Below are 129755 nucleotides of genomic sequence, written 5' to 3'. Positions count from 1 at the left end.
CCGCTTGTTACCAAATACTGGCAGGCTCCGCAGCAACGTGCCGTTATGCCATGGCCTGTCACCATATGCCGTTTATTTCACAACTTAAAACATTGCACAGATGGACATGCATCAGCTTAAAAAAAAAAAAAAAGGCATTCAAAAGTTAGGAAACACCCTATATAAGATTGCACAACCCATATTAATTCAGATTACAGTGCATATAAAGTAAGAGAATTGTAAACACAGTCTTTGCTTATGTAACTGGATGTTGATTTTTCAGAATGGCTTCTGCCTGATCCAGACCGTGAGAATGGGAGCTGTGCTCACATCATCCACAGCAATTCAATAATGTTATAATAATATTTATAGATGTGTACTCTCATGATTTATTTACTCCATACTAGTTAAACCTAGTACCTAAGTACTTCTTGACAGAGAACTTAGAAGCACATACTCTAAACTCTTTATCATAACAGTTAGTGGACAACTTTTCAAAGACACTATTCCTCAGAAAATACCTGCTCATTGAAGCTGAACCGTTACCCGCTCATCTGCTATATAGGAAAACCAACTCAGGCAGTGCAAAGATCTGAGTCCAAATCTCCCACATTCCTGCTGAAAGGTTGTACTACTTTGTTGTACACTATTACTGCACCAATGCTTCCTTTTTCATTGTAGTGAAATCGTGACATATGGAGGGCAGCCTTACTGACTATAGGGATGAAGCTTTTTCGTTTCAGATTCCATAGTATGGAAGAGTCCATTGCCGCAGAGGGATGCAGATGCAGAGTTGCAGTCAGTGCACATGAACTCTTCAGAAAATTTATTTTTAAAAAACCTCTATTCAGTATATACAAATTAAAGTTTCTCAAATTATTACAGAAGTTAAATTTGGGTGCATTTTTCAGAAGTCGCTTTGTAAAATGTGTCTGTGACACCAAATGGAAGTAATGGGGAAGAAACTAGTAATATTTCAATGTGGGCACAGCAGTGTATTCTGCCCAGTCTCTTTTTTGAAAACAGCTAAAAAATGGTGGGGCTTTAAACCTTGTCTATAATAAATACCATATCATCTGATGATGGTCATAGCTCATTAATGATAATTTATGATACAATGACAGTGCATTAACTGATGCATTCAATATAAATTGTTGTTGATAATAATAATTAAGCTTTGGTATCAGAATTTTAAACCCACTTTCTTGGCAGAATAGGGAAAAGACAGAAAAATACATGTAAAAGTTGTCAAGCATGTATTCTGTAGGGTGAAAATACCTAATCAATGCGGTCTCTAACTGAGTGGCAAAGTACAGCATGAAAGTAACACATTTTCTTCATTTTTGAGGGTTCTATGACCTCCATACCTCTGGTGAAAAGATCACTGTGCCATCATCATACATCACATATGTGCATCACCACAGGCTGACTTAATGGCAACACAGCAGAGCACAGTATAACAAAATTATTTCAGATGCCATCAGAACATAAAATAATATAGATTATTCAGAGTACGCTGTTGTCGGTTTGTGTTGATTGTTGGTGCAGTATACAGATCTGTTCAGTGGACTCAAAATGCCAACATGTTGTACTCTAATCTGTCTGAATCAGTCTTACAACTGCATTAGGGCAAAATGTCTTGATAAAGCGGAGTATCACAATGAAGACCCTCAGAAATCTGGGGATACTGTGAGACATAATGATCTGATTTTTCTCCAGATTACTCTTTCAAAGACACAATTAATTTATCCCTCCTAGATTATTTATCAGCAGGAAAACTTCATAGTGGCATAGTATCACGATGAATTTACATTTTAATGTAGTGACATAGGGTTGCTTCTCAAAGAACCTACCAAACTGGTTATTCAAGGTATCATTGTGAATTTTTCCTCATAGGAAAAACTGAGAAGATATCAACACAAACATGCTCTAGTCTGAGAATGCTGAATAAATTATAAAATAAACCACCATAGACTTGCATTAGCTAATATTAAAAAGAAGTATTTGAAACCCTATTACCTAACACAAAGGTAGTGGACATAAGGTTATAGAAATTGATAGGTAAATAACTACAAGTGCCTGCAGGGCCAAATCTTGATCTGTGAGAGTACAAAACAAACGCCCACATACTCACAATCAGAAAAAAAAAAAAAAACAAACAAAGAAAAAAGATTCAGTTCATATCTTAAATTGGTCCATGTTTCTAAGCAATACTAGCAAGTTATTTCATTCACAGGTATCTGCCAGAGATTACTTCATTGCGTCTCTCCAATTTTAAGCAAGGCCAACAGTTCTAAGAAGTTTGTGCCTTTTATTAACCAACTCATAGAAATCTTTAATTTTGCATCCACTGCCTGGACTAGGTTCCCCAGTCTCCCTGCTTTGGAAACTGAAAAAGGGGTCATGGGCAGAAGTGAGAGAGGACAAGTGCCAGACCAAAAACATGAAGTATCCCTAGAAAAGACAGCCATGTTACAGGAACACAGTGTTCATATAGAAACCTAGTTTCTCCGTGCGTAACTTCATCACTATATACCTCAGAAACAGAACTGGTTTTATGCAAACAATAGTCTTGTATCTTTATTTCAGTCAGCTGCGAACATATTATAAGGGTTTTTTTGCATAAACTAAAGCATGTATTTACTACAAGCTAGCTACTTGTGAGGGCTGTATGGATGCTCACTTCTATTTCTTGCTAAATGCAATCCATTTAATGAAAAGATTAGTCAACAAAAGTTTTACTTTCTGTCCTGCCAGAAGTGTGTGCACAGGCAGTTTCTGTTCAGCAAACTTACACTCTCGTAATATTTCATTTGTGCTTGTGCTGATAGGAGTTAACAGCTACACCTAAAGAAGGTGTTTATAGAGGGAGTATTTATGATGTTACAAGCATTAACAGCTCTTACCCTCGAGCTACAGTGCATTCCAGCCACAGTAATATAGGCTGGAATTTGCAAACTTACTTCTGTACGTGACATGGTACGAAAGATGCCATTCTACAGAAGCTCAAAACCGGGGATTTGTATGACCAGTAACTAATACAGTTAAAACTATGTGTTTTCTAGTTTGAGGTACTATGGTTGAAAGATAAGGGTCTGATCAAAACTAGATAAACCAGTTTAGGAAAAGTCCGGAAACTTATTTTCAGCTGTGTATTCAAACTAGTTAGAATATTTGAAGATATCTTTGGATTCAAAACCTGCAAACACCCCATGAAAGGAAACTTACCAATTTTACTTTCCAAAGAACTAATACAGTTTTTGGTCAAGTGCTGCTTTTGTCTTTTACTAATAAATTAACTGATATAGCATACTTATTCAGTGTTCTGAGTGGTTTTAAAATTTAATCCTGATTAATGCATATTAGGTCTTGGTGTACAAACTGCATGGGTAACAAATATATTGTTTGCAATTGAATGCATTCTGCTGCCTTCTCTACTATGCTAATTCTTTGGTTTTTGGTAGCAACTGTTAGGATTACAATGTATATTCAGTAAAGATTACTGAATCACTAAATCATAGAATGGAAGAGACCTCTGGAGATTGTCTAGTCCACCCCCCTGCTCAAAGCAAAGCCACACAGAGCAGGTTCATCAGGGCTGTGTCCAGTTGGGTTTTGAGTATCCAAGGACAGAGACTCTACACCCTCTCTGGGCAATGTGCCACTGTTTGACCACCTTCACAATAAAAAAAAGCTTTTTTTTTTCTTTTGTTTAAATGGAATTTCCTGTATTTCTGTTTGTGGCCTCTTGTCTTATCACTGGACACCACTGAGAAGAGTCTGGCTCCACCTTCTTCACGCCCCTGACCAGATACTTACACACACTGGTAAGATCCCCCTGAGCCTTCTGTCCTCCGGGCTGAACAGTCCCAGCTCTCCCAGCCTGTCCTTGCACCACAGATGCTCCAGTCACTTGATCACCTTCGTGGCCCTTTGCTGGACTCACTCCAGTATGTCCAGTCTCTCTTGTACTGGGACCCCAGAAATGTCTCACCATTGTTGAGTAGAGGGGAAGGATCAACTCCCCCGACCTGCTGGCAACATTCTTCCTGATGCAGTCCGGGAGGCTGTTGGCCACCTTTGCCATGGGGGCACATTGCTGGTTCATGGTCAATGTGCTGTCCACCTGGATCTTCAGGGCCTTTCCTACAAAACTGTTTTCCACCTGGTTGGTCCCCAGTCTGTACTGGTGCATTGGATTATTCCTCCCCAGTGCAAGGCTTTGCATTTCCCTTTGTTGAACTTTATAAGGTTCCTGTCGGCTGATTCTTATCTTTTGCTGCATGACTACACACAAACATTTCTCCTTTTGCGTTCTTGCTGCGTCACTTAAAAGCAGCAGAAATACCCATTGTGAGATCAAAACTTAATTTCATAGTCCTTATTTTGAAAAAACTGCTTAAAATGCCTCTTAACTGTACTGGCTACCATGCTGAGTCCTGTTAGCTCGGTAATAGTGATATTTGTATTTGGTATCTTCTCTCTTCTTTGTTATTGAAATTTTCTAACATAATTGCATTTTGGCATATCAATGCATTTAACTGCGTTTTAGTACATTGAGTATACTGATAGACCTGTGGGTGATAGTTGCTAGAAATGGCTGGTATCTGTGAGGAGTGCCGAGGGGGAACCGATCCTTTAGGAGGAAGGACAGAGGCTTAGTTACAATTTGATCATGTGAGGCTTAGGTCATCACACCATTTAGGAAATGTGGCTGTCTGGATCATATGACTAAAATAAAACAGCTCAGTTAAGAACAAATTTTATACTGAAAAGACTTGTTGAAAGGAACTAGATATTAAAGATGTGAAAGTTGTTGCTCAATTAGGAACAGCAGACTGGCTGAAAAAGTTCTAGAACAGGTAGCCCTGTTATGAACATAGGATTAAAGGGAGCCTAATGGGCTTGTGACTCTGGTGCCCAGCTGTCACAGGCACTGTGTCACAGAAGTCCCTTTGTAAAATGATTGTTTTACATTTTTAACACAGTTGAACTTCGCTGCTTCTAACCTTCTTTTAATTGTCCCTTAATTTGCACTCTAAATGCATTTACCAATATACACCTTTGTTTCTCTGCCTGCATTTGCCTTTTTATCCAATAATCCATTCTCACAGTGATTCTCGCATCTCTATTGTTTCTGTAAATGCTTATGCATGATAAAGGAGCTGTAGCTGTTTGGGAATTAACCTAGACATACTATGAGCATAGTGCTTGTGTGTTTCATGTTGTTCTTCGCCATAGTGTGTAGATGGTGAGTTCTGCCATGCATCCTTGAACAAAGGATCATGTATAACCACACCACTATAGGGCTCTATAATTTCCAAACCCTAAATTACAATGCAGTTAAGTACACATAGCAGTAATTTAGGACAAAATACCCTACAGAGATCTTGAAATTAGTACTTGATCCAAGTATTAGAAAACAAGAAAATTCAGAATGAAGGTTACCTTGAAAAGAAAATCAAACTATGTCAGGATAGAGCAACACAGCTCCGGCACTCAGTGGTGATACCAGGCAGAAATTATGGGAGTGGCAGGTAAAGACATTTTAGGGTTTGTGATCTCCAGTTAAATTTCATGTAGTAGCATGAAATGCCTCTGCTTGTCTGTTACATCACTGATGGGGGGAAGGCAAGGATACAGACAGTTCTCAAAGCATAGCAACAGCACTGACCCAGTGGCTTTTTTACCAGGATCAGATGCTTGTCAGTGAATTAGGAGACTAGTAGCCAGCTATGCTGAGAGCTACAGACAGATCAATATCTACTTCTTCACCTTAGAAATGTCATTACATGGAGCTATGCCTCCAGTTGAAGGTGAAGGCAACCTTGTGCTCTTCTTGCACTCCCTCTTATAGGGCTTTTTCCATTCCAAGGCCCTACGCAATCATCTCGGGTTGTCTACTCAGGGCCTGACTGCACCCCGCTGCATGTGAAGACCTCTAAGCAAACTCTCAGCAGGCTAACAGAGACACATGTCCCAGAGCAAGCAGAGTGGAGACATTTAGCTTAAGCTATAGTACATTATAAGCCACATGGCAAGATGAAAAAGCCCTATCTCTCATCACCCAGCTAATTAGTTTGAGTGCAGTGCCATGAGGATGCAGTGATACTGATTCCAGTTCTGGGTTAGCACAGCCAGCTGGGCTATCTGATATCTCAGTAGTCTGGAATAGACACACATATAGTTACCTTATAAGGGACGCTGACCTAATTATCTCTCTTCACAATTTTTTATTCATCAAAGTAGTACCTTTTATCTGAAAGTCTGAAAAAAGCCACTTTGGGCCATCTTTTAATTGTAAATGATGCAGCAGAAATAATCGAGTTATACTCCCAAAAGCCTATGCTCTGGACGAAGTCACATATTTTCTTCAATATGACAGAATCTAGAAAAAATTACGTGACAGCTGTTTAGTCATACTGGAACTCAGAAACAGGGCTAGGCTTTCACCACCCATCAAACTTGCTGCCATCTGGACATACAGGACGTTTGGCTGATTCTCAGTCTTTCTATCCATGATGGTGTGGGAATGCCGTTGGGCTCACAAATACAGATGTGAGCTCTAGCTCTGTTTTGATTCCACATCAGGGTGTGACTTGACTATACATCATCACTTCTGTCCTTTTCTCTCATGTCTTCATTTACATGGGAATAAAACCAGGGGCTGTGCATTAGAAAGAGTCTGCAGCACTTGTTAACTTCTCTGTCTATGTGGTCAGGGGACAGGGACTCTGAGGTCCACCACAGTTCTCATCTTCAAAATGGACTTCTGAAACAGTCTCTGTGGCTTTTCCCTCACATTTCTTTTAAAATTTTTCTTCTTACAGAGAAGCTCCTTTCTAGAATTTTTTACTGTTTTCCAGAATAGTTATGAAAGCCTATTTCCAGTCTTCATGCACCCAAAAGTTGTCCGAAGATGTAAATGGAAAATCTGCTTTTATGGACCATCTCTTCAATATGAAAGAACTTATTTTTAGCCCTACTCTAATGCAAAAGGCTTTGAGTTTCTGTTACAAGCCTTGAGCTTTTCCAGGCTGAGAAACAGTTGGACTTCCATTTGTTTTTCATTTTGGCTTTCACATATCATATGCAACATATGGTTTTCACCCATCTTCTTTTTGATCTACCTCTTTAATTTTCTTTTGGGGCAGCTCACAGTTACTCTTTGTCCCAGCCATCACAGTATTTCTTCATGAGTATTCTCTGTTTCCCTGAGTCAAAGGTGTTACTGCTTGTTGGTTTTGTGTTACTTTTTGGCAGGTTAATCTTGCTTATAATTTATGTCCGGGGCCATATCCTAATTCTTCACCAAATGCATATGGTTTTGGGGTTCTGCAAGGATTTATCCTATAGCAGGGCATTCATTTTACAAGGACTGCTTTGCTTGTCCTAGCTGCAATAACCCTTTTTGTTAGTCGCTGGTACATTAGTGGCTAGCTTTTTATACTGCAGTGGTCAAGGCTACCATATTTGATTTGTTCAACCTTATCCTTTAGCAGAGGGTCAGCCTCACTTCGCAAAATTTACCAGATTACCCAAATTACCATCCCTTACACCTTAATTTACTCCAGTTTCTGGCGGAATCTTGCCAAATACATGAGCATTGTCCTTTCCTAAGCTATCTTCAGTTTTGTCAGGATGTTATATTATTTAGGAGTTGTGTCTTTCTGTCTGAATTTCATAGTTTCTTACATACTTTATTTTAGTAAGTGCTGCAGGCTAATTATTCCAGACACACTCCTCACATTTACCATACCGTTGAGTTTTCTCCAGAATACTTTATTGTTTGTAAAGCCACTTCATTTGCAGCTTCTGAACCCTTTCTGATTGGGGTTTCCTTGTGACAGGCAATACGACGCTTCTGGAATTCAGGGTCTTGTCATTTTTATTCCCAAATTCGGCTATTTCTACTGCCTAGACAGTGGTGGAAGACTTGTGCTCAGATACAGTTTAAAGTTATATAATCCCAGCTGAATGCTGAAGAGTTCATCTTTCAAGTAATAAAATATTCATTTGCTCCCACTGACATTTAAAAACACATTAAAGAAGCATTTATACTGATTTTCCCATTTGTTAAAGCTTGTGTTTAGAAAACTCACATCTGGATCATACTTAATCTGATGGCTTCTTTTAATATTTTCACAGTGATGGCTCACCTGTGTGAGATGAACAGGACAACAGAAAATGCTGTGTTCTGAAAATGATGATTTGATTTGAAAATATATGACTATTGTTGAAATACTTCAGATGGTTGTTCATGTTAAATAAAGCACTCCTCCCTTGAAACAGAGGATATTGTTCTTTGAGTGTGATAGATCTCTCAGATTGCTGTTACTTGCCACACTTTTGATAAATATTAAAGACATAATCTTGGGTGAAACCAGTAATTGTTTATAGAAATATTCATAAAACAGAAAAAGATTGGAGTTGTCTAGAAGGAAAACATTTTTCTAAAAAAAATGGCTCAATAAAACATTTGATCTAATCTTCTTGTAAAATCCATGGATCTTTTTGTTAAGGAAAGTTAGAAAAATGTCATAGATCAGTACATATTTTCTTGCTCATGGATGTGTGATGGAATTGGCATAATCCACACTGAAGGAAGTATAAAGAAGTTAAGGCTGATTCTACATGAAAGGAAGAAAACTTCCCCCTCACAGAGACATTCTCAGTGTTGCCGGGTACAAAGGGAAGGTATACACATGTAACTTTGGCACAGAGTACCCTGGGGAGGACAATTGATACAGGAAGCTCTAAACAATAGAAGAGCCTAGAAAATTTCTCGAACTTGTTATTTTGTTAGATATTTAAGTTATTGCATGAGGATAAGGAGGTTTTTGGTTCACAGAATATTTCCTCTTTAGCTAAAGTTGTTTAAATCCTTCTGTGATGGAAGAAGTGACAAAGTTAGGGAGGACTCAGATTCTTGTTTTTCCTGGCAGGCTTAAAATGTAAGAAAATAAGAGTAAGCTGACTACTTCTGCCAGGAGGAAAAAAAATTAAATAGAAAAACTGATTCAGAAAGGATCCTATATGCCACATCCAAAGCCATGTTCAGAGTCCAAACTGAAGATAACAGAGAAAGCCAACTGAATATTTGGCACTCCACTGAGTAAGATTTGTTTATTGCATGCTAGAACTGAGCACTTACCCTTCTGGTATCTGGGAACATATTTTCTTATGAAGAGCTGAGGGCGTAATTTCATAACTTGAAGGATGATGGCATATGACATTTAGGTTTCCTCTGGAGAGTATAGATCAAAACAAACCTTGTTCAGCTCAGCCTTCAGATGTTCATTTAGAAGCAGTAAGAGTTGTGATGATTTAGGGTGCATCTACATTAGCATTTTACTTCAGATGAGGCTTGTACTTCCGAAGTAAATCTCCTGATCCTCTCCAGTTATCATGCTTTGGTTAATACAGTGGAGTAACCTGAAACTAGAAATTTACCCTGGGAGTCCTCCTAATGTGCCCCAACGACAAATTCTGTTGACAGCACTAGAGTTAGTCTGGAGTAACCCCCTCCCAAGACACATACAGAGTGAAATCAGGCCCACAGAATCAACTGCTTTAATTTAGACATCCATTCCTTCTGTGCCATGGCACTTGCTAATACAAACAAGGCCACAGTCACAGATACATATGTGTGTTTGTGTCTATGTATAATCACACTTGCCATCTCTACTCATTAAATAGTACCTATGAGAAAAAGCATGAGATTCATTTTTAGAGTGTGTTGGTTTGCAACATTGCAAACTTCGGTTTCATTGTGGATCTCTAAACCAATTTCATTGTGGATGTTTATACAAGGATGAAATATTTCCTCTAGCCATTAAGAAAAAAAAGTACTTGGGGAAATTGGTGTTACATAAAGAATGACACATAAACGGGGCTATAGCTTCTATTCTATTAACTCATCCATTCTGCATGAAGGTAAATGGCATGCAGTGACTGTAGTTTCAGTGACTGTAGTGACTGTAGATATGTGATAATTATTTGGGCTTGTAAAAGCACAGGCTCCTGTAGTGTTTTTATGGTTCTCTCTCCAATGCCTGCATCACAGGCAGGAAAGCAGAGCTGATCCAGTTGCTGTGCAAATGGGGTGCACTCTACAAGCCTGAGACAAGATCACATGTTGAGGAGAGTGCACTTCATTCCAATGGCCAGGACATATCTACTCATGAATCCTTGCTATAGTATATTTCATTCCTTGGACTCAACAACATTTATAAAGAAATTAGGTTACTACTTCAGTTTTACTGATGGTGAAACTGAGGCACAGAAAGGTTAACTGACTTGCTAAAGGCTAAACAGCCAGCCAAGGTTAAGAATAAGATTCAGCCTCCTAAATCCAGAGTTGCTGCTCTTCTTTCTAAGCCAAACTGCATGCAACTCTTCCCTACATACATATAAAAATATTATAGCATTAGGTTTATCTAATGGCTTCAGTAAGCATAGCCATGACTACTGAAAAGCTGAGTACATGGAAAGGCTGCTGCTGCAAGTTCTACAGCCTTGAAGATGCATGTAGGAAAAAGAAGTATGTATTGCATACTTATGAATCGTCCCAGATAGAGCGACTCTGGGTCTTGTGCATTCTGTTGTGCCCTGCAGATGTTAGAGTGCACCTGCTGTTGAAATATTGGTCTACATTTCAGTTATATTTCTTCTGATGCACAACTGGGATTGTGAGGACGTAGTTTGCTGTACACTTATCTTAGTTCTCCCATATTTAGGGTTAGCACATGGCCCAGCAGTAGACCTAATTACATTAGAGGAGCTCTGCAAGCAAAATGGATGCATCTACAGTGATAGCTTTAAATGTTAATTTTGTTGATCAAACCTGCCCCTAAAATTATACAAGATTAAGATTAATATGAAGCATAGTAACTTAATTGAATATCTTTGTCACACTGAACTTATTGTGTGCTGAGTGCACATTCAAGCATTTTAACAGTATGACTTTAAAGGACTCTTCCATAGGGATGGTGCAGCATCTGAGTTGGTTCTGCTCTCTATGTTGAAAACTGACCCTGCATGTCCTCTCACACAAGACAGGTATTCTTTTGTTTACCTCAGTCTGAAAGGTGATTCTTTTTGAAAACATTTGCTTTCTCCCAGCAAACAGAGAGCGTGCTGGGCAGGTTTTGTCCAGAGAGCAGAAAAGTAGCTGGAATGGCAGTTTTCATTAATTCATTTTGCTGTGTCCAATTTATTGATAAGAAGTTGTATACCTGCTAGAGCCATCCACATAAAGGAATACTGGAAATCATATTAATGAATGGGCCAGTCACACGTAGAGCAAAGTTTATGTTGTGAATTGTTACTGATGACAAAATTCAATACTAATGACAGTAAATGATGCTCTGTACTATGTACAGATGATAGGAAAAGAATCCAATGAAATGGCTACCTCAGTAGCTGTATCAGTCATGCTAAATGCTGAGTACTAATGTTATCTTTCTCGAGGAAATTATGAACCTTATTCTTAGAAGTGCAAAAAGAAACATCTTTCTATTCACAATGATAACTCAGAAAATGGCTGTGCAGATCATAAAGCACATTCATACAATTCTTGACATGGTTTATAGGCCTCAGCTCCTTCATTCCCAATAACTTTAAATTAACTTGTTAGTCTAACAGTAGTTAACTGCAAGAAACTGCCTCTGACAATGCAAACCACACTGCCTTTACCTAGATAAGTTTATATATTTTGCACAATGTGATACCTTAAGGCAAGAAGCTACAGGAGCAACTCTAGCGTGAAGTTCATGCATTAATGCGTTATGTCCGTATGTGGGCAGAGAGACACAAGGAGTCTGTGTTTACAGTAATTTAAACCTTGAAGTCATTAATTTGCTTCCATCCATCTGGCTTCTATGTATGAGCTTTATACTTGCTTCAATGCTGTGCTCTCTTTCCCAGCTAGGGAAATGGCTTACAGCTGCTGTATGATGGGCTCTGACCTACCAGTTTTGAGTGCACGTGCAGCTCTGCAGTCAGTCTTCTAGTGTCATTTCACTTCTCACCTCTACTCCCTTTCTTCCTACTTGCTCCCTCTGCACACAGTCTACTTGCTAGATTAGAAATATGTGACTGACATTTAACCCTTTCACCCCATGATGTCTGTGTGGTTGTCTGCTGCAACTAGGAGGACAGAGGACACGAGGACAGAGAAAACAGTGGGGTTAATAAAACAGAAGCCACCATCAGAGAAGCCATAATGCTGGACAAACTCCAACCTGGTACACAAGAACAGCTATGCCAATGGGTACCCTGGGATAATATTCTGAGGAGAAGTTTGGAGGCAAAACTGGGAAGCAGCATGGTGAGAAAGTGGCATCAGCATTTCAGTCATCTACGTGGTATCTGCCATCTTAGTTTTTCATGTAGAGAAAACTATGGAAGTCTTTCTGAAAGATGATTAATAAAATTACTCTTATGGAGGATACTGCAATATATTGATGTCATGCTAAAGATACTACTGTTTGTTAAAAATAATCTAATCTGTACCCCTCACACTTCATAAAGTTTTCTAAAAAGTACTCCTTGGTTATTTAAATCTGTAGTTCTACATATAAAACTATGAGAGGTGGAAATAATTCAAAAGATTTGTGCCTTCTGTTTGATTTTTCTTTTCAAACAGAGAATTCAGGGTAATAGCTCCTCTGACATCAAAGTCACTACTGGAGGAAATATTAATATTGGAGCATGGACTTTCACAATTCTATGTGCCCTGATTTCCTGATGTGTTCAAATCCTGAACAATGAAACAATTTGTGTATGTTGGGTTAAAGAGATGTCTATCATGCTCGTAAGAATCATAGAATTTTTAATGCACCAGTAACTTTGTCTGGGACTTTGCTGGGAATGGTTTTACAATTTTACTATGTTTAAATGATTTAGTATTTCAAATTATTGCAGGCAGAAAAACTTAGAGCAAAAGTGGTCTGTTTTAAAAATGGTTAATGGAGCAGATCCTAGAGAACAGAAGCTAAGCTACTCCTAATATCAGGTATTACAGGGAAAAAATCCAATACTAGAACCTCACTGAACAAATATTCTTGGGTGTTCTCTCTGTATAGCTTTATTCACTAACAGTGTCACATTAAGGATATAAAAGCAGCTGTTGAGTCATTCCTGCCATGAAACAGTGCTTCATACAGTATTTTCTAGAATCTCTCATGTTGCAATATCCAAGTTTCAGCTTTCTTTTCTTTGCTAACTGGGGTTAGCACAAACTAGAGTCTCAGTTGCTCTTGTTCAATGCATTTGGAAGTTAAAGGTAAAGGGCACACTAAATGCCAGCTTCAGATAATTTACAGCTTTGATCTTGTGTTATCTGAAAACAAATAGACTCTTTACATGTGGGAACACTGACTCTGTCAAAAAAGAATTTGACATGATGATCTTCATCATGAACAATTGGGTGTTCCACTTATCTAGAACTAGAACAGCTGGTATGAACAGAGACTTAACCTCAGGAGAAGGAAGAGAAAGGCTAAAGAATGGTATGTCACAACAGGGCTTACTCTAATGTGAGCCTAGAATGAAAGGAACAAGATACACCCTGCGTAGTTGTCACTACAGGGGAGAGAGGATAGAAAAAGAGTTTAGGATGCATATTAAGTTGCTACAAAAAGTAGGCAAAGCTACTTATTTCCTAAAAGTAAACCTAAATTTTAGAGTTATCAGCAAGACAGTTTGTTTCATTTTAAACCAGAATGTTCCTGTGTGCAGCTATGTGTGGCAGAAGAAACAGGAAGCAAATGGTAGGACCATGAGAGCCTCTTACTGATGAATGCCACCTCAGTTAGAGCTCTCCCTGGGAAGGAACATGCAAGAGTTGCTTGTTGAAAATAAAAACGAACCCCAAAAGAATGCACAGCATTTATAAGTGATGTAAAAGCTTGCCTTCTGCTCAAAGACAATGGACATTGTCAGGAATCTCTGAGACACATGAATCGCCTCTACCTTGTGCCGTGATATTTGCACCAATGTGAAGGAGAATGCTGAGTAGAAATATCCAAGTATAGAACCACAGAAACCACACAGCCAGCAGTGGAATTTGTTTTTAGAAGAAAGTATTGAGCTTCATTGCTAAAATGCCAAAGTTATGACCCGAGTCCTGTACTAGTTTGAGACATTCAAAGATTGCACTTGGGCAGCCAGCAGTGGTGGTAGTTGTGAGGGAGCAATTCCAGCGCCAGAGCAGTTGTAGACACAAAGAGACTGAAACTGGACATGTTGCACAGCTGTACAAGTTGGCATTACTGTGACAATATGTAGCTCTCCTGCTTCACCAGAAAGAATTCGGCTTCTCAACTGGAAGGCTTGCTGTGCTTATTTTTATGACGCTTATTCTCTGCTACAAAGCACAGCCTAGTCATACTGCCTCCATAGAAAGACCTCAAGGAAGGACACTTTAGCAAAGCGGAAATCAATAGCTGTGGTCTCTATTTAAAAGAGCAAGTGTTAAATCATCTACACACACTCTTTTCAAGACTTTGAGCAAAACAAGTAATCCCTTTGACTTTGCTTTCCAGTTTGTAATGCTGGACTATTACCTGTTTGAAACTGATATTATTTAACCGTGAAGGTATTTAACCAGTGTTCATTACATGGTTTAAAGTTTTATAGAATTTGCACCTTTATATTAGAGTATTACATGGTTTCAGTGCTGATTTTCCTAGAATTAAAATCACTTCCTTATACAATCTGGGGGATATCAGTTATCTGAAACTAACATACGGTACACTCGTATGCATTTTAGCAAGTTTTTTTCCTTGCTCTTTTGAGAGGATTTATGTTGATTTTGAGAGAATTATGAAAGTTGTAATGAAAAGCTGATGGAACTCTCTAATCTCAACGTGAGAGCACCATCTAGAGGCAAATAACATGCCCTGTACAAGGCTAAGTGCGCCCAGGATCATAATAAACTGACAAACTGCTTTTGAATTTAATTTGAGAATGCTTTGAGAAAATAATCTCAAACTTCTGCGTATTAAGGGATAGTTTTTTTCCTACTCTGTTTATTATTCTGAAATGGTATAAACTGGTGTGAAATCTCCAGTGACTTTTGCAGACAGGATGTGAGAAATCAACAGTCAAAAAAGTATAATCATTTCATAACACTCATGGTTGAAGAATGATGCAGCCTTTCCTCCTGTTCTCTGGCAGCATCATTACATGTTGCTTTACATGCTGAAACATATGATATTTGTGTGCCCCAGGCTGAGACAGGTGTTAATACAAGGATTTCTTCAAGCAACAGTCCATATCAGAGTACTCTACCACAAGCATCCACCTGAGTAGATTTAGACATCTTTTCACATGCAGTAAAAAACATTTGTTTCCATTTTGATCATTTGTGAGGTTGTGTTTTATATAGTTAATATCTGATAGAGGATTGTTGGAGTTGCTGGGTATTACATGGCTTGACAGCTTTTTTGCATAGGCAAACCACTTGTAATCCCACTGAAATTTTTTTTTCAGGTGAAAGAGTTCCTTCCTCCTCACACTTTCTCCCCTTCCCCTCACTTAATTTTATCAACCTTGTCAGGTCTTGCTCAGTCTCTTCCTGGAGGCAGGTGTGTCCCCTTTTCTTGATCATGCACTGTACACATGGGCAGTGAGATGACAAATCTCAAACAACTGTCTCCTCATCCAGTTGATTCACTGGTTGCAGTGGTTAAACAGGAACTAAAAGAAATTTACGAACTTTTAGTGAAAAAATTTCTTCAATTATTCAGTCTCTTACTTTTTCTGGGATGTCACTATCTCCTTTACTTCATCATGAAGTTTCCTAGGGTAGATAAGGTCTTAATTTTATTATTAAAATACTTTTTACACTTTGTACTTTTAGTGCTTCCTTAGTGTTTGCTAAGGAGAATAAAATGTAAGAGGTCAGGGATTACTTTTTCTTTTAGGTTTATGTCTGGAAATCATGTGGCGCTGCACACAGCACCTGCCAAGGGTTGAATATGTATCCTATGTTCTCTGCAGCTTGACTGGATTTAGCTTCCTGTGCTAGGAACAAATGTCACTTGACAAAATGTCACAAAATGCAATTGTGTCCACTCCTTGTAATTCTAGCATATGTGAATCTCCCCAGAGAAATCAGCATAAAAGATATACAAGTAAAATTTTATTTTCATTGGAAAATAAGAAACTGTAGGGGTGTTTGGTTTCTTTGTGTTTTGTTTTTTGGGGTATTTCTTTTTGTACTGGAGGAACTAAGTAGAAAGTGGGAAAATTAACATAGATCAATGGTACTCAATTCTTATATGTTGGATCACATGATATAGTCCAAGCCCTAAAAAAGTGAAAGATAAACGTTTTCAAAAGCTTCTTAATTACATGTTTTTAAAGTATTTAATGTTCTATTTCCATTAAAACCATGTGACTTATGAATAATGAGCAGTTTAACACAGTCTGTTCTCGTAATGAACAGATCTTTGGAGATACATGATTTTGGACGTTAAGATTGTATTATTGCATCAGAATACTGATGCAAGTGCTATTGTGTGAATAAGATATTGTGTGAATCACTATTACTACATCTACTTGTTATTTATACCTGATTTATCTCAAATATCTACAAATTTTGTTCATATAGGCCTAGTTTCTGTTTTATTCTGGCTAGAAATCTGACAGTCTTTGCTCTGCAGCTGATTAGAAATGCTCATATGCCTAATTCATGCATCTCAATATTTGTGGTAGTGACATCTAGCTGGGAGGAGGAGTCAACAGATAAGGTGGTAACATCCTAAAGCATTCTCTGTAAATCTGTAAGAGTTCATCTGTCAACACTTAAACTGAACACAGAAATTAGCTACATCACAGTCCAAATTCAACCTTTGTGCAACCACAGGTCATTGTCTTCATCAGAATTCCTGCAGGGTTAACTTGGCCCAGTTTCTCCTTGTTTCTCCGTGTTAACCGTGGAAGGTTTTCTGTTTTATTTGCATAGCAAATTGTTCGGATATTTTTTCTTTGGATCTGTTTTCACAGGCGTGAGAAATTTCTTTCTCACTAATATGAATAAGGTATTCTATATTTTTGGTTTCAATAGCAAAAACAAACCCATTGGCTATGTTCTTGCTGATAACTGGATGGCCCCACGCTGCAGTTAAAGAAACCCTTTCCCCTCTCCCCACGGGAGGGCAGCCTTGCTAATGGCACACGCACACGCACCACCTGCGCTCCGATGCTTTTTTAGCTGTCGGTCAGTAGGTTACTATTTGTTCTGCAACTTATGTGTCTGTAGTAGAGAAACGTCTTTAAAGTAAAATACAGAGGAAAATGTTTTCTCTTTATAGGTATTTTACAACCTATCATGTCCCCTCTAGCACTAAAGTCTGGAAAAAACATGTGTGCTAGCATACTAATTAGGCCCTGATATACAAAGTGACCTTGCTCAGCTTTCTAATACATACAAGAGCGGAAGAATAAGCAATTTTCACCCAAGCTTCTTACCATTTTTTCTCATTTCCCCAGCAAGTAAACACCTATCCTTGCTGGTGGTACACGGGACACTTGAATCTTTTATTGTGTATGTCGACACAGGAAACAGCCATAGAAAAGAAGGTCCCCAGGTCAAACATCAGTTAAACCCTAAATTCCAAAACTTATCCCTATGCTAGAAGTTGGAGGAAGTCTCTTAGAAACCCATGGCCTCCCTAAAATTTCACCAGCTCTGCAGGGGCACAATTTACAGGCCTTTTTTAAATTTAAACTTACATGTTTTTGAATAATATGTAAGTCCATTGATGATGTCAATAAACTGACATCATATCAGAATTTAATACAAAATTGACTTCACTGAAACTAGGGTTCCTGCTGTGCATCCCTACCTTTACCATGGTAAAAGGACTGTCTTTGTTACTGAATGCCCAGTTGCCTCTCAGAATGGAAAGCTGGAAGCTAGGGCATTTGATCTGTGGGCCAAATTCTCCTTTTAGGATCACTGGCACAAGTGAAGGGAGTTTCCCCAGCGAGAACATTAGACTTGTAAGAGCAGTGGTCTCTGAGGAAACTTCCATGAGGTTCTATGCTTGTGAAACTGTACCAATGAAAATAAAAGAAACATCCTGGCAGTCTGGTTTCAAGGGCCACTTAAGAAAATTTGGTCCATCTAATTTACACTGAAGGAGGCCACTGCCACTGAACTCTTGAAAGTTCTTGAGAGTTCTTTTTGGTCAGGAAACAAAAGTATTGAATATATTATACTCTGTGTGCATACACTGAGTGAACAGAAAAGCATTATAAAGCGCAGCGTCTCCTTGTTGCATGTATGATTTAGATAGTATAAGTTCAAATGACACCTCCTCCCACATAATTTGTACCTTTGATTTGTTTTTCTGGTTCTAAGAAAGATATCTGAAGAAATCAGTTTGTTGTACAGATGTAATGATAACATGAGCCAAGGAAAAAGCATGCTAAGCAAAGAATGACCTTTGTGATCCATCTCAGCAGATCCACCCCTGATTACAATTATTCATGACTAATGGTATAGTTTTAATTATAATGGAACACTTATTGTTAAGATGCTGCAAATGAATTGGATTTGCAAAAGCTTTTGTATTTGAATGATTTGCCAGTGCTTCCTGAAACCCTGTGAGAGGCAATAATTTTCTAAGAAACTTGCCAAAGCTAACTTGTAGTCCAACACATTGATTTTAAAAAATTTTAAATGCGTGAGTATTCTTTCCTTTCACATAAGTACTTTTTTGGTAACTGGATTCTTTTTCTGATGAAAACAGAAAGTGAGGGGACAAAATCTTTGTGGGAAATTCATGCTCCAGTGGATGATATCTCTTGACTTGTGATATTCTTAGGAATACAGAAATTAGGTCATACTCAAGGTCCGTTTTGTCTTCTTTATCTATTACTTTATCAGCATATTCAAAGAATTGAGACATATGTGAGGAGGGATCTTCTTTGTTATTTTGGTTAATCCTGCAATTTTTTTTGTTATTCCATTTTAATTATTAAGGCAACCAATGCACCTAAATAAAGCTTACTGTTGTATAATACACCAGATCACCCCAAGAGCCTTTGTCAAAGACTGATACAACTGGTTCAGTGTTCTCCGGAACAGAGGCTCTATCTATTGAATGTTTTGCTTAGTGTAAACAAAACTAAATACTGAAGAACCTTTAATTACTTTACATAGCTTGTTTCTTTCTCTAGTTACTGTATCACTTCCATTGTAAATGAATGACATTTGAAATGCCTAGTTCAGCTTCCTTTGTACAGTTAAAACTTTATTATTTTCAATCAACCTCTCTTTATATATCTTTAAATATAATATATTGCTTTTTATTTTGCTTATGAAACTTGTATGTAACTACCTCAGCCTAGAATTCTTTTTTTAAAAAAAATTTTCTGCAGAGACATGGTGGAAACTGTGATCTCACTTGTCTGCTTGTCTTGCGTATTTTTTCTCAGATCCTGGTGACTACAGGTCAGTCAGCCTCACTTTTGTTCCTGTACAATCATCGCATGAGTCTTGGAAGCCATTTCTGGGCACATAAGGAGAAAAGTGACAGGGAATACCCATCATATCATTGAACAACCTGATTGCCTTCTATAATGGGCATGTGGAGATGGGATGGGATGGGCTGAGAACAGTGGATGTTGCCTACTTTGACTTTAGCAAAGATTTTCACACAAGCTTCCACAGTATTCTTGTATCAAGATGGGACTCAGTCTAGACAGATGGACTACTAGATGGATGAAAAACTGTCTGGATGATCAAGCTCAAGTAACAGTGGTTAATGGTTTGTACTTCACCTGGGGGCCAAGTACAAGTGGAGTTCCTCAGGGGTCTACTCTGGGACATACCTTTTATCATGACGTTATCAATGACCCAGAGGATTAGACACTGCTGAAAGGGACCTCAGGGTCCTGGTGGACAGTAAGCTAAGCACGATTCAGCAGTATACTCTGGCAGCAATGAAGGCTAACAGCACACTGGGCTCTATCAGCCCAGTGGCTCTGCAGCACAGCCAGCAGACAGAGAGTGTGATCATCTTCTGTTACTCAGCACACACTAGACTGCACCTGGAATACTGTGTCCAGTTTTGGGGCCACCAGTATGGAAAAGATGATCCAGCAGAGGACCACCACGATGGTCAGAGGCTTGAAGCAGTTGCCCTATGAAGACAAGTTGAGAAAAGCTTATTCAGCCTGGAAAAGGTTTAGGAGGGCCTAATAACAGCCTTTCTGTACCAAAGAGGAGATTACCAAGAATCTGCACCTTTTTACCAAAGTGCATTGTGAGAGAATGCAAAACAATAGCCACAAATTGAAATGTGTCAGATTCTGACTAAGGAAAAAAGTTTCCCCTTAAAGGTAATTAAACATTGAAACAGGTTGCCCAGAGAGCTTCTGGGATCTTTGTCCTTGCAGATTTTCAAGACGCAACTGGATAAAGCCTTGAGCAACCTGGTCTGAATTCATTGTTGACCCTACTTTGAGCAGGCAGTTGGACTACAGGACCTCTGAGAATCTAAATGATTCTGTGAAACAGGAGATAGTGGAAAGTCTCTTCTTTTAAAAACATGGACAGTAATGTCTTCTGAACATTGAGAGATCTGAAAAGCTCTTTGAGATCTGAAAAGCTCTTTGTATTGTTTCATGGTCTGTACTCAAAAAATAAAAATGCAAGCTATTTTTTTGGAAATGCAGAATATTGATGTGATATCATCACCTGGTTAGTCCAATGCTATTTAATGCAGCCACAGAAGCTGAGTGACTTGTTAACACCTGTGTTCCACCATCACAGAAGGCCTAGGACGTAAGCAAATGCCTGTGACAAAGTATTTATCATACTTGTGCAGTGAGATAATACAGAGAAGTGTTTTATTACATGGAGGTGGGATTGGCACCAGCAATAACAGCTGTCGGTGTGAGGCTCCCCAGAAATCCAAAAAATGACAATCATTCCATTCAGTGTTCATATTTTTGCAAAGAGCTTTTACTTCATGCTTCAAAAGAACGGAGCAGAAAATTAAGCAGAACAATACATATTCATATTTCTTCAGAAATACGGTAGGTAGCATGCTATATGACTGATTATAAATTAGGAATAAAAACCCAGGAGAGAACCACAACAGAGATGGATAAAACAGTGAAGGTGGAGGGAAAGAAAATAAGTGTGTCTGGAGAGTCCAAAACATGACACACACATAGAGTGAAAATCTAGTAACACCCAAGAAGCTTTTTTTGCAGATTTTATATAATTCCTCTGTGCAGATCAATACAGGGAAGAAAAAATGAGATTGCAACCCCAGTGGAGTGGGAAGTATGTGCCTCTTGCAGGTGTTAGATCACTTGTGGCAAAGAGCTTGTAAACATTACATAATAGAGCAGTAATAGACTGGCAGTCCTGCGGTCTGCACTGCTGCCTGGAATGCAGGACTTCACATACCAAACAAAGTTCAGCTTTCGGTCTCTGCAACCACCTTACAGTGTCCACCACATTTTTGGGAACGTATCTCCACTTACACGCAGTGATGCAGGGGGCTTCTGGTGATATTTCCTATCATTCTAGGTAGATTTCAGCTCAGAGATTTGCGGATATAGTTTTTCCTATTTCTGTTTGTTCATCTGTAAAACGCGTGAAGTAACTCTTCCCTCAAAGGTGCTATGAGAATTACCATAAGCAAGAGACCTGCTCAGGCATTACTGATAACACAGCTGTAGAGCACTCTTTCATGGGAGGATACTATTCCTCTAAGTATATCCTTAATGTGATGAGGTCATATTTAAGTGTGTGTGTCTTCAGATGTGCTCATTCCAATGCAATGTCCTCTCTTTACATTATTAGGCTGGTAGGCCACTGTAGCAGTGACATATGTGATTGCTCAGCTTGAGAAGGCAGTAACTGGACATAAAATTGCATGCATTAAGGATTCCTGTGGTATTATGTTTGCAGATATTTCCAATACACAGTTTCGCTGTAGAAGGCCCTTAGAGTTTTGGAGAGTTAGCATTTGATCCAAGGATGCCACTTCCACTTATAATACACTGGGTCCGGATTTGTGTACAGTTGCTCCTTTAAGGACGGATTTCAGAGCTCCAGAATGACATCTTTCCTTTAGTATACCGTGCTTCTTAAATGCTGTTGTTTTCCAGAGGAAGAAACACTTCTCCAGCTTCTGTTGTAACCTGAAGTTCAAGGACAGTCTTGCAAATGTGCATGATTCCGTTTGAGTATTTGCTTCCCCTCATATAACTCAACCATGGGCATCCAGCCTGGTGTGTCAAAATCAGTCTTTTTGACCCTACCTAACTTAACGTTAGAATCAGTGTTATAGTCTGATATTTCAGATACCTCTTCTTTTTAAATGCACTTTAACAAATATCTGCAGCCAAAGTCCAAATCCTCAGATGCTGAAAATTAGCATCATCCTCAACAACTGCTCCAGTGAGTACTGAATGTAAGCTAGAGGGATGCACTAATATTACAGTGGTGTGCAAAGAACCCAATCTGCAGAGTGAACGAGTATGTTTAGAGAACAGAGTTATGTAATTCATCTATTTTCGGGATTAGCCATCCCTGAAGTTCTGAAAAAGGTAACTGGGTTGGGCTATTTATAGAGTCTGTTCCTATAGTTACAGCACAGATGCTAGCATGGAACAAAAATGGCTAGCTCAAGCCATCTCCTCTGTGCACCTTGGTAAATTTATAGTCTCACAAATGTTTATAGATCTCTCAGATACAAAGAGATTTGGGGGTCTAGGATGCTACTATTGCCTCAGCATCTGTTTGCACGTTAGTATGCCCTGTTTCCTGTTAACTTCTGACCATGCCTGTGTTTTTCAGGTCATTTGTATTACAGAGATATGCAGAGACTCCTTTTAAAGGAGTTTCCCAGTGTATGAGAGAGGAAAAGGGGCATCAATCTTGAGAAAACTAATGCAGTAATTGCCTAAATTATTCTGTTCTTTAATTTCACAAGGCTGCTAGGGATGATGGCTCAGAATCCTGCTTTTACATGATTCTCTCTTTTCTAAGATGCATTTGTAGGATCACTGTAAAATTGTGAAGCCCATTGTTACTGCTGCAGGATGATAACTGTGCATAATAATTAATGAAAAAATACAGTCCATACTCAAAGAGTTCACAATCTTGAGGTCATGCAGAACTGTACAACTTACAGGAAGGGCAGGAACAGTTTGTAGGAGGATAGTGTAGGTTTGGGCTGCTTCTTATAGATTCTGCTTTTTTATATATAAATATTTGTCTTTATATAGTCATTGTTCTTTTTTCTTAAATATTGAAAAATAGCCAATTGTTTTGGTAGCGGGCAGTAAGAAAAGGGCAAAGGAGACAAGAGGAGGAAAGTTATCTGGCTAATGGAGAAAAAGCCTGTTCCTAACATAGGTGTTACCACAGAAAAAAGTCGAGTTGGGGACAGGATTCTATAGGGATGACCATTTTAATAAGGACTATGAAGCATGGAAAATGAAGTGACTTGCTTAGGCAGAATTGGTTAATTCTTACCTTCACTAGTCTATTGTATCAGATAGGGAGATCACAATGTAAAACAAAGGGTAGCAGAAAATGAGGGCAGAAATATAGGGTTAGGTCCTTCACTACTCAACATTCTGTATTGCTATTCATGCACAGTGCAAGCTAAGTAAATTTTGATTTGTTCACATCCTAGCCCAAACTGCATAGATTAAAATGAGAATGTGCAGTGGACAAAAGTGGGGATCTAGGACTTTTACAAAAAGCCTAGAAAATTAAGATGAAAAATCTGGATTTCATATGGAAAAAGAGACACAGCCTAGGAATAGATTTTCAGCAGAGGCTAAGCAGAGAAGTAAACAGTTTAACAAGAATAATTTTAAATTGAGATAGTCTGTATAGCTTTGTGAGAGAGGAGAAATACGCATGTCAGCAAGGAAGATCTAAAAGAGACATACTGACTAGTATATTTTAGTTCACTGAAGCTACCACTACAGTTAATAATAATGCTCTTCTCTACTGAAGATCATAGTAGAAAAGGGTGATGATCTGCAGAGCCAATTTTTTCTTCTTTTGAATCTCAGTGACTCAACATAGGGACTGAAACATAGAGAAACAAAGAAACAAAAACAAATAACTGTTAAGCACTGATACCCATACATCTTACCATAAAGTGTATTTTCTTGTAGACTACATTCTCAAATCCAACCAGAGAAAAGAATGAAGTAAAAAGCAGAACAGGAAGTGACTGATGCTCAAAATGCATATAAGGTGCTAGACTTCTTGATGAACTACATTATGAGAATTACTATAAGAATTTCATGTTAGTGCTGATATGTCAGGATGGTCTAAGAAGAAAAATGAGTTTTGAGAAAATTACTGGTCAGCATAGAAGGATTTAAAATAAACATGCAAATAAAATGCATGTATTTAAAATGTCATTTGAGTTCTGTAAAAGAAAATTACTAATTCAAGAATTTGATTTTGACAACTATTAATAGTATGTCATAATTTAGTGAAAAGGATGGATCAAATAAAGTACGGAAAAAGTATTATCCCTTTAGGAAATAGTATAAATATATGTACAAATATATTAAGAGAATATATTGAGGAAACTTCAGGTCAAAATATTTAACTACTGAGTTAATCTTCACTAAGTCTTGTACCTAAAAGTTTTAATTTAAAGACCTTTACTTCTGGGACAAGGTCTTTAATATATAACTTAAAACATTGTATTTGCTGTAATTAATATCTCAAATAATGTAAAGCTTCATATAAAATACAACACATTTTTTGTCCTTAGTAACACCATTATTAAAGGGTCTGCATCTTCTTGCATGTTTGCATAGAATCTAGCACAATATTTTCTTTCAAAACCCAAGTAAAACAATGATTTTTGCTAGTTCTCTCTTTTCAAGTGTTTCAGCTGACTATGGACTAAGATTTTTTCAGGACATTCACTAGATTGAAAGAAAGGTCTGAAATGTCATCATTCATTTGTAAATTGTACTTGTCATTCCCATGAGATTTCATCAAGCTCCAGATTGCTTACTCGGATGCTATCTGCTCATCTGCAGAAAAAAATATGGGAATATGAACTTGAAATGTCTTTTCAGTAGAAAGGATAGAAAAATATGTGGCTACCTGCATAAAACATGCAGACCTTCATTGTTCCATCCTGTATCATCCTGAGTCTTCATGGTCATTTTATGCAGAGCTAGCACATTCATTCCTATGACAGTTTTGTTAGGTCAAACCTGATACTTGTAGATATCTGCTGTTCCCTACCTCCCACTTTCAGGATCAAGTGGACACTGATATTTAATTACTCAAACCTTTTTTAGTAGATGTCTTAATTGCTTTTAAAATGATGGTTTTATAGAATGTGCACGTATGTGCCTCTGTGTGCAGATGTATGCTGAAAAGAGGGTTCCTGAATCCTGAAGTCTTGAGTGAGGTGCTTCAGACTGGAAAGAGGGGGGAGGTGGATTTTAGACTCACCCCTGTTTCAGTGTTAGATGAATTTCCCACTGGGATTACTTGCGCTCCCAAAACTGGTCTCCTTGTGTGGCTTGTCAGGGATGCCACATCGGTTTCAAGGATGACAAAAAAGAACATAAGCCCTCATTAGAGCTCCAACCACATTGCATGTCATTAAAAGGGAACTCAACCCTGCGCAAGGTATTTAGAGCCAGTAACAGGCCAATAAACCCTCTGGCCTCTATATCTCTGTGCATATGCATATGCATAATTGAATACGGTATTGATCCCAAAAATCCAATGATCCAACAGCAGTTTTGAGTACTGTACCAAGTTTTTACCTACTGAAAAAGGTCACAAAGTATTGTATTGTTCCTTATAGCAATGAGTTCAGCAAAGCATTGACAGCATGGCATTTCAGTGTCATGAGGGCTAATATCCTAAGTAATTTTTTACTAAAATAATTTACCAGAACTTTTAAATCCAAAGTAAAACCTATACTTTCACACACTAGTCTATAAATACGTACATATTTAGTTTACAATTCACTAACAATACTTTAAAAATGTGCCAATATGTATGTGTTGAAACTAACCATGGCTTTTCTCATTGTTCATGATGCAGAATAGCATCTTTGTTACTGATGGCTGAAATATGTCTCTCTAGAGACTAAGAGGTACCTCATCTTCATGACTTTCCTTAACAGCCATTTTAGCATTCCTCCAGGCTGCTCTGGGCTGTTTCATCAAGCTTCAGATTCTTCTCATGAGAGAGAGATGAGGTAAGCAGGGGTCTCCATTTAGGCTTCAAAACAGCCATGTAATGCTATGTGAAATTCTATGCAGCCATGGTATAGGGTGGCATGCAGAGAGCAAACACTCATACATTCATGATCATATCATCAAAGCCTGGTGTGTCCATGATAGGTCAATAGAGAAATTCCATGATAAACTGGATAGCTCTGTTAGATAACATGGCTAAATTACATTGAGAGCAAAAGGGGTTGTCCATTCAGACATTGTATATGTTTCACTGAATCAGTGAAAACTCTAGAAATAATCTGGATCACAATTATCATTACAGAGTCCACTTTATCTCCCTAGGTAAGCAAGTGTACTTAAAGTCAGGTGACTGGGACTAGACTCTACCAGCTTCTGTTTTCTCTCTGATCTTTTACTCAGTGATGTTTGCATTTAATCTGTCTTTGCCTAGATATGCATAACCTAGAAACAAACCTCATCAGTATATACTTTCCTCAGAAAGAAATCAGGGAGGTTCAGGACCATTGCGAGCCATTATTTCCAAATTTACATTTGCCAGTAGCTGCTAAAAACACATTGTATAAAACAGATTGGACAAAACTAAAACTGTGATAGGCCACCTTTTGATTTTCACAGAAGTCTCTGCTCTTTTTTATCTAATTGGAAACTGGCATGTGGTCGAAGCTTCATCTAGCTGCAAGAACCCAAAAAACACCTGAAGATACCCAACATTGCTTACATAAATTAGCAAACATGCTGCTGTGGTATTTGAAAAGCCACAAATCTTGTCAATCAAATGAACTCCTAAAGAGTTTACTGACTGTCACTTTGGCTTTTCATTGTGTCAAGGCAGAAACATTCCTTGGACACATTTAGAAAGGTTGCCTCACCAATCATCCAGTGTGTCACAAATTACTTTGTTCCCTTGCTCAATGATCTACTAATATTCTCTCAGCCATTGTTGCAGTTATAAAGCATTTTATCTGGAACTACCCACTGGAACAAGCAAAGTGGAAAAAGTTTGCTTTTGTGAATAGCACAGAAATAATCTGACTGCAGTATTTAAGCCTTAAATTTAGAGGATGAAGAATTCTGTAGGAGTTTAATACACCAGATTACAATAATTGATTTGTGAAAATATGCTTTAGTTGCTTAAGAGTATAATTCTAGAAAGCTTTCTGTCCTCTAACCATATTCCAGTAATGTACCTCAGGATGTGTTTAATTTCAAGATGCAGTATAATATTTTCCCTGACAAAATGAATAGATTATATGAAGTAGAATACAAAGAATTCAGAATTTTTAGAATATGGCCATTGTTCACTTACCTGGCTGTAAAATCTGCCTAATTGCTTTCTGCTTGTTCTCAACCCTGGAGTCTGATTACATTCAGTGGCACAAATTCAACGTAAGTGGCATGCCACCTGCAAACAAAGCAACACAGAGATTTTTTCATGCACAGTTGATTCAAGTATCTGTACAATCTATACGGGAAGGTCAGGGAATGTCAGGTCTCATCTTCAAAGGTGCCATGCCCTTGTTTGACATCTATAATGCCTCATGGCATCGAGAAGCCATTACTGTCATAAACTCTGGAGTATATTGCTATATTGTCTCATTTCCAGTATAACATTCTATGGTTTTAGATGATGAAAAAAGAGAACACTCAGTTCAAGCTTAGATCTAGCCTGAGACAATTCACTGGCCTACATGGAGAAATAATCACACATTTGAACTACAATCTTCTAAGCATTATTGTGTTTCAGCCTAAGTCTCATAAAAAGTTACCTGCTCTCACTTCTTCCTCTTCCAAAGGAAAAGAAATTCCAGTACTGATAATGCAAAATATACACCAATAGTTTGCAAGCAATTTTTGAATTGGTTGCCCTTGTCTGGTAGATACCTGAAACATTTAATGGTTTATAGTTTCTTGACTGCTCTATTTAGTTGTACCTGCTGCATTGGCTCATTCATAGCCTGCTCTTTTCAGAATATGGAAACTCAGAATCCACTGTGTTTTCCCTCCTCTTATTCCAAGAGAGGCAAAAATTGTATCCTGTAGGTCAGTCCTCATTTGTAGGCACTAGAAATGTACCCTCACTAGTAGAAGTTTCCTAAGAAACTTGGGGTTTTTTTCACCCATATTTTGCCATTGTATTTGTATACACAGTCTTATACCTACAAAGGGTCATGAAATGCCTTTTCATTGAGGAAATAATATTTTATTTTTCTTTCTGTCATGAGAGGTCATATACCTCTTTTTCACTGTAGTGTCTATAAATTTGGGTAGTCTTATGCTTCCTACTGAACAGCATTTCAGCAGGTGTTAGTTAGTCCTGGTTTTCTGGTTTCTACTCTTCCATTAAGTAGTGCTCAAAAGAGATCTGAATTTTTTAAAGGGATACTTAAGAAAGAGAAAAATTTGAATCTAAACATGAATCTTCATCTTTATGAAACATTAAAAGACCTCAATACTATTTTCAGCTCATTGTTACACAGTAGATATGCTGTGTCCAAACAAAAATGTACACAATTACAGTATTTTGTAAAAGAACTACATTCATTTGGTCCATTATCTGTCATTCCCACATTTGATATGCCAAGTTTAGCAAACACAGATGACATGGGATAAATTATTAGCAGCTGTATTTTCAAATAACATAATTTGTGGATATTAGGGATAATAATCCAAATCTACTAAATTATTTTTTCTGCATATACAGATAAATCTATGACAATTTTAAGCTGTAATTTAAAGTTTCTTTAATTACCATCACAGGCTCTATTGGTTTACAAATGGTGGAGTGTATATCTCATATTTTTATTATTTTTGTATCTTCACTCATCTGAGGAAAACTGCAATTACTAATTTGTGTATTTTTTCACATATGAATATTTTTAAAGTATCAAGTTTCACCATATTTGTTTGAGATTTTAAGTACAACTTATTTAGTACCTTTGAATAAAAATTAAAATGATTAAGAAATCCAATTTCAGAGTTGTTTTAAAGACTAGGCATGCAGCAAATAAGTCAGCTAAAATTACATCTTGTTTAAGGACATCTGCACTAACATACTATAAGTTGTCTGAAGTGAATTAAGTATTTTCAATTACAACATCATACTCTGGTGTTTTCTCTGTCTCAGTTTTATTCAGATCTCCAGCCTGGGGTCTCTTCCAGATTTTCATGTGTGTTGTAAGGGGTGCAGCTGCAACTAGAAGAATAATGTTGGCCATTCAAGTCTGCTTACACTCATTTTGCAATTGTTACTAATGGCTTATTGCCAATTTTTGCTATCAATTGTTGCCGGTTTATATGAAAGCATGATTTTTTTGTATACAGACACTAGATTTTCTAATGCTCATCCTTCAGTTAAGGCTTTGCTGTCGTGCCAGAGGTTCCATATGTATGCCAGGCCTCCATAAAAATACTGCCTGAGGCTTTATGTTAAAGGTTTTGCATGTGTTTGTTATGGTAAAATCTAAAAAATGGAGCCTTTCTTTATCAACTGTGCAGACATTTTTCAAATCGCTTCCTGGCATGTCATGACCATCATACATTTTTAGCCACTAAAGCCTTCAGGTTAGCATCCCTGGTGGCCACATCAGATACAAATCTCCTAACAAAACCTATCATCCCCATAAACCTCTGCGTGCTTTCTTTTTGCGTACGTGGAAGGATATCGACAACTGACAGTATCATGTTGGAAGCCATCTCCACCCTGTTTTCTTGAACTTGTTTAAGTGGATTATTTCTTTACTTCTCAGTTTACTATTTACTGAGGGAACCATGAGATCTCTTTAGAGCTTTTTAGAGTTTCTGGTTCTTCCCTTCCTTTCCCCATCAGAATACCATCTATGTAAATCAGTATTATAAAATATCTTTTTTACCTCTTTGTGAAATACAACAGGTATATAGAGTAACTGAAAAAGCACTCATGTTAAAAGCAATATTATCTTCTAAATGGTGTGTTAAAATGTGCAGCTTTTTTTTTTTTTTTTTCCTGGAGAAATATGCTGGAATTTAGAAGCATCTAATGTAGGAAAAATATCTTGCAGCCAAAAATAATCTTTCTTCATACATATGGGAAAGTATTGATGATTTACACTTTTCACTTCTTAGAATGTAGGCGAAGAGTTCTATATTTCTTTTCCAAAATTTATAAAGTCCTAATTTATATCGCAGCCTCTTCAAAAACTTCTTATTTTATCTAGTGCATTTGAGAGATTCAAGGATATTCATAGGTATAGCTAGATAGCTAGATAGGTATAGCTAGAACAGTGAGGGTCTAACACTGTATTTTAGCAACTTCTGAGTACCACCAGCTTCTCATTAAAAACAAGATCCTCTATTATCTTGTGGCTTCTCCTTTCCAGCATATTCTTTCTCAAAGAAACCTAGTATCTGACCTGAAGTGACTATTCTTATTTCCCATAAGTATTTTAGATGTCAGCTTTACAATATTTCTTTTAATCTTGCATTTGTAGATCACTAACCTCACTGCCTAATTTGTTTTACCTGCCTGCATTTAACAACACAAAGTTTTCTTTGCAAATTCATCCAACAGTTCCAGAGATCATGTTATCTTGGGCACAAATCTATGAATATTAGGGAATCTGAATTTAAAAGTCAAACTTCTTTACAGCTACCCAGGATACTTTTTGCTGAAACCTTTCTTTTCCTTGTAAATGCCAAATTAACAAAAGCATCTGAGGGTGGGTACATGAGGGTCAGGAGGGTGTGTGTTGAGAGTGACATCAACTGAGACAATAAAAGGGCTTCTAAGTTACTTAGAAGCTCTATTTTAAAGTTACATTTAAGGGGTCCACTAAACCAATTCAGTGGTCTTTAAATATACTTGACATCAAGAGACAGTCATCTGCCGACATACCCAAACCAGAAATCTGTTTAAGATACTATCTGGTAAGTATACTCTATTTTATTTCCAAGCTCTCTGGAAGACTTATTTAGAAAATTTTATCATTGATTCTTTATTCATTTCTAAATTAGCTTCTTTTCAGACTACCCTAAAAATAAAGTGAATATTAGTAAGATCAAACTGTTTTGTTATCCAAACCAGATTTGTGAAATGAAAAAATCCGAGACGGTGAGTTAGAAATATCTTGAAGTGAATCCAACTCCTGAATTCAAAATATTGGGTTAGATGGACTGCTTGGGCCACATTCATGCTATCATGTAAGATACCATGTAATAAATGCTCTGCTGACCTAGAGTAAAGCTGCAGAAATCATTGCAAAAATGGCATTGTGGAGTTTTATATTTCTTAAATTCTCTGTATCACATTTCTTAAGCTTTAACAAAAAGATGCCTTTTCTGGCTGCCAATACTGAAAATCCAAACTGGAAACTGATATTTGGACTGTGTCATTTCTGCCTGTTGTAGCATCATCAGTAACAAATATTTTTCAAATATATCCCAAGTGGCAGTTTTGCTGATGATGTACAAAGCAGAGTGGAATTCAAACTGGCAATGCAGGATTATCACTGAAAAAAATGAAGGGCTCAATTCTGATTTCTGTTATATATTGAATGGGGAATGACATAACTCAGTAGTTATGCCTCTATGCAAAATTGTCAAGAAAAGTATCAGCCTCTTCATTTTAAAGAATATGTAAAAGACATTGATAGAAGAACAAAACTTTTCACTTGCATAGCTATATACGAGTATTTCAACATACTTGGAACATATAAAGTATAAACTATTTTTAATAATAGCAATGTTATTATCAATAACAACAACAACAATAATGATAATAATAATAATAATAATGATAATAGTATAGCAAGAACATGGTGGTTTTCATTCAATTATCCAAGAGATGGGTACCTAGATGATAATGATGATGCAGGGCAACTAAGGCTGACCAAAGTTCTTAGACTTGCCTACAAAGTAACAGTAAGCAGTTCACAAAATTAGTATTAGAACTAAATTCTTCATTTGCATTCCTTGCTCTAATCCATTTCACAAAAAAATATTTTTCAAGATCACTTCTCTGATGTCTTTCTTCAACTTTTTTTCTTCAGAATTAACAGAAAATACTTGAAATACAGTTTTATACATATATTCATTTCTATCTTTGTAGACAAAATGACTTCTATAAAAAATCTGGCCTGGACTGCAATCATTTTATATGCCATATGCTTTTTTACAAACTCTGATGGAAGACCAATGATGTAAGTACATTATTATACTCTTCCAAAGTTTGGAGGATGACTTTAGCTGTTCTTGAGAACATGGTTGGTTTGTCTGTATGTAAGTTTATGTGTATGTGAGTCTTTCTGTCCCTGCTTTTGAACACTGGCCAAATTCTGTCCACTAGATACAGCTGTAGAGATCTCAGATACTCTGAGTTCTTACACATTTTTGAAAATAGGCAGCTGCGTAGAGGGAGAAAAACCATGGAAGTGTTCTCTTAGGAATATCATTTGGTAAGCTGCATCTCTTATTAGACTTTGGGAGGGGTGGTCTACAAAGGAGAGCATATTTTTTATTGTGTGAGAATCTAGCTGGAATTCGCACTTAGGTACTAACATCAACCATCATTGAGATACAAATCCACAAGAAATCATGCTTCCTTAGCTCTAGTGTTCACTGAAAACTACCACTGAATAAACTCCGTAATTTTATTAATTGGTTACCTATTATGGTATAAGCCCTAAGCTCATCTACAACAGCTAAAATAAATGATAAATGCATAGTCAAACAGTATTGTCACAGAACTGGCCTACTTCCCATTTTTGACACCTTCTCGCTAATATATCCATTACCAACAACAAATCACCATCCACCCTCCTTCTCTTCTCCAGATGTCATTCTATCCCTTACAAATTAGAAAGGTAGGTTCTATGGCTCTGTATTGTGATACCTCACAAAAGTTCCCAAACCTGGGTTTTTGAGTGATGATCTAGAATTAAAGAAGGGCCACAATGAATCTCTTCCTCTGTTTTGCTTTCATGCAGGAAAAGATCGGTGAGTGAGATGCAATTAATGCATAACCTTGGAGAGCATCGACACACCATGGAGAGACAGGACTGGCTTCAGATGAAGCTGCAGGATGTGCACACTGCTCTCGAGGATGCTAGGACCCAGAGGCCTCGAAACAAGGATGATATTGTCCTGGGTGAGATAAGAAGTCAGAGGCTGCTCCCTGAGCATTTGCGGGCAGCAATGCAAAAGAAATCCATCGACCTGGACAAGGCTTACATGGATGTACTCTTTAAAACAAAGCCATAATGAAAAAAGCCAGAGCCTTATGTCTGTCCAAGTAAGCATATGTCTGTACATCAAGTAGGGCATTTTATTATTATTTATTCAAACTGCAATAAGGATTAAAAGTTCATTCAAGATTGTAGCCCCATTCAGTTAGACATTTCACAACCAAATAATAAAATATATTTACAGTCCATGCATGACCATTGCTGCTAATTTCTGGGTATCTTCTAAATACATCTTATAAATTATATATATATATTAATATATTAATTATATCTTATAAATTTCCAGCATAAAAAGAAACCCAAAACAGTAAGAAAGTTGAAAAATCATTTAAGACCAGTTCTACTACTCTTACATGGACAGCATTTGTATGTAATCACTAGGCCTACTTGTACTGTTAACTAGCAATGAACAAATGCAGTATAACCTGTCTCCAGAATAGGGCACCATTTTGCCTAGGGTTAAATTTTGTACTAATTAACTTTGTACTAACTACTTAACTTTGTACTAATGAAAATATGTAAATTTAAATCCACATTTATTTTCAGAGGAAGGCCTAAAATCAGATGAACATTAATTACATAGCAAAAGCTGCATAATAATAATTTAGGATTAAAGAGTCCAAACATAAAATTTAAAGTGGGAAGGCAAAGATTAAGATTAAAGTACAATGAGATGAAATTAAAACAAATTCTGTATGAAATAGAAGAATGAAATTTTGCAAAATACTGAAATGAAGGGAAGGTTTGATTACCTTCCCTTCCTCCAAAAGATGATAACCTGTAATTAACTGCAGAAAGAGTGGGAGCAGAGATGGTAGCATGTATCTAAGCATGGCCCTAACTAGAGGACTGGGAAATTATTCTATACCAGACAATTGCAACTGAAACAAAAATCTTGCAATATATATTTTTTGTCTCTCATTTTCTCTGAGAACTATCTCTGAATTTCTGCATGTTGTGTTAGGCCTCATATGTAAGTATTTTTTGTTTGTGAGACCAGTGGCTCTCATAAATAAAATTACTTATTTTCATATGTGATTTTTTTGTAGAATTGGGATCTCAGTTTGACAGTCCCCAAAATGAGAACCATTAACATGCAGAAATAACCTGGGAGAGGAACCATTAGCTGTAGTACATTCAAACTCTTAGCAGGACTCAGAAAGAACCAGACATAAATATGGATGGAAAAAAATAAATTATGATAATGATAATTTAAAAAAGCAGCAAATACAAAATTATTTTGAATGGTATATGCACACACGTGTTTAGGACCGTCAATCATTTCTGACTAATAATAACATTTTCTCAGTAGGAATAATGGTGGTTGCCTCCAAATTTGCCATTGACAGAGCTCAAACCTAGAAGAGTTGCTGCTCTAAGCCAAAGTGTTTGTATGTATGTTCCCATATTGCTCCTTATTTGTTTGTTTGATGTCTAGCATGCCTTGGGGAACCTAGTAAAAAACTCATAAATCATTACAAATATAAATACAATCTGCTGGCAGCTAGAAAGGTACTTGTAACTAGTCAACTGTAGTTCATAATCCTGGCTATACTTTTAGTAATGTAAAGGCCCCGATGCTGCAAGCAGATGGTCTGCCTGTGCAATTTGGTGCACCCCACACACAGGCAAGGGTTCCATACCACTTGTCTATTTGTAGAATCGAGGCCTTAAAGTGCACTTTCTATTTATTCTTTTATCAGACATCTGTGCTAACTTAAAGAAATAAAGTTGCATTTTTGTACCTATGTCTCACTTATGTATTACAAATAAAGTGGACCAAAAGCTCTTGGACATTATTTTAAAGCATAATAACTGACTGACCTGTAACTCTTCTGATCTAATCTAGCATTTGGGGCAAGATTATTAAGCCATTTTATTTTATTACAGCAATGTAAATACAAAAATAATGATGATAGCAATTTTTATTTTTCCTTTTGTCTTTATGCACACAAAATTGCATTGATGGTTAAACAAAAGGTGTTTACCTAGCACAAACCTATTTATGTCCCCTTACAATACTGACACACATGCAGAAACTATATAATCTTCAACTGCCAAATTCATAAACTGTTTCCTTTACATGTAAACAAAGAATTCTGTTATCTAAACAACTTGTTCTTCCTAATCTTCAGCTATTCAGTAGATGAAAGATTCTTACACAAATATTTAAACTTTCTATACACTTCAAAAAATACTTGTTGCTTACAAAGGAGTTCAGGGTCAGAGACAGACAATGCACCACTGAACACTGTTTGGCTAGAAATATGAGCACAGAGAAACTACACTCAGCACTCTCATTTATGGCTAAAATTTGCTTTGCCCACACACAGTATGAGTCTTCAGAAGGACTAAGGACAACACAGTGGCACATGAATTAGTGCTAAGGTAATGCCCATTAGAAAAAAAATGCAATTTGAATGAAATTACTTACTGATGGTAATTATCTAGAAAACAGATTTGTTATAGCTTTTCAGCTTAAACCTCTGATCGGTGTAGCAGCAGTCAAAACAGCAAAATGTTCAGAGTGAGGCAGAGGATGTTATCAATATATTTTAATACCATGATACATTGCAAAGATTCATCTTCACCTGGACTAACACATGCAATTTTAGTCATCTCTCTTTCACAGATTAAGGGGCCTAGAAATAGAATGGTAAGAAACAGTAGGGCCACTGGAACACTTATTTAGGATAATAAATACTAACAATAGCAGGCAGAAAATAAATAAATAAAAAGAGGTATGAGAAAAATATGACAAGTTAACAGTATGGAGAGATAAATGGTATTGCCTACCTGTCTTTCTAAGAGAACTAGGAAAGAGAGGTGAAGAATTGAGCTTGCACATGGCTGAATATGGAGCTTTTAGCTAGTGTGAGCCAAAATCTCATCTCCAGCCAACATCACTGGAGGAGACAGTGGCATGACTCTTAGGTACGCTTGAGTTCTTTTCCCACACAGGCACTGGAACATGCATTAAGTCTATGCCAGGTTGTGTACTTGCACGTATACTATGCAAATAATGAGTGAGCCTGCACTTCACAACAGACTCAGCCATGCATGTGACTGCCAGCGGAGCCTTCCTATGTCCCCTGTTATAATGAAATAAAGTTAGAAAAATATGAGGTACATGTGCCTTCGCATCCACAGGATCAGACTTCCAAAGATGGGCTGTCTCTAGAAGGCCTCTTTCCTCCCTGAAGAAAGTAGTTTCTATGTACATACTTTCTTTTAAGGCAGAAAACCTTGCTTTATGATCTGACAAGGGCATTTTGCTAAGACCTCTGTCCTCAAAGATCTATCCCGTGCAGATGGATATCTATTGTACACACATATTTTTTAGAAAATTCTCAGAGAAAAGAAATATAACCATGTCTCTCACTCGTAACTCTTTGAAACAAGAAGCACTAATATCAATATCCATTCTCGGCAGAAGTAAAACAGTACCATGTGAAAAAAAACCAAACCCATGAAAACCCATGAAAAAGTGACAAAGCCAAAATCACAAGAACTCTAATAAACACTAGACAAATTGTAAGATCTGAAAGTAAAACCTACTGCTGGTGATTTAACTGCTAGTGATTTGGCTTTCTTAGCTGCTTCTGACCTTGGCTGCTGTAAATACTGCAGTTTAATATTGCTCAGCTCACTGTTGAACAGCACATAACATCTGACTCCTCGCCTAGTTAGCGCATTCTAACAGCTTTTGTGCGGGCTGCTTGGCCATCATTGTTCTGCTGGTGGATTTCTAGAACTGTGTGGTTTATCTCTGTGGTTATTGTTAAAGGATGAAGAAGAGAATTCGTTTAACAGATTCATGTTTTGCTGTATATTGTAGCAAAGTTTCTGTCTTTTATTTCACTATAGCAAAGACACAGATCCTTGCTGCCTTGCCTCCTTTCCCTCTTCTCCCCAGTGAGCATAAGGTGTACAGCTTGACTGTCAAATAATCCCTACCTGAAGCAGTCAGAGCAGCTAATGCATCAGGCAAGTCCGGAGGTGTACACTCACTGAATCTTTAGATTAGTTCGGAGTCCCTGTAAGATGTGTAAGAAGCACACGAGAAGCATTGGCTGTAGAGTTCCAGTCTCTGGAATCTGGTAGCAAATTTGTCAACTTCCTCCACCAGAGATTAAATCAGAACCCCTGCTCAAGGTGAATATACTCATCAATAGGATATAGATTCATGTTCCCTCCTACCTGCATGTTTTCCCTGGGAGGTTTGGTCCAACAGTGGCTTAGAATAGCATTTTATGAGACTCTGCAAGTCACAGAATCACAGAATGGTTTGGGTTGGAAGGGACCTTAAAGATCATCTAGTTCCAACCCCCCTGCCATGGGCAGGGACACCTCCCACTAGCCCAGGTTGCCCAAAGCCCCGTTCAACCTGGCCTTGAACACTGACAGGGAGGGGGCAGCCACAGCATCTCTGGGCAACCTGGGCCAGTGTCTCACCACCCTCACAGGGAAGAATTTCTTCCTTGTATCTAATCTGAATCTACCTTCTGTCAGTTTAAAACCATTACCCCTCGTCCTATCCCTACACTCCCTGATAGAGTCCCTCCCAGCTTTCCTGTAGCCCCCTTAAGTAGTGGAAGGCTGCTGTAAGGTCTCCCCAGAGCCTTCTCTTCTCCAGCTGAACACCCCCAACTCTCTCAGCCTGTCCTCACAGAGAAAGTGCTCCAGCCCCCTGATCATCTTTGTGGCCTTCTCTGGACCTGCTCAAGGAGGTCCATGTCCTTCTGATGTTGGGGGCCCCCAAGCTGGACACAGCACTGCAGGGGGGGTCTCACAAGAGCGGAGTAGAAGGGGAGAATCACCTCCCTTCTCTTCCTCAAGAAAACCCCATATATGGTGATTGATCTTCACAGTGGGACTGCTCCAGAATATCTACTGTGTCACCAAACTGGCATCCCACTATGCACAAAAAAGAACAAATAAACATTCAAAAGTTTGGGCAGAGACCTGGTCCTTCTCTTTTTCCTCCCAAATTCTCCACTAATTCCAATTTGCTTCGATAAACTTATTGCCTAGAGTTCTACAGTCCTTTCAGCTGATATGGAAGTCAAGCTCTGTCTGTATTTAATAATGATGCTCTAGAGAGTATCTTAGAAAAGAGACAAATGTTGTCTTTAGATCTGAATGCAGTCAGAGCTTGGTATCATTTTATTCTCCCCACATGAGGAGCGTAAAGGCCTTAAGTGTCATCTTAACAACTGTGACACTTCAGTACACTGAAGTTGCCAACAATGTGGAACATGGTAGTTCTGCTGGAGTGTTATGGAATGAAAGCCATATCCACTAATTATATCCCTAAATAGACTGCAGATTACAGACTCTATATAACCTACAGGGCTGTATGACCCTAAAAATTACGGTTGAAATTTAAATCAGGAATCAGTTTTAGGATGAACGTTGATAGCAGACAGGTCAGCTTGTCTAGCTGAACTGTCTTATAGCCTTCTTTGGTTTTGATTCTGTGCCGGGCGGGGACAGACAGATGATGGTGCCAGAGCACCATGGGACTGGACTAGTCATCTGGGTGCTGGGTACGTGCTGCCATGTAAACCCGGTAACAGTTGTACCTCAGAACACCTGTGTGTGAACACTGACAGAGCTCCAGAGGAAAGGCAGCTGCCCAGTTATCGTCCCCTCAGTGCAGCTCTGTGGGGGAAAGTAACAAGATCACAATAGTTACATCATCCCCTGAAGCACCTTACTGCTCCCCATATGGTGATATGGAGATAGGTAGGTCGGCCTAGGGGAGGGACCCAAGGAAAGTGTGTATAAATTGGGGGGGGGGGGGGGGGGGGGAGTGAAAGAAAAGAAGTGAAGCGAAGGAGATGGATGGATCCTTGAACCCCTGTTGGCGGGACCGACGCAGGAACCCAGACTGGTGATCTCTCTACTCTTTTCTTATTCCCCTTTTCCTTATTATCATCAGGAAATGCAAGGCATACTATATCGCTTACCACAACTCGTTATATACTTAACTAATTATCGTGCATCTAATTCGTACATTGTGGGAAGTTAATAAATGTCTGGACTTTGAGACTTGTCTCACCGTTGTCCACTCCGTTGGGGATTTACGAATCTAGGTCAGCTGTCTCCCTCGTCTGAGCGGGACGGGACGCTCACCCGCCTCCTCTTCCCCTATCACCTCAGGGCTGCGGCAGGCGGGCGGCGCGTTCCCGCCCTTCCCGCCGGCGGGCGGCGCTCGCGCCCCAGCGCCGCCTCTCAGCCCTTCAGCCCGGCCACCTCCACCCTCGGCTCCGCCCGTTCGGCCGCACACGCTGCAGCGGCGCCCGGCGGGTCGTGACCTGGTCCCCGGTCCCCTGTCCCCCCGCCCGCTGCCCCCGGGGCTGTCCCCGGCGCTGCCCCCGGCGCGGCAGCGGCCCTCCGGCAGCCCCGGGCTGGGCCCGCCGCCGCCCGGCCACACCCCTAGCAACGGCGGGCACGGCGCCGGCCCGCCCCTAGCAGCGGCGTCGCCCCACGTCCCGCCCCCTCCTCCGCGAGTCTCGCGAGATCTGGGCGCCACCGCCTCCTCCTGCCCTGCGCGCGGAGCGGCTCTCGCGAGAGTGGCGGCGGCGGTTGCCGGGCCTGGGTGCAGCGGCCGGTGGCGGCGACAGGCGGTGGTAGGCGGCGGCTGGGCCGTGGCGCCGTGCGGGTGAGTGGCGGGTGGAGGCGGCGCGGCGGGGCGACTGAGGGCATGGCCCCGCGGAAGGCTGCTCCGCGGAGGCTGCGTGCCGGGGCTGCCGGGCCGCTCCCCCGCGGCCAGGGCCGTTGCCGCCGCGGCCGAGCCGGCGGAGGGTGCGGGCGGCGACGTGCCCCTCCGGCCCGGTTCTCGGGCTGTCCCGTCCCCCCTCAGGGGCTGCGGGAGGCCGGCCCGGCCTTGGCTCTGCCGTGCTGCCGGCCAGGGCGAGCGGCGGCGGCCGCTGCCCCTGTGAGGGACTGGAGCGGGGCTGTAGTCGCCCGCCGGCGGTTCGGAGTGCTTCAGCCGGCCTCCTGAGGCGGGACAGCTCTCCGCGGGCCTGGCCCTGGCTGGCCCTACCGCCTCAGACGGGTCGTGTGCTGAAGCTTTTACACTTTAAAAGCCTCGTAGAAAGACTGCCTTCGCCTGGTTGCTGTGCCTGGATAGCTCTGTTACGTGTGGTGTCATGAGTAGGCTGAACACTACTTAAATTGCTAGTTTTAATCGTATAATGTTTACTGGTAAAGCCTGCAATTGCTGTGAGGGCTGTACAGAAACAGTATTATTGCTTGGGACTGCCTGACAGCGATCATACAATTCCTAAGCATACTTATTTTGCATAATCCCTGAGCATTGTTTTACCTACTCCAATGTTTTCATAATGCGTTCAATATCTTTTTAAAACGTTTTTCCACATAACCATATTTTAGTTGCGGAAAATATCGATTGCTTGTATGATAAATCTGTCATAGTCCAATTGTGTGTTGGGAGTTGCCTATCGCTGCTTTTTTCTTTAAATTCACTTTTGTCTAGCTATTGTTTCTGCTTTTTTTTCTCTTTTATCTCTAATCCCATCAAATGTATCACTTTAGAACTCTTTTCTTTCAGAATTTGGATCCAGCTCCATCATAGGCCTTTTCCAGGTTTGTTTCTGTCACTTGTTTGCCTTCTTTGTCCAAAGTAGTGGTTAAGCATTGTATCTTTTTGTTCTTTACTGTTGGCTGCCTCTTACAAATTCAAGTACGTGCTTAAAACCTGGCTTCTCAGTAGCCTTTTGACTGTCATCTCTGTTCTTACTTTTATTTGCCTTTTTTCTTCATGAATCATCTTCAGTGATTCATTTAAAGAGTACTTATATCTGTTGTTACTTCAGCTTTGGTGATCCTTTCTCTGCAAGACCTTTTCTTTCTCTCTTCAATTTGCTATTGAATTACATGATCCAGAAATACAATTCAAATTATCAACTTCAGCTATTGACAGTTCATAGGCTGATAGTTCACACTTGTTTTCTTTGAACTGAAAATCTGTCTCTGCATCATCTTGTATAGGTTACTTCGAATTCCTATAGCTGGAACACCAGTACAGTCAAAAGGAACTGGCTGATTTTTTTTTTAACCATTTGTGTACAGTTAAGGAAAACTGTTGCATTGTATTTGTTTTGCAGGTCTGTCAGTGTGGATTTGTCTTTGACTAAGTCTCCTTCTTGCAAAACATCACAGAATTTTTTTTTTTATTAAGACACACAGATCTCCTGCCAAAAGCCTTTGCATATTATCTCTCGATTTGTACCATTTCTGTTCCAAAGACTCATAGTCTCTTACATCCCACCTGTGGTTATCATAGCCGTCTACTGATGATGCCATTTGAGACTGTGTTTTTTTCAGGAGGTGTTTGTGCTTTTGACCTGTGTGTTAAAGCCAGGGAAACTGGGGGTTTAGAAAGACAGCAAGTTAAAGCAGTTCTTGTATTGCACATTAAATTTGTTCTTGAAGGCCAGTTTTCCTTTTAGTTGTCATTGCGACTGGAAATGCTGAACTGCTGATGTGTGGATGACCCTGCTTATTAAATTAATCACAACTGTTATCGCAGTTGTTTTTTCTGTCACTTTGTTATCAACTGTATGCTTTCTGTAGACTGTATGCTGGAGGCTGGGGCTCTTCTCATGTGCTAAGTTCTTTCAACACAGCTTTCCTTTAGCAGTGTTGCTTAAATCTTGGCCCAGTGCTGTTGCTTATCAATAAAAGTATGCATCTCTTTAAAATATGTATAAAATCAAAAGCTAATTTAGAATTCATTTAAAATGTGAAAAATTATTTGGGATTTTCTTGCTTGCTGCCGGGTACAACCATGGCTATAGACCTCGCTTGTTTCTTCAAGAAATCTACCTGATACTCTGTTTCGTGCTACTTGTCACTGATTGCTGAGTGTTATGAAGCCCTGTGTCTGTCTGCTTTCTGTTTTGTGTTGGTGGGCCACAGCGGATGGGGCTAGTAGTACTGGCAAGAAGTTAGGTTCTGCTCCTTTCTCCTGCAGTGATAACCATGATTCTGCTTTTTGTGTGGGAGAAGTTGCTCGATCCACTGAGCTTTTTACGGGTAGATTTAGGCTGATTTTATGCAATGCATGCTAATACAGAGGGGGAGTTTTACCATCATATTCCTTTTAGGAATATCATCAGCTTCCTGTGACTGCTTGCTTTTTTAAAATTTTTTTTTTTTACTTATTAAGAGATGCTTCAATTCTGACCTACTGTGTTAATGTTGAGACTGTATTGCAAAGGATACTTCTTAGCTCTGCTTTAAGTAGCATCAGTTTGATAACATTTCAATGATGATAATTTTTAAAGTGACTTCATGTGGCTGAATTGTGGCTGATGTCTGCACTAGTTTGCAAGAAACTCCCTTGGCAGATATGGATTTCCATCTTTGCATTATGAACTGTATTTCCTAATTAAGATGTAATGTCACTATGCTTGTGTTCCCAGTAAATCTTACTTGTAAGTTAGTTTTTGTGGTTGATGCGTTTGTGCTTTGATGACTAGAAGCATCAAACAGCAGACTGGCACCTCTTACAGAACGTCTAAATAATCTGAATCTTGGAGTTTCTCTGTCACAGCAAATGCCGGGTTTTGTCTTGGCTGGTTACTTGTCTGTTGGATCTTTCTGATTATCCTGGTTCACCTTTACAGTGTATTTCACTGATGGAGCAGGTTAGAGCAGATGAGCTTCTGAAACCTGTCCTACTTTAGGAAATGCTTCTGACCAAGGCTTAAAGCTGAGTAGCTTCCTGAAGTATTACGTGTTAGTTACCTGAAGGTTGTCTTCTGTACTGACAGCTGGAGCAATCAGTTCTTCGTTCCACCTGATGAGCTGGTGTCCAGAAGATGACATCTGGCCCTCTGCCTCAAAACTTCAGGCTACTTTAAGTAAGACTTCAGAGCTTTGCAGCCTTACAAATATGCTCCATAGATACAGTGTGGCTGGCTGGCTTCAAACATATTGATATTGGTTGAGATTAGCTTTACTTCTTTCCTGAAAGATTTTCAAAGAACGCTTTTTCCCCCACCCACAGTACCTTGAAGAGTGCAAGTCCTGCATCTCACAAAAGTGTATGTCCACTTCTATCCAGCATCTGATGTTGTCTAAATCTTGCTTCATTTGCTGTGCATCTCTTGTGCGTTGTATTTTGTCATGGCGCAGAACTGAATATGCTTTAAATATTATTTAACGTAATCTGTTCTACAGCTATCACAAGTTAGCATGTGATACATCCTTTCATGAGCTCTTCAAGTAGTGGTGTAAACACATTAATTACTGTATTTTGCAATGCCTGGGGTGGCTCTACTACACCAACTATTAGCTTCCCAAACCCACTGGGTGTCTGTCATCTGTCTTCACAAATTCCTTTGTATTTCAGTAGTGTTCAACTTTCATAAATTAGTGATGATTCTGGCTTCAAGTTGATGTTAGCAAATATGAAGTGTTCTGGCTGTCTGTCTTGAAAGCTTAAAGTCTGCTTCCTGATTACCTATTTTACACAATTACTCCCTGTGATAATTCTCTGGAGTATTAGCTTTCTGCAGAGGACTAAGAAATCATTCCTTAGACCCAGAGAATTGCTTATTAGCTAATTAGAATGGCAATCAGTTTGGCCAGTATGACAGTGCTTTGTGGTCTACAAAGGATACTTGAATTTGACTTTTTTTTTCTTTATTTCATGTGCTCCCAGTGCCTTTTCGCCTTTACCAACATTTCAGATGCAGTTCCTTGATTTCATGGGCGGCATTGAATGGTATTTGAGGCCATGTACTCTTGCAGTTTTTTTGTTTTATACGCAAGGCCAGAATGTTCCACAAAAAATGCTTCTTTATTGCCCACAGTAAGGAATCATTTGAACCACAGTTGAAACATATTATTTTCTATTGCAGAAAAAAAGTGGATTTGCAGAAGTGTTTAAAAATTAATCCGGAGGACTAGTTAGTTACTTTACAGAATTTATACAGCATTTCTATTTTCAGTAGAGAAGATCATCAAAACTATTCCTTATTTATAGTCTTACAGGTTTGTTAAAACCTGAAATAAAATTAAGACATTTGTTTATAATCTGCACAAAAGCACTATAACAGTGGTCAAGAAGAAAAAAAAATTGGCTGTGTTAGAGCAAATTGTTTCTTAGAGAAGTGATATTTGTTAAGATCCTGCTGAGTGGAGGATGAAGAGAAGGCTGTTCCTTGTTCACAAGTTCATAGTGTGACGTGCTTGGAACTGTATTAGAAGTTTCACAAGATGTGGCTTTGGACACTTCCAGACTATCTTCTTTTTATAACTGCTCTAATCCTGAGCTGTGTGCAGTCTGGTACTTCATCAGTGACACTGCTGGGATTCCTCATGTGCCTTAAGCTGAGAAAAGAGAATACGGTTGTTCAGGAGGAGCAGTCCCATTTGTGTGTTTCTGTCCTTCTGTGTCATCTATTGTTGTAATGGCTTAAGCAGGTAGTTGCATAGCAAAGCAGATTGAGGAACTGATCCTACTTAAACCAGTCCTTTTCTTTGAAGTGTATGTGAACCTATACTCTCCTGTTGAATCTGTGACTTTCAGTAAATGAAAGATAGGGAGAAGGCAGAAAATGTGAGACAATTTAAGAAAGGGACTTTGGATTGTCCTTTCAGCTGCAGTTCTCATATGAGCAGCTGCTTTTCCACTTCTTTTCAGCGTGAAAGTTAAATTCAAATACTGATGTCTTGCTTCAGTGAAATGAATAAAAACTAGTTGCTGGATGACAACCTGTTTCTGATAAGTTACCTGCTTTGGTCCATACCTGAGAGGATGAGGTGCTTATAAGTAGTTCAGATGGTTTTAAAGGGAAGAGAGAATTTGTGGAAACAAACAAAAGCTTGAAAAGAAATGTGTGGTGCTAAGTGAGCCTGTGACCCTGGTGCTTCAGCAAATACAGAGTCCAAGCAGGACCTTGTGGTAGTCAGTAGCTGGGAGTGATTGCAGAATGGGAGCTGTGGTGTTCTGCTGGGAGATTCCTGGTCTTTGCTTTTTGTTCTAAACCGCGTTGCTGCCACAAGTAGTAAGACTCACTGTGTATCTTGCTCGAGTGACTCAATGTAATGAACACAATTTGTTTCAATTCAGGATAAAAGGTTTCTTTATTTTTGTATTGCTTGTGTATATACGTAAATGGTATGTCCTATTTCACCTAAGTTCTGAATGACTGCGGCTGAAGTAACTTGTGACCGGATTTATAAACCAGCTTTCCTTTGCCTTGTCTTAATAATACTTTTTCTGTTCTGAAATAGGTTGTAGGTTTCTCCTTGTTAAGCATCTAAACACACCTGATAAATGTGTGTAAATCCTATAACCTTCTACATTTGTGTAGTATTGTGGCACATTGACCATGCTTTGATAACCTGAATTTCCAGGTAATACACAACTAAATGCTTATTGGGGATTTTTGCCTTTTTTTTTTTTTTTTTTTTTTTTTGCATGAGAAAGTTGAGTATTTCCTGTAATTTTAAATAAAATTATTTTTTCTTTCCTGACTCTATACGAACACTTGACCATATGAGTCTTCCAATCAAAGTGTGTTTAATTATAGAAACTGTAACAGGAAAAAAAAACCCCTAACCCTGTGGTGGAGATTGTATACTTGGTATAAAATCTGTTTTCTCTGTTAGAACTGAACATGAAGGAAAAACTCATATGCAACTAAAATTTTTGAGAAGCTTGTTCTCTACCATTCCCCTGTGATAAAAATTTTTGGGTCTAAATTTAGTTAAGAGAATCTAAATTTGTCAGAAGAGCTTTTCTATTTTCCATGACTAGAGGGATGTTTTATATGAGAAGCTATCTTGTATTAAAGAAGTTTCAGTTCCTTTGGGACTCTCTTCCAAAGGGATAAGTTTCATTGAATGTAACAAATATAATAAAGGGGGGTGGGGTGGAGATATGATGCTTCTAAAATATTTAGCTCAAAATTTTACTAGGCTTATCTTTTCATTACTTAGTAGGCTTATCTATCTGTAATTCGATTTTTTTTTTTCCAGATGCTGTGCTGTTCACTTGTGGCTTCTTTTTCATTTTTATAACCAGGTTATTCTGAACTATACAACTCTCTTGACACGTGTCACTTATAGGTATGACTTGAACACTGGTCATTTAAAATTGGCAATTTTTATTGTCACAAGGTCATTTTATCTATGAGTGAGTTTTAGTGAGAGTTGAACATAATATTGGATCCCAGTCAAGGAAGGGTAGGTTTATAATGTCTATTTTTCTATTAAATTTTTGTGACTTTTCTGTGAAAGTCAGTGAAACTGGACTACGTCAAGTGTTTCTAAGGATTGCTATTGATTCCATTTTGAAGTAAGGACTCAGATATAACTGTTTGTTTATCTTAATTCTGTTTTCTTCTTGGGCAGCTATTCAGATTGTAAAACTGTTGGTCTCTCTTCTACAGTTGGGATCTTTCTTTGAATTAACTTTATACATTTGAAAGAAAATTGTGATATGTTTGCCTTGTGTTTTATAACCAGTGACTTTTCTGTTTGGACACGATGAAATTAATTGTGGCAAAATTGAAGTCTGCCAATGCTTACAGAACTGTATTTCTTATAACAAAATAATCTTTTTAGTGCAGGTATCAGCAAAATGTATAGAATATTATTGTCATGCAATGTAGAAGTTGTGCTTCAGTATATCCTTTTTCTGTAATCTTTATTTAAAAAAACATAACCTAACAACACTAAATTCTGCATGTCTTTTTTTTTTTGTGTGGCATTATTTAAAGGTAAACACTGCTCTCTTAATGTAGGTTGTGAGTGCTGCATGTGTGCTTTTCAGAGCAGTAGTGTGAGGAAGCTGGCAGTGGAATGGCAGGACGGCCTCATCCTTATGACAGTAACTCCAGTGATCCAGAGAATTGGGATCGGAAATTGCATAATAGACCTCGTAAACTTTGTAAACATTCAAGGTAGGTGCTATGTACCATCTATTGTGTCAAAAACTACAAAAAAAACTCCATTCTAAAGGCTACTGTATCTGGTTGTGGCAAGTCCTGTCATAAATTTTGTAGTTCTTCCTCAAAGGAATGCTTCTCAATTCTTTTAAAAGATATTTTCTAACTGATTTGTCAGCTTCCCTAATCTGTGCTTAGATTTGTTTTGCTGTGGGTGGGATTTTAGTCTTTTTTTAAAAACTAAATCCCTTGTGTGCATATCAGAACACCAGTTGTATGACTAAATATATGAATTTTTTGGGGGTGCTTACTAGGAGTTACATTCTGTTCATCACTTTTTAGTTGATATTCTCTGTTAGTAGCATGCTTAAAATATGTGCAGCTTGTTCATGGTGATAACTAATAGTTGCTTGCATGCAAGTATCGCGCTCTACAGCACTTACTTTGTAAAGCTGTGTCAGATCTTGCTTTCACCTGCATCCCTCACTGTAAGAATGTTTTTTTTTTAAAGCTTCTTCATTTGAAGATGACATGAAATAGTGTTTTTCCAGCGTATAGTGTTCAAAAATGAACTAAGCAAAGCAATTAGTCATCTAGCAAGTATATGTGAAGAAGCATGTTGCTGGAAGTATATATAAGCATCCAAATAAGTGTGTATCTTCCAAGTACTTTGCCCTTTTAGAAGTGCTAAATATAACTAAAACATTTCTGTTAGCTCGCTAAAATTGTTAGCGATTTAAGCTTTCCCACTTGCAAGATGATAGGAAAAGAGCTAAGGAGCACATTCAATAACAGCAACTTAATTCACATTTTTATTGCATAGATCCAGATAAACTGGACTCAAGTGTTGCCCAAAGTAGTCTGTGGGCAATTAATATTGTGGGTTATTTTCCTGTCGTTAAATCTTAGTTAATTGTGAGGCATCCAAGAGAGCAGGAAAAAAAATGCACCAATAATTAAAAGGCTCACAGGGAGACCCACGTAATTATAGGCCTGTCAGTGATGTGAATAATGGAACGGTTAACACAGAACCAAGAGGGTGGCCGGTGCTACTGGTTGGTGTAGGCTTATGGAATATAGCTTTGTACAGCTGATGTTTTTATTAAGATGATGGTGTCTGGTAAAGGGTTGATCTGTGCTGCTTATTTAGGATCAAAATGTGGCACAATATCAGCAAAAGAACAATATAGATATCACAGAGAGTTGTATAGAGTTGAGGACTGTTCACTGTCAGGCCTCGGAGTGTGACTGTAAATGGGTGATTCATTGCTCAGTCCAGTTGATGTAGTTCATCTCTGATCCTGTGCTACCTCCCATGACTGGTGATCTGGAATAAAACCTAAAACTGATACTGATGCAGATGACCCGTGATGGGGACTGTTAAATAATGAAAAGGACTTGTTAATAGCAGGTGATCTGAGTGGTTTGATAAAGTGGGTGCAAATGACCATGCGTTCTTCATATGACTGAATACAAAGTTAGACATTCAGGAACAAAGCATGTAGGCCATTTTTGTAGACTACATCAACTCATGACCATTGGTAGCATTGGCACTGTAAAGAACAGTGTCTCAGTGGGTGCGCAATTGAACATAAGTCTCCAATAACATTATATGGTCAAAAGGGCTAATGCAGCTGTTAAATGTATAGTGGAGTTACTGGAAGTCAGCAGTTCAGGGACTGTTTTGATTAGAGGGGATTCTGAAGACATAGAAGTTATTAAATATCTTCTGAGACAGGGAAAACTCACAAGTTAAATTGACATCTTGATCAATCTCTAAAGATCCTTGCAGAAACACAGCATTATGATGATGAGCTTTAGTCACTAGGCAAATTTGTAGTAAAGTGTAGTAGCTGGAAGCTAAAGCTAGGTAAATCCAGTCCAGAGAAACAGTGCACGTGTCTTACCATGTGTGGTCTGTTGTGGATTATCTGTTTTGGGGAAATGTTTAAATAAAAAGCTGTGCAGCTTTCTGGAAAGATTTTTTTTTTTATGCAGATAGGAGTTAAGGAACTCTATGGCCTATGCTTTTCAGAAAGGCTGCTGTTGATCTGAATTCAAGGTTCACACATCAGAAGGTATGAAATGTATGCCTCTAAAATAATGGCAGCTATGTTGGACATATTTCTGGCAAAACACTATTTGTGTTTCCAACAAAATGCCGAACAGCCAGTGTTTTATGGACGTTTGTAATGTGTATGGTAGGGATATAGTATTCAAGCTAAGATCTGATTCCCCTCCCCCCAATAATATAGACACATTTTGGAAGTCTTTGAAAATGAGAATCCAACTAATGGCTTGAGGTTGTAATAGAATAAGGAATAAATTCAGGAGAAATACTTTGTTACCTTGTTCCTTTGAGATACTTGATTACTTCAGCGAATCTAATTATTGGAAAATAGAGTACTTCATTTTGTTTAGGCTTTTGAATAACTGAGTTTTGGGTGGCTGAATATAGACATATTACTGTTATTTGTGACTTAATTGACACTTTCTCCAGACAAGTGAAAGTCTATATGAAAAATACAGTGTGAGGGGAAAAATGCTGTTGGAGACCTGTTTTAGTGATATATGACTTGAACAGAACTGCTTTTTTAAAAGGTTTGAGTACCGCAGTCTTATTTGTCTTGCACTTATGCCTTGTTATCATAAGGAAAAAAAATACTTCAGGTTTGAAAAGTGTAATGGTGAAATAAGAACTTGATAATAAATCTCAGCAACGGAGTAATATTTCAGGTAGATGCTTAGCTTGTCACTTCTTGATGCTTTGGAGTGTTTAATCCTGCAGTCTTAACATTCTTAAAATAGCTTAGATAATTTTCTAGACTCATAGAAAACGTAATCTAGGACTGTGAGCTGTCCTTCTGTGTGTAAGGCTTATGTGGCAACAAGGATAGCAATGGGATTCAGCTCCCTTCGCTGTGCCACCTGTTTGAGGCAAAGGATGTGTGGCAAAAATATCTAAGGGGGTGTATGTATTAAACACACAGGTTAGCATAAGAACCTTTTCTCTCTAGTTTGACGGGTGTCCAGTTTGTGAAACCTCTGGCAAGTTGTACCATTGTTTTCTCTCCTCCTTTTTCTTACTCCTTCTGAGATGGGGAATGTAACGGAAAACTCAGAAGGGAGAGATTGAGAAAACAAGGACCAAAAATATAATGCAAATGGACGTTGGTATAAATTTAAAGAGCCTGACAGGATGAAATTACATGTTGTTAAAGCTGACTGTAACTAAATGATACTAACAGTCTTGTTTGTTCAAGCTATTACAAAAATCTTTGAGATGCTTTTTATTTAAGTACCCATATAAGATGGAAGAAAACTTTCAGGAACCATATCTTGACTAAACGGTGGCTAAGGTTCAAGTAAATGGTCTCTGAATTGTATTTTCATTATTAGGTATTGCTGTTCTTTATTTTCTATTTAATTTTTCATTGATTATTAGCTTCCTGCATGTAATTTCTCTATAGAGTTATAGTTTTTGTTGTTGTTGGAAGACTTTAATTCTAATTCTGTTGTACCAAATGCTTTCTCTGGAGTTGTGGTGAAAAATCCATGGCTTAAATTTGCTTCTTCCTTAAGATTTTTCTTGGATTTAATTTTCTAAATCTGCTTCGGTTCTAGTCCCATTTGATAGTTCCTTGTTTGTTCATTCTATTTAGATAGCATTAGATTCAGAGTCCTGCCTGCCCTACTGCATTAATGAACAAAATGGGGCTGTGCTGTGGTTCTGTTGTCATGACTCCTGAACCTCTTGAATCTTTGAGCAATCTTCAACTTCTTTGAAAAATTTTCCATAGATGACAAGTTATTGTGCAGATGCTGAAGGCGGAGAGTTTTTTTTTCTCTAATATTATTTTTTGCATGCTGGGAGGGTGCATTCATGGGTTGTGAATGGAAATGCCACTTGCCTCAGTGTTTTGTAAGCATCCCCCAGAAGTGTCCTTTTCTCATCTCTGGAATGATATCAGAATGTATAATCTGTTTTGCACTGCAGGATGGGTTTTATTTCTTTTCGTGTAAATTGGATTTCTGTGGTTGAACACTCTATAGCATGGGGCAGGCCTCTGCGATGTATAATGTGAAAATAATTAGGCCTACTTTTGTCATGGGCTCAGGTCATAGTCTATGAATTACTGTGCGTCACCTGCTTTAAGGTAACTGCTAACATGCCTGCTCTTAATTGCAACCTGTTATTGGCAGATCAGGATCTCTTCATCTAGATTTTGTTGGCACTAGAATGTAAAGCCATCAGAAGAAACTAAGATGGGCTGGGAAGAGGTGTTCTTGGAATCTAGGTAAATGGGCTGCACTCAGTGATGGCTTTTAAAAGCATCAATCTACCAATTTTTTATAAGGTATCTAAAGTATAGTGAGTGATCTTAAACAGTTCTTTGGTGTTTTTTTTCCTCTTGATTTTTGACATCCTTCATTTCTGAAATGGCAGTTTGTGAACACCGTTGAGAAGGAAAACTTAGTGACTTTCTCTGCAAAAGCAAACGCTAAATCCTCTTGAACTTCTTCAGCGCACAAATGACCTTTTCCAGATATCATTAGTTATTATTTTTGGTATACTTTGGCATCATGCAAAACTCAATCAGACCCTGGCTTTTAATTAAGACACAAAGTACTTTAGAGGTGAAGTGATTATGCTCAGAACTATTATGCCTTTGAATTTTTATGGACGACTCTTTTCTGCATTGCTGTCTGCTCTGTTCTGCTCTGAGAGAAGAAACTATAATGGCTAGATACAGGTTTGGTAACTGTTTGGACCCAGTTCTTTTGAACTCTGAAGCCAGTTTTTAATACGTGGAGGTACTTTCCAGTTCCAAGGAGAATGTGCTTCTGAGTTTCTTAAACTTTGATTTTTACCTAACATCCTGTTTTAAAAATGGTATAGGAATTGCTATACAAATAAAAGGCAACCAGTGTTCTTTTATGTAGGTCGTGTATTTGGGGAGCTTGGCAGAAGTGATAAGGTGTGAACGTGTACCTATCTAAAGGTTAATTTTTCACTGCTTGAAAAATCCCTTTGGCAGCTAAACACTCATGAGATTTTTTGTTGTTTCCATCCTGAAATGGAACTGAATTACTAAGAAATATATTACTCATCGTGGAGAGAGCTCACTGAAGACCAAAATTACGTGATTATTTAAGAATTTTGGAGCAGGAAAGTGTTCACAGAGTTGCTGTGTTGAGCTGAGGGAAGATCATGTAACACCCCCCAAATTAAGCAGAGAGAATTCTTTCCGAGGGCTTTCTGACTGGTGGTGGAGCCCCAAGTTAAGTTCGACTGATGCATTGTGCTTCTACAAGATTTTGATGGGTGCATGTCCTGGCCTGAGGGGTAGTTTTGTGGAAATCAGGAGCTAATCTGTCCATGGCATGTTCTTTCTACCTGAAATAGGAGTAAAGGAGAACAAAAAGTGCTAATTATGCTGTGGAGAAAAGACCCCATATAGGTAGCCAGTGCTGAAAGAACCTGGGTGTGCTTGTACTTTTTTTGCTGCTGTGGGACTGTTCTATTGGAGGCAAAAAAGTGCCTAAGGTTTTCCCAGCATGTTTTCTGTATATCTTATTATAGCCATGTCTTCCATGGCTTATTTTGAAGGAAAGAAAAGTCTTAGAAGACTGTGATGGTTATTCTACCCTTTGGGCATGGGGAAGGTGGTTGAGTGAACCCTCACAAGACCCTAAAACTAGGAGAAACTTCACTGGCTTGGGTAATTGTAGTTGTGTGAGCAGAAATTTTCCTTCCATGTCTGAAGTGCTGACTCTTCAGTCTAGAATGGCAGTGCTCTCCTGCCTTTCTAATTGCAAGTCTCTTGTTTTTCTTACTGACTTCCTCTTTATAGCTGCAGTCTTTTGCTGAACAATCTCCCTTATTCCTTCAGCTTTCATCATATTTTAACTTCCACTCTACTGCTTATGACATCTTGATTTTTATTTATTATAAGTCTTGCTTTTAAACTATTCCTCCAGTGTATTGTGGCTCCTTAAACCAGCCTACAGACATTCTAAAAAGAATGATTTAGAAAAAACTGTAGCATAACGCTTACTTATCCTCCCCCAAAGAAAAAACCTTCAGAAAATGTTATCCTGACATGTGTCTTAATTGGCTTTGTTGCTTTTTGTCCTCAGTGGGCTTGACTTGTTGTCAAGCATTTGATGACCTATTGATGTGAAGGTGCACTACCTCAGGACTTGGCGAAATGATTTCTGATCAGTAAACATACTGATGAGTGTAATTATATACTAGTGTTTAGATTGTCACAAAGCATAGTACATTTTTCATGGCATAGACTTGCTGGAAAAGGGATGTTTGTAGTTAAAAAATGGAGGCTGTGCTGCCTTGTTCTCAAAAGGCTATTGCTGTACCTGCTTATGAACTCGGTCGAAGGTGAATTCATTTTAGGTATTAATCCAGGCAGACTTTACAGGAACAAATTAACTGTTCCCTGAAACTTGCATGGATTTGTCTATCTTGAATGATCACGAACACAAATGAGAGATGTGACAAGAGAAAGTTAGCAATACCCTTTTCAGATGTGGTGTTTGTGTGTTGAAACCTGACAAGCTGGCAGGACTAGAATAGCTTCGCAGATGGTACTTGGCAGGGTACCGAGCAGCTCTCCTCTCGCACGCTCCCCACCCTGCCTGTCAGTCGCGGTACCCAATGGCTGCTTAGAGATGGGGAAACGGCAAGTATGAATTCAGCTCACAGGAGGCTGCGAGGTCAGACGTCAGTATTGCACTACGCATGGCTGAGTCAGTGACTGTGAGAAATTGAATTGAATTAATATCTAGAGGGGTTTGCGTCTTTGAACACTTAATGGACTGTATAGCCACAATCTCTTATCCTTGAGGGGAAGATGATGGAGGAAAAAGTAAGGCTCGCTGATGGTGCAGTGAACTACTGAAGAAATGATGGAAATATCAAATATGCTGAACTTAACAAGTAATGCCAAAGGATGCTGATCTGGCTTTCAAAGCTGCTTTCTTGGAAGGAACAGAATTCCTTTGTGCTCTGATTTCAAAATTATTTCCATGCTTTTGTGTTTCCTCCGTGATAGATACAAGAGGAAGGTGCGTATCTGTTAACAGGAATAATCTGTGGGCATTATTAAGGAGAAGAATGAGGAAAAGTACTGTCCTTTGTGTGCACTGGTCAATTGAAATGTCTGCTGACAAAGAACAGACTTCAGGGGGAGGAAGAGGGGCATAAGCATTGTCATTGTGTAAGTCCTAGCAATGGGAGCAGAATAGATTTGATTTCTTCTAAAGCCTTATAGCATTGTATCTGTAACTTAGTGTATAGATAAAGCTCTATATCTCTATTCTACAAGTGTTGATTATGTGACTTATCCTAGGAAAGGATTGGATCTAAGTTTGTATTTTGAGTTAGTTAATATAAGTTTTAGAAGATAAAGGGGGAGAAAAAGGGTAAAAGTCTTGGTTAATATTCCACTGCGGCATCCTTAACATTTAGATAAGGTTTGGGGGGTAATAAGTATATTAGTTTAGCACCATAATTCTGTGTAGACAAGAGCCAGTTTTATAAAACAAATATGTTTGTTGGCAGTATTCAGTAGGATGCACATGAAGTTTTTGTATTGGAATACATGCTAATTGTTTTGGCAGTATAATTAATTCAGTTTAATGACTTCAATTAATTCAGTTTAATGACTTCTTTTAATCATTAGTAATATATTCAGAGCAATATGTTGTTATGTATAAAGACAAACTGAAGCTCTCCTTCCACAGATGACTGCAAAGCATCGTTAAATTGAAGAGCATTTATATTTTTTAAAAACAGCTCTTCCCTTACTGCAAAAATGGGAAGCATACCAGTATGACAAGTGTGCCATTTTGATGGTACTCTCTTTCCTCCTTTACATTATATTAAATAGGTTTGCTTAAGTACAGCCTTGAGCTTATTTGGTTTCCTTTGTGAGGCAACTGCTTTTAAAGAAAATGCCTCTTCCCTTTACAAAGGCAGACCTTCCTTGATCCCTGACTGAGGGGAAAAAAAAATCTATCACTGACTTAAAGTTCTTGAATGGGTGCAGTGCTAGTGTCCCAATGTTCCTTTGGAGCCAGGAAAACCTGTATGTTGAATTTATGAAGATTGTCTAAATATACCAATATTTATAGGGTTGTTGGTTTGGTGTCATGTCCCCCCCTCACCCGGGACTGAGGCTGTGTGTTTAAAATGTTGGGGTACTTTTTCTCTTTTACAGTTTTAAATTAAATGCTCTATGTTATTAAGCACACAGGAGGAAATTTTGCTTATGGGCTGGTGTTGTGCCTCAGTCATTGCCCATGGCTTCTACAGTACGGTGTGCAGCTGGTGGTCCTTGACTGGGAAATTAATTGAAAGTTGACATTGCAAATAGGTCTCTTCAGAGTGAGATAGAAATCTGAAACTGTAATGACTTTCTTGGAGGACTGAAGTCATGCACTGTGCAGAGCACCACTGACTGTTGTAGGCTGAAATTACAGATTAATCTAGTACGGCAGCCAGGTGCCGCATGAGACCAGCGGCTTCCTGGCACTTTTAATTATCAGCAGTTTTCTGCTGTTTGGGAAGTACTGGTGTTTTATCTGGTCTGCAGAATGCTTCTGTGAACCACAATACTGCCTAACAGTTTGCCTGTTCTTGCAAATGGGGCAGCTTTGCTTTTGTCAGTCAGTGACAAAAAAGCTGCTTTTTTCCATAGGTGTGGGTAGGTAGCTGCATCGACACAACTCAGGAACTCCCTAGTGAATGCCAGTTTGGCTTGCCTGTGTCGCTGGGGACAGATGTGTAATTAAAGTTCTGCACACTGCTGGTATGGAGTGAAGAGTTTTTGCATTTCCCTGTGGAAGCAACCTCCTGTCCCCAATGGCTTTGTTAGCAGGGAAAAAATGGTATTATTAAGTCCTTCTATCAAAAAAATCAAAATCATTCGGTAGTTCTGATGTCTTCATTTTTTTGAACACTTGCAACTTCTTCTAAAGCCTCTTTACAGGAAAATAGAAGCCACAGGTGGTCTTTCATATGTACTGTCCACAGATGTAGCTCTTTATCCAGACTAACTGATAGAGTAGCTCCGTGACACAGTTTTTCCTAGCCAAATGTTGCAGGGTAAAGCCAGTGACTGTCTCTTCCCATGTGCTAGATTCCACCTCTTTATTTTCTCTTTGTTCAGATTGGAACTCAATTTTGTTGTCTTGTTTATTGTAGAGCAAAGTTGTATATCAGTGGGTATTTATCTGAGTACACATGCTGTCAGATGGAACTCCAGATTTTGTCAGGTATACATGCAACGGATCAAAGAAATACATTTATTTTTTTTGTGTATTGTGACTCAACAGTGATGAGATTTAAGATTGACATTTTAGATGACTGTTACTAAGATGAGTGAAGATTCATGATTCAGATGGTGCTGCCTCAAGCCAAACTGCTTGAATTCTCAGAAATCTTACGATTCTGGCTTGCATCTTCTGGCTAATGGGTAACATGCCAGTCTCACAGTTAGCATTCATCTGTATGTTACAGGGAGAAAAGTACAACATGGAAGCAAGCAAATGAATGGTGTGGCCAGCTGCACTTTGAACAGCTCTTTGAGATTATTTACTAATCTATCTGTTTCAGAAACAATTGTTTTAATATTTAAGTATCCTGTCCTTCTCCAGCTGGCGACCTCTTCCTCTTTCATAGTGTGCCATGCTGAATTGATGGCTCGTGTGCCTGTGCTCCGAAGGGACGGATGTGGCTGGCAGCAGGAGGCACGTAAATCCGTGCACGCTGCCCCCTCCTCCTGGTCTTGCTGGCTGTGTGAACCAAGGCAGAAGTAGCCCCAGTTCCCATATGGGGAAGGTATAGCTGAAACAGTCGTGCCCAGCGTGTTTAGTCCTTTATTCAGACGTGACTAAGGAGGAAGTATGATGCCAGCTGAGTCAGTGTTACTTCCTGTAGCACCTGTTTTTTCTCAACTCCTGTAAAGAGATTATTAACTAGGGTTTGCCCTACTTCAGTGTGAACTCTGAATCACTGCTTAGAGGGTAATGTGGCTCTAGATGGTTTTCTGGATTAAGAATCGCATTTTAATTGCCTTCTCTGTTAAAGGGTAATTCATGTCTGCTCTGCCAAAATGCGTGATAAGCCTGCATATCCTTACAGTGGTTCAGTTTCATTTTCTACTGTGTTACCCTTATTTAAAGCAACTAAAGTACTTTAGCTATTGAGAAACAGTGAGTCATACATTTCAATACTATAAAATGTGGCACCTGCAAAACTCTGGTTTCTCACAGCATGGTTAGAAATATTATCTGGGCTAGGATCAAGGCACTGTTTTAACAAAGGCCTGATCACATGGGGCTTTATTAGGATTTGCTGAGATATTTTGTCACAGGACTGCTATGTACGTGTTTGAGTACTCCGCACACACACGCACATACACACCCACACCCACCCCCCCTTTGTGGGATGGTTGGTTATACCGTGATGCACAAATGTAAACACACAGGTGAGATAGAGGTGGGGGTTTTTTAAAAGTTTGACCATTTCTTGGGAAGTTTAGCTGTAGTAGTAATGAATATCATATATAAACAGGGGTCAGACTTTGGTTTCAGGTTAGATTTTAATTATAGGCTGTAATCCACATTTCTGATAATTTGTGGGCATATTTTGTACCTAATAAAGTAATTGTGTTTTGTATGTGCATATATATATATATATATGGAAGAAAAGATGCAAAGGTTTTCCTAAATTGTTGATGTTCTTGAAAGGGAGCTTTGCAGATCTCACTCTTGCAAACTTTTGCACACTTCACTTTCATAATACAAAATTTATCTTTCTCTAATAGAGGAGTAAAACAATAAAGAGACACGTTAGCCATGCTGAAATGCTATATATCTTAATATGTTCAGATTGCAGTGGAAGGCCTGAAGAAAATTCTATTTCCTTTTAATGAAAATGGTTGGATCATCTTTATTCTTGGACTATAAATCTGAACATTTCCAGCTGTAAGCAAGGCTTGCAGTTCTTTCACCTTATTCAATAGACCTTTGGCTGACTTCACATCCTAAAGATGCATGTCTTATTGCAGCATATTTTAAGCTTGGCAGGAAACAGTATTGCAGTAGATTCTCTCTGCACCAAACTTCTGCTTTATGAGATACAAGATCCTTCCCTCATTTAAATGGGGTGGGGAGAAGCTTGTGTTCCTTAGCTGAGAGATATATTTCTTATTCTTTGCATTGTGCTAATACTCATTTTGTGCCAATGTAAACTGCATAAGATCTATCATAGTCTTTTTGTCCTGATTGAAGCTCTTCTTACCAGTCACTGAAACCTGAAGCTGAAACATGTCATGCTAGATGTTTACTTTTTTGAATAGTCTTTAATTTTTTTTTCCCTTGTTACTTCTAAGAAAGAGAACATTCTGCTCAATTTACTTGTACAGTTCATGCTTTTAAAATTTGTTGTGCTTTTCTTAGCTAGGCTGTTATTCTTACCTCTTTGTGTTACTGAATCCTATGGCATTCCTAGCAGTCATATTTAAGGTCTCTTGGTAAAAGCTGTGGGATTTGCAGGCTGCGAGCAAGTGGGGCACTGAGGCTCCTGTGGGAAATTATGACCCTTCTTTGTCTGTCAGACCTTGTAGCTGTGGAGATGTCTGTCTCAGTTATCCAGTACCTGAGGCTTTTGGAAAGTTCTTCAGTTAAACCCATAAATAAGGAGTGTTGTCATGCCCACACTTGAAAGGCAAATAGCAAAGGAATAGATTTAGGAATACCAGTGGGGTGCAAGGACACAGATTTGTCTGTGCTGTCCTGATGTAAAAAATTCTGTTTTAAAGAGTACAAATAAAAAGCATAAGTATTTTTAGTAAAATTCAACAGTAGCTGTTGCAATTTGATATTTAATTTTTAGATAGTTTCTGGGAGTACTGGATCTTGAAACTGACTGGTTTTGTTGCTAGGTTTAATAATTTCAAAATGTAATCAGTAACTTAATTTAAGGAATGTAACATAATTTAATCTAAAAAAAAAATCTTAAATTGTTACATTAAGATTTGCTAGTTTAGAACAAATATCCTACTTGTTACTGACAGTGTTGTAGGTCTTGGCTTTAATAATACAGTTCATATGTTTGCTGTCTGGGTTGTGGTGGCTTACTATTGTTCCTTCTAAGAGTAACTGAAAATTTTAAAAAGAATGCCCAGAAATAAACCCTTGGCTGGTGTGTCTTGATGTATCCACTAGTGTAAGGCTGACCACCTTTGTAAAGGACAAGTTGCTGAAAAGAGTGCAGTCGGTACTAAAAGCCTGTGCTCTGAGAAGGGTTTTCCAAAACAGGTTTCACTGGAAAAATGACCCCTAACTTTTAATTTTGTGGTTTGATTAGAACGTTTAATTTAACAGTAAGCATCAAAATTAGATGCTCGGTTCTATTTGACTTACCTGTTCTGGAAGGGATTTCTGTGAATACAGGTTCATGGGCAGGCTCAACTGATCAGGCTGTATGGAAAAGACTAATCTTCAGAATGTGTGTGTGGAGTGTGAGTGCCTTTAAAATTCAAATGTATAACGTTTCTGAAATTTTGAAATGCTAAATGTTTCTCTTATTTGTGTTTTCAGCACCTCATCTCGTATTGCTAAAGGAATAGACTACACAAAAATGAGCCTCCATGGTGCAAGTGGTGGACATGAGAGATCAAGGGACAGACGCAGATCGAGTGACAGATCTCGTGACTCATCCCATGAAAGAGCAGAATCTCAGCTCACTCCATGCATCAGGAATGTTACTTCACCAACAAGACAGTATCATTCTGGTGTGTTCAGATCTATAGCATTTCAGGATTAAAATTCTTAAATTTAATTACCATTTTGTTAAAAGAGTACAATAAAAAACATTATTTGTTGATGTCACAACATGCAGATTTTTTGCATGTGTCCTGGGCTGGGACTACCCTTTCGTGATAGGTCGTAACTTTTTCTTCAGTCTGCAGTGTGTATTCCTACATGATGTTCTTATTTAGTGTAAATCACAAGAGCAATCTAATTTTTCTAATAACATAATTGACTAAACACTTCCCCTTTACTTGGTAGGGTTTAGGTATTTAGAAATATAGGAAACACTTCTCTTTTGGTGACAAAACTTTGTTTGTTTGAAATACAGCAATAAACACCAACTGTGATGCATAGCTTCTACATTATATTGAGTTGCTTTTTCAGTACTAGAATGCTAAATTTTTGTTGTAAAGGCTTTGGGGAGGTGAGATGGCTTTGCCGAAGTGGTAGAAACTTCAGAATCTCATGTATGGACAGTTATTTTTTGAAGGTTTCTTTAACTAGAATAGATTTAATTGAAAGAGTTCATACTTAATGTATCAAGTTGCCAGGTTTTGTGCCTGGAAAGGCATAAAGTGCATAGAGCTCATGTAAATCTATAATTCCTTTCCTGTTTTTTTTTCTCCTTCCATCTTGTCCCCACATAAGATCGAGAAAAAGATCACAGTTCATCTCGACCAAGCAGCCCTCGTCCTCAGAAGACTTCCCCTAACGGTTCTGTTGTTAGCATGGGGAACAGCAGCAGAAACAGTAGCCAGTCAAGTTCAGATGGGAGCTGCAAGGCTGGTGGGGAAATGGTATTTGTATATGAAAATGGAAAAGAGGGAGCTCGAAATTTAAGAACTTCTGAACGAGTAACACTCATAGTGGATAACACCAGATTTGTTGTAGATCCTTCTATCTTTACTGCACAACCTAATACAATGTTGGGCAGGTTTGTATCTTGTTTTTTGTTTTAATCTCTAACTGTAGAAGAGAGCCATAATTGCTTTGTAGATATTAAAACTGTTTAAATAGTTATTGAACTTATATTGCTACAGCTGATCTGCTAACATTTAATATTACCAGTTTGCAAAGGTAAAAGTCAGATGTAAGTTCTCCTCTGTATTTGGCAGAGCTGCCGATAGATGTCTATTACCTAGAGACAAGAGAGTTCATAAGTAAATTAACATTTCATGATGTGCTCATTTCCTTCCATCTTGCTGGGCCTTGCTTCTGTATTCAATCTGCCTCATTCTATCTCTTGTTGTTTTTTTTTTTAAAGCTAGCTGCTTCATAAAACAAAGTAGTGAGTATAGATAGTCTCTTTGAAAATAGCAAGGAGGAAAACCTTGAAGGAATTTATTTTGCTTAATGGGCCTACCCTGCCAACACTCAAGCTCAGAACATTTATCTTCTGAAATGCTTTTTGGACAGGGCAATGTCAAATAGATTATCAGTATAACAGATCAGAGCCTCTCAGCAAAGAGACTGAACGTTCAAAATGGTCAATCGTTAAACGAAAGTCCACAATATGTGTGTAGTATTTTCTATAGAAACTATAGTGAGCAACATATTTAACATGTTGACTTGGTGGGAAGAGAGTGTATACTTGCTCAAATGCTGGCAGGTTTTACATTGTCCAAATGTAGAGAGCACCACTTACGAACTTGTGGCAAGAAAGAAATGTGCCACTTGGGATTCAGCTTTTTCATTAAAATACTTAAAATACATATCTATATAAAGCTATTTGCCAAGGTACAGGTAATAAATATGATTAAACAATTTCTGCTTTGTTTAGATCACCGCTGTGAGGGATAAATAGTACCTTGGGTTCCCTATTTTGTGAAAAGTCAGGGAAGAGTTCCAGAGAAAGCAAAAAATGCTTCTCTGTGTAAACTGTAAAGGGGAATAAATAGAAGTAATAATAGAATTAAATCATTGATGTAAGGCATTTGTACAATACATGCATACGTGTATACGTGTCAATATCCAGACTAACAAACAGGGAGTGTACCAGTGTGAAGTTATGTGGTGAAATAGTTTCCTTTTCCATGCCCAGCCTCAGAGTAAGTGATGCTGGCCAATGCACTACATTTTTTTTGTGTGTATGTGCTGAGTTATTCTCCCTTTGGGATTGGTTCAAGGAACAAGCTTATTATATCTTAGGCTAATTCAAAAGTAGGCTAATAAAGATACGGAAATACTGCTCTAAAACACAAGTTATTTATAAACCTACTTTCCCCCAATGTCATTTCACAGGACACTGAACAGGAACAGCTTAGCTAATATGTTCTGGGAGGTAAAAGTAGCCATAATAAGGCTGTATTATTTGCCTTAAGCCTATATCCTGTTAGAGTGACTTTTTCCTAAATATTTCTTGTCTTGAAGAGTGGTCAGGAAACACATGTCCAGTCATTAAGTGGAAGAAGTTACTTTGTTCTCCATTATAAATGCACACAGTACACCCATGCTGTTTCTTTGGGTTGTGTGTATGAGAGCAAATCTTTGCCATCAGAGTATATTTGCAAATAAAGAGTAGATGGCAATACTTTTTGTAAGCATAGGGTGTAACTCATACATTCTTAGAATGGTTTGGGTTGGAAGGCACCTTAAAGGTCCTCTAGTTCCAACCCCCCTGCCATGGGCAGGGACACCTCCCACTAGCCCAGGTTGCCCAAAGCCCCGTCCAACCTGGCCTTGAACCCTTCCAGGGAGGGGGCAGCCACAGCGTCTCTGGGCAACCTGTGCCAGGGCCTCAACACCCTCACAGGGGAGAATTTCTGCCTTGTATCTAATCTAAATCTACCCTCTTTCAGTTTAAAGCCATTGCCCCTCATTCTATCCCTACACTCCCTGATACAGAGTCCCCCCCCATCTTTCCTGTAGCCTCTTTAAGTACTGGAAGGCCACTGTAAGGTCTCCCCAGAGCCTTCTCTTCTCCAGCTGAACACCCCCAACTCTCTCAGCCTGTCCTCACAGAGAAAGTGCTCCAGCCCCCTGATCATCTTTGTGGCCTTCTCTGGACCTGCCTGAGCAGATTTATACCCTTCTTGTATTGGGGGCCCCCAATAATTGTGTATCAGTGGTGTATTTTAAAAAGTCAAATACTGTTTGGGACTTGTAGTTTTCTCCTTAGTCTAACTTTCCTTGCATCCTGTTGGGGGGAGAAATATGCTGTACATGCTACCCCTAAATGCAGGTATCTTCTATCAGAATGTTATTTTAACTTTTGAATTAACTAAGTCTTTTAAATGAAACTGAGGTGAGTTGCATGTACTTGAACACTAAATTCTGTTTCTTAAACTCAAATGTCATTAGATAATGTGAATTCCACAAGAAAACCTGTTCTTCTGCTATTTTACCCCACAGATGCCAAAGGCGACTAATTTCGGGTTCCCCCCCACACCTTTGGCAATGGCAGGAAATGGCCTGGTCTAACTTTTGTTTTGATCAAAAGATACTGTCAAGTTAAGATTGAAGAGTAAAACTAGACTTTGCTGAGTTACTGCTTCCTATTTTCTAGTAGTCTTACTAAACATAAACCCAACTGAACAGTGTACATACATACAAGGTAGAATAGACTCTTTTTTCACTGCCATTTCAGTACAATTTTTGACATTTTACTTTTCAGATTTACCAAAAAAAAATGGTAAGGAATTCTAACCAGGTTACTTTTATTCTTGAGCAGGATGTTTGGATCAGGCCGAGAACATAACTTTACACGTCCTAATGAAAAAGGAGAGTATGAAGTTGCTGAAGGGATTGGTTCCACTGTGTTTCGTGCTATTCTGGTGAGTTTTCAAGGGCAAGTACTATTAGGACAAGCACTATGAGTATTAAGAGGCATAACTTCTTGATTTAGCGGTACTTGCGTATCTGGACTTTGTGGATGGAATAAATGTTGTTTTTCTATATTGTTCTCTAAAGGGGAAAAGCACTTGATATGAAAACACCCCTAGGTTTTGTAGATGTGTGTGTGACAATCAGGGAGGGAGAAAACACACATGAAATGAACCAAAAAAATACTGCCTGGGAGAAATTTGTTCATCTTCTATGAATCTAGTTCACCTAGTTCAGATATATTCAGCCTTTCTTGTGCTGAAATTAAATGAAACAGACTACTGGAAGTTAACTTACCGCAGGTAAGGGGAGCAAAGCAAACTCCAGTCTGAGGAAAATGACCCCTTACGTATTTCCTATCTACACAGGCAAGCAGAGCTGCCATACACCTTTGTCAGCAGAATCAGAATAGCAAAAGCTGAGTGAAGTATAGATAAAAGACAGTATACATGCACCAAAATGATCAGTATTAATAGTTGTCACTTAAATAACAATTTTAACCAGAGCTCACTGCTCTGAAAGCAGCTCAGAAAACTGATAAATTTGAGGACAATCAAATTCACAAAGCTTAACCTATGTTGCTCTCTTACATTTTAGGGAGCTTGCTTGTGGAGAAAGCATCATAAATGAAATGATGAAATGTTTCTGTCAGTGAATATTGAAGTGCATTGTCTTTTTTGTTTGCTGCATTACTGTAGGATTACTACAAGACTGGAGTGATACGCTGTCCTGATGGGATATCCATTCCTGAATTGAGAGAAGCATGTGACTATCTCTGTATCTCTTTTGAGTATAGTACTATTAAATGCAGAGATCTCAGTAAGTACAGAATTTATTAAAATAGTTTGAATTATACAGACTACCTTAAGCAAATATATGGGGGGGCAATTCTAAATTGTATCCTTTATTGAGGTAAGGAATGTGTCTGACACTACGTGAGCAAAATCCATCCTTTTTTATCTCTTATGTAATAAAGCCCCAAAGACAATGGATGTACACCTTCTGAAACATAATGTTTCTGATATTTCAATATCTGATATTACATATTTTGCTGCTGTGGTCAGCTCTGTGGAATACTTAAACTCTGATGCATTTTCAGTACAGATACAGTAACATTAAGTGGTATCTTTTTTGCAGAGGACAGGGAGGGTCATTTATTCAACTCCTTGCTTAAGAGAATTAAGCTGTGCTGCTAGCAAAAGTAGCACAGCTTTGGTGGTGTAGGGTGCATCATGGTCATCTCCCACACCAGTGTGTAGTGTCTCTTCAGCTTGTTCCTTCCAGTCAAAGTTTTAGCCAAAGTTTAAATGAGCTGGCCTGTGCCTTTGGTTCCTGTGATCTCCTGGTGCAGGGCCAAGCGGTGGCATTCCAGCTGTGAGACCTGTGTGGGGCACCTGTGCCTTCACCAGCAGTGCCACCACCTCACGGTCTGTCACCTGCTGAGTCACGCTCCTGGTGCACTTTGTCCGTAGCAGAAGGATTTAGCAGCTCATGCTGTGAGGGTTTTGAGAGGCTTTGTTATTAAGCTCCTGCTTATGGAAAGTGGGTTGCATGCTCTACTCTTCCAGCAACTGGCTTAAACAGTGTTTCTTGTAGGAAGCCCGAGGGGAGTCTTACACATAATAACCAAATGTTTAGCAGTGGTAAAACGTGAAGGAGGACTCCTCAAAGTCACTCCTCTGTCTGCCCAACATTATGTTAATATCTGCAGGACAGTCCTAGTAGTTTGAACTTCTGGTGTGGCTTCTGGTAAACATTTGAAAAAGTTCTAATCTTATACAAACTAATAGACTAAGTGTCTTCAAAGCTTTCTGCAGTAAATACTACAAAATAACTGCTGCTGTTTCTTATTCCTGCCTTCATTTTTTTACTAAGCTTTCAAATATGCCTATGCCTAAACTTTTGTTCCAGGTGCTCTCATGCATGAATTGTCAAATGATGGTGCTCGCAAACAATTTGAGTTTTATCTAGAAGAAATGATTCTCCCATTGATGGTTGCCAGTGCCCAGAGTGGTGAGAGGGAGTGCCACATTGTTGTGCTGACAGACGATGATGTTGTTGACTGGGATGAAGAGTATCCTCCACAAATGGGAGAGGAGTATTCACAAAGTAAGTTTATTTTGTTTCCACCAAGCCATGCTTTGGTAGAGGTAGCAGTAAATGTGCCGATTTAACCATTTTGTACATAAGTGCTGTTAGCAAAGTCTTTACAACATCCCTAATGCCTCACCAAAAAAGCCCTTAGTTTTGGTAGTTCTGCTTATATGCTTCTGTGAAGCAAAATACTGTTGCATTTTATGTTCAAATCTAACCTAAAAAGAAGCAATTTTTTGTAGTAAGGTATTGTCAGTCAATGAGGCAGAAGGAAATACTTTTTCAGCAAGAGCTTGATGAGAAAAATGGGTAGGAGTCACGTTTACTGTGGGAGAACAACTAGAGGGTTTTTTTTCGGGGAGGGGGGGGAAGTGTCTTAGTATTTTGGAAGTGTAACAGTTTGGTGAGCAGAGTGCCCTCTGCAAGGACAGCATCAGTGCTGTCCTTGTAGCTGAAAACATTCCTTCAGTGTGTGAACTTGAAATTCAGGGTTTTGTGGGGGCATGTAGGAGCTTGAGATATTCTTTGTACTCCAGTAGTATAAAATCTTAGAAGTCTCTTCAAGGTATTACAGTTTTGGTTGGGGTTTTTTTAATTAAAAAAAACAAAATGCCAAAAAAAAACCCCTTACATTTTTGGAGGATGCAAACCTGCAGCTCTTCCTAAAGAAGGGAGGCTCGATGTGAGTATAGACCAAATGTGGCTGTTGTAATGTAGTAACACAATTGGCTCAGGTCTCTAGGACCTTTATGTCTCAAAGATGTCAATTAAAAATACTCCCTACCCTAAGTAATTAGTTAGGCACACACCTGCCTTTTACATTTATACTTTTCATGAACAGTAGATTTGGATCTCTGCAGCTGTATGGGATTGGAACCCAGTCCCTTCTTTTAAGGTGCTACAATCTAAATTTCAAAGGCATCCCTCTTGTTCTGCTTCAGAAGTCTGGGTTTTCTTGAAACTGATTTGCAGATCTCTCTTATATAATGGCAAGCAGAATGGAAAGATTTTCTAATGTCTGCAGGAATTCCATCAAACAGGAAAAAAAATGAGATGTCTTTTTTGTGGAGGTGGCATTGGGAGTATATAATGTGGTTTGCTCTGTGAATTGTCCTATTGCATTCCTAAATCTACCAAAAAAACTCGTGTGTAAAACAGACTAAATTGATAGGGAAACAGATGTGTACAACCAACCCATTTCGCAGTGCCTTTAGCCATTTTTCTCAGGAGCTCGAGTCTTTCACCATATTCTGAAATAGAAATACAAAAGTAAAGCAAAACAGTGAAAAAAATAAATCTTTGTGTGTTAAGACTAGAAGTTTAATCTTTTAATATAGTGTTTCCTCATTAAAATCTATTTTTAGTTATTTACAGCACAAAGTTGTATAGATTCTTCAAATACATTGAAAATCGAGATGTGGCCAAATCCGTTCTGAAGGAAAGAGGGCTCAAGAAGATCCGACTGGGCATTGAAGGTAAGAGAAGCATTGCTTGCACACTGACTCTTTGGGGAAAAAACTCTCCTTTTATGATCGTCTCTGCAGTTGAAAAAGTCAGGGTTGGCATTGTCTTTCATACGATGGCCAGAGGGGGAGTGGTACCCAGTAAACAACTGGTCCAGGTAGAAAACCCCATTATAGGCTCAGGACTGGTCTACGAGATGTATCTAGGCACTAGACTGTTTGCAGAGTAACTTAGGTGGCTTTTACTGAGTTACGACTGCATCTCATTTCATTTGCCCTTTAGTTTTTACATAAAATGTTCTCTGTACTTTATTTGAAGTAATGATGCATTTTTACAGCTTTGTGTATTCTGTTCTTGGTCTGGTGTCATTTTCAGGGCTTGAAATGAAAAATTCTGTGTGAAGTGGCAGGTAGATATTTTCTTTCAGGAAATACAAAACTATCAAATGGATCATTGAAGTGCAAAGAAATATTAATCTGAACTAAACATCTTGTAAATTAGGAGGTGGATCTATAAAATCTCAGCTCTGGCTTTGCAAGAGACAACTACATTAAGTAGTCTTTGATTTTTAGTGTGAATGTAACAACTGGGTTTCTTTGCATTTCATTTTCCTTCTGATTGTTGACCCAAATATTCAAAAGTCCAGCCTTTATAATTTGCAGGATTTCTGTCGTTCACTCACAAGTTATTATAGTTATGCTTGTAATTTGCCAACCAAAAGCAAATGCTTCTAACTGCTTGTGATTTCTAAAATAAGTGAATAAATTCAGCTGAACAAGGTGTGAGCCTTCAGACTGGCATGCCATTCAGCTGAACAAGAACTGGGTTTGTGTGTAATGCTGGCTAATACCAGATTATTTCTGCTGGCACTTCTTATTTTAGACAAAGAACATCTGTTTGACTAAACTTCAATCCTAGTGCCCCGTAATACCATGTAACTTTCTAGTAATGAAAATTATTGCTTAGGCAGGGGGGAGAGGTGACTTGTATGCAGCAGAACCAGAATTGCTAATTGGTCTAAAAGGATGTATCTTCATCATTTGGGGGAGCTGGGAGGAATGCGCTAGGCTTCTGCTTGGGAACTTAAACACAGATCAGAGGGACACTGTGCTCTGCTTCTGAGACCTCCTGTCCTGGTCATAGTGCTTTAGAAACAGCCGGCTGCTTTCGGCTCGAGAAAGGAGCCGCTAGCTTTGCCTGTGAAGTTTGGAAGAGTTACCTGGAGACAATATATTCATTATTGATAGCACTGTAGCCTCTTTGCTTACGATTTGGTTGGTAGTTGAACTGCTGACTGTGTTCTCTGTGCACAGAGATGATGAAGAACAACACGATGGCATCTGTTTCCATTCAGGATGTTGATGGTGACAACTGCTGCTCTTCACTACGCTGCCTTTTTGTAAAAGAAAACCCTCAACTAAACAGTACAGGAAACGTTAACTTCTGCTGTACTCTGTTTCTTAGGTTACCCTACATACAAAGAGAAAGTGAAAAAGCGACCGGGTGGAAGGCCGGAGGTGATTTACAACTACGTCCAAAGACCGTTTATTCGGATGTCATGGGAGAAGGAGGAAGGAAAGAGTCGGCATGTTGACTTTCAGTGTGTGAAAAGCAAATCTATTACCAATTTAGCAGCAGCAGCAGCAGATATACCCCAGGACCAGCTTGTGGTAATGCATCCTACCCCCCAAGTAGACGAGCTGGATATTCTGCCTATTCACCCTCCACCTAATAACAGTGAGATGGATACTGAGGGACAGAACCCACCGCTCTGATCTAGACTCTTACTAAAACAAAAGCATGCTACTTTAAAGTGACTCTGTACTCAACTCATACTACACTGCAATTCCAGTGTTTTCCATTGTGTAACAGTGTTTAGGATATTGCAGTACGGACCTTTGAAAGACCAAAGGGAGTACCTGATTGTTTTTGAAAGAGTACAGATCAACCATCCTGGGGTTACAGTTACATACATGTATGTGTTTACCGGTAGGTTTGTGACATTGGTGATTTGTATGCTGGACTGTCCTCATTCTTAAGCCCATCAAAACCAATGGGATGCAGGTGTACATCAGTATTGTTACACAGGGTTAGAATGCAGAATTGGGATTGATAGTAGCACTTTACATGGTTGATAAATGGAATTTGAAGCCATTTTTTATAAATGTATTGCACAATACTAACAAAGTGCTTCTATCAAAAGTATTAACTGTGCAGAGTAAAACTATTTATAGATTGACCCTTTTAAAGTTATTGTATATGGTTGAGCACAAAACTACTTACTCTTGGGTTTTTGGATTGAGGACATGATTCAATTACCCATGTAACATCTTGTTAAAGTTCTTTAGTGAATTTTTTCACTTGTTTGCAGCGTGAGCCATGTTCAAGAATTGTGAACAAGGGATAGGGGCTTTATCTTAAATTCTGCCTTACCTTAATCTGTTCACAAATATTTATTTAATACATTTTTTCATAAGTGTCATGAAATAGGAAAATGCAAATGGTTCATTCTTCATTTATTAATGATTGTAAACAAGTTTTTCATGCAAATAAAGTTTCCATTATTTTAATGGGTTTGAATTATCTGTGAATGAGATGAAGTATACAGATGAATTTTGAAAGTAGTTGCTTTTCTTTCCTCAGGGAAGGATGGTTAACACTTGTTTTTCTACTTAGTCTCTGACATTACCAGATTTCTTTAGGAAATATTATCTGTTGTGTTTTTCTTAGTATAAACCTGAATCTAGGAGTAAGTAATAGCTTCTCTAGAAATTTATAGTAGTGACAAAATCTTGTCTTTAAGGCATTGTTTTTCCTCCCTTTTCCCCCAAGGCTAACAAAATGATAAATACCAACTGCTTCTAGCATGCACCTTCGGCAGGGTTTTATCAAATTTATTTATCAAAGTAATTGCTCCATCTTAGAACAAGGGAAACATTTATTTTAAAAATATTTAACTGTCTAATACATTACACTTTAACAATATTTATAGTAAAGGATTCTTACAAGAAAGAATAAACAGCTTTATGGTACAATTAGTATAAGAAATATCCACATGGGGACTGTTTTGCAGTGTAAAAACACACCATACATCTGAAATGGTCATTTGCATATAAAAGCTACCACTGATGCCAGTGAGTTGCACAGTGATTTAAAAAAAATTTCAAACAACAGAATCCAAAATATACAAGTATTGCAAGCTATACACAGCTAACCAAATCAACACAGAACACTGTAGCAGGTTATTCCACTTTGTCTGAAGTTACACATGGTAGGATGAGTTGCATTCTGATACAGCTTTTATGAAATTTGTACATAAAAGCTGCTCAGTCCAACAAGTTTCACAGACTGTAGAACTCCACCAGTAAATGCACTTTGATATTTGGATGTTGAAGCCAGGTGCATCATTTACAAGGGCCATGGCAAATCACTGAAGTCTACAGGGCCACCAAGACCTGCATCTGCTTCAAGAAGGCTCATTATCACTGCCATTGCTGCTTCGTCATTGCTAGGGCTGCTGGATCCTTGATCGTTGTCAATCATGTCAATGCCTATATGAGAGTTCTCCCCTGTAAGCATAAATGCAGGAAGTTATCAGAAGTTCAGGTTTATTTTGTTCACTTGCTAAACAGGCTGAACTATTTTGGGAGTATTGATCTGTTTGATACCCAGGTTGCTGGTTTCAGGGATACCACCACTACCTGGGTGTCAGAGGACAAAGGTTAGGTCACTCCTCAGCACTGACCAGTATGCCTAATAAGGATGACCTTACATGCCATACTTCAAAAAATAAGTCTAGATCAACATCGTGTCTTCAGTTTAAAAGCATTCACAAAAGGCAGGTGAGGAGTTCAGCTAATTCACACTGATTCAGCAAGAGAAGAGAAGCTTCCAGGTACTATCCAAAAAAAATTATAAACAAGATAGCAAAATAGACTGCCAGGCTACTCTTTAGGCAGAGTGGTAGGTTATGGGCTTTGTGCCTCAGCTATAGCCTGCAGGTGGTGAAAGCAAATTACTGCTAAAAACAACCATCTTGTTACAGTTGTCTGTATGTGTTTATTGAAGTACATTAGCATATGACTTCACTTACCAAGAATAGAGGAGTTGTCAGAATAGGGGTAACCAGAGTTATCTTGGATTTGCCCAGACAGTAACCCAGCTGAAGAAATGTCTGGAGTGCCACCATTCAGAATCTTGAAAGAAAAAGCAGAAGCCATAAACCAGCATATTGCATTAAGGCTTAAATAGTCCTATATTGGGATTTTTAATATAGGGAAGATGGGCTTCTGGGAAAAAAAACCCAGACACCACACTTAAAGGCTAGCTAATCATACTAGTTGTAAATTAGGAGCTACTCCCTCTGTATTATGCCCATCAAGCAGCTGTCAGGTGGACAGTGTATCACCATCAGAAAGGAAGAGATCAGTACTACATGCTAAACTTCTGAAAGTAACTTCTGAAAAGGTACTAGAAAAAGTCCTCAGGGGATTTCTGTGGGTTATCTTCGTAAGTGTTCCAGCTGCCAGTGATAGTAATTACAGCTAACTACAGAATGCTTTTGAATTGACAAATACAGTATATGTAAAGTACTGTCCACTATGAACCTTTATTTTCAGAGTATAATCCTCCCAGGCAGAGACAGACTCTCTGAGCTCAGCATTACTCCTGCAGCGTAAGTCTAACCATTTTTTGGTACGAGCAGCACAGCAGTACTGTGTACACCAGAGCTCACCAGAAATGGAGGAACCTTCTTGGGGATTCTTAAATAGCAAGAGAATAGCTGAACAACTTGAACCAGAGTTTTGACCTGCTCAGCTGTGTGTACACTGGAAGGTAAGTACTTGTGAGCCCCCCTCTTGAGGGCAGCATCAGCTGGAACTTGGGTTGTTTCTAGCAGATGTAGTCTTCTAACCAAGGAGAAATATTGAGAGGGTGCCCTCTTAGAAATACCCCACTCTCCATGTATATCCTCCTTTATTCCATTACAGTAGCCCCTACTATATGTAGGTGTTGAATTACTGTAGGGCAGAAGGAGAAAGAATAACTATTCCTAGAATTGTAACTCAGTTTGTTCCAACTTCAAGTTTTATTTCAAGAACAAAAGACAGCTAGGAATAGACAGAAATATTTACTGTCAGCTATATGCTCCAGTACAAGCAATTCTTATATATAGTCATCATAATTTCTGAGGAAAAAAATTAAGACTGAGGCAGTGTTGAATGCACAGAGTAAGGATTTGGGTAAGTGCTGCTCTTGCCTCGAATGTAACTACCATAAGCAGCAATTTATGAGATGACTTAAATGCGGCCAGTACAAGTGTTCAGGTGGTTCAGTGTTGGTAATGGTAGGTGAGTGCTACTCAAGCAATCTTAGAACAAGGCATGGTACATGCTCTTGATTTAAAAATAAACTGTCAGGGTACAGTAAAGCATCTAATTGTCATTTTGTGCTACAGCTGTACAGTAAAACTGTTGCGATTCATTCGAGCACAGTCAGTGCTCAAGCACCAGCACTTCCAGTGTTCACCAGTATGTGGTGGTAAAGAGTTTCTGGATAGGAGGAGAGCTGTTTCTTGCAGCTCTGTTAAACACTGGTAGCTTTTGAAATCCACCTGGCTCTTCAGATTTTCATTTTTTCTTTTTTTATAAGAGGTACTGGTCTCTGCACTTTAGGGACTACTGTAAAGGGATTTCAGCCACCAGAATACTTTGACTTGCTGTCAGACTTTTAGCCCAGCAGCCAGGAGGAGTTCATATCATGTGTAATTTTATAAGTGTGATCTCATGTTGCTTACCACTGCTGCCACAAGACTGTTTGCAAAGCTTGTTCTTACCTTCTTGCCTCCTGGGGAGGATGTGTCTGGTGGTGGTGTGCTGGTAATGTTCAGTGGACTTGAACCACAGCTAGAAGGTGACGATCCTCTTATCCTAAAATATGGGTAAAACAGGAAATGAATTTACCAGCAACTTTAGGATTCAGGTGCCAGATACTTAAGAGTTTCAAGTGCTGACTTTAGTATCAGGTGACATAAGGTGTTATAAGCATGAAGTTAATTTTTGTAATTTCCTCACTTTTTCAGTGTTACTCAAATCAGCAGTAGCACCATTTTTGTTAGCAGCTAGATAAACAGTTGTGTGTAAATTGTCCAGCTAGCTCCACCTGCAAGCTTTACCTCCTCCCTTTATTTGTTGCTGTACAGCCTTCACAGAGAGCCAGAAGGAAAAGGTCCTGGGTACTAAGGAAAACCTCATTTTTTGTATTTTACTTCAATTTAGACCAGCTAAGAATTGGAGCTACCTCAGTCACAGTAACCTAGACTCCTTAAGAGAGCCACTGCTACAGGAGTACACTGGACATTTGATATAGTTAGTACTTTTTCTAAACTGTCTGAAGCAGCATTTTTCACTGTAATTTTCCATAGCTTGATCAAATATCATTATTAATGAATAATGTATTAACCGTAGAACCAACAAATCTCTAGACTAAAGGGAGGAGGGGTAGTTAGAGAAGAGCAATGGAAATGGGAATCTTATCCTTGGCAGAGTTCCCCTGGGAAAGCTGAACAGAAGGCAGCTTTGGAAAATAGTAACAGCTGCTGAAAAAGGACTGGAACTAACCCAGGGTCTTGAAATGAAATGAAAACACGGGGAGGTATACGCTCACTGAGGCTAATTAAGTGTTTTACAGCTACTAAAAGGGATGGTCAGGTTTCAAAGCATTGGTTCAGCCTCGGTGTGGCACTTTATTTTCTCTCCTTCTTCCTATTCTTATAGACAGGAAAGAAGCCTTAGTTGGTAGGTCTGCCATTCCCTTAGACAATTAGTCTCTGGCCTGCAGCAGAAACACAACTGAAATAGACTGAATGTTTTCCTGAATTGCAGCTCAGTATTGTTAAATTACTGCCACTAAACTTCTGCTGGATAAGACCACTTCTATGGGAAAGGGAGTAATTCCCAAGAGGAAATTCATGAAGAACAGTGATTGTTAGCCAGCAGAAGTTAAGTGATACTCACTGAAAGTAGCTGCTCACACAGGTGAGAGACGAGATGGCTGTTCTGAGCAGCAGCTACGTATTACCACATCCCCTTCCTGAAGGGTGCTACAAGACGACTTGTTTAAACCAGAGATGTACATCTTGACTTTTAGACAGACGGCCCCTGGGAGAGCAGAGCTAGCTCAATCATTGTGTCCTTGCTCGAAGAGCTGTGGGAGAACTGCACAAGCTGATCTTACATATCTGACAACTCTAAAAGCATCCGAGCGAAGTGGATCACATGTAAACAAACGTTGCTCTTTTGGCATGTAGTCAATAGCTTTGGCATTTGGAGGTTGTGCCACTTAAGTCACTGGAAAAATAATAGTCTGAAAACAAATTTGTTTCTTGTTAGCTATTCTTTTTAACTACTGTTTCTGGTAAACAGATAATTATCACCATTACAAAAAGTTCCATTAGTCTTTTACAGTAGAAAGCTGCGAGGCTGTAACTCTTGTTCGTTCACAATGGACTCTGCCTCAGGTATTCTGAATAGGTAGCTGTAGCTGTCTACTTATAAAATACAACTGTATTATTCCATATTCAGCTTGAAGAAAGACTTCCTTAATTTCCTCTTAAAGAGCAATACTGATTTTCCTCTAACTTCATACCATTTTCTCTCACCTGTGAATCTCCATGATTTCTTCAGCGATCATCCTCCCTATTTTACCTGCCCCAGCTCTTGTTCCACCTGGAATTCCAGGCACAGTAGGATGGGTCCTTTTTGGGCCACCTGAAATGAGTAGATACCTTAAGGTCAGATAAAAGCTTGCAAACCTTTTCCAAAAAGCGTTTGTATTTAGGCATGCTTTGGCAAGCTGCAGGACCTTCTGAACTGTATTTATTTACAATTCCACCAACTGGTGAGTACCTTCAAACGTATGGAAAGCTCTGACTTGCACCCAGCTATGCTATGTCTCTTAGCCATCCCTCGGTGCCAGCAGGTACACAACACAACCTGACTCTTACCACCAGCTGGTAGTACCTCTTGTCCAGAGTTGTCAAACCTGCTTCATTCTGTGCCTGAACAGGCTCATCTCCAAACATGTTTGTTCTTTTCTTTGTGTGAAGAATGTGCCAGCACCTATTCCATTCAATATGGGATAAGCCCAAGCTACCTGATGAACATAAATAACCCCCCTGTAGGTAACTGCAAGTATCTAAAAATGGAGGGAAAAGTGAGGTCTGAACAGTTAGAAGCTCACTGTTACTTTAATGTGATTTGACACTTGCACAACACTTGAGAGGTAGTCAGGAAGGAGCCCGATATACTCCAAGGCATAGCAAAGAAAAGATCACGTACTGAAAGGGCAAGAAAGCCCTTAACATTGCTTATCCGTAACAGATAACTGCCACCTTCTAGAAATTCATATTTAACAATAATTTAACAGTATCTGTGGCTCAGACCCATCAGGAGGTGAGAAGGTTCATCTAACAGGTCATCAAATCCTTATCAGAGCCAGAACTACTTGAAATTAAACTACGCTCGATTAACTTTCTTTTCTGGAGACAAGAACTGTCAGTATGAGGATATTATACATCTGGTTTCTTTTCAAAGGCTGTCTTGTAGCAAGAATAAGCTTATCTTGTTATAGAACAGTTTGTTCTATATTTTTTGCCATTCTCAGACGGCCCAGACAGCGTGTTACTGCCATTGCTATACCTTCAAAATTACTAACCATCATGCCTACGTGGCAGCTGCTCTTCCTACCACAGTCAGCCATCCCATGCTTTGCCACTCTTCCTCCTCCATAGTTTCACTTACTGAACCTCATTTTTCACAACAGAGATAACTGAAAAACCCAGCTTTGCTGAAGTCTTGCACTGTTCTGCTGAGTGTATTGTGTACAACTTACAAAGTAGTTCCAGACATGTGCAATATCCCTGCTCTACAGCTGTAAAGGCATAGCTGATAAAAGCAGTATCTAGTAAACAGGGTCTCTAAAACCAATGGTCCACAACTCTTTGGAAATAATCTCAGTATTATCACCATCTTTCTTTCCTCATCTTTAATCCATGGCCTGTCGCTGCATCCTTCTATTCTACCTTGCTTCCACCCTGCTCCAGTAACACTTCAGGATTCAATCAAGCTCTGCTCTGCATTATGCTGCACACCACCTGTTATAAAAGATGGTCCAGTGATCTGCAGCATTCATAACAAGCCCTTGATGATTACCAGAGGTCAGTCTTCACGTCTTACAAAAAGTCAAATCAAGGCCAGGTAAGGGGCAATAAGCCAAATGGCCAAACTATATTTATGATCCATTCACCCTCTGAGGAGTCATCTGCACTGACCACAGAACCTGAAGTCACTCTTGGACCATGTACAAATAGCACCATCTCCACCAAGGCAAACATTTCTTCTCTATGTCACTTCTCCAACCCTGTTTATACTTGTTTCTTTTGACCGGCTTATTCACTTCTCTTGACCAGCTTATATCCACAGTTGGTATTTAAGTTCAACAGGGCAAGAACTGCATTAGCACTTTCCTGCCCTAAAACTGACTTCTTTTTTAGGATATTAAAAAATTCTCAATGCAGAAGTGTGGCAAATTTGTGCATGCAGGATTAGATGCTAAGACGACATAACTGCCAATAGTCTCCTCACAGTACAGTAGTTACCTTCTCCAGCCTGAAGCACACTGTCCATGCTGTGTGGAGAAGCCGCAAGCTGTGGAAAGGCTGAATCTCCACTATCAAGTACGTTGGTGCTGTGGATTTCAAGAATCAGAAGAATCAGTGATAGAAAACCCTGCAAAACAGCAACTCTGCCAGTGTGTCAGAATGGAATGCTTCAGGGTTTAAGCAGTTTGTGAGTCACCATCACCTCAGTGAAAGAAGCATTGTGACTGACACCCAGGCTAGATAAACAACAGAAATAAACCACCATGTTCCAACACAAAGCATACAATGCAGAACCTAAACAGCCTCGCTCACAAGAGAATTCCTCTACAGCAGTTATTCTGCTGCAATGTCTTTGCACCTGTACAGAACACTCAAGAAAAAAAAAAAAAGGGGAAGTCCCTACTAAAGCAAAGTGCATCTCCCACTAGTCCCTAGCAAAGACTGGAACCACAGGTTTTCCCAAAGAAAATATTTATTTTTCTGCAGGCTTTCATAAACAGATATTAAACTACTGCAATTATTAAACTAACTCCCCTCTCCCCAGGTATGCAGTTCTGGGTGTTATCTGGCAAAGATACCTATTGTCATACAGAAGATGTACACATATTTAGGTGAAATCTCATCTGAAAACAGGGCAAAGCAATCAGCATTTACATGCATCTGCTAAGAGAAAAATACTTACGAAACGACTGTATTTGTTGAGACAATGTATTCTACTTCTTTGGTCCAAGGGTTCATGAAACTGAACCAGCGACTCCGCAATGTAATAAAAGAGCCATCTTTTATTTTAAACTTGTAGCAGTTAGTTGTAATTTTTTCTCTTGTCTGCAAAACTAAAGACAGGCAGAAAGCAAGTAACCCTGTGTCAAACAGGCACCATGACTACATAAACAGAGCCCTTATCAAGGAACACTCAGTTAATTCCTCCCTTCACCCCTGAAGACACATGCTATTTCTGCAGTCAACCCCCCTCACCTAACCCGAACCACAAATACTGAAAATCCACAGGAATCTGAAATAATCATATTGTTTGGCACACGCAGCACAATGTTCTTGACTAAAGCATTTGCAAACAGAGATATCCAAATCTTTTCAAGTTTGTTTGGTTTTCTTACTACATAATTGCTCCCAATATTTTTACAAAATTTCTTTACTGAATTATTAGTAATCGTACCTTGTCTATGACATTCTGCAAGATGTCCTATATCATCTTGATGAAAATATTCATAACATGAAGTACCTAGAAGTTCCTGGGGTAAGTATGCCAGAATGGCTGTTGCCCTTGGGGAAGGGAGGTAGAGGAAAAAAATAAGAGATAAAATTTGTTTCAAGTTGAAGTATTAGTGACAGATTTCTAAAACTCACGCTGAAGTTGTGTAAGGCTCAAGTAATGCAGAAAGGTATTTTCAGCTTAGAAGGTAGAAAAACTCATTAAGAATACTCCCTTTAATTCTCAGGTAATTAGAAAAATGTATGTAACACCAACAGCCCTCAGGTATTATATTTGACCTATCAACACTGGAGAGGATGAAAGACTTTCTAAATAGCATTGGAGGTACATTGTAATTTTGAGAACTTAAACCTGAATAAAGCTGCCTTGTAGCAGCCACAAGATAATAGGAAGCTTTCTGCATAAAATGTCACTGAAGAATAGACATCGAAGGTTTGAAGAACTGCCATGTTCCTTTGAGTACCCACGGTGCTGCTGCTGCACAGAGGCCAAATCGTAGCATAATGAGTGTTTCAGGAGCATTTTCTCTCCTCAAGTCACAAGTCTTAACAGTGGGACAAAAAAATGGCCCACCAAACCCTGCACCCACACCCATTAAAAAGAGAGGTTAACAAATAGAAGTTTCCTGAATAAACACTGAGTGACCTACTGTGTGTCTCTTAAATCTAACAGGAGCATGAAGCAAATAAACCCACTTTTTGTTTCATCAGAACCAGCCACAAAGTCAACTCATTTTCTTCCTCATCAGAAAACTTTAGAACGAAATAGACCTGCAATCTGCAACATGGGAAGGACATGAATTCTTGATCTGACTCTCAGGTAGTGTTCAAGGAGCTGTTGGCAAGGATGGAGGACATCTCAAGAAACCAGGAAAAAAGACTTTGTGCATCAACTTGGTAGCCCAAGCTTTAAACTAAGTTCAAGAGGAAAAGGCAAAGCAACGCTGCAGGTAAGTGACAATGAGCTATGCAACAGCCTAACGCAAGCTTAAAGGTCATTCTTGACAGGGCCAGTATGCTGAACACCCTGGAGATCTGCATGTTAGAACAAGATGGCAAGAATTATTTCTTGAGTTGTTAATGATTTAGAAGCTGTAACAACTTCATCAGGATAACTCATCATACCAACATGAAAAATAAGAGTTGGAGGGTGGGGAGGTGGGGAAAAGGGGGCAGAAGAGAACTGCCATCACCTCATACATGAGAGATGTGTACACTTGCCTCCAGCCCCCAGAAGATGGCATAAGACAGACTTTTGAGGGTATCTGGGGAGGGACAGTAAGTTACTGCTACCATAGTGCAGAGAACACATCCACCACCGCGGGAAGTCATTCTAAGCACAAAAACCATAGTATTTAAATGCAGGGCATTTTGGAGTTTTCCCCAGACACACTAAAACCAATCAGGTGGCTTACACCTGAAGTCCTCATTGACAGGGAGCTCTAAGACCTCAGCCTTGGAGAAGGAAACATTACAAGTATTCATGAGAAAAATCTTCAAACTGGCTTTTGTCTGGTGAACCTTATCCCAGGACACTTAAACCACTGACAGCTCCAAGTCTGCTTTGATGAATTATCTCTGACAGCCTGTGGACAACCACAAAGCAGCAAAATGTAGAGTCTGTCTTTAAAAAGGAAGAGCAAGGAACCAAGTCAAACTTATTCCAGTATTCTTCCAAGAACTTCAGTAACCAAGCCTTTTAGCAACACCGCAGTGGTGGGAAACCTGACATAGACGGTTAACAACCAACATGGGCATCAGTAAGCAACTTGTCAAGCCTCTTACATTTACTTTCACAGCCAGATAAACAGGCTTTTTTGGAAAGGAAAAGATGCACCAAACTGCAGCAGATGTCAAAAAACTTAGTGAATTCAATATCTGACCATATTCTATTAAGCAAGGAAGGAAATTTTTCTTGTCCTTCTTGAATTTCATCCTTTATTTACTTTTTTTCCTTAGCTTGCTTCTCAGACTTAACAAGGCAGCTTTGAATTCTGAAGCTGTATACTATGTCATCTGCATATATAATAAACTTAATTTTACTCTCCAATTCACCCTCCAGATTCATTAAAAGTACTCAAGTAGTAAGAGATGGGATGGTTCTCTGTAAAACGCTGTTCAGTGTAGCCTGCCACTTTGACAGTGAACTGTTAGGTAATCTACAGCAGTTCTCCAAGGACCATGCAATCCATAAGAACAAAAAGTTACAGTCACAGAGAGTTTAAGTAGTGTTTCTTTCCTGGATTCCCTTGGACAAATGACAAAGGAACAGTGCAAGTCTATATGAACAAAAAATCCCAACACAGAAATAAATTAACAGTTTTCAACTTTTACAGGTGCCTAAACATTCCTGAGTGGAAGCATGGATCACAGAATGCCAAGTTTAAGCCTACAGATGAGGCTTTCTTCTAAAAAAATTCCCTTTTAAAGAGCCCTTTGAAGTAGTATATGCATTCCAGGGACTGTAAACAACAGCTGGAAAACAATTAAATAAAAGCATATGCGTATAAATCCAACAGGTCAACATTTTCGGAGTCCTCTTATTTTAGAAATACTTTCAAATTATCCATCAGAGGAATATGTCTGATCTTTTAAAAATAAAACTCATTCATAAACTGCCATACTTCGGCATGACAGAACAGCACACTTCCTGAGCAACAGAAAGGCTACGAACGCCCTCATAGCTCCCAGAGTGATCACCAGCTCTAAGCACAGCTGCTGAAGAGCTGGTCTTTTAAAAGCTTTCAATCGAATTAAAAACAAAGAACCCCAAACAGCACAACCAAAACCTGCAAACCCAGAAAACCCAACCACCCTAACCAGATGGTTAACATTAAAAAAGAGATTCTCCTTACTGCACTTCCTCTCAGGACTATCAGCTCTTTCCTCTCAAAGTCCACTAAAAAATCACCAGACACAACCCTGAAACAAATTCCAGCAGGCAGATTCTGTCGAGTTTGGAGCCTGGGCTCTTCTACATTGTAAGCAACTGAGCCTAAGCCACAGGCAACCTGAAACGGCCTCATGTGGGCAGTCTCAATCCATCCTGACAAGGAAGGGAACCAAACCAGCCCCCTTCAACCAACGCAGTGTAACCCCGCCATTAACATCCTTCAACCACCTTTTCCCCCTTGATGATGGCAATTATTTTGAAGGAAGACCCAGGTCATGTGTCTCTGCTACTTAAGAAAATTCAAGCAATTTCTTTTTTCAAAAGAATTAGGCTTTTAGATAATAAAATTGATGTTTGAAAGAAGATACCACACTGGTACAAGTTCTCAAACCTTTTCCAGGAAGAAGTAAAGCTTATAAAAAGCTTGCTTTCTTATAAATACAAAAGATCACATGCAGAAGTACTAATTCATCGGAATGCATCCAAGTATAGTTAACTAAACGTATATGCTATTCAAAGCCTAATGCAGACTGTGCAATAATTTAACTATGTAGTGTTTGCAAAAGTTTTCAAACAACAAGGAGGTAGTAATTTCTAAGTCCAGTTTCAAAATAGGACAGTGTATCCTTCTGAGGATTACACATATACGTTTCCTTAATAGGAAATAGGCAGAAGCGATCCCTGGATTATTCCAACTAGTAAACCATATTTTTTGAGTTTTTTGAGGTTGGGTTTTTTTTAATTTATTTATTTTAATCAGTAATGCTGAATAAATACACAGTAAAAGCTTTGAGGTCAGTCTCAAAAACCAAAATAACTTGCAGTCAGGATTTAGTAAAAAGCTGAAAAGAACAGTAATTTCTTTTTTCAATAGTATTTACGCTGCTTTTAGTAAAGCTGTCAGTAAAGCAGTGTTGGACAGTGACTTACTGTGGAAGTGATTACAAGTATTCTTACCTCTGATCTACAAAAACAAATTTCCCATCTATTGCATGTCGAGAAACATATTCTGTAGGTTTCACCCTGATCTCACCGTTGACTGGCTGTGGTACTACATGAGGATGCAGCCGTCCAATTGCAACAAGACAGCTTAAATTACAACCCTCGTTATCTGGTTCATTATCTTCATCTAGTCCCATTTTTGTAGGCGGCCAGCTTTTTAAATATCCTGTACTATGAATAGTGCAAAAGCTTTTGCGGTCTGCTGTAAAAAGAAAAAAAAAAACACAACAAAAACCAAAAAAGCAGTTAGGTCATGGCTATTGCTTTGGAGAACTTGATCTCAGTTCTGCTAATAATGCATCTCCTCTCTTATCCAGGAGTTTTGGGATACTGTTCACTAAGGGTTTTTTCAGCACTCCCACACCAATGCGGCTCATCTGAGATATTTCAACAAACAATTTATCTCTCCAAAACCATTGTTTGTACTGAAACACCACAAAGTTCAGACCAAGGTTACTTTTGATAATCTTTAAGTAGAAATTGCATCACATTTTATTATTTCAGCAAAGGATGCAAATAATCTAAAGGATTGTTTGAAGAAATTAGTATATTAATAAATAAATAAGATGCCCTTTTCAACTTAACATGAGGCTCCTAAAAAAACCAGGAACAATTTGTTTGGCAGAATGTACACTATTTGGGGAGTACAGAGCATAGCTGTACACAGAGGTAGGGAGGAAGGAGTCATAATGACAAGTAATACAGTCAGTATCCAAAAGGAGAACTCATATTCCTCAGCACTGAGCAAACCTTAAAACTGCAAGGAAGACGACTTTCATAGAGAGGTAGATTAAAAGGCTTATGCCTAACTGCACGAGCTGGTTTCCTCAGGGATGAGCACTAAAGCATAATCCAAGGTTGAAGCTGTGTCTGAACCTATCAGGAAGTACTTGGGGCAGCTGTCACATCCAGAGACAAAACACTGAAATTGCCTTCTGTTCTATAATTGACACTCTCCAGTTCAACTAATACCAAATGCATTATCCAAAATACACAAAGAAGAAACTTTCAAATTTTGTACTAAATATACATTCCAACGTGTCTAGAATAATACCCTGCAGAGGAAAAACAGTATTACCAACTTTGATGATGTTATGACCAAATACTTCTGGTGTAGAAATGCTATGTTTCCAATACTCAAAATGTATCAAAAAGACAGATGAACTCAGAATAAACTCATTTTTTAAGTTGGATATCCATCCAAATATCACTTGTCAAATATGGAGCAGAGAAACACAATGGTAACAGCTCCCCTTTGTTGGGGACGTTGGCCAGAAGGTCAAGACTGAATGCGATATGAACAGTATCTGAAGAAATGCAATAACCACACCGGAACTGTCAGCACAAACTGCCTGCAAAAATTTCAAGAAAGCCGAGAGGAGAATTTGACTTTATATGCTAAAGCAGTGTGTGAAAACTGGGGGGGGAGAGAGGAAGGAAGTATGACAAGTATGAAGTAGTAACAGACCTAGACATAGTTCAATATCTTACTAAGAAACATTGACAGTGTTCAATAAATGTAAAAAAATGTAACCACTGCAAATAAGCAATTTTACAAAAAAGCACCTGACAGCTATTACATTCGGTAATAAAATGAGTAACTGTTACCTTTCTTCTTTGAACAGGTGGAAGGAAAATCCTTGTCTTCTACTTTCACTGAAGGTCTATTGCACTTCATCCTACAAAAGAAGGACCGTCTTGCTCCAGAACACAGTCGTGATGGCCCAGGCGTTATATCAGTTTTAACTGGGAGTCCAGCTGTAGCAAACAGAGGAAGTGAGGAAGCCTTCTTTGTCAGGTAAAAAGTTAACCACACAAATGTTACATCGTACAACCCAACTGTACAATGTTTCAACTTTGCTGGGACTTGCACAGAAGTCCTTTTATATCCTTCTTCAGAAGCTGAAGTCCTATTTTGGAGATTTTCATGTAAGTGAATACGTGCAGGACTCGACTGAGCATATCAACATTAGAATTTCCAATTACACTTTCCAGCATGAAAACATTGACACAAGCTTGAGAACACAGGGTTCTAAAAGCAAAGATTAGTAAAAGATTGTACAAATCCACACAAGTTTTGCAATAAATGTTGTGATTTCTTTGAACGCTAATCAACTGATTAAAAATAGATTATTTACTCATAACCAGAGCAGTACTTCAGACATCATCCTGCAACAGGCCCCTGACCCTTCAGACTGGACAGCTTTGCTATCACAACACCCACCCAGAGAGCACATATGCACGTATAGAGCAGAAGAGGCCCGGTGCCATTCCAGGTCCATCTCAACTGGTGCGTTTCTAGACATCAGATCTTTTCATTGTTCTGACAGAAGGAAGGAAAATGTAGCATTGACCTACTCAGGGACTACAAATCTCCAAGACCTCCAGTTATGTGTAAGAAGTCTCTCTAGCCTCACAGAAATAAATGCACATGAACACACCCTAACAATAAGTCCTGACCTTTATCACATTCTTGCAGGAGATTCTTAGATTCTTTTCTGTGGAAAGTAACTAGTGAAACACAGTACCAATACACAGGTCAACTCTGGGAGCCAACAGCAGGGTGCTGGTACAGAGAGAGCTCCGGGAAGATGCCTGGCATGCAGCATCAGGAGCACACGCCACACATGCAGCTGGAGCTCCAGGGGACGGTGCTCCGAGAGCTGATGGAGGTTTTCAATCACACTGCAACTTTTCCACAGCTTGCTATCCACTTCAACCATTTCTGCATGGGGATATGTATAAACAAACAGCTATAAACATGTACAAAAACTCCCAGGGCCCTGTAAGTTTTTAAAGTTAAGGAGGAAAACAACGATGCTAATGTTTTAGTCTAAGTGCCTCCCTTAAAATTAGAATTGAGTGAGGTCACCTCAAGGAGGTCAGACTCCTGCACCACATGCACTCTAAACTGCTGTTCAGTGGTGAGAGTACAAGCTGTGCCTGAGTCACTCATGCCAACATAAAAATAAATACATACATACATACTAGTACTCTTTAAGAATATGAGTTCTTGAAATTCTACCAATCAGTCTATCATAGCAGATGGGAAGACTGTAATTCATAGTATTTATTTTTGCCCTAACTTTGTCAAAGGCATACAAAAAAAGGAGCTAGCACTGGATACACATGCTTGACAACCAGACAAAACCAGGAGCCAGGAAAACTTCAGTTGATCCAGCTGGAGCCTCTAGGCTCACTGCCCTGGAATGATCTCTCTCGGCTTCAGTTTCTGAAGTTGAGCTGGTGGCTTCTTTAAGATGAGATCCTAGAGATTTCTGCTCCTGACAAGCATGAGACTTAATGACCTGGAAATCTGCAGTTGTAAGATAACACCTTCTACTTAAGCAATGCAGACTCCTGTTATGAGAGTGAATTAAACACCCACTCACCTCAAAAGCAGCAGAGATAACAGAACTACTTTAAAATACCAGAGTAGAATAGAGCTAAGAGACACAGTAGGAAATGATTCCAAGGACCAGGTTAAAAACCTTATAAAAGAAAGGTTAGGTCATCAATAGAAGTGGCAATAAGTAATAAATAAATAAAAAGAATCCTCTATCTTGACTGACAGCTAAGGATTACCAACATAATACTGAGTGTGTTCCGATCACTGAGAATGACAGATTAGAACAAATGTTTCATATGTTTTAATGGGAAAAATTAAACCTTTGATGCCTGGAAAAAGAGAGGGTATCTCACAGGTGAAGCCAGTTAAACTAATGCATCTATACTGCAGTGCATGCTAAACCTACTAGCTTCTACATCCAGGTATCTGCTCATACTTTCTTTTTTTGGTTTGTTTTTTTTTTTCCTCCTGTCTTTAAGCTAAAACTTCCTTGGCATGACACACAATCCAAACAGCACCCCCACACACACACTTTTGACATTAGGCAAATATTCAGAAGCAGCGAATCTGGCTACACGGCACTGTTTTTCAAAGGTGATAAAACTTACTTTTTGCATCTATAAGCCTTTCTCGTGGCGCAGTGTCAGAAGAAGAGAGCTGCTCCTTCACTTTGGCAATGTCTTTAGGATGAAGGTAATCAAATAAACTTTGACCAATCAAATCATTCTGTAGAGATTGAATATTCAGTCAAAAATTAAAATAATTGCTTAATATATTTTCTCAATTTTAGCCACCATTATAAACAGTCCTTCTACATCTAGGTCTCACCAAGGAACATCAAACACCCAAGATCCTGGATTTAATGGAAGGTATGTAATGTAGTCGCAAGAGAGGAAAGACAGTAATTTATTTCACTATTTTTAGTAAGAGTTTTGCAGAAATAGCATGCTCAATCCACCACCACCAAATATTCTGGTTTCTCTTCAGTCTCATTTCATATGCCACACATTTGAAGGAAAAAAGTCACAATTGCAAATGTTCTCTTTCAATATTTACATGATGAGTAGGTATTTAGTATATACTTAACTAAAGGCTGGCTGAGGAAAACTTCTGAAGCTAATACAGTTTTTAAATTTGGTACGGAGGGCAGATGACAGAATGAAGAATATTATTTACACAATATATGGTGCAAGTTAAGCCTCACGTTACGCATATATCAAAAACCTGGCTTTGGTGTAATTGCTTCCCAGTTTCCATCAGTACATATGCTAGCAAAACCAGAACAGACAGAAAGAAAGCTAAGTTGAAAAATTCACATGAGGCTATTGGAAGAACCTCAGACTGATTTTTTCAATATTTGTTTACACTCCCAATTAGATAACACTTTTGCAAGACTGAGGGCAAATCCCTGATCAGAATGCATCAATCAGTGAAGTAAATTTAGTTCATTTTCACCTCCTTAGTTTGAATGGAAACCAGAAACAATCTTCTCTAACGACACAGCAGAGAAAACTTCTTTCTTTGCAACAAATCTCAGCTTTCAAGACAGACTATTCACATAAATACCCCACCATATAAATGCATAATCATAAATAAAGCTTTCCCATCTTTTAAGGCCTAACATTACTTAAAATGGAAAAGAATACCTGACTGTAGTTGAGAATCTTGAAGACAGATTCTGAAACAAACAGTATCTTCCCTCTGTCACAGCCCACAACAAAAAGAAATCCATCTGCTGCCTAATTAGGAAGAAAGAGGGAAAAAAGTAAATTACTAAGTTGTACATCCTCATTGCATCATTATAACCTTTAAAAACACTTCGTATACAGCTTAATTTCTACACTAGGAGAGCTTTCTTAACATTCAGAGATAACTGAGTCAACAGGCAAGATATGAAATTACAATAAAGTTTTTTTTTGCATCTGCAAACATTTTGGGCATCATTCTGGGCATCATGCCCAGAATGTAAAATCACTTCTATGGGAAGAAAGAATCTATGTCTTGTCCAATAATATTATGATTATGTTTAATAATGCCTTCAAATTAAACTGTTATTTTAACGGTATTTATTCCATAGTTCCTCTTTTAGAAACAAAACATAACCTGGATATTTATTTTTGTGCCTGTAGGCAAGTAATTCCCATTTCAACAGTACTCCTTTTCAGTCACATACAAGCGTGCAGGATTAGGCCCTAATTTTATAGCTTTAGAGTGAAAATGCTGCAGAAATTAAATTCTGCATATGCTGCATCTGGACACTGCGGTGCTTCACAAGTTACACAGTTGTGTAAGCTACTAGAAGAGCTTAACTATTGACAAATGCTATATACTCTCCACGCTATAAAAGTAGTATACAGCAAGCAGCCAAACATACTAAGTCATGTTACACCAGTGACCTCAAAAAAAAGGTGTTCACTGTATCATTGTATGCTGAAAATCGTGCCAAGGTAGCCCATTGCAGAAAGTCTGCAAGAAAATAATTTATGCAATTTTGGTTCATTCCATGAAATAACTGAAGATTCTGATGGCTACCATCAAAATACCAGTTTCGTCAGATGTCCCTCTTAAATCTTTCTGCTTAAATCAAGAGACACTAGTCCTCGTTAAAACCCACTGACTTCATGCAGTAGTCTTGCAGATTTCCTCATTATCTTCCATAATCAGAACATTCTTAAGCTGAGATACAAGGCAGAAAAATACTGGTGTTTTGTCTTGGGAGACTTACATTCACAGCCATTAATATCTCTTAAATAAAAGTTGAGACATACCCTGAGAATAAGATGTTTTAATTCATCATCTGATAGAAAAGCAGGCTTATAGTTTGCTTCTGTATATGGGTTTGTAGCACCTAAAGAAAACAAACAAATAAACAATCCCCATATCACAAACTTAACAATACACACAAAGGGCCAATTTTCCTTTGACTCTTCCTTATACTGTTACTCATTGCAGGTGTTCCTTTAAAACGAAAGTCGTTTTTTGGTTTTACTATCAATATGAGCTCTGTTGGTATTAACTTAAAGGATTAAGCTTTTTTGCTAAAATGCAAATACTGCACTTTGTAGTAATGCAAATTAAATGCCTTCTGAGATATAAAAGTGTTCCTTCATATATTTTTTAACCTGAATGCTGCCCTTGATTTATGGTCTAATCTCAGAAATGAAAAATAAGAGATTCAAGAATAAAAACCTTCAAACTATTTCTTCTCTTTAGAACTTAGTAAAACATGACAAGGTCATGTAAACAGATTGTCACTTAGGAACTTACAAACCAGTTCTCTCATTTCATGCCAAAGACAAAACATAGCGTTACAATGACATCATCTCACAATGCCAAAAGCCAAAAATTAGCAACAAATGAAGCAGCTATTTATCAAAGATTAATTCTTCTTATTCTATTCCCTTCATAAAGACAAAAGAGAGTCAAATTAGTAACCACTGAAGTGCTACGAAGGACTAACCTAATCAAATGACAGTGGCAGAAAAAAACATTTCAAAAACACTAGGATAAATATGATTGGAAGACACTAGGTCTTCTAGAAACTTGAACAGTGACTCTTTCTTTAAGTTAGCTGCATCACTATATTTTCTCAAGGGCGTATTTTTGAAGGCTCAAGCTTTCACCATCATCACTGATTGTACCCAAGCACTGATTCACTCTTATATGAAGCTTTAGGACATACAGAAACTTGTAACAACCCCAACTCTTCCAAACCTCCATGCTTCCCTTCAGGGGCTTGTAACAGAAACTGGTTAGAAAGACTAAAACTGAAGTTTGAAAGTACTCTCCAGTCTTTCACACAGAGCTAAAGGTATGAACACAAAACCTCAGCAGTCCTGTAGGAATATTACTTACACCTCAAATCTAACCTCTCTATCCAACAAGTTTTGCACATTGCCTGCTTAAGATCACTGCTCAGTGCTACACAAGATCGAACTGTGCACAGCCACTAAAGCCCTTTGTTCCCTCCCCCCACCTGCCTCAGCTGCCTTGCTTTTGTTGAATCTAGCAATGATGATCAATCAGGTCTGATGATGAAAAATTCTTCTCTTCTCATCCACAAATTTCCTAGCTGGATCAGGATACTGGACTATGAACGAGTAAGCTATAAAGGAACACGCAGTATCAAATGCTAAATAAAGGGGAGAAGTCCTCCCAAAATGTATTAACTTACTCCTTTTTGGCAAAAGGGCAAGAAAGGGAGTGAAAAAGTATGGCTTGGGGGAAATTCCATTTTGCCATCCTCCTCCAGTCCTGTCCTGTCCTGTCCCTCTCCCCCTCTACCCCCAATCGACTTACCACGTAATGTCTTCATATGCTGGACAGCCATTCTCAGCACAGTGAGCTTATCCAGCTTTCGAGACATAGCGTTGCACGTTGGTACCAAAGATGCCAGTTCATCTATGAAACTGTTCATTTTGTCTCTACGCCTTTTTTCAATTTGACTATGAGCCTCCCTAAACAAGTGAAGGTGGTAAGAAAAAACAGAAAAGCATGAGAAAATAAATCATGTTAAAAAATCCCCAAATACAGTACAAAAAAACCCACAAAAAATAACCTCCTCCTTGTAATTGTTACCTTCCTATCCTCATGAAAAGGACATCCACATACAGAATTATTCAGACATTTTATGTTCATTATTTGGGTGAGTAACAGTTATAAGCAATAGGAAAGGCTACAGCACATGGTCCTAATTTACCAGAAAACACATATAATGTTGGCCATATAGTGTACTGGATCCTCAGTTCTGAAACAATCCACTGAACTGTACAAAATTATCTAGGTATTTCTACTGTACATCACTTCTGTTCTTAGCATGTACCCTGAAACATATCTAGAATCATAAAGGTCACAGAAGCAAATTCCAGTGCAAATGAATACTGAATAAAGCATTCAATTAAGAATTTGTAATCAGTATACTATATGAATGTACTAAGTATTTACAACTACCTTTTGCTGTGGCAATGTCTTCCACTCATCCTTATAGCTCTCCACCTGAAGTATTTGAGATACCTCTGAACTAAACTCTTCCTAATCAGGAAAAATTATGATAAACGCTAAATAATTTAATTTTTGTTTTGTATTTTCTCATATTAAGGAATCACTGTTAAGACTTTTACAGCCCACTATTGAGTTTTTAAAGAAAAAAGAAGAATGTTACACCTTATCAGGTACATGCAGACTTCAATTTCAATTGACTCAATTAATGAAGTGACTAAACCCCAGTTACCTACCAAATTAGTATTTTCACAAAACTATACGCATTTTATGCATGAAAAATCTTAACAGTGCAAAGATATGGAAAAATAAGAGGTCAAAGCTAGAAATTATTTTCAGGATAAGAAACACAGGCAAATAGTTCATATATGGCAAAAGGCAAGAGATAATTCTTTTCAATATGTTTGTTTAGAGTATTACCTTGCATTTTTTATTCTGCCTTGTTGGTCTGTATACTCCAATCTGTTGGAAAATGGTATCACAAAGTTACAGTGTTGAAAAAAGTAAAACCAATTCTTATAATGCAACTTACACACCTACTGATCCTCATTAAAATAATTTTTAAAAAATTTGAATATTCATTTAGCTTTTCTTCAGAAAATATCATTGTTTATACTACTCAAACTGTGGGGTTTTTTGTTTGTCTGTTTTAATTTGTTAAACAGTCTTAAGCCTTTGTCCCAGCAAATAAACAATTTGGGACACATGACCACAGTGGCACTGAAAACGGGTATCTACACACAGGATCCTGTGTCACTACTGCAGAACTAACATTTAGTGACTGTATCAATAGTACCTTCCATGTTGATCATCCTTATCTGTATCCATACCTTCCCTGCAGAAACAGAATAAAGGAATATATCACAAATTAAGCAGGATTAGCAAAACTGTTATCAAACTACCATAAAATTAGAATTAAGTATTCCTGTTATCTTTAAATCAGAAATACAGAAGTAAGAATATAAAAGTGAGAACCTGGAAGGACTAAAGAAGTTGTACGGGTTTTGTAGTATTAAAGCATTTTCTGAAATTAGTTGTGTCTCCTTCAGAGCTAACAAAATGGAACAGTTTGATGTGTTTGACAGCAAAACATGCTGCAGTTCAAAGATATCATCTGTTATAAAAATGTCTTTCAGTTAACTAGAGGAAAAAAAAAAGGACATATCAAAGCAGATATTTTTCACGCCTTCATCAGAAATAGGGCTACTAACTTGCATTTACTATAAAGTTCAACCAGAGGCGCTTATCAAAGTGCCCACCGTAAAATTCACAAATGACCCTGAATTACTTTGTGCAGATGCCTGTGTGCTCTACACTTTAGTTTGCCTTACGATAGTTGATTTTGAGGTAAGAGATGGTAATAATCTAGACCAACAAATCACTGGAGACGGCCAAATGCATGGGCAGAATGAGAGACTGTATGAAACTAACCAGGCACATTCTGAATTAGTACAACTTTCAGCATGGATACATGGCCTACTTTTGTCTCAACATGAAAAAAAAAAAAAAAAAGGAAGGAGGCACGAAGAATAAAAAGGATCCCCCTTATTACATTTTAATATTCTAACCATAAGTACTGAAATAAGGAGGAGAGGAAAGCATAAGTTTTCATAGCTGTATCTGGTAAAAAAAGTTGAAAGTCTAAGACTACAGCACTGTTAGACAAAAAAAATTGGACGAGAATGTTTTGATATATATAAATCTGTACAACTGTGCTTAAACAGACACTCTTAAGCCTGGCTTATTCTGGTTTAATTTTCACTTGCAAATTTTAAGTAAATGGGAGGAAAAAGATGTTTTTACTTGCCTTTTCAAGTTAAACCAATTATTAAAATACATATACTTACTCAAAAGGAAAGCCATCAAGTCTGAAAAGAAAGAAAAATAAAGTACACCACATACAGGAAATAAGAATAATGTCTTGTATTTTCTGTTGAAATTCTCAAGCTAATTTATATTCTATTTGAAATGAAAAGCATGATGAAAACCAGACAATAGCAGTGAACGTATTCTAAGAAAACAAGCTTAATTTAATCTACTTCCCCAAAGAATAATTCTGCTTTTTAAAAAAAAGATGGCATAGTTCATTACATTTAATGTGAAAAACTAGTAAAACAACTAACCTAAAGTATGTTATGCAAATCCCTGAGATACTGTTTCATCTTCAGAAATGAAAGATCTGTGCTTTATGCATGTAGCCCTTGTAGTTTGACATAGGGGATTTCAGAGGACTCTTAAGGCCAGAAGTAGTAATAATAAAAAAAAAAATGTATCCCAAGTTTCTCTGGTTTTGATTCTGCCCTTCAGGACAGATGAGCATTTTCTGGTAGTCAGTACTAGAGTCCTAATTCTTAACTTTATACAGACTTTATCATATAAGGAAATTAAACAGAATTTCTACATGCAAGCTAACTGCTGGCATCACTTTAAGACTGTAAAGTGATCTGAAACACCACTTAGCTTTAACATGTTAAGAGGCTACATTTTATAAAAGCCTTATGAAAAATCTCATATTAGCCATTAACATACTAGTTATTCCTGTTCAACACTGGATATTAGCCTTCTTAAAAATAAACATGGTAGTCTTTCATATATTATTCCTTCCACTTTTAAATCAATTATCTTTGTGATTAGTTTTTTTAAGTAGTTTGAATAATGCTAAAAAAGTTTTCTTCATGACTCAATTTGCACGTTTGAGTTGCTATCTTAGTCAATGTCTCACAGCACTGCTGATGCTCACAAAGAAATAGCATGCAGGTCTAGAATAAGACTTAGAAACAAGGCATCAGTTTTCCACTTGTGATGCCACCTTTAGCTACACGATGCTTGTTGTGACGTAATTCATTTTAGCCTTCGAAAAACCCAGAAAGCAAAAATCTAAAAGAGGTACAAGGTAAGTTACAAATGCTTCAGGATCGTTCGTTTTCTTATCGTGCACTATTTTGACTGAAAACACTACTCCCAAAAAATAAATGAACTATTTATAGACCTGTGCATGAAGTCTTGGATTCCAGCATTTGACTAAAACAGATCCTAGTGGAGAACAGACAACCTTTGCTGAAGTGACAGCAATAGGTTGGACAGGAATCTCCTGGAGAAGTGGCAGCAGAAAGAATTAAACAGAAGCTGGTGTGGAGAGCTGAAAGCACAGCTGATCAGTATGCTTGCTTGTACTTGAGAGGTGAACGAAGAACCACACTAAAACAGTCAGGTTCTGCCTTCCTTATTCCCTGACTTCACTGGTAAATGAAGCGTAAAACTGGACACTCAGACAATTTATGTAAAAAACAAATTGTTAACAGGCAGCAAAAGCTGAACAGTAGCATTTCTGAACATTTACCAATACATACATATAGAAGGAGGTATCAAGGAAGTCTACCTTAAGTTCTATTTTAAAATAGGAATATTCACTAGCCACCATTTCCTTTGCAATACAACATGAACTGTGGTATGTGGACAGCTGTTGTAAACTTATTTTACTTAGGATTCAAGGAAACTGTTTTCACATATTTTAAAAAAATGCACACACAACCTAAAGGGCAGAATTATAACTTACAAGAGCAAGCTGTCTTTTGGAAAAGAGGACTTGAGCAATGCTTCCTACCCAGAAGAATAAAGATGGAGAAATCCTTTCTAGAGAAGAGGAAGTTGGTAAGGTTGAGGCTGTTCACTGAATTTTGTAGTAGTCAATTCAACTAGAGGGTCATGTACTTTTCGGGAAGACCAAATGCATATTAGAGAAGGTACGTATGCAGTATGTTTGTGGTCTTTAAATAGTACTTAAAAGTTTTGTGCATAAGTTCTCCTAAAAAGAAGTGCTATGCACAGGGAACCTAATTCTTAATTGTCATGCTCAGCATGGATTAAAAATTCCACCCCTCCCTGTAAAAAGAACTGCCAACAATCCAAAGGCCCACAATGATAAAGTTTGTGCTAAGTGACATAAAAATGGACTATGTAGCTGTATTAATAAGGGATGGGACCCACTCACGAGTTACCCTGCAGCTAGACTTTGTAAAGTTACACTACATACGAGGTTTGCATAGTTACTTAGAGTAAGTAGGTTGGTCTTGATGTACCTAGTGTAGAAGACCTTACACGTTTGGAAATTTAGCAAACTTCACTATGACTATGTGATTTCTTTCTATTTCAAATACCTGCCCCAAGAGAGAAACTATTCAGCAAGCTTCCCTTAAAGAGAAGCAGCTTCCTTGAAACAAAAATCACATTCTAGCACTGATTCAGAAGAAACGAAGTTTTTATTTTGTCAGGAATAATAGCCTACAGTCAAGGACCAATATAAGATTAAATCAGTTGATTAAATGAAAGGCAGATCTACTGCCTCAAACCAGAGGCTATTCAGATTCATGTTCAACTGGGAGACTAAAATAGCTTCATCAGGCAAAGGTTGGCATCACACTGATAGGAAGTGACTAAAAAGGCAAAAAAATAGGTGAAGAAAAGGAACTATTCCCAGTTTTACTTCTGCTTTTTAATGACTTTATTATCTTCCCTCCCGCTAGTCAGACATTCTATTTTCTATATATAAATGGGCAATATATTCAACCTTCACACTGTACACTTCATCAGTATTAATTTCCGCCCCCCATCAGCCAAAGGTTTCTTTCTTCAGCCCTGCGTCATCCGATAGCCCTCAATTCTAGCTGCACCAAGATGAAGGCTTTATTTTTATTATTAAATATTAATGCATAGTAGTTTTTTTTCTTTATTAAAACCTTTACGACAGGTTGTCAAGAAAAGGTTATTTTAAAAATGCTATAAAGATTTCTACCATCTCCTCCACTGTATTGTGTGTTAACAACCTCTTTTTAGCAGTGTTAAGTCAAGAGAAATCCAACTTACTGATAATCAGTAGAGCTTCCCTTTCTCTTCCTATTACAATCCATTCCTGAAGTGCTAAGGGAACTGGAGATCAAGTCAGCAGGGTCTGGTGACATAAAGTCACTAATTGTAGAAGATATGTCCATCCTTTGGTCTGCCATTGGATTGCCTAACATTAGGAAAAAAAGAAAACCAAAAGAAAACCACCAAAACCCCACTGCGTTAATAGAAGCAGAAGCTTACATATTTTTAACCAAAAAACAAATCTCAAAACTTAATATCCTTAAAAACTGCAAAAAAATCACAATTCTGTGTTTTCCTTTTGCTGTAAAACATGTAACAGGCAAAATCTCCTTTTCCAATTACTGGCGTGTTGAATATTGCACACAAACCATGACCATTCTCAAAACACGTCACCTAATGCAATTGTTTTAAAGGACTGTCAGCGCAATCTTTAACTAAACCAGGTTTACTCTTATGTTAACTGGCCAGCCAACTGTTTCTACCTAACACAAAGAGCAAGTTCTGTCTGTCTTTCCCTGACAGGGAACAGTAGTTTTAGTGTGTCTCTCCATTTGAAGATCATATTATCAAAGTTCATAAGCTTTGAGAGTTCTAATTCCACTGAATTTCATGGAACAGAATTCAGATTTCCATAGAAAATCAGGTTAAACAAACACCTCCACCACAGCAGACCCCACAAATAAAAAACTAATAACCCAGTGATGGTCTAAGACTACTAGATAAAGGTACAAACAAATCTAATTAGCTTTTTCATCCAAAACATACACATTTTAATCCTCTAGACTGCAAATAACTATATTGTTGGAAGAAACCCTGTGAAAAGTTTATTCATTACTAGATGGCATCAACTGTGAAACAGATTTTTTACCTGAAAGTCTGTCTTGGAAGCCTAGATCCACCAGGGGAAAGATGATGACGCTCAGCCTGAGGCAGCTAATCACCTTAAAACTCTTCCATGCCTCATATTCTGTTAGTCAAGTACTTTCAAAAAACTGAATGGGAAGAAAACCAGCAAGGTTAAAAAACACTTTCAAAACAATTTTGTTTAGAACAATTGCTTCAGACACAGTTTACAACAGCAAATAGATATTTTCTACAAAAGGATTGAATTTTAATTTCCTTATAAAGTATAGAAATTTGATCCATCATCAGAAGGGTTAGATGTTGGGATGTGCAGCTCCAGTGGAGCGAGCTTTGGAACAGAAGGAATCTCTTCAGCATCACTTCCTTTTGGGCACTGCTTATCATTCTTTGGTCTTTGCCTACAACCCCTTTGCTCACAGACAATGATCAGACCTGAACACATTTGCTGTCAGATGTGACCAGAATGAGTCAAACTGCTGTTACAGTGCAAAAGACAGATTTATTCCTTCACTCCTGGCTGCCTCACTTTTAACATGTCCATAGAAGTAAGACAGTTTGGGCTTGGCTTACTATTTTATTTCCCTTGTAACAGCAGCTGGCATTTCAAAGGAAAGGGAATTAAACATTTTTCTATCCTGCATGATTCAAGTTTTAAATAAAATCCATACCCCATACTGTAACTCAGGTCCTCAACTGTGTCTCTCAACTACACTGTAAACTTAGTGGCAGGTCTGCACGTGGATGTCCTTCCCTTCCAGACTGCTGACACAAAACAAGTTTTTCCAGCAAAACTTATTACGCAAGACTTAAAAACTGTTCTAAGTCTGCCTCTTGCAAAAATCTCTGAAGGTTTTTTGGATACACAGTTTTCTGGTTAATGCATCTGTGAACATCATGACTGCCTTTCCAACCTGTGATGACATCAAACTTCCCAATTACACACATCAGCAAGCTCCCACAACACTCTCAGAAGTTCGCAAGTCAACCAACTAGTATTCTGTCAACATGATCACATTATAACTGATTTACTAAATTGCATACATAGACATGTTAAAGAGTTATAAGCCAACAGAAACCTCACAAAATCTAAAGTCAATGGTATAATTTTCATCAGCTCTGCCAGAATATCAAATTCAGAATTTATTTCAGAAGTTTAAATAACCTAAATCGCTGGTCCTGTTACAGTAATAAGTCAGGATCACAGCTGTTAAATCTCAGGTCAGGCAAGTCATTGCCTTAATACCACCAACTTCTGAACAGAGGATCATTGTTCTAGAAGCAGAGCTTCCAAACTGCTGCTGAGGGCTCACTGTCCATCCACACGACAACTTCTCTGTGGTCCCTTCTCAAAAATGAAAAAGGAGCCAAGTATTTGCAAATGTGTGGATGAACTGGTACAGGCAAGTTAAGAGGCCAGCTGGCATCGAAAGGTCACTGACCAAAGAAAAATCAGTACAAATTTAAGTCAAATTATAAATTGCTATTGAATATACCCACAGTTTACTTTACAAAGCTTTCGTTCACACTAATATGGTTACTTGTAGATCAGGCCTTATTTTCTTCCTATATCAGCATTTTCCTAGTTATCTGCTGTTTCTCTTACTCAAAGTAGTCCAACAACTACAAACTCGATTATGTTACTGTGGTTTATGAGATTACTGCAGCTTAATTTACAAGCCACCAGTTAAACCACAGTCACTGACCATTTCTCTGTGCTTGGTTCAGATCCAAAAACACTATCTGCAGCCTCAGTTGATGTGTAGAAGTTATAGCTAAACTGTGTGGTCTGTTGCTAAGCCCTATGGATCCAGTGATAAAAGTACTGTCACATCAAACTACCTACAATGCCTCTTTTTCATGCTGTCCAATTAGTGTGCATCCATGATTCAGTCTTGGAACCTAATATAGAACCCAAGCACTGTACAAGTATTTTCTAAAATTTCTGGCCCAACCCACCCACAATTAACTTTCAAAAGTGCCTGAACACTTCTATATGTGAGCGTACTTGTTGAACTCATATTTTACTGCCTAATATAATTTCATGGACCACTTATGATGACCTCAGACAGAAGGTTGGGATGAGCTAGAATTTAAAAAAGCAAACATGGAAAAAAAAGGGTTCACAAGTTTAACACTGTCCTTTCCCTTTAAGAATGCCTACAACAGCATTTGAACTTCATAATCAGAATGCTGTACAAGTCACTGGTATGCTTTAACGCAAAAAAACCCCCAAACTGCTCTGTTGTTCATCTGAAAACAAAAATTTCAAAGCAGTTTTACAGAAAAAAAAAAATCTTGAAATCAAGTATCCATTCAACTGTGCTGCTATTTTAAATGATAACCAAGTGTCTATATTTGATAGTTTCAAAGCAGTCATTTTAAGTGTCTTCACCATTTAAGCAGAACGAAATTACATAAAAATCAGAATTCTCAATGTCCTTTCAAGTCAGCCACTTCTGTATCATGTCCCAAATGCTCATCCCAGTTCTAACAACCACAGTCCTACATTTTAGCATTATGAGTTATGAATCACGCATGTCTCTTGAAATGAGGTTTAAATTTAAGAAAATGTCAACCCAATGATCAGAGCAAAAATCAGCATGTTTTAATAATAAACGTATAATAAATAGTGAACAGTTCAGAGAAATGTCTTGTTGCAAGGCTTTCTTAAAGTTCTGAAAAACTGAATATTTTACTATCTTTTCACGCTCCAGCTGCCAGCTGTTTAATGGCTCAAAAAACCCTCTCTATGAGAAGGAACACGAAAGTTACCCATGTATATAAGCAAAGTTCAAATCTTCCATTTATGATGCCCAGCCTATTGCCAAAGTACTCCAAGGATCTACTTGAAAAAATGCCATGTAGTCCACTTCCTGATTAAATTCTCCTGTAGGTGAGAATCAAATATTTTATCATTCTATCGCATGACAGTGTCTCATGTCACAGCCTGTTTGGGACTACTTCCTTCAGGCTTCCCCTCCCTTGCATTCAATTTTTTTCCAACCCCCTGTAACAAGGCTAATGAGACAGTAAAAACAAATCTTACTGTTCATCCCTTAAAAAAAAAGTTAGATGACACGTGACTGGCTTAATCATGCAGCAAAGCTGATCACGAGTACATAAACACCTCTGAGCAAATCAAGGTCAGAGCTAAAGTAGGTCAACTATGTCTGCCAAGCACCCATCCGGGAGTCAAGACCTCTTTATACAAGCACCAGCAGTTTCAGTTATCCCCAGGCAAGAGTCAACTATCTCCAACATACATACATATTTATTCTAAAAGAAACGCAATTCATAACTTTATGAATCAGAAGTGTCTCATATCTTAAAAGCACTATTTCACAATGACAGAGGAAAACTGTGGTGTGGTTTCCCTAAGAAGTAATTGAAAAGATACTCACTGTCCCTATGCGTAATGACTGAACCAAAACCAGCTACAAAATGGAAATCATCTACTTCCCTTCACAGCAGTATTCCACCTCCAATGGTAACTGTCACAGTACGAACTAGTAAGAAACAGAAGAATAGGATTATGTATCTTCACTATCTGTATTTCTCCAAGAGGTGGTGTAGATGTACGGATACTCCAGGTGCGCACACAGTCAGCAATGGTGGGAGATTTCTGCTCAGCAGCACAAGGACTGCAAGCGTCCCTAAGATGATTTCAAGATGCATACTGGCACACATGGGCATGGTTGCTGCAAAAAACAAGCCGTTCCTACATCAAAATCTTTACTATGATATACTCTGTAGGAATCAAAGGAAGATCTTTGAACTAAAGCAGCGGTATTTTCCTTTTCCTTCAGTAGTTAAGGAGCAGCTGTCAGAATACTTCGTATTTGCCTGATATATTGATACTGTGTTGTTTTAATGGCACATTTGTGTTCCTTGAACTCCCTAATATTATTTGCAAGAACGCTCTGTACTCCCAGAAGATAAAAAGCCCTGTGGCTTCCTCTCACATGCAGATGCATCTCACCGCACCCCCTGGAGCAAAGAAGCAATTCTACCCTGGTTTGCTTGTTGAGGTCATCCTTCTACCACTCACACATCAGCGTGTTCGCCAACCCCTGGCAGCCGGTGATCCATGTCTGAGTTTTGGAACTCTTCCCCACCCAAGCTCTTAGCAACATCAGTAGCTCATGTTTCGACCCCGTCCTTAACTACACAGACAGAGCAGCAGTGATCCAGCAGCCTCCTGCACCTCTCACGTCAGCCTCTGTGGCTGCCCAGCCCCTCACAACAGGGCACGAGTGGCCCCTGCTCTGGGGAGGGCAGAGGCGCAGCCTTCACCCACTCAAGTGACTTACTGCCACAGCAGCTGCTCCCCATCTTTCCTAAGGAAAAAGTAGCAGGCTGGAGGGAAGCAGCCCATGAATTTAAACCAGCCACAAAGCTACAAGATTAATCATTTTGACATAGCGAAAAAAAAAAGAAGTCTCCAATAAACAGAAGAAAAGCTCCACAGGCACAAAGAACATCTTTCAGCTCTAGGAAGTTAATGTAAAGGCAGTTTCTTAATATCCTGTCCACATGAACTCCCCTACTGAAACCAAGTCTGTTCATCACTAGCGTCTCTGAGAAAAGACAGAACGAGTCATATCATGGCTCACAGTCACCTCACAGTTTTCCAGACTGCCATAGTAGTAACGGAGCCAGGGGACAATATTCTGAATTTTATCTTGTTCATAGAGCACTTAAGACTTCCAGTTCAAGAGGGGCCTCAGAGCCCACCTCTCCTTGCTTAAAAGGGTAAGTACTTAAAACTTTACTTCCATATATTTTAACAAAGGACTTCTCTGTGGCTTCAAAACCAAAAGAATAAGTGGTAACTAAAATAACTTTCTCTTGCACTGCAGAGCTCAGAATCAGACCCAGGAACACAGCAGTGTCTCACCAGTGCTCAGTAAACGGGAAGGATCACTTCCCTCAGCCTGCTGGCAACGTTACTCCTAACACAATCCAGGAGGCTGCTGGCCCTCTTTCCTGCAAGGGCACCATTACTGGCTCATGCACCCCCAAGATCTTTTTTGCCAAGCTGATCAGCCCCTAGTCTGTACTGGGGCATGAGGTTTTTTTCTCTCCAGGTGCAGGACTTGAAATCTCCCTTTGCTGAACTTTATAAGGTTCTTGATAAGGTTCTTGTCGACCCTCTTCTCTGGCCTCTAGAGATTCCTCTGATTGGTAGCACACCCATGGGGTGTATCAGTCACTCCTCCCTGTTTTATATTGTCTACATCTCTAAGTATGAAGCTCTAGACAGCATGGAAAGAAAGGAAAAGAGGCTGGTTCTTGAAAGAGAACTGAACAGATTTAACAACCTCTCAAAATCCTAGCTCATGTTCTTCTCTCAGTGAAGCAAACAAACGTTTGCTTCAAGGCTGGTGCAGTCCCATGGGAAGGCCTTATGGATGGAGATATGGACCATCTCCAACCAAAGCCAATCCGTGCCATTTCCAGGAATCAAACCTGTTTAGACCAAAAGGGGTCTGTCTGTGCTATGGATGAATTATTTCCCTCCCTAGTAGGGGACTGGTGCATACCTCTAGTGATATAGCTAAAAGTATCATACAGTTCTACAGAACAGCCACAGGGTCTGGAAACTGTATCATCGTCAGAAGCAGCATCCTGACTGACTGGTTGGCCTCAGACACAGGAGGTTTCATTTCCTCTCATGTCTCAAGACCATTTGCCTCTCTACTAGTGAATCCCAGCTAAAAGAGTGTTTCAACAAAGTTTGCTAGTTTGCAATCATTATTGAAAGCTTGATCTAGTATAAGCTTCTCATCAGCCAAGATTAGACTCTTTGAGCTCTTATTCTTTGAAGTACGCTTATGTTGGCCTGTTTGGATATATGACTTTGGGCAGCCATCAAAAGGAAACATCAAAGGGACCTAATGAAGCCCTTGTGAAAAGATGGTGATGCACACTATTGGAAACCAGTACTAACATGCTGCTGTTACCAAAGGAACCTGGCCTGCTTCAATAATCAATCCTCCAGTACATGTACTCCTTATAGGTATCCAGAAGCTGCCTCCACAGGGAAAACAAAATGGACCTCCTTTTTTTGGAAGACCAGGTTTCAAGGGATTTCTGCAGCACACCTACCAAACATGGCTGTTACCTACACATGAAGCAAACCACAGCCTCTCTATAGACTTCTGGAAGCAACAAGTACCAGTCCTCACATCACTAGATACTGAGTATAACTATATCAGTGCTGAAGTAATTCCTAAGCTCAGCCACAGTGGCCAGAACAAGAGTAACCAGCTCAGATGTCTCTACTTAGAGCAGGAACCAGTGAATTCTGCCTCAGAGCTGCGCAAACATTTTACTGGGTGCCTTATGACATTTTACAACCACACCAAGATCCCCACAGGTATTCTAGGAACATATTTTCAGATTTCATCTCAAATGTCAAGATGATGGATATTTTAAGGAGGCTTTTACAAAAAAGTATAGCTGTCATACAAAATCTGTAAGATAACAGCTGATCCTCTACAGAGTAAGAAAAATTACACTAAAAATTACACCCAGGTATAACTATTGACGCAAGATCCACTCTCAATTAGCACACTCCTTCATGCCTTTGGAGGCCTTTTTTCAACAGGTCCTGCTGATCAAAAACAACCAGTTCAATTTCACTGGAAATGGATAAAACTGAAATGGAATAAAAATTAGTTATTCTGAGAACAGCTGCTTGTAAGAAGACGACTGAGCTCAATGTGTTTTATTTAAAAAAAACCCCAACAAACAAAAAACAAACAAAAAACCCAAACCAACTTAAAGACAATGCTACACACATTTTGTTCAGCAGAGCACCCCAGAATTTCTGTAGTGTAAGTTATCAACAATTATATTTTACATTTAAAAGTAGGGTCCACCAATGTTAAATGCCGGTAAAGTAAGTTCACAAAATCTGTGTTAAGATGTAATATTTAGCATTCATTTATTCCAACCCTTCAGAAAACTCTGTTTGTGTGGGAAGGAACAAAGTATTATTTTTTCAACATTGGAGAGGGGGTGGGAAAGACTTAAAATTAATAGACAACAGAAACTTTAAGTTCTTTGGGCCAGATATCTAACTCTACTCATTTAACAACAAAATCAGTTTCTTATAGGTATCCAGAAGCTGCTTCCACAGGGAAAACAAAATGGACCTCCTTTTTTTGGAAGACCAGGTTTCAAGGGATTTCTGCAGCACACCTACCAAACATGGCTGTTACCTACACATGAAGCAAACCACCATTACGAAAATCTTTTCGTAATGACAGACCCATACACAGTTAAAGTAAACAACAACAATCTACTCCCTCAACTTTTGAAACATATACTTAGTTGAAGTTCTCAAACTGAGTTTCCAAGCCAGGTCCAGCCTTCAGTGTGTAAAGGATGTACTGTTTCACAACCACTGAATGCAATCCTTGTTCATCAACCCTAGGCCATCCAAGCAATTTGGAGGGAAGAGGGGGGGATGTGTATGAGGTGGGGTGTAAAAGACAGAGAGATCCATCGTACTGTGTGGGTAAATCAATTATCCAGCATTGATATCCTTTAAGTAAAAACCTAATCAAAGCTATTGTTGACTACCTTAGTAGCTTATGTACTTCCAGACTGCTTTGATCAGAAACCTTAAAAACACAAACAAACAAGAAAACCAAGAGAAAACCAAAAAACCACAAAAACCCTCTCAACTGAGGAGGTAGTGGTTCTGTGAAGTCTCCCCAGTTGTACATGCTGCTTCTGATCTGTCAAGAAAATAAGATGTCTCATCTTGTGCTGCACTGTAGTCAACTTCAAAGCAAAAATTTTTAGAAAATTAGAAATTTCTCCTTAAGAGTACTGTACACAACCTGGACTGACATTTCCAGAGCAGGAAAAGCAGACAGATAACAGGTAGGTAGCCAGTTAACTCATTCCTCATGTTTACACAAGCAATGGGAATTTACAAATCAGTGCTTTAACTCACACCTGGGAATGCCTACCCTTTGCACTTGCAGTCCAAAAGATGCAGCTTTCTGTTCCAAGATTTCATCTGACTCCTAAATACAAGCACTAGTTTATAGCAGACAGATGCTTTACATACAAGTTTTAGTGATATCTTAATCCTTCAATTACCCAAACCAAACAAGTAAAGTTTCATGCAGTTAAATATACATCTTCTAATTTAGAGCTTATGAACAAATGTCCGAAAGCCTAACTGTTCATTGTCAGTATCATGGCCGTGATATGCTCTGGGCAAGTTTCATTTCCTTACTGTAGGTAAGTAAAGCTCCTGTATCATCACAATTTGGCAAATACTCTTCCTGTGGTTCATAATCTCTAAAGTTGTCTTTCAGTGGCAGGAAGGCAAAATCCTCTCACAAGAAGTTCTAACAAATGCATCTTCTAAAAGGTATGCATACGAAATACCAGTCTAGCAAAACACTTCCTCATTTACTTGAAAGGTAGAAGCTGTATGTCAGATCCCACTCTCACACTTATCCAGTCCAATCAGTGAGTTGGCACACCATGGAACCCATTCTAGGATTTATTCCTCAAGCTTGTAACTACTGCTTGTGCTTTAATATAACTTGCAATAGGATGTCTTGTTTTAAAGATTTCAACTGAGAACAAGCTTTACCTCAATCCACTCACTGACAAGAGAACCATTTTAGTACTGTTAGTTACTCCACCTTCCAGTCACCAAATCCTTCTGTGCTTTTGTCAGCTTTTCATTTTTTTCACCCCTCCTCATACTGGAGCATTGTAGGCATCAAAACTAGACAATACATTCAAGCTCTGGCATGACTAATACTCCTCAAGTAATATTTCCTCACTTGACTTTTAAAGTTTATATATTATAGGGTGTTAGACATTTTTCAGTTTAATAGGTTGAACCACTACACACTTCTTCTAGTCTCTGAAGTGCATTTATTAAGGTGACAAACCTAGTTTCCCACATTTTCCTTTGGGCTGAATCACCTGGTCCAAATATTGTTAGACATACTGCATACAGTTGAATCTGTTTTTCAGTCACATTATTACTACAACAAACCCAAATGCATTTGGCATGCAAGACCTTTCATTCAGAGATCTATTGCCCAACAAACTATAGCTAAAGACTTTATATCTTCAGCGAACAAAGCATAGAAACAAAAGGGCAAAAATATCACAAAAAGGAGTGTAGACACAGGGGGTTATATTTATACCTTACACTTTCATTTCCAGTTTTTGTGCACTCCCTCTGGTCCTGCTGAATTCCATCTCTGGCTGGAAGAAGCTGTCCCTGCTCTCACCACTCTGCCAGCCTGACAAAGAAAAGTTGACAGGCTGTCAGCTTCGCTTGGACCCTGAAGTAAGCCTTGGGAAAGGAAGATAGTCACAGCCTGCCTGGAAACAAGCTGGGGTATTCCCCACTCAGCTGCCTCTCCACTGTTTCTTCTAGCACACATATCCCTGACAAGTTCATTCTTCCCCCCCGATTTCTTAAAAGCTCTTTTTGACTTAACTTTACATGAAATAAGCTGTCAAATACATATGTATCACATCCATATGAACATCAATATTTCTTCCTTCAGACTATCTCAGTACTATATTAGAGGCTGAACTTAATTTTTGTTCTCCCACTGTACCACTAGTTTTTGGATAGGAAAGCATCACAGCTTTTTGTTAACTATATGAGTAGGTAGTCTGCTAAAAAAAGCTGCAGAAGAACATACAATGATGGCATAGCTACTGTACGTATTAAGCTAACAAAGTTTATGTGTGGAAATGGAGAAATTACTACCTAGATTTACAAATTTCCAGTTTTAAGGAAATAACCCCTCCACACACACACTCATGCAAATAGCCTCAGCTACCTGTCTCTGCACCTGGAGTGCCTTTGATATATGTGCAGTAACAATAAACACTAACATAAATAAGCTCAGCAGTTTGGTTTCCTGAAGTCACACTATTTGCCATTTAAATCCAATGAAACTAGTGAAATCTGAGACACCGGAACAATTTAGCATTTGCATGTTTTCCGTAAAACATCCAAAGACAAAAACATCAAAAAAAGATACACGTGCCATTTTCAGTCTTGTTCAATGTTTCAGAAATACTAACCTCCCCATTTCTGAAACCCTGTTTAAATGAGTGATCTGCTGCTAACACTGAGAAAGGCAGCATTTCAGAGTTATGACAGCTCATACTGTGGCATTATCTGATCCTCTGCTCTCCAGAGAGATTCACATAAAGCAGTTGGGAACCGCAACAATAGTGAACACTGAGAAGTAGGGCAAGTTCCCAACACCCCCTAGGGCCAGCACTAATATTGATACAGTGAATTATGAGCCGCATTACTATAGCTGAAGACTATCCATTCAGCGCCCAACCAACAACAGTGCTTAGTACTGCTACAGGACAAGGCAAGCACGACAGTACAGCTTCTTCCAGTCTCACATCACCCTTTCACCAGTTTCAAGTGACTGCGAAACCAAAATGATAGCCAACAGAATTCTTTAACAGGACATTGAAACTAAAGCTAGTTGTGTCATCATACCATGTACTGAATGCGTACGTGACATACTCTTGTCGTCTTCTGCCATAACACCATCTACTCTTTGTGTTTCCTCTCTTACTTGGATAAACTGGAATTTCTATGTAGTGTGACATCTCCAAGGTAAGCCCCAAATACCACACAATGTGCACTTCACTAAAGCCAGCATCTAGGAAATTTTTGCTTCTGAGGCTTTGTAAATCACAGCATTCTAAGTAAGACTTGGAGGAGCAAACCACATGATAAATTAGGGAGAAACCATGCAGAGTATTTCCTGTCTTTTGAATTCATGTCCAGAGTGGTAAGTACCTCGATAACAGCTATATGGCTTGGGAAGAGTCATATTTGTCTAGCTCAGGATAAGCATGAGATACTGAAACCTCACAGCAAAGTTCCACAGAACAGCTGATATAACACCCTTAGTGCCATCAAAGGGATGGCTTCACTCTGTTTCTTCTTCTCTTCCTTGTCACCCTTCCCCCAGATTTCCCTTCCAGTACTCCAGCACAGACTTTATACAGTCCCCAGAGCCTGTCTGTACTGTGTGTTGAATCAATCTGCTCATCAGGCTGAATAATAATAACTTGAGAGAAAGCACAGTCTTCTAGGAGGTTAGCAAGCTCAACCGTCTTACTGAAGGGTCAGATGATACCCAGAACCAGCGCAAACCAAGAGGGTGAGACATGCCAGAGGAGGGGTAAGCACAGAACTGTCCCTTTCAACAGCAGCAAGTGGCTAACATATTGCTGTTACATCCTTTAACTGCACCTTCAGCTTATTCACAGCACTCCGGCAGTATTTGTTTCTAATGTGCGAATCTCCGCGTGGTTTGAGCAAGGAAAAGTGTGCTGAAACCTTTCTACTGATCCACACCTTCACCATGACATTTTCTCTTCTCAGGGGTTTGTTCTTTTGTGAATGACAAGTTATGAATATACAGGAACAGTATAGGAGTACATCTATCCACTCTGTACGCATTGCTTCAGTGGGAGTATAAGCTTTATTTTCTTGAGAAAGGCCTACAGCAATACGAAAGCCCTTCACAGAAATGGCTGATAAACATATTCCTTTTTTGTGCATCTATACATTAATGCTGACGTTGAGAACCACCAAGTTTCCAAACCTGTGACATTGAGCTGCCAGAGACAGATCTGGATGCAAGCCTCAGACTTGCATTTTTCCAGACAGGCTTTTAAATCTATGATTTCTAATTTAAATCAACAGTCAAGTTTGAATGTGTACTTTTACATTACAACTGAAACTGGAAAAGTGTTCTAAAATTGCTGTTGTATTTTAGAACAAAATCTCATATTACCAAACCATGACAGCCCTTAATAAAGGCAGAGGAATGATCAGGGAACAGCAGCAATTCACTTAATAGGGCCCTTATGCTTTGCAGACATCTTGACTGTTACAAAAAAAAAAAAAAAAAAAAAAAAAGAAAATACAGCAAGTGGGGAGGAACAGTGTGTCATCCACACACAAAAAAAACACCAAAAAACCCACAGATAAAAAAATCCTGCCAACACCAAACATGGGCAAAAGAGAACGAAAGCTTGTTCAGGAAAAAAAAAAAAAACCACAACAAAACACAGCCACACACACCACAAAAGGACTCTTGGTAAAACTGAAGGCTGCATTTTTTTTTAATGATTTTTTTTTGCTTGGATCAAAGATCCACCCATGAAACAACACCCTCCCCCTCCAAACAAAGAGGAGATACAATACAGAGCAAAGGGACATCTGACTAACAGTTGCAAGCAGAAGTTTTTCCAACCCATTGTTTTATTCCAAAAGAGAACATTCCACAACCTACGCAGTCCAATCCCAAAGGGCCTAGGAAGGATCACTAGACAGTTCACATTCCTCCACAAAAAGTTTAAGTAGGTTTAGATGATCTTATTTCCGCAAGTAGCAGACTTGTGCCAAATATTAATAATGCGGTCCCATAGTTACCACTTACAAATGCTCGTAATTATTTACAGCTTCTGAACAGTACGGAGGATGACTTGGATAACATTCAACAAATCCACAGCAATTAAATTTATTAGAAAATGGAAAACTTTCTAGTTTCACTCAGTGGAACAAGACAGGCAACGCATTCTGCAAAAGGAACAATGAAGTAAGCTAGCACTCTTCAGCTCAGAAAACTGGAAGGACCAAGGTCTACAGAATCATCAAATGTCACAGGAGCATGAAACAAAGCTTGGTTGAAAGGTTGAAAACAACACATCTCTTCACACATAAGGTGGTAGGCTGTGGAAACTCTCTGCCAAATAACAGGAAGGCTAGAATGTCATGTGCTTTCCAAAGAGAGGTAGGACCAGTTCATGGAAAAGAATTCTGCTGAGGGTTACCACCACATCTGGTTCGCAAAGTCCCTGAGCTGAAAGTAACTGTGGGCCAGTATCAGAGGACATATGCTTGCCCTAATTTTACTCTTCACAAGCAGCCACTTACAGCCATTGCTCAAGACAGGACTCTACAGGAACTGGGTTTTTGTTATAGCATGCAATGGTCACTGTGACCTTCTTTCAGTGTTAGCAAAAGAACACTACCTTTGAATACTTAGAAATTGAGGTAACTTCTACTTACAAGTATGACATACATGAAATTCCCATAGTGAAAGTGTAAAGTATGCAACATCCTCAAAAAAACCTTCCCAGGTTACCTCTGGTTTGAGTAAACTAACCTGCAGTTATCACCATAACATCACTTAACACCAGGTGGAAGATTTAAATTCAGTCAGTACACATTACACTGAGTTTAGCAAGGCAAACAAAAGCTTAGCTTATCAGAAAAAAATAGTCTAATACAGGAAATAGGATTTATAAGCTAGGTATCTGCTTTCGTAAGTGTAATTTCAAACCCAGTTTAAACAACTAAATTCCTATGCAGCGCCTAGAAACAATAGCACTGAGCAGGGAACCACGTTAATGCACACCGTTCTCCAGTCACCTGAAGTCTTGCCTACAGTATGAAATGAAATTTCAAATCAAGTAGAGCTCACAATTCTCTTAAAAAGGCCAAAAGAGCCAGCAAACCAGGGAAACTGTTACTGATAACACATGGGGAAAATACCAACCAGACACACATGCTTAGAATGGAAAAGAATCACATATTTCAGAGGATCATATACTAATCACTAGATAGAAATATTTCTGAGTCCTATTTTTCTGCAATGTTCACTTCAGAATATATAATCTAGAGTCTCATGCACTATTTTGCCCTGTCTTTAACAGAGAAATAGATACCCTTTTTGTAAGTGTGCTTACCTCAGTCACTCATCTGGTGCTCAACTGAAATGTTTTTTAAGGGTATCTGCTAAAGCCCCTTCAGCTGTCTTCAAGGGTTCTGTCTCCTATTCCATATGTGCCAAATTTATTCTTTGTCCCTAGAGGTACAAGCTTAAGTTTCCATTCAATAAATTCTGAAATAACTGACTAAAGAGAAAATATTTGCCTTGAGTAACTTAACTGGCAAATGTAAGCGTCCTTTCTTTATCTTCATGTTATATCACTACATCTTTGTTTTCCTGAATATGAATATCAGCTCCTCAGGTTTCTCTCCCTCTTTTTACCTCCATTATCAGTGCTTGTACAGTGCTTGTTCTTGTACAAATTGTCTGTATTAAAACTTGAAATTTCAAAATAGAGAAGCGTTGTAATTTGCTCCCTTTAATTAGTAAGATTACAGACCAAAGGCGAGGTTTGCTTTCCTTTTTAGTATTGCTGAACAAAACTTAGGTATTACATTTTGTCTATGCCTTACAGAAAAACAATATGAGAATCCCCAGTAGTATTTCTAAGCTTTTAAGTTGTTTTGAAGAAAGGTTGCAAGTCTGTATAGATGGTCCCCTCCTCTCTGCTACAAGGCTTTCTGGCCCTCCCTCTCCTTCACAGGGCAGTTAAAGCTGTATGTCCTCCAGCTTCCTTCTACTCAAGCACAGGGTAGCAGAGAGATAAATACCGATCTATTAAGAATCTTAATACTGATCCCAGATTCATTCAGATTTGTTCCCTTGTACAATCATGTATTCTCATCACCTCTGCAATAGGAGGCAACCTCATCTACTATTTTATACAACAAACAGATATGCTGTAATTCAGGCAAAGTTTATTTTGGAAAGATATCCTGGATGAACTGATATGTTGCAAGAATCTATTACCCTCCTCCTATCTTCTTTGTTCCAAAGCTTAGTTCCTCTTGTTCAAAACTTCAAACTTTTCTGGTCTGAATTTGAGTAGGTCACCTATCAGCTACTAAACCTCATTTCATTTTCTCCTACCAGGCAACCTTATCAGGTCTTTAACTGAAGGATGAATCCAGTGAATTCCTTTTTCCTCCTTTAACTAAGTTTAGTTGCATTTCTTTGATCTCACACTGTCAGGTTGTTTGCAAAACATAGTTCATTCCTTTAACTCTTTTCAGTTTTCTATAAACACTTTAAGTAGTCTGGGAAAGTTTTAGTTATTACATAATTAACATCATACATAGATCAAACTACCTTTGAATCCAGCTTGATATCCTTATTCATCAAGCCAAAAATTCATTTGTCCACCTCTCTGTAACACTGCACTGGGAAGTGCCAGTCAATAAAGTCCTCCCACCCTCAGTCACTTCAAACCTTCATTAAGTGTGATACACAGATACACAACTGTTTAGCAGCTAGTTAGAAATGGCACACGTATATTTCTTAAGCAAGATCTTCCCAAGCAACAGACTTTTGGAGTGATAACTAAACAGACCAACCTGCACCACTTGGCTCTCACCAGTAAGAGTCTCTTCTGCCATCATATAATTGATACAGTCCCTGACTAGTCTAACAGAGACAAAGCTGAGTGGAAACTGCCAGAAACAATGCCATCAATCCTTGCTTTGATTACAAACAGTAACTGTATGAATCAGTTGGCTAGTTTATCTAATATGGGGCTACCTGGATTTTTACAGTGCAGCACAGACCTCTCTTTGGGAGATTCATAAGACAGAATTATTACATTTTTTTATTAGAAGAGAAGCTGTAAATCTAAACATCTAACGCTTTGTAACTGAAGTCTGACTGCAAGAGTTGTTAACCTTCTAGCTTCATCTTTCAGCTGTGTACTTCCATATAGCACTGGCACTTATCTAACCCCACAGTGAACTGTTCAGAGATACGAACTAGATTAAAACTAATCCTGCTACAAGTCTGAGTAGATCACAGTAAGGTGATTCAGGGAGTCAAACAAGTACCAGCACTGTACAAAGGGGAAGAGATAATAAGCTCAATGCTAAGTGTACATATAACTTGCCTAGCAAACACATACCTGAACATGAGAACACACAGGTTAACTTCTATAGGGATATTATAGCAAGAATAAGCCTACAAAGCCTCCAGTGTAATAGAATTATTCAAGAAACAGTCTGAAAAGTGTTATTTATTTTGTGAGCTGCCGCTTTGAATAAATTTACTCCTTTTATAGAAAGCTTTTTTATCCACACCCGAGTTAAATCAATCTCCAATACATAGGAACACAGTCAAGAAAGGACCTGAATTAATGGTATTCAACATCCAGGTAAGTTAGGCTTAAGAAAAACTGTTCTGTATTAGAATGATACATAAAAACAGACTGAAAAGAAGGAATGTGAGAACTATGAAGATAAGCAGAACAAAACAGTACAGAAAGCCAGCAGGAACTAACCGATTGCCCCTTTTAAGAGTGGAAGAAAATGATTAGCTCACATGTGGAAATGATTCTGATGAGTACACTTCTGGAAGGATGTGTGGAAAATACAGAACGACACCATAAAGAATAATTGAAGAGAAACTTGCATGCTGTTGCCAAACAAAGACTCAGCCAAATTACATCACAGGGAGGAGTTAGAGAGGATATGCTGTGTTGCATTTGAAGGTGGAAAACTACGGTACTTCACTACAACATGAAATTAGGTTTGCTAGAAAGGGCAACTAAAGTTAACTGTATTTATCCCTCATGTTTCTTCTTTAAGAAGAAACCTGCTAGTCCATCAAGATTCTTCCAGGCGTTGGAAGTCCTGGAAAGTTCCTTTTTCTGCTTCCTGAAAGCCGCTGAAATCCACCTGCCAGCTGCTCCTACAGACAAACATGAGAATTTGCACAAAACTCTTACCAACACAGCATCATTCCAAAACATTGCCATAACACACAAACACACAAAAAAAAGCAAACAAAGCACTCACAGAACTGAGACAAGAGGATAACAAAAAGCCACACAGAAGCAATTTTAAGGGGGAAACTTTTTTTTTTTGGTGTGTAAATAAAGTCAGAGACCAGTTACCAGGTTTTCCAAAGTCACCAAACAAAATTCAGTAGAAAAATGGAAAAGTATGTTTCATTGACAAATAACAGAAACCAGTACTTTTCCAGGTTTCTCAAGGGACGCCATCATTTAAGTACATGACAAAGTATTTGTTAAAAAACAAGAAGCATGCATCTGAAAGCTGTGCCAAAGGAAGTATATTACACAAGTTTTACAGCACACCATGAATGAATCCAATGAATCCATGGAGGCTTAACTACTTGCCTGAGCAAATCCCGTTCTAAAAGGCACATTAATTTTGCCTAAAAAGCACCCAGAACTCTCCTAGACTAATTTAAGCATTTAAAAGAAACTCTAAAGTCTTTGTAAGGTTGAATAATGATCAGTTCACCTAGAGACAAAAGATTGTAGATATGCTACAACACTATCTAGTTCTCTAATGAGATACCAATAGGCACTTTTTTCCCTTGATTTTTGTTACATGGAGAATTTCTTTTTCATCCTGCTTCTGAGATGTGCAACTATTTGGTCCTCACTAGCATTCATATGCTCTAGGAAAAAAAATAAATTTATTAATACATTTTAAGTAGAAGGCACAGATTCTCCTGTTACCTGCCGACTTAAACCTTTTCATACTTTCCATTTATATTCCAAATTAAGTTCAACAGTTTTAGTCAATCTTTTTTCAATAAGTACATCACAGCCATACAGAAAACAGATTTTCATGTCACTGTCACAAAGACAATTCTTCTGAATGGCTATTTGATGAGAACATCAAGAATAAACCAGGGTGCCAATATTTCTCTAAAGGGAAGCCTGAGTAGGTTTTGGAGTTTTGCTTCCAGAAAACAGAATATGTAGACAAACTGACAGCAAGATGAGACCTATGCCATTAAGCAGCAATTCAAGATGCAACTCAAGATGCAACTAGTGGACTGAAGTCCAAACCATGTATTGTCTTGGTGGAAAAGAACATCTTCTTCCTTTCAGTCTCCTTCCTATATTCCATTTCCTCCAGATTTCCTGGCAAACCTAACTGGAGACTTTGCTGGGTCTCTGCCATTTTTAGATAAATTATCAGTTTGACAATAACTTGGACATGTAAGTGTTCAGCTCTGGTAGTCAGGTGATCATGGTGAATGAGCTCCCGAAAGATTTGAGTATCTGACACACTTCTGTATTTGTTCATCTGGAAACCCCGAAGCACATGGGCCAGTAAGGGAAAGAGAGTCAGATGTCTAGCTGAGTTACTCTTTCTTGTTATGAAAAAGAATTTTTAAAAAATGGCACAATAAATAGTGAAAAGCTCCATTGTATAGCTCCAGAGATGAAAGTAAAGAGTTGCTTATTTTTCTAGCTTCTGGATATCAGTATCAAAACCAGATTTTTTTCAACAATTTTTTATGTAGAGTTATGAAAGAAATGACCCAACACAGCTTAATCCAAAAATATTCTGCCATAAATCCTCTTCTTCCATGTCAAGGCTGCAGTGTAACATATTTAAAACAGCACTTTTCACACTTACTGCCTCTCCCACCTCTCCTTCGGGACTACTCATTTTGTGAGCTGTGCTGTTTCCTAACCTACAAAAGCAAAAATGTTTATGAAGCCACAGGTTGTATGGTATCAGCGAACTCAGTAATTCAAATCAAATCCTTGAGCCACAGCAGATTCCCCAGTCCAGTACCTTTGCCCAAACACATATGCCACCACAGAGCAGAGGGACAGGATACATGGGATGGAAATGGTTAGCCAGGAAGGAGTTAGACTGTTGATGGGGGCTACATTGTCCACAGCAGACCAGTTCAAGTGATCATGAAAACTACTGTCCAAATTCATCCAGCTGCCCATGGATGTTGCAAAGGATTCATGTATCACTATAGGACAAACTGCTGGGCACCAAAACCAGAGATGGGTTTTTCCTTTTTGTCCTGTCCAAGTACCTGAGCATACTGCCTGAACAGTAGCCTTTCCCCCACAGGTGTGAAAAAATTCATCAATTCATCAGGTCTGCAAAAATTCATCACTCAGATTAGAATTCTTGGGAGGAACATATAGGACAGTCAGAAAACTCTCAGGGTGGCATCAGCCGTACATAAAACTGTTAAACTTTGCTCTGAGCTGGTTAGTTGATAATCTCTACTGGGAATGGGAATATAGAAACATCAGTTCCTACAACAGCCAACTACTGTAATGTTCTCCTCTATTCCCCCCCCCCCCCCCCCATCATCATATTCTTGATGATGACAAAAGCATTAGAGTAAGACAAATGAAATGCTACTCCAGCTAAGAAAATAAAGCAGGCATTTGCTACGGAAGAGTCTCATGGTCAAGTCAGATAAATTAGGACAGGAATTACTTCATTCAAGAAATAGTGCCAAGTACAGTAATTGAGAACTCTTTACTGCCAGCTGGGATATCTTAAACAGACTGAACTAGATTTTTAAATGCTATAATAGGGAAATACCCATTCTTCTTCAGACTGTTCCCCCGCCAGACAAGCTGACCAAGTCGCACATGTCTCAGATGTGGAAAAAAGTATTTATATAAAAAGCCCAAGAATTTCTTACAGTGGTGAAACAGAAAATTCCATCATAACCCCAAACTAGAATAAACTCATTGCTCTTATTTCTCTCTTCCTGTTAAACATAGGAATATACAATTGCTGGCCTTGTATTTATAAAATACAAATAACTTCTAGAACTTCTAGAATTTGAACCCAAACTGCATAGCAAGCATTAGAGAATATTTTGAACAGATTATTCTTTAACTATTAGAGAGCACTTCAGCAAGTCTCTAATGTGACAAGTCCTTCTAAGAAATCACTGAACTGACTTGCCAGGTTTCTAAAATAAACTGTAACATTCAGAGGCTAGTTTGGTCATCGCAATGAAAGAATATTTTCGAATAAGAGAAACAGGACAAACTAAAAAAATAGGGAGGAAACAACACCATTTGTAATAAAAAACTTCCAAGTTAATGCACAACTTCTAGTGTATAAACATACTTCACACATGATTTTTCATTAAAAATGGCACTGTGAGAATGAAGGGCTGTAACACACATCACTTAAAATGTCCTAATTTCACTTAAGATCACTAGAAATTAAATACTATGTAAAAACTGTCAATTGAAATAACAGTTCTGTAAATATAAATTTTTGACAGCTTCTAACATCATAAAATTTCACTTAAATTTTAAAAATTAAGGTGATAAAGACTCTTCAAAACTCAGAGCCATAGTAAACTGGGTATAGATTAAAATTACAGTATAATGTTACTCTAGGACAGCAAGTTTGCCTAATGTTCTGAAGCCTTATCTGATCATTAAGAAGAAAAAATATCTAGATACCAGAGCCTTCTAAGGTCAAACTTAAGTAAATTCCTGAATTTATGAATCTGGGCCTTATCCCAAGTATAACACAAAAATACTATCAAGTATCTTGACAGCACAGTGTTAATACCGACTTTTTTTCATTAACTCATTGAATTCATTTCATTTATAACAAACCGATTTGTAAACACAAATGCAAAGATTACATGAAATGGCTTGGCAACAAAACACACTGGGAAAGGGAACAGAGTAATAAATAGGCATCCCATTTCTCAGTCAACAATTCTAGAACTGCAAACTGGAAAACCCAACATGGTCAAGACAAGGTCAGAAAACACATTGTAACATAAACCTCAAAGACTAACATTGATTTTTTTGCAATGTATTCTGGACCCCAGAATTTATCCCTGAAAGAGTACTAGGCCATTCAAGTCTATGGGCAAAATAAATACTATTTTAAAAGGTTATACTAAAACTAATATGCCAGTAGCCAAACTGCAGCATAAAGCCCAAATCTCAGGGGGATTTAAAATACAATTATCAGAGGTCCTTGAGTAAAGGGTAAAAATAAAAGTAGAACTCGGATTATAGCCATTTTGCTGTCACTCTCAACACAACTACAATGCATACATGCAACATAAAGGATAAAAGTCTTATTACTTTTTAATACATAGTTATGCTACAAATTGGAACAGATTTCCTAAATTTTGTAATGCTTCAAGAAAAAACAACAAACATAGATAACAAAGAGAAATCCATTCATAACAAGTCAAGAAAAATAAAAAAACAACCAAAGCAGTTCAAGGAAACTATAAAACTAAGTTTTAAAGACAGTAAAAACAGTTTTAAAAAAAAAGTCAAAACAGAAGTATTTTATTTTCTTCTGTTTGTTCTAGGAAGTAGCTTTTCCTTCTTACTTCACTCCATTAATACTCTGCAGTACAGCATTACTTAGCAATTTCTACCAAAGTCTTTCTCATCTTGTCCTTTTTTCTTAGACAAACTAGAAAAGGCAAAGCCACTTTAAGGAAGTTTCCAAGATAAAAAGAACATCAGATCAAGAATAATACTCATTTCTGAGTTCTCCAACAGTTGTATTTCATTCTCCCTCTAAAACCTACACCAATCCCAAAGAGGTAAGACTAACTTTAGAATTTTCCGAGTAGTATTGTATCAAGACCACATCAGATCTTTAAAATACATGGAATTACATTAACTTATTTTTAGCTGACACAGAAAGGAATTAAAGCAAACGGCTGCAGTTGAATAAGCATATCTGACTTACTATGAAACGCCTTCCTATTAAAGTGATTTGAGAGACATGATGCCAACACACACCACTTGGGAACTGCCAAACATATCCTACCCAGCGTTAGAGCAACATCTTCATTGGAAGATGTATTTCCATCACAGCGACACCAAGTAAGGACTGTTAAGGATTTAGCAGTATGTTCGCTGCTTCCTTTACACAAGGTGCCACTAAATTGCCTCGTACCTGCGGAAAATAGAGCCTGCTTACATTTTCAAGGAAAATACTGTCAAAACAAACATGAAAACTACAACTACCTTCCTCAACTGCTTATATTCATATGAAAGGATTTCTTTAAAGTTAGTAGAGAACATCAACACCTTAGACCACAAGAAATGTGGCTTGTTATTTCACCATTCTAAAATCCTGCCAGCAATATTTCTTGCTCTATAAGTAGCCTACTGGCACCATTCCTACACAACACCAACCTACTAAACTACAGCATGGCTTCAGCTCAGGGTCACAAGTTGTTCTGACACCAGCAGCTGACCTAGAAGTGTGTCTAACATAAGAGACACTGAATAACAGCTTCTCAAATGGCAGGAGACTGAAAAGGTTACAAATTCTGTATGCGGTGGCTAAGAAATATCTTTTTGCAGCTGCAAAGGAGAAAAGATGACCTGAACATAGAGAAGAAAGAAGAAGAAATCCTTGCAGGAACGGAAGTGGCAGGGACCACATGACCACATGAAGACATTATCAGCCAGTTCTTGAACTGAATTAAACTACAACCACTACAGGGATTTTAGCAACAGCTAAAATAAATTTGAAATAATATCAAATGCAACAGAAACTATCAATAATCTTTGGGACAAAGACTGAAATGTCAGACTATTTTTTTTAGTTAATGAATATATCAGACTAACAAAACCTGAAGATGCTGTTTTGATCTGTGTTCTTCTGCAGAATGGATTAAAAAAGAAATTACATTTCTCAACATCTGGTGAAAGATCAGGTTTCCAAGGAGATGAAGTCTGGGCCTTGGATAAGTAGCCTTATTTTTCCAGCAAATTGAGGTAAAAAGAGCAGGTGCAATATGCAGTTCTTGTCAGCGAGCTATTCACCTCAATATCCACCTCATTCAATGTAAAGTTCAATTAAATATACACCACAGATTACCTGACAGTATTCAAAGTGATTAAATACAAATAAAAACAATTTGATAATTACAAGTGGGATCTCTTCCTCCCACAAAAAAAAAAAAAAAAATCACAACCTAAACTTAAATATGCTTTCTAAATAACTCAATAAACTAACTCTTAAAAAGAAAACCATTCTCATTTTTAAGTCCGTATTTTTTGCTCCATTTCAGTGTCTTGAGTTTCACCTATGTAACACCACGAGAATACACAAAAGTCATCAGTTTGCATTGCTCTAACTAAACCTGGAACATATTTACTACTGCAGTGCAAGACTACCACATACATATATGTATATGCATACATACATATACACACAAACACATAGAGTATACCTCTGCTTTACTTTAGCCCATCATCTAAAACCTATCTACCGCAACTCTTAAAAAGACTGAAAGACCCAGACTGAAAGCTGTCACTGCTTTTGAAAAATGCCATAAAACACCTTATTTACATCTTCAAGCACCTCCAAAAACATAGACCGTAATTTCTATAGGCTGATCAAGCAGAGCTTTCAACAACTAAGTGCAAAAGTTGATGCTGAGTTCCAGTCAGCAGTATCATCTACATCAGCTACTACAAAACCAATTATTTTAGTCTGAAGTTTTCTAAGTATGATGAAAGCCAAAAATGAAAGTTTCAAACCATGTTTAGTGTCTTAAAGTAAATAGAGGAACCTTAAGCATTCTTTGTGTTCTGTAAACGTACTGAGAACAAGGAAGCTACGCAAGCTTAAAAGTATGTATTTATTTTGGGCTTCTCTTTGCAGTCATTTGCATATTATATGCCTTTACACATCTTTTATTTAAGACAACTAACCAGAGAACTTTCTAATACTTGGGGATATAGGTAGCTGCTTTTTACTACTTTTCTGCTGTCTTTCAAAAACAGGACTATGGACAAAACTGGTATTAAAGGTTAGAAATGAAAAGCATACAAGTTACAGAACTAAAGAAGAAAGTCACTAAGGGATGCACCATATTCACTTTCTTTTACTTAACAATGTATTCCTGCAGGTTTCCCTGTACCTCCTGTCAAAGTGGAATCACACGGACAATTGGCTCTGTACTGAAAACAGCTTAAAATATTCAGTGTGAGCATGAAAACAGTGCTTCTATATTCATCTAAACTAATTAACCTACACATCTCTTGATATTTCCAGCGTGCTTGATATCAATTCATTTTGAGAAATGGTCTTACTCATCTGCAGCACACAGGCTGCACCTATCACATTAGGTCTCAGCTTTGTCATCATAGTGTTGCATAGTGTTAAGGAACTGTGAGTAACTTTAAGCTCTACCAAACAAATCCAAGGAACGTTCACTTGTTCACATTCTTGGTTTCCCAAAAGAATCTTCTGGAGCAGGTATTGGAAGGGGAAAAAAAAAGTCTTCAATAAACTCCCCCTACAAACATCACCTTCTTAACACATCCTTAGCAATGGTCTCCAAACACAGCAGGTCTCTCAGCAGCAGGGGGTAACAGTGAGGTGGTACTAGGCCCTAGCTTCAGCTCTGGCTTTGTGAAATCCCAACTACAGCTAAGTGAGTAAACTAACACCCCTGTGTTCCCCACAAAGGGCCTTGTAGGGAAGAACAAAACAAAACAGCTATCCTTAGGTTCTCTGTGGTACTTCCTTCTTGCCCAGGCAGTGTCCCAACATACCTTCTTTTACAGTCCTTGGGTCTACACAGCACCATACACCACAGCTGTCATGCAGACAGACAATGGAAATGCGCCGTGTGGAAGAGAATAGGGGATAACACAGCATATTAATCTATAACCACAGTATTTTATTGGGTTATTTTACACACTCCATTTCTACAAGTAGGCATAAAAAACCATGAATGGTCATGAGAAATACAAACCCACACGACTCAGAAGTAGCAAAGACTTTCCCCTTAATACGGAACTGTGGTTCAGAATATTCAGATGAGAGGTCTATAGTTTCTGACACTTCAAACAGCTATTTACATTTGCATATTCCTAGAGCATACAAAACAGCCTCTAGGGCAGAGTTTAACCTCAGCCTTCTGCAAGACCATGTACAGAGACAGTTAGCCAGTATTAATAGTTAATTAAAACAAAAAACCTTTCTTTTTCCCTCTACAAACTTAGCTGCAGTCTGTGTATTATCAGTCACTCCCATCTAAAAAGTCTTTTTGATAATATATACTAAACAGGCAGGACAGGCACTTTTAATTTAACCTATTAAAAAAAAATGTAGTTTTATTTTGAATGTTCAAGAACCAGCATTTTGAAAAAAATTCTACTTAAAGACTGGATAATTTTGCAAAGAGATTAGATTCAAAATTGTTTAAAAAGATGATTGTTCTCTGCAGTTGACCCCTTCTACCTTGGGTACTAAGAAAATACTTAAAAATTGCTGTAAGCATATTTGCTTCAAAAGCAAGAAAACACACCCACTTGTTTCTTCACCGTTATTTTCAAGTTCTAAAATCTTTCCACAACTGTTATAATTGAGGCACTGGAGTAACAGAAACCTCAGCAATTAAAAATGCAAACCGATTCCCCTGCCTCCCCAAGCGCAAAATCCTGCTCTTGGGAAGCCACCTCAACGTTCCCAGTAATCCGCATGGACTGGTGAAGAAAAACGTTCATTCTCCTGTTGACAGCGAAGACGCACCCACAGCTGTCAGAAACAGCCCGAGAAGTAAGAGCAGCGGGGAGGGCTGCCCCGGCACCCCGGGGCTCCCCCCAACCCTCCTGGGGACCCCAGCTGCGCGGGTCAGAGGCGAAGCAGCCCACGGCTGCCCACAGGTGGGACCGGCCTCCTGCTGCGGAGTCACAACCCACAGAAACGGCCAACTCCGACCGTCACGTTGGGGTTTAACACACTCCTCGGGCCTCACCTAAAGCTGAATTATCACAAGGCACCTGATTTACTGAAAAAGGTCCAAGGGATCAGCTACGGGACAGAGGTCGAAGGGACCCATCCCTGTTGCAGGGAAAGGGGCACCACCATCTCTGCTCGGTGACTTACCTCAGCCTCCACACCCTCGCGAGGAGGCTAACTCAAACCCGGCATTGCCTCCCCTGAGCTCCCGGCCCCCCGGCTTTGCCCCTTTCCTCGCCCTCCACCGAGCCGAGGATGCACTGAGAGCGGGACCCCCGGCCGCAGCTCCGCCCGCGGCGTCCGGACGAGCCGCCGCGGCGGCCGCGGGCCCGGGGCCGGCTGCAAACGGCCGCGACTCGCCTCCGCCCCGTCACCTCCGGGTCCTGTCACACCGTCGAGACAGCCCAGACCGGGGCCGCTCCGTTCGCGGCCCTCACCCTAGTTCCGAGGGACACAGCCCAGCACTGCCGCCGCGGGTGCCGGGGTGGTGGTGGGGGGTCCCACCGTCCCCCTCTCTCCCGGTCCAGCCTCCTCCCGCCGGGGAAGCGGCAAGCCCCCAGCCCCTCCCGGGGCAGGCAGCTCCCCACGGCCTGCCAGAGGAGGCAGCTCCGGCGGGGTGGCGGCCCGGGGCGGCCACTCACCGGCCTCCCCTCACCCCCCGGGGGGGCGCCGCCTCCTCAGCCGGGGACGCGGGCCGCCCTCACCCAGCAACCCACCGCCCGTTAGCGCCCCCCCCAACGGCCGCCCGCTGCCCGTTAGCGGCTCACCGCGAGCTCCGCGCACCCCCGCGCCGCGCCGCGCCCCGGGTGGGAGGGGGTCGCCGTCCCTCGGCAGCGCGCTGCACGCCCGGAGCGGCGCCCGGCGCAGGCAGCCCCCGTCCCTGACCTACTTTCCGCCTGGCTTGCCACCCAACGGCGCACCACTAACCTACTTTCCAGCCAATAGCACCCTCCTCCGGCCCCAGACCGGACGCGCCCGCCCGCCAACGGGCGAGCGGCTCCCCGGCGGCCTTGCCCAATGGCCGGCCAGCATGCGGGCAACGCCCGCCCTCCTGAACAGCGGCTAATCCCCGGGCGCCCCCGGAGTGGGAGCCAATCAGAAAGGCGGGTGGGAGTTTTGGTCCCGCCTCCCCGGCGAGGGCTGAGGGAGGGGCGCGTGCGCGGTGGCGGGGCCGCCGTTAATCAGCACCCGGGCCCCGGATGTGGCGGGATCGGTGGTGGCTGGTTTGCCTGGGGCTTCCCTCGGTGGTGCGGCGGGCGGAGCACCGTCAGCAGCCCCCTCTCGCTCCCTGCCCTGCCTCAGTGCCGGCGCTGGGGCTCGCCCGCCCTTTGCGTCATTCCTGTGACATCGGCCTGGGCCGTGACGTCACTTCTTGAGGCGTTAAGGTCAGCCTGCGCCCAGGACTCGCCTCGCCGGCCCTCCCTCAGGGCAAAGCCCTTCCTCTGGCTCGGGGCCGCAGCCCTGCCAGCCTCCCCGGTGGCCGCGAGGAGCCAGGGGCTGCCCTCCGAGGGCCCGGGGCCTGGCCTTGCCCCCTCGGTGTGCGCTCTGCCCTCGCTCTTCCCTGCTGTGGGGTCACCATCGTCGCCGTGTGATGGCACCCATCTTTTAGCCCACCACAGCCTCGTCTGCACCCACGGGCTGGCATTGCTCCAGATGTTGGCAACCAGCCTTGGTAAATCCTGGCCTTGGGTCTGCCTCACGTGTTGTATGTCTGTGTGCCTGTACACCATAGCACGTCAGTAAACTGATGTTCCATCACGCGCCGTGTTTTGTGAGTCCTCGCACGCTTGCCTTACAGCGCCCTTCAGAATGTCTCGGAAGCACATGTGTGATGCTGCCATTAGTTTCACTACCATAAATGCTCTGTCAGCTCCCAATGTGACCGTATAATGCCAATGCTGTACGCAGCAGTTATTTTATTTAGCATATGAAAAAGGCCAGTGATAGAATACAGTAAAGCCATCTACCGCACCATGTTGTAGTCTAAATTTAGATAATCCACGCAACAGTGCTGGCATGTAAAGGGGATGTGTTGCAAGAACATAATCACAGCATAGCTGCTTTCAAATACAAACATTTGCTAAATGTGATTGTATTATTGCTACATCAGATTATCATTGCCACATTGTAATTGTCTTAACATTTCCTGTCCTGTGATGCCACATCACAAATGTTTGGTTTACATTTACTAGTATAACATCATCAGAGAGGCTTGGATTGCAGCATTATCACATCACAGCGTGGCTGTGGTTGTTCCAATCCACTATCACAGAATGTGAACTCATCCTATGACAGCATTAAGGTTTGGTTTCCACCTAATTGAATTGGGAATAAACACAGGCAACAAGTGGCCCCTGCTGGATGCAAACTTCCTGTTCACATCAGGATGTGCCTACTCAAGGAAAAACCCTCCAGCAGAACATGCAAAATGAAATACTGTGCATTAACAAAATGGAAATGTACATTGTGAAGAAAAAGGAGAAAATGCATCCTTTTTTTTCCAACTGTTTTAGTGGTGTTGCTTTGATTTAGTTTAGTGCACAGAAGTTCTGGAGGTGGAGAAGTCTCCTTGACTACTTCTTTCTACAAGTCTTTGTAGTTTTCATAATTCTTTCTACCCACCTGTAGAAATTATCTTCCTTATGGACTCCATCACATACTGTTTTAATGAGCCCAGTGACTGTTGTAGAGAATAATGCCAAGAGTAATGATCTTTAGCTATTTCTGTAGGAAAGCAGCTTAGCTGGCCATATGTCATATTTCCCAGTAAATGATTGTTTTGAATTGTTTTTATGCTGTAGTTTCCATTCATGAGATATTAAAGAAAATAACAGCATCTGGTTAATCAAATTCTGATTTTCAGCATATGATGATATATATCAATCCTATTCTGTGACTTTCTTTAAAATAGATTTTTTCTAAGTTCAGGGAATTTCTCTCTGGCGGTTAGTATGGCATCTTATAGGTGACTATTGTAATTTAAAATTTTAAGGGTGCAAAGCTTATCACTGAAGAGCTAAGAAATGAGTTTTAAGTTTAACAAGACCCGAGTTCAGCTACTGTTGCCAGAAAAGAGTTTGCATCACCCTTCTACCACACATTTCTAAACACAAAAAGCAAATAGAAGAGGTAAGGCTTGAGCAGAGGTAGAATACTTTCTCCTTGAGGGGTAGTACTTCAAGGAGCACTTAAAACTGAGATCACACCCCAAATTGTCCAACCTGCTAGAAAGACCGGCTCACTTGTGTGCTCTGCTCGGGAAACTGTGCGCAGGTGTGTCTGATACAATAGCAAAAGCATTTCCTCATCCAATCAACTCTGACCTGATTAATTTTCAGATTTTATGCTTTTTGAAAGAAGGTAGGAAGTTAGGTCTTCAGCAGAAATTTAGCTGCCTCTCTGTTAATGGTTACACAATGTTTAAACAACAGAATTTAGACTAATTTCTGGCTTAAAATTATGGTTTAAAAACAGGAAGAGAGAGTGCTGTGTGGTGATTGTGGTGAAAATTGTGTTTTATCAATAGAATATTAGATCAACTAGCCTGTGTTCCACCCAATTGATTTTCTTTACTGTATTCACATTTGAACACTACAGTAACCACTCTCCTGGTTTGATTTTGTGTCAAGAAGAGTAGTGGGTACGATCATTAAATGCAGCCTACCTAAGGTGTAATAAGGCTATGTATCAGTGGTTTCACTTTAGCATCTGCAATTTTTCATTAATCTTTTTAATCTAGATCTCTAGTTTCTCAAACAATAACCCAAAACCAGATAGGATTTGGTTGGGTTTTTTGGGGGCAGGGGTTGCTTTCAAAGAGACCCTGATATATCTGGAACAACAACCAATGTTCAGAAGTAACCTGTCAAATTAGTCCTTTAATGTTTTAGTTATGTTTTCCTGAAACGATTCATGACCCCAATTAGAGATAAAGAGGAACACAGATCTCTGAGTCTTTGGAGCATGAGATTTTGTAAAATAGTTTGGAAATAGTATTTTATGTGTTTATTTTGTTATGTCTTCCAAAATATGTCCAAGATGTGCTGTGTATTTTAGCACCTAGCTGTGGATCCAGCTACTTTACAGCATTTGAAAGAGCTGCTTTTTGTTTACAGGTTTTCAGACATGCAAAATTAACTTGCCTGTCTTACCCTTTTATCCAGTCTCTTCCTCCACCTGTCTCTTGACATACAAGCTATGATCTTACCTGCAGCAGAAGTCATGGCTCATAGAAGATTAGCAAGATTTAATAACTTGAATACCCGGATTTCTTGTTCTGTCTTTATAGTAAGTTGTAGCAGCCAAAATAAACAACTCACAGTGTTCTTCTTTCTTTCTGCAGGGCAGGGGCCATTTATTTTCTTTAACCTCTCTTTTTCTCTTCTTACATTAATACATACTCATACAATAATACATACTTATACTCTCATCCAAGCTCTTACTTCATAATAAGCAAGTCAACAACTAGACAGTCATCAAGCCTCTCTCCCATCAGACAGTTCCATCCACCTTAGCACAACCTGGCAGTTTCTTACCTCTCTTCCAAGGCCTGTTCCTCCTCAAAGCCTTTCTCCTTCTCCAGGCCTGCCCAGAGCAGAGCTAGTGCTTCTCCAAGCCAGCACAGGACAGAGCTGACCTGAGCAGAGCTCTGCGGCCAATCTCGACTTGGCTCTTATATTACTGAATCTCCCACAGCTGCGCAGGGCTGACACTCCCACATCTCCTCCTGCTTTGTTTTACAACTGCACCTGCAAAGGTTTTATCAATTAAGGTTTAGACAAACTTCAGAAAACACAATATACATAAAACAATTACAAAATAAGGAAGATAACTCCTTGAGGGGCTCCTCACTCCAGTCACACAAGCAGTCTCTCTGCGGGTTACACACTTTATTAACATCCATGCATTCGCCACTTCTGCACTTGAATTTGCCAGGTCCAGAGCACTGAATGACACTGTGACAACTGGCTTCACCCGAGCCAGCCAGCCAGTCTCTCACACCGCCATCACTGCCAGCACCACTGATGGGGATACACTCACCTGAGCTGCAGGACACCTCCATCACACTGTGGGTACCAGATTCACCACACGTATTCACCACCCAGGCAGTCCCCCATTGGGCGCCGGCATTTTCTGCACCGCCCAGGCAGTCCCCCATTGGGCACCGCCATTTTCTGCACCGCCCAGGCAATCCCCCATTGGGCGCCGCCATTTTCTGCACCGCCCAGGCAGTCCCCCATTGGGCGCCGCCATTTTCTGCACCGCCCAGACAGTCCCCCATTGGGCGCCGCCATTTTCTGCACCGCCCAGCAGTCCCCCATTGGGCGCCGCCATTTTCTGCACCGCCCAGGCAGTCCCCCATTGGGCGCCGCCATTTTCTGCACCGCCCAGGCAGTCCCCCATTGGGCGCCGCCATTTTCTGCACCGCCCAGGCAGTCCCCCATTGGGCGCCGCCATTTCCTGCACCGCCCAGGCAGTCCCTCATTGGGCGCCGCCATTTCCTGCACCGCCCAGGCAGTCCCCCATTGGGCGCCGCCATTTTCTGCACCGCCCAGGCAGTCCCCCATTGGGCGCCGCCATTTTCTGCACCGCCCAGGCAGTCCCCCATTGGGCGCCGCCATTTCCTGCACCGCCCAGGCAGTCCCTCATTGGGCGCCGCCATTTTCTGCACCGCCCAGGCAGTCCCCCATTGGGCGCCGCCATTTTCTTCACCACACAGGCAGCCCCTCATTGAGTGCCGCCATTTTTTTTCACCACACAGGCAGCTCCTCATTGAACGCCGCCTCCGTGCTTGCAGGTAGGGGGGAATGAATCCCCAAGTCCGTCCTCATGAATGCTCCTTTGCAGTTCTTCTCTAACAGAAAAATAAAGCCCTTCCCAATGTGGCTGACGTCCTAGTTCATACATTATAGCAGCAACTTCTGGGGGTGTCTCAACCACAACTATAGGATCTGTCCGAGACTCGGATCCACTAGGTGACCTGGCCTCGGCTGCAGATACTGCAGCAGTCCAATCACTTTTTAACTGTTTCAGGGAATCATTTACCAGTGCCTCAACCCAGTTACGAGGGCAGAAGAAACTGGAAACTATGGCTTGGACTGTTTTCAGACTGATGCAGAAAACCTCACAGTGGTGGTCTATTTACTATAGCCTGTCAAAGCTCATGTGTGGCTGGCTCAAACCTCTAAAACAAACGTTTTGTCTTAGTGAGCTATTGCTTACTCGTTCTTTTCATGATTCTTCAAATTCTTGAGTTATTACAGCACCTAAGCCACGGGAATATTAGGTTGTTTTGCTTTTGTTTGTATAAACACTTGTTACTTTACAGAGTGTACTTCCTACCAAAATATTTCCAAATTTAGGCATTAAAAGTCATAAATATAAAACAAAATGTTGACTTTTTCATGTGCTTGCTTCCTTCTGAGCTTCTTAAAATCCATTCTTCATCCTCCTGACCTTTGTCATAATTTCAAGGGCTAGAAGCTTGTGTCAGACAACAGGAGAAGATTCTTATACAATCCATTGATTTCAGCCCTGTGGTCTCTAAGAACACCAATTAATATTCTGCGACTCAATAGGAACTCACAAGAGTTGGCAATCCAATATCTGGCAGGATAACAAGAACAGGAAGAAGAATCTAATGAGGAAAATGAGGCTAAAGCCAGGGAGTTAAATTCTAAGTAATTCTCTGCAATATTTTTTCAATCTTTATGGACGGCTCAGCATAAAGAATTTCTATTTTTATCTGGATTCAAACTGAATGGAGGTTGAAACACTTTCAGAGTTTTTACTTCATTAAAAATATATGGAATTTAAGTAGTTTTTCAGAGTGGAAGTCTGAACTTGAAGGAGAGATGGTAAATTTTAAATATGTTAATAAAATTTTAGTGAATATAATACTTTAAATTAAAAATCTTGAAGCCTACAGCATTTTCAAATAACAACATTTTTCCATTAGGGGCTTGTCTTCCTACTTTTTTTTGCATTTTTCTAAAATGTTACTAAAATGTTTACTAAAGTTTTATTTACCATTTTTGTTAATAAAAAAAAATCTGTATCCATTCTTGGAGTAATTTTGATTCAACACCATATTACTTCCTTTTTTTTACATATTGTGTATAAACCTAGAGTTAGCTTGCATGAGATTCTTGCTTTGTCCCAGAAAAAAATAAAAAATTTGAGAAGCCATTTTGTTGAAAGATAATTACACCAAAGAGACTCTTGAAATTGTTGGCTGCTTTTCTTCAAGATTTGTTGAGGACACTAAGATTCAGGGTAGATCTTTACTGCCTTTTCTTTGTAGAGAGTGTTACAATTTTAACTTAATTCTTACACAGTCAAAATTCGGCATTGATTTCATACTGATTCCTTTAAGCATTTGGAGTAAGGCCTTCAGCGTTAAGCACATGACATAGGTTGTACTTCCCCTCAAGATTACATGTTTCTGTACTCCTGATAGTGTTCTAAGGTAACATGCTCTCAAAGTGCTGATGAGCTCTAGAAGGAACCATCTTTTAAAGAGAAAGAGCAATGCATGTTTTATGTTCACAGTGAGCTATGATTTCTCCCTGGTCTACAATTGGTTAAGTAGTCTATTAATATTGCTTTAATACATATTAATGCTCGACAAACAACATTTTTGTTGCCAGAGAAAATGCATGCTATTTTTAAAACAGAGCAAAAGCAGACTATTTCTGAGGTTTATGGGTATATCAACCAGTAGGTGTGCCTGGTGTATTGTAAACGGGAAAGGTGGGAGGACTCTGTCTTGTTATTAGTACATGTAGAAAGACAGGAAGTACTTAGGGAAGGTTTCCCTCTTTCTGAGTTCCAGGAAAGTTATTCAGCCAAACACAT

At 39.2% G+C, this 129755-nt stretch overlaps 3 protein-coding genes and 1 long non-coding RNA gene across 28 annotated transcripts; 2 read left to right on the top strand and 2 right to left on the bottom strand.

Moving 5' to 3' along the window:
* Positions 1-22452: 22452 nt before the first annotated feature.
* Positions 22453-39722, bottom strand: LOC141950206 (uncharacterized). The gene is made up of 4 exons (XR_012630957.1): positions 39508-39722; positions 37401-37480; positions 27533-27628; positions 22453-24064 (listed from the first exon to the last, which is right to left on the bottom strand). It is a non-coding gene; the product is annotated as an uncharacterized LOC141950206 (long non-coding RNA).
* Positions 32305-33459, top strand: PTH (parathyroid hormone). The gene is made up of 2 exons (XM_074885295.1): positions 32305-32399; positions 33186-33459. The coding sequence occupies exons 1-2, from the start codon at positions 32314-32316 to the stop codon at positions 33457-33459; spliced, it is 360 nt and encodes a 119-aa protein (XP_074741396.1). The 5' UTR covers positions 32305-32313.
* Positions 39723-40022: 300 nt separating the features above from the next.
* Positions 40023-70167, top strand: BTBD10 (BTB domain containing 10). 15 transcript variants are annotated; one of them, XM_074884992.1, is made up of 11 exons: positions 40025-40110; positions 41023-41057; positions 46513-46556; positions 47234-47392; positions 60005-60198; positions 60866-61151; positions 63888-63990; positions 64738-64858; positions 65951-66148; positions 67498-67608; positions 69062-70167. In XM_074884992.1, exons 4-11 carry the CDS (start codon positions 47292-47294, stop codon positions 69370-69372), a joined length of 1425 nt encoding a protein of 474 aa, XP_074741093.1. In that variant the 5' UTR covers positions 40025-40110; positions 41023-41057; positions 46513-46556; positions 47234-47291; the 3' UTR covers positions 69373-70167. The 15 variants fall into 15 exon arrangements, with proteins under 15 accessions (XP_074741095.1, XP_074741093.1, XP_074741094.1 ...); XM_074884993.1 differs by having other exon boundaries at positions 46467-46556; positions 47263-47392; XM_074884987.1 differs by having other exon boundaries at positions 46467-46556.
* A 350-nt stretch (positions 70168-70517) lies between these two features.
* On the bottom strand, positions 70518-122874 carry BMAL1 (basic helix-loop-helix ARNT like 1). Of its 11 annotated transcripts, none has more exons than XM_074884974.1 (19): positions 122826-122874; positions 96465-96588; positions 95594-95741; positions 92578-92598; positions 91527-91565; positions 91151-91192; positions 90032-90189; positions 88501-88580; positions 87379-87471; positions 86341-86458; positions 83992-84141; positions 82339-82585; positions 78433-78539; positions 77941-78091; positions 77256-77344; positions 75258-75366; positions 73434-73527; positions 71691-71793; positions 70518-71166 (listed from the first exon to the last, which is right to left on the bottom strand). In XM_074884974.1, the coding sequence occupies exons 3-19, from the start codon at positions 95731-95733 to the stop codon at positions 71006-71008; spliced, it is 1902 nt and encodes a 633-aa protein (XP_074741075.1). In that variant the 5' UTR covers positions 95734-95741; positions 96465-96588; positions 122826-122874; the 3' UTR covers positions 70518-71005. The 11 variants fall into 11 exon arrangements, with proteins under 11 accessions (XP_074741075.1, XP_074741080.1, XP_074741074.1 ...); XM_074884979.1 differs by lacking the exon at positions 122826-122874 and adding an exon at positions 122788-122804; XM_074884973.1 differs by lacking the exon at positions 122826-122874 and adding an exon at positions 122666-122795.
* Between the last annotated feature and the right edge of the window lie 6881 nt (positions 122875-129755).

This window comes from Strix uralensis, chromosome 15, assembly GCF_047716275.1.
Source record: "Strix uralensis isolate ZFMK-TIS-50842 chromosome 15, bStrUra1, whole genome shotgun sequence".
NCBI classification, from domain to species: domain Eukaryota; kingdom Metazoa; phylum Chordata; class Aves; order Strigiformes; family Strigidae; genus Strix; species Strix uralensis.
Note: the sequence above shows the minus strand (reverse complement) of the source record. Positions and strands in the feature narration are given on the sequence as shown.

What these genes read in the sequence shown, in the direction of transcription:
- PTH (XM_074885295.1), top strand. Translation starts at nt 32,314, where the DNA reads ATGACTTCTATAAAAAATCTGGCCTGGACTGCAATCATTTTATATGCC. An exon ending in TCTGATGGAAGACCAATGAT is followed by an intron (nt 32,400 to 33,185) that starts GTAAGTACATTA and finishes GCTTTCATGCAG; the next exon opens with GAAAAGATCGGTGAGTGAGA.
- BTBD10 (XM_074884985.1), top strand. Translation starts at nt 54,339, where the DNA reads ATGCCAAAGGATGCTGATCTGGCTTTCAAAGCTGCTTTCTTGGAAGGA. An exon ending in GTGATAGATACAAGAGGAAG is followed by an intron (nt 54,464 to 60,004) that starts GTGCGTATCTGT and finishes TTGTGTTTTCAG; the next exon opens with CACCTCATCTCGTATTGCTA. An exon ending in TATTAAATGCAGAGATCTCA is followed by an intron (nt 64,859 to 65,950) that starts GTAAGTACAGAA and finishes CTTTTGTTCCAG; the next exon opens with GTGCTCTCATGCATGAATTG.
- BMAL1 (XM_074884974.1), bottom strand. Translation starts at nt 95,733, where the DNA reads ATGGCAGACCAAAGGATGGACATATCTTCTACAATTAGTGACTTTATG. An exon ending in GGCAGAATAAAAAATGCAAG is followed by an intron (nt 90,190 to 91,150) that starts GTAATACTCTAA and finishes TCACTTGTTTAG; the next exon opens with GGAGGCTCATAGTCAAATTG. An exon ending in AAGGCTTATAGATGCAAAAA is followed by an intron (nt 84,142 to 86,340) that starts GTAAGTTTTATC and finishes TGTTTGCTACAG; the next exon opens with CTGGACTCCCAGTTAAAACT.